General features: G+C 38.2%; 1 pseudogene; it reads left to right on the plus strand.

Moving 5' to 3' along the window:
* Nucleotides 1-56,176: 56,176 nt before the first annotated feature.
* LOC129647303 (immunoglobulin superfamily DCC subclass member 3-like) lies at nucleotides 56,177-113,258 on the plus strand (annotated as a pseudogene).
* Nucleotides 113,259-144,179: the final 30,921 nt, after the last annotated feature.

Here is a 144,179-nt window from a genome sequence, read left to right on the forward strand (position 1 = left end):
CATGAAATTAAAAGACGCTTACTCCTTGGAAGGAAAGGTATGACCCATCTAGACAGCATATTGAAAAGCAGAGACATTACTTTGCCAACAAAGGTCCATCTAGTCAAGGCTATGGTTTTTCCAGTGGTCATGTATGGATGTGAGAGTTGGACTGTGAAGAAGGCTGAGTGCCGAAGAATTGATGCTTTTGAACTGTGGTGTTGGAGAAGACTCTTGAGAGTCCCTTGGACTGCAAGGAGATCCAACCAGCCCATTCTAAAGGAGATCAGTCCTGGGTGTTCATTGGAAGGACTGACGCTAAAGCTGAAACTCCAATACTTTGGCCACCTCATGTGAAGTGTTGACTCACTGGAAAAGACTCTGATGCTGGGAGGTATCGGGGGCAGGAGGAGAAGGGGACGACAGAGGATGAGATGGCTGGATGGCATCACTGACTCGATGCACATGAGTTTGGGTAAACTCTGGGAGTTGGTGATGGACAGGGAGGCCTGGCGTGCTACGATTCATGGGATCACAGAGTCGGACACGACTGAGCGACTGAACTGAACCGAACTGATATATAATTTGCTTATTCATTTTCACATCCTTTTGCATTATGATTTATCATAGGATATTGAATATAATTTCCTGTGTTATGCAGTACAACCTTATTATTTATCCATTCGGTGTATAATAGTTTGCATCTGCTAATCCCAAATTTTTTTTTAATTTTATTTTATTTTTAAAGTTTACATAATTGCACTAGTTTTGCCAAACATCAAAATGAATCCGCCACAGGCACACACGTGTTCCCCATCCTGAACCCTCCTCCCCCCTCCCTCCCCATTCCATCCCTCTGGGTCATCCCAGTGCACCAGCCCCAAGCATCCAGTATCGTGCATCGAACCTGGACTGGCAACTCGTTTAATACATAATATTTTTAATCCATCTCTTTCCAACCTCCCTACCCCTTGTCAATCACAAGTCTGTTCTCTATGTGGTAAGTGTGTTTCTATTTCATAGATAAGTTCATTTGTATTATATTTCAGATTCTGAATACATGAGTCATATCATGTGATATTTAGTTTTCTTTTTCTGACATTTCACTTAGCATGACAATCTCTTGCTTCATCAATGGGGCTGCAAATAACATTATTTCATCCTTTTTATGGCTGAATAATATTCCATTGTCCATATGTACCACATCTTCTTTATCTATTCCTTTATCGATGTACATTTAGGTTGATCCAAGTCCTGCCTATTGTAAGTAGTCCTCCAGTGAATTTTGGGATACAAGTATCTTTTAAAATTAAAGTTTTCTTCAAATATATGTTCAAGAGTAAGATTGCTAGATCATATGCAAAGTCCACTCGATTTACTGGCCTATATGATGAAATATTACCATTCCTAGATAAAATGCCTTACCCTGGTTAAAGTGTACTTGATTCTTTAAGAATGTATCTTTTAAAATATCTTTTTTTCCCCAAGCATACCCTAATTACTGAAAAAAATAAGTGCAGATTTTTTGAGCTTCATTCAAATGAATATCATTGCAACCACCAGCACTATGATCAGCATTCATATCAAGAAAAAGAAGAAGAATAATTTTGGAAGCCCCCCTGCCATGATGCTTCCTTTTAGCTCCTCCCCCCAGTATTCCATGAGTAACCACTGCCCTGAGAAGGAGGACTATTTCAGTGAAATTAATTCACATGACTGAGGCAAGCTAGTGTTAGAAGGGGCTTTGAACAGAAAGATTTTCCATGGATTGTGTAATGCAGTCAAAATCTGTTGCTAAACATTATAGCACATGGTCCTTGGCTAAGCAGGTGACATGGGAGCCACTGCATAACTTTGTAGAGATATTTTGTGACATTACAAACTGCAAAAATTCTCAGTCTAATAGAGCCTAGTTGTGGGTCCACAAGTTAAATTGCATATTGTGATGTGTTCATTCCCTGACTGCATTAGTACTATAGTAAATCACAAACTGCCACCCAAGGCTAGCCTCCTGTGAAAATGTAGACAATGTTATATCACAAAACAGCATGTTCAATTTCTTCTCTGGGAAATATTTAACTTGAACAAAATCAAAATCAGTGTTGAAAATAGAGAAGTATTTCTAAATAAAGAGCAAAATTCTGACTAGTAAAGAATCTGGAAAAAATGAGGAGAAATTTTTAGGAAATTACAGAATATTTCCATAAGAGAATCTTAAAGAAAAAAATATCAGTTTGAAGCATGCCTCTTTTCTCTTTCATTTTTCCCCCCTTATTATTTGTCAAGCTGCACTCCATTTATAACTGCTTGTGGTTTGATTCAATTAGAGTTGACAAGATTGATGTCTTAGGGATGTGGAGAAAGTTGGTTGTGACTATATAGTGTTATTGGGGCATAAAGTGTAAAGATTGCAAATAAAAAAATATGGGATGTAGAGAAAAATGTCATTCCATGTCAGAGCTTCCAGGTTCAGTTGGAAAACAACAATGATTTTGTTTACATAACTCCGTGCTTGTGTTCACAGTGATAGCATGAGAAAGAAGTGCATGTGTGTGTGTGTGTGAGAGAGAGAGAGAGAGAAAGGGAGAGGGAGAGGAAGGAATGCAATACACACAAGCAAAGAAATACTTTGGGGCTCAGTAGAATACATTTTTAAACTATCCCTTCTCTACTCCAGGCCATATGTCATATCCTGGATTAAAAAGTTCCTTTAAAATTGTTGGGGAAAAAACAAACAAACAAAAAGAAGGAATACATTTTTATACAACTTGTTATTTATCATGGGAGATCTGGAGAGGCTGTGTACTTAAAATAGTGAGCCTGCCTGAAGTTTTCCTGGAGGAGGCAATACCTGAATTTCAGTCAGCTGAAGAAGGGGTAAAATCCCATTCTAGAGGGATGAAGCAGCCCAAGCAAAGGCTCAGAGCTAAAATAAATAAATAAATAAAATGAATTCAAGAAACTCTGCATAAAGTAGTGAGTGAGCCAGAAGGCTAGGGGATTTGGCCACACAAAGGTCCTGAGGACTCTTCAGGTCAGACTGAGAAACATGTATTTTATTCCAGGACCCGTGTGGAGCCTCTTTGGTCTACAATGCTGAGACTCAAGACTTGTAATTTAATAAATCATTCATCTCTGGAAGATGTGTTGAGATATAGACTGAGGGAATTAAGATTTGAAACAGATATATGAAGACCTCGTTAATGTGAAAGCGTAATAGTATTAGATCCATTCATTTGAAAGCAGCTTGTTTTTCATTGAGTAGGTCAAAGAAGCAACCAAGAGAGGCCTAGACTGTGAGTGAGATGGGGACCCTGGAGAGACTGACCAAAAACTTCTCTCTGTCTCTGTGATGATGTAAACAGGGAGGAAATTCAAAAGCAAGAGTGGGGTGGGGTATAGGTAGACATATATCTGATTCAGTTTGTTGTACAGTAGAAACTAACACAACACTGTAAAACAACTAGCTGCTGCTGTTGTTTAGTCACTAAGTTGGGTCTAACTCTTGCAAGCCCATGGAGTGCAGCCTGCCAGGTTCCCCTGTCCATGGGATTTTCCAGGCAAGAATGCAGGAGCGGCTTGACATTTTCTTCACCAGGGGATGTATTCCCAACCCAGGGATTGAACACCTGGCAGGCAGATTCTTTATCTCTGAACCACCAGGGAAGGCCAAAGCAAATATATTACAAAAAAACTGTTAAATATATATATATATATGCAAGCAATAAAGCCATCTTCACTCACTTAAAAAAAAAATCAACCTAGCTGATAAGATAGATATTCTTTATTTAAATGGTGTCATTTGTCAGAAGCATTCAATCTAATCCATAACCAGAAGCAATATTCCCCACACTATATTGTGATCTGAAATGCTTGGATTATCCCCAACATGTTATCTATAGGCAACTCTTTTCTATGTCACTTTTCCTGCTTTTCACTCAAAGAGGAAAATAATAGATAAAGTATTCAACATTTGCCTTTCTTGTACTCTTCTTTATTCTCAAGAAATTCCTAATGCTTGAAGAAATTTTGATTGAAGTATAACGTTTATTTGATGGCCTCCTCCCCCGCAGTTACGATGAGCTAATACTTGTTTTAAATTGTGTTTTCTTACAAGTAATTGTTTCTGTGGTATGATTTGGCTCTTAAGTTCAGATAAATAAAAGCTGATTCATAGACATTTTTTTTTTCAGATAATGATCAGTACGTAGGTAGATTTTTAAAAATTTCTCTAATAGCAAAAATAAAAGAGAATAAATTGTACAATAAAATGTCATTATAATAATGAGTATAGAGCCTGCTATTAATTTTAAAGGTCTTTTGCACAAATGAGAAAAAGGTTATATGACACATCTATAAAGTCCGCAGATGTTTGATGTTTTGAGATAGCAAGGAGAAGGGGCAAATGTGACTTAAATGTGCAACATTCTTTGAGTAAGTTCTTGGGTGTCTGGTGAAAGGTCTGGTCTTTTATCTGATGGTTTAGGATTTCAGAAGATCTTATTGTTTGTTAGAACAGTTATTATGGAGAACTATGACAAGAGTTAAAGGAATTCAAATTCGCTTTGAATTTGAAGAGTTTAAGGAATTCAAATTCACTTTGAATCCTAGAAAACAGACAAGATAAAGAGATTTATTTGTAAAGGACCAATGCAAACTCTCTCAGCTGGACACTTTTATTGTAAAAAGTAACATCCGTAAAGGAAACAGAATATTTCTTTGTTGATTTGAGTTAATTCTATACCTAATTTACTGTACTCCAGGGCCAAATTTGCCTGTCACTCCAGGTGTTTCTTGACTTCCTACTTTTGCATTCCAGTCCCCTATAATGAAAAGGACATCTTTTTGGGGTGTTAGTTCTAAAAGGTCTTGTAGGTCTTCATAGAACTGTTCAACTTCAGCTTCTTCAGCGTTACTGGTTGGGGCATAGGCTTGGATTAGCATGATATTGAGTGGTTTGCCTTGAAAATGAACAGAGATCATTCTGTCATTTTTGAGATTGCATCCAAGTACTGCATTTCGGACTCTTTGGTTGACCATGATGGCTACTCCATTTCTTCTAAGGGATTCCTGCCCATAGTAGTAGATAAAATGGTCATCTGAGTTAAATTCACCCATTCCAGTCCATTTTAGTTTGCTGATTCCTAGAATGTCGATGTTCACTCTTGGCATCTCCTGTTTGACCACTGCCAATTTGCCTTGATTAACGGACCTGTCATTCCGGGTTCCTAGGCAATATTGCTCTTTTTTTTTCTTTTTGGCAATATTGCACATTACAGCATGGACCTTGCTTCTATCACCAGTCACTTCCACAACTGGGTATTGTTTTTGCTTTGGCTCCATCCCTTCATTCTTTCTGGAGTTATTTCTCCACTGATCTCCTGTAGCATATTGGGCACCTACTGACCTGGAGAGTTCCTCTTTCAGTATCCTATCATTTTGCCTTTTCATACTGTTCATGGGATTCTCAAGGCAAGAATACTGAAGTGGTTTGCCATTCCCTTCTCCAGTGGACCACATTCTGTCAGACCTCTCCACCATGACTCTTCTGTCTTGGGTGGTCCCACATGGCATGGCTTAGTTTCATTGAGTTAGACAAGGCTGTGGTCCCAGTATGATCAGATTGGCTAGTTTTCTGTGATTACGGTTTCAGTGTGCCTGCCCTCTGATGCCCTCTCGCAACACCCACCATCTTCCTTGGGTTTCTCTTACTTTGGACGTGGGGTATCTCTTCATGGCTGCTCCAGCAAAGCGCAGCGGGTGCTCCTTACGTTGGACGAGTTGCCCCTCCTGACCTTAAACGTGGAGTAGCTCCTGTTGGCCCCTCTGCGCCCATGCAGCCTTTGCTCCTTGGACGTGGGGTTGCTCCTCTCGGCTGCTGCCCCTGACCTCAGCTGTGGGGTAGCTTGAATGCTCAAACCACCGCACAATTGCGCTCATCTCACACTCTAGTAAAGTAATTCTCAAAATTTTCCAAGCCAGGCTTCAGCAATACGTGAACCATGAACTTCCAGAGGTTCAAGCTGGTTTTAGAAAATGCAGAGGAACCAGAGATCAAATTGCCAACATCTGCTGGATTATCGAAAAAGCAAGAGAGTTCCAGAAAAACATTTATTTCTGCTTTTATTGACTATGCCAAAGCCTTTGTCTGTGTGGATCACAATAAACTGTGGAAAATTCTTCAAGAAATGAGAATACCAGACCACCTGACCTGCCTCCTAAGAAATCTATATGCAGGTCAGGAAGCAACTGTTAGAACTGGATATGGAACAACAGACTAGTTCCAAATAGGAAAAGGAGTACGTCAAGGCTGTATATTGTCACCCTGCTTATTTAGCTTCTATGCAGAGTACATCATGAGAAATACTGGGCTGGATGAAGCACAAGCTGGAATCAAGACTGCCAGGGGAAATATCAATAACCTCAGATATGCTGATGATACTACCCTTATGGCAGAAAGTGAAGAGGAACTAAAAAGCCTCTTGATAAAAGTGAAACAGGAGAGTGAAAAAGTTGGCTTAAAGCTCAACATTCAGAAAATGAAGATCATGGCATCTGGTCTCATCACTTCATGGGAAATAGATGGGGAAACAGTGTCAGACTTTATTTTTGGGGGTTCCAAAATCACTGCAGATGGTGATTTCAGCCATAAAATTAAAAGACGCTTACTCCTTAGAAGGAAAGTTATCACCAACCTAGATAGCATATCCAAAAGCAGAGATATTACTTTGCCAACAAAGGTCCATCTCTCAAGGCTATGGTTTTTCCAGTGGTCGTGTATGGATGCGAGAGTTGGACTGTGAAGAAGGCTGAGTGCCGAAGAATTGATGCTTTTGAACTGTGGTTTTGGAGAAGACGCTTGTGAGTCCCTTGGACTGCAAAAAGATCCAACCAGTTCATTCTAAAGGAGATCAGTCCTGGGTGTTCATTGGAAAGACTATGTTGAAGCTGAAACTCTAATACTTTGATCATCTGATGCGAAGAGCTGACTCATTTTAAAAGACCCTGGTGCTGGGAAAGATTGAGGGCAGGAGGAGAAGAGGATGACAGAGGATGAGATGGCTGGATGGCATCACCGACTCGATGGACGTGAGTTTGGGTAAACTCTGGGAGTTGGTGATGGACCGGGAGGCCTGGCATGCTGTGATTCATGGGGTCACCAAGAGTCGGACATGACTGAGCGACTGAACTGAACTGAACTGAGCTTACTGTAAGCAGATTAAAGATATATGTCCAAAATATTTACCAGTGACATGTTGTTGTTGTTTAGTCACTAAGTTGTGTTTGACTCTTTGAGACCCCATGGACTGTAGCCCTCCAACCTTCTCTGTGTGTCGGATTCCCCAGGCAAGAATACTGGAGTTGATTGTCATTTCCTTCTCCAGCATATCTTGCCAACCCAGTGATCAAACCTGCGTATCCTGCATTGGCAGGCAGATTCTTTACCACTGACCAGACTTGGCTTAAATACGTAAGAATTAATGACATAAAGAAGAAAAATTAATGTTTATTGAGAGTTTACCATGGGTCATATTCTATAATAGATGATTTTAAATGTTTGGTTTATTTACAGGGCTCTTGATTAACAAATGCTGTTTATCTGTTTTTCAGATTACATACCTAGATTTTATTTTTTAAAATAAAAATGTCTAATTGATGGACATTGCATTGATTCTTTACAAATAAATCTCTTGATCATATCTGTTAACCAAAGAGATTTTCAAATAACCCAGTGCCACAAACCTAGTAGGTAGTAGTTCCAGAATTTGACTGTCTCCTCCTGCCAATGCAGGAGACACAGGAAACCTGGATGTTATCCCTGGGTCAAGAAGATCCCCTGGAATAGGAACTGGCAACTCACTCCAATTATCTTGCTTGGAAAATCCCATGGGCAGAGGAGCCTGGTGGACTATAGTCCATGGGGTCACAAAGAGTCAGACATGACTGAGCTACTGAGCATGAACACATCTGCTGCCAAAGCTTCATCTGCATGCTGTCAGGCTGGCTGTCACTGAAAGAATTCTATATCTTTGCAGTTGTTAAGAAAAAGTACTTAAAAGTTTTGAAATAATTATAACTTTAAATGATTAATAAATACTACTCTCCACTTAGCCAAAATTCTTACCAGAATATGTACAATTGCTGTCTCAAACTGTATTAAAACATATGATTTCTGTGATATTTTGCATCAGTAATTTGTTTAGCAATATCTTTTTAGTGAACATCTTATAATAAATTCAGTAAATTTTTAAGTTAAAAAGTCCAGAAATAGTACAACATGAAATAGATTTTTTTTCCAACCCCCTTCAGGTTTTATGTCCAAATATTAAGTGTGAGTCACTATTCCTTCTGGTGCCCAACACAGTAACTCTGTTGGTCTCCCAACAATTTCTGAATTACAAGCAAAAAGCATACAGTCTATTGGCATGTATGCCAAGGTATAGGAGTTTCATAGCTCTCCTCTTGATAAATACTCAGGAATTGTCAGCATGATCAAAATGATCTGTTAATTTTAAAGATAAATGGTAATTATACATGGTTTGGGGATTCCCTGGTAGCTCAGCTGGTAAAAAAATCCACCTGCAATGCAGGAGATCCCAGTTAGATTCCTGGGTTGGGAAGTTCCCCAGGAGAAGAGATAGGCTACCCACTCCAGTGTTCTTGAGCTTCTCTGGTGGCTCAGACAGTAAAGAATCTGCCCACAATGTGGGAGACCTGGGTTCAATCCCTGGGTTGGGAAGATTCCCTGGAGGAGGGCATGGCAACCCTCTCAAGCATTCTTGCCTGGAAACTCCCCATGGACAGGGGAGCCTGGCACAATACAGTCCACGGGGTCCCAAAGAGCTGAATGTGACTAAGCACAGCACAGCACATGAATCATCGAGTTGGTGATGCCATCCAGCCATCTCATCCTCTGTCGTCCCCTTCTCCTCCTGCCCCCAATTCCTCCCAGCATCAGAGTCTTTTCCAATGAGTCAACTCTTCGCATGAGGTGGCCAAAGTATGGGAGTTTCAACTTTAGCATTGGTCCTTCCAATGAACACCCAGGACTGATCTCTGTTAGAATGGACTGGATGGATCTCCTTGTAATCCAAAGGACTCTCAAGAATCTTCTCCAATACCACAGTTCAAAAGCATCAATTCTTCAATGCTTAGCTTTCTTCACAATCCAACACTCACATCTATACATGACCACTGGAAAAACCATAGCCCTGACTAGATGGGCCTTTGTTGGCAAAGTAATGTCTCTGCTTTTTAATAAGCTATCTAGGTTGGTCACAACTTTCCTTCCAAGGAGTAAGCGTCTTTTAATTTCATGGCTGCAATCACCATTTGCAGTGATTTTGGAGCCCCCAAAAGCAAAGTCTGACACTGTTTCCACTGTTTGCCCATCTATTTCCCATGAAGTGATGGGACCAGATGCCATGATCTTAGTTTTCTGAATGCTGAGCTTTAAGCTAACTTTCTCACTCTCCTCTTTCACTTTCATCAAGAGGCTTTTGAGTTCCTCTTCACTTTCTGCCATAAGAGTGGCATCATCTGTATATCTGAGGTTATTGACATTTCTCCTAGCAATCTTTTTTTTTTTTTCTCCTAGCAATCTTGATTCTAGCTTGTGCCTCCTCCAGCCCAGAGTTTCTCATGATGTACTCTGCATATAAGTTAAATAAGCAGGGTGACAATATACAGCCTTGATGTACTATTCTTATTTGGAAGCAGTCTATTGTTCCATGTCCAGTTCTAACTGTTGCTTCCTGACCTGCATACAGATTTCTCAAGAGGCAGGTCAGGGGGTCTGGTATTCCCATCTCTATCAGAATTTTCCACAGTTTCTTGTGATCCACACAGTCAAAGGCTTTGGCATAGTCAATAAAGCAGAAATAGATGTTTTTCTGGAACTCTCTTGCTTTTTCGATGAGCCAGCGGATGTTGGGAATTTGATCTCTGGTTCCTCTGCCTTTTCTAAAACCAGCTTGAACATCTGGAAGTTCGCGGTTCACATATTGCTGAAGCCTAGCTTGCAGAATTTTGAGCATTACTTTACTAGCGTGTGAGATGAGTGCGATTGTGTGGTAGTTTGAGCATTCTTTGGTATTGCCTTTCTTTGGGATTGGAATGAAAACTGACCTTTTCCAGTCTGGTGGCCAATCCTGAGTTTTCCAAATTTGCTGGCATATTAAGTGCAGCACTTTCACGGTATCATCTTTCAGGATTTGAAATAGCACAAGTGGAATTCCATCACCTCCACTAGCTTTATTTTTAGTGATGCTTTCTAAGGCCCACTTGACTTCACATCCCAGGATGCTGGGCTCTAGGTGAGTGATCACACCATCGTGATTATCTGGGTTGTGACTGTACTGTAAAATGAAAATAATAATTTGAGGGAGTGGCGCTGAAGATGCATATGGTGTCTTATGAAAAGCTCCTGATACATTTCAGTATTCAGCTTTTACCATTTCTTTTGTAAATATTTTCTAGTACTTCCACTTTCTCCTTGCCTCAAGTTCTAGTATGGCTAAAGAGCAGGCCAATTCTGTTTACATATATGTTGAATGAAACTTAAACAATTTTAAAAAAATGAAACACCACAAACAAAAGTATTTATTTACATAATTCAATCTTGCATAACTATCTGGTCAGTTTGATTATAGGATATAACCACTGTCTCCCTTCCTTCATAGAACCTAAAAGTAAACATGTTTATACATCTTCCAGAATGGCTAATGCAGAACCATAGAACCCTGCAAGAGGATACCTCCCTAAGTCAGGATGAAAACTAAAAACAGTATCTTTACAACCTTTCTCAAATGACAAAATATGAGCTGATAGTAACTGGAAATCTGGCTTTGGCTTTTTAGTGTTCACATTTTTGTGTCCATGATAAAGTGGGTGCTGACACAAATTGAATCCATTCACTACTTGGATGAAGGTCACCAGAGAAAAAATCAACTCAGAGTTGTGGTGCCTGATAGGGGTTTTGTAGGTCTTGCTTCCAATTCTGAAAATAAATGTTTGGTGATCACACTAGGTTCAGTGAAGATGAGTTTTGAAACTCTTCCTATTCACATGCAGAACCATGTGAAAGAGAAAATCCCCAGATGACAATCAGTGTATTTACCACCATCCTTAGTTGATTCGTTGACTCGGGTTTACTAAATATCTCATTTATGAATGTAATATGTCTTCAATGTTTTTTTATTTTTGTATGATTGCTATTGTTAGTTTCTGACACATAGTGTTTGTCATTCGTTTGAAGACACAAACAAAATGCTGAAGTGAGAGAAAATTAGACACAATGTCCCCGCCAACATTTTGGTTGCAATTGCTTTTGTTCCTGACTCATGCTCTCTTCAAATTTGCATCCATTTGTCTGAGCTCCTGTGCTCATATGGGATACTACAATAATTCCAACAATCAAGGAGTTTGGTTCTAAGATATGCAGAATGCCTTAGCATGTCAGACTGACTGGATTAGTCTACCCTCCTCCCAAAACCTTATTTATAAGTTTTTATGAAAATATCCATTTTTCAAAGATGCATTTATAAGTCAACTCATAGGAGATTTCCCCTCATTAAACAGATATAAAAATACATATATCTGAAATGATGTATGGTAGAAAGTAAAAAAAGAAAAAAAAATTAGTTTCACCCAGGAAGACAGTTTTACAACACAATTACATTATTTTACTGCAGTAGAAACATTGAGTATCACAAGGTAACAATCAATGTAAAATCAAATATATAAGTATTTTTTAAAATCATAACAAGTTGTATAGCACACTTGGAATTTACATGGAAATTAGAATGAAATTACTTGGCTGGCTCCTTTATAATAAAGTGGAGCATGGAACACTCAAGTTGTAAATTTCCTTATAAACAAACATCTATAAAATAATTTTGCAAGTTATATTAGAATGAGGAATAAATGTGTAGAAACATACAGAAAGAAAGTGTTTCTTCATTTTCTATGTCAATTCCCCTAATTGGTGCCACCGTAATGCTTTTTCTCATCAGGTCTAAGTCATCAACATAGCCTTCAATGGCAAATGAATAAATAATGTTTACACTCCAATTTTAATTGTGTGCCAGCCTTCAGTCTTGCTGATAAGCCAGATGGTGACGTGCAACTCAAAGAAAGAGTGCATAATCCAAAGAACATGTACCTTGGCAAAAGGTGACCTTAATTCCAATCCCAATTTCAGCTGTGATTAACTGTGTAACCCTGGACTAATTCCTTTAGCCCTCTGAACTCAGGGCCTTCATCTCTAAAAGGACTACAAACCTTATAGGGTGATTATAAAATTGTAAAGGGAGAAAACTTATGTCAAAACAAGCCATTGCAGAGCCAAACCAAAATGTGGACCCAGACTGAACTTTCCTATAAAAACACAAAGAGATGGTCACGACAAGAAGGAAATGTAAGCACACTGGAGTTGAATGCTACAAATTTGGGCATCTGCTGATAATTCCCGGTCAAAAATTATATTTCCCTAAATAGTAAAAGGACAGGTAGAAGATGGGAGGAGAAACCAACTAGCAATTAACTGAATAAAAGCTTACATTTATTTGGCTTCTACTGGCGTTCTACTCAGTGTTCATGGGTTCAAGGGAGAACTAATCAGAGTGGCCTCACTATCTAGATCAGGGTGAGACACTCAGAAGAATTGTCACCACTCAGCATGTAAGAAAGAGGCCATGTCCATAGGACTTGTTTTAAGGAATGACAAATGGCCATAAGCAGATTGAGCTATACAAACCCAGGTTTTTTTTTATTTTACTTTTTCCTCACAAAGACTTTGGAGATAAAGTTCCATTTCAGCAGATTTATTATGATGGTAGTTTTTCAAACTTCCAAAATGCACTGATATTTTTCCAGGTCAAACATATCTCTAGGGGAAAATTCTGAACATCCTGCTAAAATTAAATATTATTAGGATAGCTCTAAGCAGGCAGATCTCAGGAAATCCTATATAAAGAGGGTAGGTCTCCTTCATCCAAAACATCACCTTAACTTTCTGCTTAATTGACAGTGGACTGCCAATGTGATTAACCATGAAGTTTTCTTGAGAGACCTGCTTTTTGGCCTTTGAATACCACACATTCTATAAAACTTCATTCCTCAACTGAGAAAGGGAGTGCCAGTGGGAATAGATAGAAAAAGAAAGGATTTATTTTTGCTATTTCGGGTGTCATATTCACATTCAAAACACTTTCTAATGCATTTAGCTTCAGAAATCTTCACATTTTCCAGAGGGGCACGTAAGTGTTTTTATCCCAATTTTACAGATGAAAAACTTGAAACCCAAGGTTAAGTGACTGGCTTGCAGCAGCACTGGGAGCCAATGTCAAGATCAGACTTCCACCATCAGTGTTTGATGGCTCAGACCACTGGACTAAGACTCTTTCTGAGTACAACACAAATGCTTGGAAAATGGTTTTAACCTCTTTCAGGAATAAAAACATTCAACACTATGCCTCTGGGTTAAAATAGATTTTCCAAATGCCTGATGAACATGGAGATAGTGAAGGCAGAATCATGACTGCTATGTTTAATAGAGATAGCTATTATTGTAAGTCATTTTGTAGGTTAAGTCATTCATCATTCTATTTTCATGCATTAACTCAACAAACACTTGTCAACCAATGGCACAATTATCAAATTCCAAATGAATATACACATATTAAACATGTATAATATACTTTTATAACTATTATTTATAGAAACTATTCAGTGACACTTCTCTGGTGAATCATTCACTATATTAGTGCATATAGTCAGGGATATATTATCTCTTTTAAGCATTAAACAACTTTGCCCAATATTGTCCCAATAATATAGATAAGAAAGTTTGCAAATTATACAGTAAGTTAACTTAGACAATATCCAAACCTAGATTGGTGTTGGAAAGAACACAGGCTTTTCTATCAAACAGACTTGTGCTCCAATTATAGTTCCACAACTTACTAAACAAATTGCAATGGTATTACTTAAACTCAATGAGTTTAAGTTTCCTGATTTGAAAACGGAACTATTAATAACTAACACCATTGTCCCACAATACTTGATTTTTCTGAGAATTAAGAAAAAAATTATTTTTAGGTGTAATACATTTTTTTCCTAGAAAAATATGATTCCCCTTCTAAAAATAGCTTCAAAGTACATGGAAAAGTTAATTTTTAAAAATCTTAAAATACAAGTCATTTGATGATTAAGTAAGGAGTGTTCAGGGCAAGAAACAAAGGAAGACAGAAATCCAGAACAATAAGCTGAATTCAACAGCTGGCCTTCAATTCAAAGCATATAGTTACAAGGTAGACTTGAGTTTTGTCCTTCATAGACTCATAGAGACAAAGGGAACAGATGAAAAAGACTAGATCCTACATCAGGTGGAACGTCTAATGAAATCCTCTTACATAAAATGGGGATATTCAAGGGTTATGTTTCATCAAAATACTGAGCCCAATGTATTCCCCAATAAAAAGAACAACAATGGAAAATAATATTTTGACAAGGAACTAGGGGTAAAATGTGCCTAAGAATTCAAAATATCAATCAGCAGTTTATGTTTACAACTTAGATTGTTCAAAAACTGCCAAGCTAAGAATTCTGTTTGGAGAAACCTGAATTAGCAGTGCTTTTGTGGCTCCCATTCAGAAGGCACATTCCTTATAGCAACAAAAAAAAAGTGTTCTTAACCTGTAGTCACTTTATGACTCAGTGTACAGGGTACAGACAGAAATGCACATCCCCCAGTTTTCCCTGAAAGAGGTATATTTGCATACATTAAATGTTATTGCCTGGTAGTCTGGCTTCCATTTAACCTGAATCTAAGTGCTGACTGAGATCTGCCCCCTTGGGACACTGACAGGTGTGGGTGCACAATCAACTATAGGAGGTTGCTTCAAATAAAATAGACTAATAAGACAATCACAAAGGTTTGAAAGACAATCAAGAGCTAGAAGCTAGTTAAATGACGAGGTTCATCTACGTGAGTTCACACTGTAAGACTGGGAGAGGTGGCTACTTTATCTAATGCATACAAACCAACACAGAGAGTCAAGGAAAGTAAAGAAAAAAAGGACTATTTTCAAACAAAAAATAAAATAAAACCTCAGAAAAAAGTTAATGAAATGAAAATAAGTAATTTACCTGATAAAGACTTCAAATAATGCTCCCTGAGTTCAGAAAAACAATGAAAGAACAGAGTGAAAATTTTAACAAAGAGAAAGGAATATAAGGATGGACAAAATAGAAATCACAGGTCTGAGAACACAATACTCAAACTGAAAAATACAATAGAGGGGTTCAAACTAGATGAAGAGAGAGCAAGATTCAGTGAATTCAAGGACAGAGCAGTGGAACTCATCCAATTAGAGCAGCAAAAAAAAAAAAAAAAAAAAAAAAATTGTGAAGATAGCTTAGGGGACTTATAGGACAATATCAAGCAGACTAAAACTCAAATTATAGGGTTTTCAGAAAGTGAAGGGAGAAAAAAAGGGGTAGAAAATTTAACCAAAGAAATAATGGCTAAAAATGTTCTATCCTTAAGAATAAAGCATGCATTCATATCCAGGATTCCCAGAGGGTTTTAAATAAGACATACTCAAAGACTCCCACACTAAGACATATTATAATTAAAATGTCTAAAGTTAAAGACAAGGAATGAATCTTAAAAGGAGCATGAGAAAAGCAATTTTAACAAATTAACAAGTAACAACAAACAAGAAAACCTCCATAAGGCTATCAGTTTTTCAGCAGAAACTTTGCAGACTAGAAAGGGGTAGCATGATATACTCAAAGTGCTGAAAACAAAACAAAACAAAAAACAAAAAAAAACACTGCCACCCAAAAATATTCAACCCAGAAAAATTGCCCTTCGGACTTGAAGAAAAAATAAAAAAAAAGCTTACAAGACATGAAAAAGCTAAAGGAGTTCATCATCACTATTAAATGAGATTTCTTAAGGTGAAATGAGAGGATGCTAGTTAGTAAAAGGAAAACATATGAAAGTAAAAATCCTTCTGGGATAGGTAATTGTATAGTGCATGCATGCATGCATGTGTACTTAGTCGCTCAGTTGTGTCCGACTCTTTGCAGTGCCATGGACTGTAGTCTGACAGGATCCTCTGTTCATGGAATTTTCCAGGCAAGAGTACTGGAGTGGGTTGCCATTTCCTACTGCAGGAGATCTTCAACTCAGCTATATTATAGCTGTAAAGGTGGTGGGTTAATCACTTTTAAAGCTAGTATAAAGGTTAAAAGGCAAAAGTAATAAAAATAACTGTAACTAAAATATTTTGATAGATGCATAAGATAAAATTATGTAAATTGTTAAATCAAAATTATAAAATGTGGTGGGGAAATAAAAGTATAGAGCTATAGAATGCATTTGAAATTAAGTTATCAACTTAAACTGCTATCAACATATGTTGTTTTACTCAAGCCTTACAGTAACTGCAAATCAAAAACCTTTGATAGTTACACAAAAGACAAAAAAAGACAAAATCTAAGTATACTACTACAGAAAATCATTCAATCACAAAGAAGGAGCACAAGAGAAAAGAAAGGAACAAAGAAATTATAAAATAACTGGAAAAAATGGATGCAATGGCAATAAGTGTATATCTATCAATAATTAATTTAAATGTAAATGAACTACATTATTCATAGACATAGAGTGACTGATTGGATAAAAATACATGGCCCCTCTACATGTTACTTGTAAGAGCCTCACCTCAGATGTAAAGACACAGACTCAAAGTGAAGTGATGAAAATAAATATTACATACAAATAGAAACCAAAGGAAAATCGGGGTGCTATACTTATATCAGATGAAATGTGTGCTAATTTGCTTCAGTCGTGGCTGAGTCTTTGCAACCCCATGGACTGTAGCCTGCCACGCTCCTCTGTCCCTGCGATTTTCCAGGCAAAAATACTGGAGTGGGTTGCCATTTCCTTTTCCAGTGATGAGATGAAATAAACTTCAAAAAAAAAAAAAAAAAGCTGAAATAACAGACAAAGTTATTATGTAATGCTATTAGGATCAATTCAATAATAGGACATAACATGTGTAAATTTTTATACATCCAACGTAGAAGTTCTTAAATATATAAAACACATATTAACAGACCTAAGAGAGCAAAAGATAGCAATAAAACAATAGTAGAGAACTTTAGCACTCCACTTTTATCAATGGATAAATCCTCCAGACAGAAAATCAAAAAGGAAACATTGACCTTAAACAACACGCTAGCCAGATGGGCTTAACAGACATGTATAGAATATTCTGTCCAAAAGCAGTAGGATATACACTCTTTTCAAGTGCACCTGGAAGATTTTCCAGGATCGATGTTATATTAGTATACAAACCAAGTCAATCAATTTAAGGAGCTTTAAATCATATAAATCTTTCCTGAAACATGACAAAATCAATTAAAAAAAGAAAAATTGGAAAATCCCCCAATATGTCAAAATTAAACACATGCCACTAAGAATTAATAATATAAAAAAAATCAAAATAGAAATAAAAAAATATCTTGAGATAAATGAAAGTGGAAATGTTGTTGCTGTTCAGTCGTCATGTCCAACTCTTTGCAACCCCGTGGACTATAGCATGACAAGCTTCCATGTCCCTCACCATCTCCTGGAATTTGCTTAAGCTCACTTCCATTGAATTGGTGATGACTACAACATACCAAAACTTATAGGATGCAGCAAAATCAGCTTCAAGAGTAAATTTATAGTAGTAAATGCCTACATTAAAGAAACAAGAAAGATCTCAAACAACTTAAATTTACCCCTCAAGGAATTCAAGAGAAGATTAAATTAAGCCCAAAGTTAGTAAAATAAAAGAAATAACAACAAAAAAAGGCTAAAATAAGAGACTAAAATGACAGAAGAAATGGTTAATAAAGCTAAGCTGTCTCTTTGAAAATATTTTTTTAAATAGGCAAATTTAATATTCATTGACAGTGAAAAATCTCATAAAACAAGATGATTAAGGGAGTTTACAAAATCTCACAGCTAACAACATACTCAATGGTGAATAATCAAAACTATATTGAAAAAAAACTTGATACTATGATTAATTGATTTTTGACAAGGATGTCAAACATATTTGATGGAGAAAGAATAGTCTCTTATACTAATGGTGCTAAGACAACCAGATATACGTATGAAAAATGATGAAGTCAGACACCATTTCACATCATACAGAAACGTAAAATCAATCAAGAACCTAAATAAAAAAGCTAAAATTATAAAACTTTTTCAATTATCCATTAAGGTAAAGTTTCAAAATAATTCAAATCCTGGAAAACTACTTGGTTGTTCCTGAAAGTTAAATATGGAGTGGGAAGAGAGATAAACAGGCAGAGCCCAGAGGATTTTTAGGTCAGTGAAACTATTCTGCATGATAGTATGATTATGGACAAAGACACATGACATACGCATTTGTCAAAACCATAGATGTGCAATACCAAGAGTGAACTCTAATGTAAGATACAAACTTGGGTAATAATGATGTGACAGTGTAGGTTTATCAATTGTACAAATATACCACTCTGGTGTAGGATGTTGATAACAAGGGAAGTTGTGTGTGGGGTGGGGTGGGTGGGGGATGGGTATACAGGAATTCTTTGTGCTGTTTGCTCAATTTTGCCATAAACCTAAAACTGCTATAGGAAGTAAAGGCTATTTTTTTTTTTAAAAGATCATAAACCATATGATCCACCAATTCCACTCCTAGGCATATATTTTGAGAAAACCAGAATTCTAAAAGATGCCAGCTCTCTGATGTTCATTGCAGTACTATTTACTATAGCCAGGATGTGGAAGCAACCTCAGTGTGACAGACAAATGGCTAAAGAAGATATAGTACATGTATACAATGGAAAACTACTTAGCCATGAAAAGAAATGAAATAGTGCCATTTACAGAGACATGGATGGACCTAGAGATTGTCACACAGGGTGAAGAAAGACAGAAACAGAAAAATAAATGTCATATAATAGTCTTTAAATGTGAAATCTAGAAAATGGTATAGATGGACTTATTTGCAAAGCAGAAATAGAATCACAGATGTAGGGAACAAACATATGCTTGCCAAGAGGAGAGTTAGGATGAATTGAGAGATTGGGAAAAGGAGTACATCAAGGCTGCATATTGTCACCCTGCTTATTTAAATTATATGCAGAGTACATCATGAGAAACACTGGGCTGCAAGAAGCACAAGCTGGAATTAAGATTGCTGGGAGAAATATCAGTAACCTCAGATGTGCAGATAACACCACCCTTGTGGCAGAAAGTGAAGAGGAGCTAAAAAGCCTCTTGATGAAAATGAAAGAGGAGAGTGAAAAAGTTGGCTTAAAGCTCAAAATTCAGAAAACTAAGATCATGGTATCTGGTCCCATCACTTCATGGGAAATAGATGGGGAAACAGTGTTGGACTTAATTTGGGGGGGCTCCAAAATCACTGCATATGGTGACTGCAGCCATGAAATTAAAAGACGCTTACTCCTTGGAAGAAAATTTATGACCAACATAGATAGCATATTCAAAAGCAGAGATATTACTTTGCCAACAAAGGCCCGTCTAGTCAAGGCTATGCTTTTTCCAGCGGTCATGTATGGATGTGAGAGTTGGACTGTGAAGAAAGCTGAGCGCTGAAGAATTGATGCTTTTGAAATGTGGTGTTGGAGAAGACACTTGAAAGTCCCTTGGACTGCAAGGAGATCCAAGCAGCCCATTATAAAGGAGATCAGTCCTGGGTGTCATTGGAAGGACTAATTCTCAAGCTGAAACTCCCATACTTTGGCCACCTCATGTGAAGATTTGATTCATTGGAAAAGACCCTGATACTGGGAACGATTGAGGGCAGGAGGAGAAGGGGATGACAGAGGATGAGATTGCTGGATGGCATCACTGACTCTATGGACATGAGTTTGGGTAAACTCTGGGAGTTGGTGATGGACAGGGAGGCCTGGCGTGCTGCAATTCATGGTATCACAAAGAGTTGAACATGGCTGAGTGACTGAACTGAACTGAGAGATTGGGATTGACATATATACACTGCTATGTATAAAATAGATGACTCATGAGATCCTACTGTAAAGCACAAAGAACTCTACTCAGTGTTCTGTGGTGAACTAAATGGGAAGGGAATCCAAAAAACAGTTCATATTTACTTTCAGTATTATAAAGCAATTATACTCAAATAGAAATCTATTAAAAAGTAAATAAGAATTAAAAAGATTATACATAGAATTGTACCTGACCCAGTAATTCTGCTCCCACACATATATGCAAAAGAAATAAAAATAAGTACTCAAACTAATACCTATACACAATTATTCATAGTAGCAATATTGTCTTGTCTTTTCTCTTTTTATTTAGTCCCTATGTTGTGTCCAGCTCCTTTGAGACCACATGGACTGCAGCCCACCAGGCTCCTCTGTCTATGGGATTCATTTGGCAAGAAAACTGGCATGGGTTGCCATTTCCTTCTTTGGGGCATCTTCCCAACCCATGGATCAAACTGGTATCTCCTTCATTGGCAGGCAGTCTTACCACTAAGCCACCTAGGAAGTTCACTAGCATTATTTTCAAGAGCCAAAATCTGGGAATTTCCTAAGTTTAGATTGAAAGAGAATAGGATAAACAAATTGTGGTATGTACATACAATAAAATATTATTCAATTGTAAAAATGAAGTACTAATATAAGTTACAGCATGGATAAATTCAAAAACATCATGCTAAGTAAAATATACCAGATGCAGAATGTCATATAATGTATGATTCAAGTTACATGGAAATACCTAGAATAGATAAATTCATAGATACATTTAGATAACTACTGGTTGCCCAGGGCTGGGGAGAGGGTGCAATTAAGAGCAACAGCTTAGTGTTTATGGAGTCTTCTTGTGACGACAATGTTTTAGAACTAGAAGCAGGTGGCAATTGTACCACATAGTGAATGTACTTGATGGCACTGAACTGCATACCATAAAATACTTACTTATGTAGATTTTACCTTAAAAATATGTAGATGAGTTAGGCAATAAACTGGAAAGTGAAACTTATCTCTTGCTGATCAAAATACATAGCTCGTCAAATCAGGGAACCTTAAAGGTGGTGTTGTGAATGTTATGCACTTGGTGACATCATCTTGCACATTATATTTTCTAACATAGATGATTTAAAGATTGAAATCATGGCCCTACTCTGTTTATATTCATAAATAAAGTCATGGAACATCATCAAAATGGAGTTTATATTACCAGTCATTTATAAATGATTGCTGTGAAACTTTAAGATAACCTGTCTTCTGATTTATGTTAAGAATTTCTCCTGTAAGTTTATGTAAAATATATATAAGTAAAGGTTTTAAACATGGTTTATATTAAGATAAATTTTAGCTCAGCTCCATACAAATTATTTATCATCTTATCAATTTTCATATCATTTAATAAATGGAATATAGGCACAGAGATATTAATAATCATGTACAACTCAGAAAAAAAAATATTTTGATTCTCTCCTTGCCTCTCAAAGCCCAATTAATGGTGTAAGGATGTAATTGAGGAAATTATGAGATTGATACAGAATTTCATTTAGTAGTAAATTTTTTCTTGTTTCTATGTGTAACAAATCCCATACAATGGTATCATACATTTGTGAAGTTCCTATATCAATGTAAGTATCTTCAAGTTCAGTTCAGTTCAGTCACTCACTCGTGTCCTACTCTTTGCGACCACAAGAACCACAGCACGCCAGACTTCCCTGTCCATCACCAAATCCCAGAGTTCACCCAAACCCATGTCCACTGAGTCAGTGATGCCATCCAACCATCTCATCCTCTGTCGTCCCCTTTGCCTCCTGCCCTCAATTTTTCCCAGAAGCAGGGTATTTTCCAAGGAGTCAGCTCTTCACATTAAGTGGTGAAAGTATTGGAGTTTCAGCTTCAGCACAGTCCTTCCAATGAATATTCAGGACTGATTTCCTTTAGGATGGACTGGTTGGATCTCCTCACAGTCCAAGGGACTCTCAAGAGTCTTCTCCAACACCACAGTTCAAAAGCATCAATTCTTCTGCTCTCAGCTTTCTTTATAGTCGAACTCTCACGTCCATACATGACCACTGGAAAAACCATAGCCTTGACTAGACAGACCTTTGTTGACAAAGTAATGTCTCTGCTTTTCAATATGCTGTCTAGGTTGGTCATAAATTTCCTTCAAAGGAGTAAGCGTCTTTTAATTTCATGGCTGTAATCACCATCTGTAGTGATTTTGGAGCCCCCAAAAATAAAGTCTGCCACGAAGTGATGGGACCAGATGCCATGATCTTAGTTTTCTGAATGTTGAGCTTTAAGCCAACTTTTTCACACCCCTCTTTCACCTTCATCAAGAGGCTCTTTAGTTCTTCTTCACTTTCTGTCATAAGGGTCGTGTCATCTGCATATCTGAGGTTATTCATATTTCTCCCGGCAATATTGATTCCAGCCTGTGCTTCCTCCAGCTCAGCATTTCTCATGATGTACTCTGCATGTAAGTTAAAAAAGCAGGGTGACAATATACAGCCTTGACATACTCCTTTTCCTATTTGGAACCAGTCTGTTATTCCATGTCCAGTTCTAACTGTTGCTTCCTGACCTGCATACAGGTTTCTTAAGAGGTGGTTTCTCGTGTCAGGTGGTCTGGTATTCCCATCTCTTTCAGAATTTTCCACAGTTTTTTGTGATCCACACAGTCAAAGGCTTTGGCATAGTCAATAAAGCAGAAATAGATGTTTTTCTGGTACTCTCTTGCTTTTTTGATGAGCCAGCGGATGTTGGCAATTTGATCTCTGGTTCCTCTGCCTTTTCTAAATCTAGCTTGTTTATCTGGAAGTTCACGGTTCACGTATTGCTGAAGCATGGCTTGGAGAATTTTGGGCATTACTTTACTAGCGTGTGAGATAAGTGCAATTGTGTAGTAGTTTGAACATTCTTTGGCATTGCCTTTCTTTGGGATTGGAATGAAAATTGATGTTTTCCGGTCCTATGGCCACTGCTGAGTTTTCCAAATTTGCTGGCATATTGAGTGCAGCACTTTCACAGTATCGTCTTTTAGGATTTGAAATAGCTCAAGTGGAATTCCATCACCTCCACTGGATTTGTTCATAGTGATGCTTTTTAAGGCCCACTTGACTTCACATTCCAGGAGTCTGGCTCTAAGTGAGTGATCACACCATCGTGATTATCTGGGTCATGAAGATCTTTTTTGTACAGTTCTTCTGTGTATTCTCGCCACCTCTTCTTAATATCTTCTGCTTCTGTTAGGTCCATACCATTTCTGTCCTTTATTGAGCTTATCTTTGCATGAAATATTCCCTTGGTATCTCTAATTTTCTTGAAGAGATCTCTAGTGTTTCCCATTCTATTGTTTTCCTCTGTTTCTTTGCATTGATCTCTGAGGAATGCTTCGTTATCTCTCCTTGCTAATCTTTGTAATTCTGCATTCAAATGGGTATATCTTCCCTTTTCTCCTTTGCATTTCGCTTCCCTTCTTTTCACAGCTATTTGTAACGCCTCCTCAGACAGCCATTTTGGTTTTTTGCCTTTCTTTTTCTTGGGGAAAATTATATCTTCAAGTATATTTAGATAATTCAAATCAGGTAATTTTTCTCCTATCCTATAGTTCTGATAGAAAGTTAGATGCAAACATTTTTTTTGTCTTGGTAGTTCTCTGAAATTTCCAAAGGAATGCCAATACCTAATTTAATTTCCATGGTAGAACATTTGAGTCTAAGTTTTATAAACTTGAGAATTATCTAACATTACTCAACTATTTCTTCTCATTTGTACCACAGCTCCTTTTTGCTTTATATTTTCTATCTGCTCACTTTTCTTAATGTTATACATTGTTTATTTTTATATCATATCAGGGAATTTGTGTTATTATTCCTCTTTTTTTACTGAAAAGAAAACTGAATTCTAGAGAGTTAATTAAATGTGTCTATGGTCATAAAGGAGGCTTTGCAGGAATAAAATTTCATGCCCTGTATTATATAATCTATCATTGACATATATTTTTGAATATAAAAAAATTATCCTGCCATTGAGAAACTATGCAGTTGAGGATATAACATTTCTGATATCCATGTAATAGGTTATAGGTGATCCTCATCATCTACTAGCCTTGAATTACTTAACTAGTGAGTTAGATACACATATCTTGCCTGTTTCATGCAAAGGTTTATAAAAGTGTTTGAAAATTTACTATAGGCTGAATAATTAATTATATTTATTATTAATTTGATAAGGACCAGAAGGTCATGCAATTTAACTTAGATAAGCAATAAATTTATATATTAAACACCCAGTGCAAGACAATACACTAGCATCAATCTTCAAAGCAATCTTAGGAGGTCAGTATTGCAATATTAACTGAGAGAGTCAGTTCCTAGGCAGGTTGATAAGGAGTCTAGGGGTCCCCAAGGAGAAAGGGGTCTGGAATTCTCAAGGAGGAAGAAAGGACAAACTTTTTTTCTTTCTCCACATTCCTTAGGATTATATAACAATAATGTATCCTGCCTAAGGACAGTCTCTGGATTAAACCTTCTGTTATCTTAAAATGTAAATTATGGGAGTAGACCTGGTCTTTACAAGAATGTATCCTGCCTAAGCACAGTGTTATCTTCGTGTGTGTGTGTGTGTGTGTGTGTAATAAAGTTTTATTAAAGTATAAAGGAGATAGAGAAAGCTTCTGACATAGGCATCAGAAGGGGGCAGAAAGAGTACCCGCTTGCTAGTGTTAACAATGAAGTTATATAATCCAAAGAATGTCTGGAGGTTGTAAAGACCTCATCAGACCTACTCCCATAATTTACATTTTAAGATAACAGAATTAGCCAGAAGGTTTAATCCAAAGACTGTCCTCAGGCAGGATACATTATTGTTATATAATCCTAAGGAATGCGGAGAAAGAAAAAAAGTTTGTCCTTTCTTCCTCCTTGAGAATTCCAGACCCCTCTCTCCTTGGGGATGTAAATTATGGGGGTAGGTCTGATGAGGTCTTTACAACCTCCAGACATTCTTTGGATTATATAACTTCATTGTTAACACTAGCAAGCGGGTACTCTTTCTGCCCCCTTCTGATGCCTATGTCAGAAGCTTTCTCTACCTCCTTTGTACTTTAATAAAACTTTATTACACAAAAGCTCTGAGCGATCAAGCCTCGTCTCTGGCCCCAGATTGAATTCTTCTCCTCTGGGGGCCAAGAATCCCGGTGTCTTCGCATGATTCAACAACCTTTCATTAACTTTTTAGAAACAAGAACTATGACGGGTTGTTAGATACCTTGTTCAAAGTGGAAAAGTAAATAGAGACACTGATAGTAAGTCATGTTTTCTGTTCAAATTTTCCAAGCTCCTTCCACAGGCTCTTCTGAAGTCCAATCAAGCATTCTTGGATTCATGTCAGTCATTCTGGGGCTGTGTGTGCTCAGTGAGTTACTAAACTTCTTAAAGGTTCAGTTTCCACAGCTCTTGGTCTAACCAGAATAAGGCTATTTTGCCATAAATTATTAATCAAACAAGTAGTTTTACAGGAGAATGGGTGTAGGATGCCCAGCATATAAATGCTGTGGGACCCCATAGCCCCTAGGTTTACTAAAAAGTAATTATTAAGGAGAGATGTATTCCCCATGATTAAAACCTCAAATAGCCTTATGGCACTTAATTATGTTTTATGAATTATCATCTGTTCATCTAAATCATTTTGAAATTTTTGATTAATTCAGTTTCAAGGAGTTGAGGTATAAAATTAGTTCAGTGAGTTAACTGAGTGTGATATCTGAATTAAACTAGGGGATGTTTGTTACACAAACTGTCAGAATCAAATTCAAAGGCAATCACCTCTCAAATCCTTAATGCTTCCATCTGGGCTTCCTTAATAGCTCTGTTGGTAAAGAATCTGCCTGCAATGCAGGAGACCCAGGTTCGATTCCTGGGTCAGGAAGATCCTCTGGGGAAGGGATAGGCTACCCACTCCAATATCCTTGGGCTTCCTTTGTGGCTCAGCTGGTAAAGAGTCTGCCTGCAATGCGGGAGACATGGGTTCAATCCCTGGGTTGGGAAGATTCCCCTGGAGAAGGGAAAGGCTACCCACTCCAGTATGCTGGCCTGGAGGATTCCATTTAAAGTCCATGGGGTCACAAAGAGTTGGACACGACTGATCCACTTTCACTTTCACTTAACTTTCATAGAATATAAATGATAAAAATAACTACCCTTAACATTTGTTATGTAGATTAAATGAGATAACATTAGTCAATGCCTAGCATAATGCCTAGAATATGATAAACTTTTGATTTATTTATTTTTCTGTCCATCCCTTTTCCCAGTAGCCTGGTTAAGTCATTTTCCTTCTGAACTAGCATTTTTCTTAGAGGTGCACAGATGAAGAACTACAACAGTTTTCTGTAGCTGAAAAACACGAAGAGAGTAGCAATGAATGATCTGAATAGGAGGCCCAGCTGTGACACTGAGTTTATTGTCCTGTTTAAGTCAATATACAGCCCTTTATGGGGTTCAAAAATACCTTCTTTTCACAGGCATTATTTGATATGTGAAATATTATTGTGACATAAAACTTTGCAAGCTTTACCAAATAGAAAAGGGGAAACCTATACTTTTTATGATTCCTAAAGCCCTCTGTCTACATTGCCTTCATGAAAATACTTTTGGTTGTATTTTAATTTTGTAATTTTACTTGAATTTTGTAATTGTAATTTTGGTGATATTATAGTAAAAATGTCCTTAAAAATCAGCATGTTTGATTTCTTTCATTTTTCAAACAAGGAAAATAGTAAAAATCCATTTGCTTAAAGTAATATAATACGTTTGCTTCAGAGGTTCTGACCATTCCAGACCTCACATCTCCTGATTTGCAATGTAGCATTCCTTTCTCTGCACCATGCCAGAGCCCTCCTTTCAGAGTGAAGGACATGTTCCAAATATTTGCAATCCAGAAATTAAGTCTATATTGTTGAAAGATTTAAGGCATAAGCATGTTTGTTTTACTTTTCTTTCTTTAAAACTATTGTTAAATATTTCATAGGTACAAAGAAGTGTATACAGCCTGAAAGTAAAATTAAAAATACAACAAAACAAATCCAAGTCAACACTATCCAGGTTAAGAAATAGTATGTCACCAACCTGTTTAAGACTCAGACCTCCTCAAGTCTTTATTCTAACACCCACTGCATGTGTAACCAATATCCTGAATTTTATACAATTTCTTGTTTTTAAGAATGAAGTTTTTATTACATATTCATAAATGATATGTTATTTAGCTTTTTTTTAATGTGTGTAAATGAAATAACACTATATGTCTTATTTTAGACTATATTTTCTACTCAAAGTTATATTTTAAAAAATTATTCACATTGGTACTATTCAGTAAAGCCATTCTTTTCCACTGCAATATTGTGTTCAATTGTATGAAAATACCATATTTATTTAGCTTTTATTCTGTAGGTATATATTTGAGTAGTTTCTAAAGTGTGATGTATTAAACATTGTTGCTATAAATAGGCCTTTCTGTATCTCCTGATTCACATGTGCAATAGTTTTTCTAGCATATGTATTTGAGAATAAAGTAGCTGTGACATAGATTTTTCACTTATTCAAAATGGTACTATCAGTTTACACTGCCACCATGTCCATTGCTCCTTTTCCTTGAAAGCCTATAATAATTCTGTTTTAAATTTGTGTCCATCTTTGAAGTGTAGATGATGTCACAATCGTAGCTTTGCTATGCATTATTGAAAAGAAATGAGTGTGTTCTCACTTGTTGATAGGTCATTTACATTTCCTCTTGTTCAATGTCATCTTTGTCTATTTTTCTTGCTGTGCTATTTGTCTTTTTTTAATTGATTTAACATATATTTGTGTGTGTGTGTGTGTAAGAGAGAGAGACCAAGCTCTTATTCCAGAGTAATAAGTGATGTTCCAAATAGTTATATACTATAGATCAAGTTCATATTGTTGGAAAGTTTAAGGTACAATTTATAGCATTATAAATGGAGATCAGTGATACCATTTTCATATATGTTATATAATATTTGACATCCATACTGTGTAACATAGACACACCAAAATTCCCCACTTCCTTTGAAATTAAGTATGGCCATGTGACTTGCTTTGAGCAAAGACTAACATGAAGAAACAACTTGTATTATATCATAGAGGAAGTTCACAAAGAGCCAGTGCGTTTACCATCCTCCCTTCCTCTGCTGATAGGATAATGGTTGAATATGTCAAGGTGAAATTCCTTTAGTCTAAATCTCTGACTAACTGCACTGTGTAAATTCCCCAGCCAATCCAAACTAATTATTTCATGTGAGTAAGATAAAATAAACTTTTCCTGTGTTAAGTCTATAATATTTTGGAGTTGATTAACACATTGACACTTTTACCTTTTTTGACTTGATAAATTGTACTTCATCAAAATTAGAAGTGTTGCTCTTTGAAAGGCCATTAAGGAAAAAAAGCACACAATCAACATATTGGGAGACAATATTGACAACACATATATCAGGAAAACAACTTATATCCAGTAGATTTAAATAATTCTTAGAAAAAGTAAAATATGAACAACCTAATATTTTCTCAAATGACAAAATATTTGAATAGATGATTCATGACAAATATTCAATTGACTAATAATAACATGAAAAAGTTCACAATAATATTAATAAGTAGAAAATTAAAATTATTAGGAAATATCATTACACACATATTAGAATGGCTAAAGTTAAAGAATAAAATGACCGCACCTCATGTTGGCAAAGGTGTGAAGCACTGGAATTCTCATTACTGCTGGTCGGAATGTAAAATTTTATAACCTTTATAAAAGTAGGAAATACTGACATGTGCTACAACATAACTGAAACCTGAGGACATTGTGCTGAGTAAAATAAGCCAAATGCAAAAAGACAAATACTGCATGATTCTGCTTATATGAGGCATCTGGAATAGTCAAATTCATAGAGACATAAAGTAGAATGTTAGTACCCAGAGCCAAAGGAAAGGGGAGAAGGGGTAACTGTTGTTCACTTGGCATGAAGTTTAATTTCTGCAAAAGAGAAAGTGTTCTAGCAATAGTTTGCAGAGCAATGTGAATGTTCTTGGTGGTACTAATCTGGTAAGATGGCAAATATTATGTTTTACCATAATTAAAACTTTTTAAAAATACTTTGGTTAAATTTGATATTTCCTTCTTGACTCTTTTGTAGAGTATATAAAAATATATTCTAAGGGACATGAAAATATCTATTCTTCTTGTATTTTTTATGAAAATAGTTTTCAGAAAACTATTTTAAACATTTCAATATATTATTGAACCATTTTGATCTTTGATATTTTTCTATAAATGTGTTCATTTCTCCTAAGTTTTTACTTTTAAGTTTTTTGCACAAAGTTTTTATATTATCTCCATTTTCCCTGTCCCTCTAGCATTGCTCTTTTAAAATTTGTAATAGTGTTCATCCATTTTTGTACTTTTTTTTGGATGCGTTTTTTCATCATTTATTTAAAGTCAATTTTTCCTGCATTGATTTTCAATCTTTGTTTTATCCCAGTAAAAGTTCTGACATGACAAAATCCTTTAAAATTAAAAAGTATATTTTCAATATTATTCATTTCTAAGAATTTTTAGAAGAGAGGATGAAATGGTTGAATGGCATCACTGACTGGATGGACATGAGTTTGAGCAAGCTCCTGGAGTTGGTGATGAATAGGGAAGCCTGGCGTGCTGCAGTCCATGCATGGGGTTTCAAACAGTCGGACATGACAGAGTGACTGAACTGAACTGAACTGAAGAATTTTCAGATGTCCCTAGGTTATATTTTATATTTAAGTATATTTTGAATTTTCTAAACATGGAGAAAACAGAATTTGCATTTTACCTTTTTACTGATTGCTTCAGTAAATGCATTAGTGTCTGAGAATATAATCTATTTGATCAAAATGTTTTAAATTTGTACAGAATTGTCATATAACTATGTCAATTTTCATCAGTTTTATATATGTTCTTAAAAAGAATGTATATCCTTTATTGTGGTGAATATTATGTTAGATCATACATGCTAATTATTGTTTAAATAATTTGTTATTTACTAACAAAGGTTTGGAGAAGGCAATGGCACCCCACTACAGTACTTTTGCCTGGAAAATCCCAAGGATGGAGGAGCTTGGTAGGCTGCAGTCCATGGGCTCGCGAAGAGTCGGACACGACTGAGCAACTTCACTTTCACTTTTCACTTTCATGCATTGGAGAAGGAAATGGCAACCCACTCCAGTGCTCTTGCCTGGAGAATCCCAGGGATGGCGGAGCCTGGTGAGCTGCCGTCTCTGGGGTCGCACAGAGTCGGACACGACTGAAGCGACTTAGCAGCAGCAGCAGCCGCAACAAAGGTTTATGAAAATCTTCATCTGATTATAGATATACTTACTTCTGTTTTTAGTTTTGTATTTGAAGTTATAATACTAAGGGCAGAAAAGTTTAGAATTGTAGTAATTTCCTCATCATTAAAAAGCTAAGACCCTCTTTATCTCTTTGGTTGTCTATTTTTGTTTTTATTAATGAAGTAATAAACACAGCTATAACTATATTGTCGTTAAGTGATTAATAATTTTATAGTATACAATTTCCTGTATTTTTACTCATAATTTTGGGGGTTCTTTTACATTTTTTGCTGTAATTAGCATTTGACTTGATTTGCCTTTTTAACTGTCATACAAATTTATATTTTACTTACATTTAATATGCTTAAGAATATGTTGCAAGACAAATTAACAATATCTTGTTCTACTTGTTACTGTTGTTCAGTTGCTCAGTCTTGTCCAACTCTCTGTGATCCCATGAACTGCGCCACACCAGGCTTCCCTGTCCTTCACTATCATCCTGAGTTTTCTAAAACTCATATCCATTGAGCAGATCATGCCATCTAACCATCTTCCTCCGTCTCCCCCTTCTCCTTTTGCCTCAATCTTTCCCAGCATCAGAGTCTTTTCTAATGAGTCTCTTTGAATCAGGTGGCCAAAGTATCGGAGTTTCAACTTCAGCATCAGTCTTTCCAATGAATATTCAGGACTGATTTCCTTTAGGATGGACTGGTTTGATCTCCTTGCTGTCCAAGGGACTCTCAAAAGTCTTCTCCAATAACACTGTTCAAAAGCATGTTTTTTGCCACTCAGCCTTCTTTACAGTCCAGCTCTTATGTCTGTGCATGACTACTGGAGAAACCATAGCTTTGACTATATGAACCTTTGTTCTAGTATTACAATTTATTTTTCTTTATTCCTTTTCATTGCACAGTCTCATAATTCTATTTTTTATTCTGTTAATTTGTAAATTATAAACTTAAGTTCATTTTAGCAATTAATTATGGCTCATAAAATACTAATCACCATCTTTATTTTTTCCCCAAAGAGTAGGTTTTTAAAATATGTTAAACCCAATTATTCCCTTGTCTCATATGAGATTGTTATGAATATTGATTCTATAATTTTTCTAATATGTCATTTAATAATTTATTTTTTGTTTATTATTATTTGATATTCCATTGAGAACTTATTCCTTTCACATGAGATCAATCTTTTAAACTATGTTTATTGTAGCTAAGATACTGTCAAACTTGGATTTTGATTTTTCTAAAAATGTATTCTTTTCACATTTAATCTTGAAATATAGTCTCCTTGCCTATGGAGTTTTAAATTAATATATTTTTCTGTGTTGAATTAAGATATTATGCTATTATCTTCTGAATTCCATAGTGGCACCTGGTATTTTATATCATGTTAATATTAAGTTTCAGTTTCTCTTTGTTTTTCTGGTTTCTCTAAAGATGTTTTTGGTCTTTAATATCCTCTGCAGAAATTAGCATTTATTGGACTTCTAACCCTTGAAGTGGGTCTTTTCAGTTTTAGATATTCCTTAAGATAGTTTTCTCCATTCTAGAAGTTCTTTTTATTCCAGTCAGAATAGAATAATTTTCATTTCTTATTCTTTTGTCATAATTATAATATTAATATTATATATTTAATCATTTCATTCAATGCTATATACTATAAAATTTCAATCTATAATTTTTTTGTGAATCTGAATTTGTAGTTGATTATTTTTGATGCACAATTGCAATTTTAAATTTGCAAGTTTTGAACTATTTGAAATATTTTTTCTCTTGTTTCTTTAAATCGTGTCTGTGATTACACCGAGGGAACCAGAATTGAAAGAGGCATGTGTACCCCAATGTTCATCGCAGCACTGTTTGTAATAGCCAGGACACAGAAGCAACCTAGATGTCCATCAGCAGAAGAATGGATAAGAAAACTGTGGTACATATACACAATGGAATATTATTCAGCCATTAAAAAGAATACATTTGAATCAGTTCTAATGAGGTGGATGAAACTGGAGCCTATTGTAGAGTGAAGTAGGTCAGAAAGAAAAACACCAATACAGTATACTTACACGTATATATGGAATTTAGAAAGATGGTAACGATGACCCTATATGTGAGACAGCAAAAGAGACACAGATGTATAGAACAGTCTTTTGGACTCTGTGGGAGAAGGCAAGGGTGTGATGGTTTGAAAGAATGGTATTGAAACATGTATATTATCATATGCAAAACAGATCGCCAGTCCAGGTCCAATGCATGAGACAGGGTGCTCAGGGCTGGGGCACTGGGATGACCCAGAGGGTTGGGATGGGGAAAGAGGTGGGAGGAGGGACCAGGATAGGGAACACACGTACACCCATGGCTGATTCATGTCAATGCATGGCAAAAACCACTGCAATATTGTAAAGTAATTAGCCTCCAATTAAAATAAATAAATAAAATAAATATATAAATCATATCTGTGTTTAAACAGAATTCATTCAGACAAGGTTTATATTTATTTCTCTCATGTGCAAGGGCTAAATCAAATCAGGTCCAATATTTGGGGTAACATATCTATGAATGCCAGCTCATAATAAAAACATTCTCAATGTAGGTTTTATTTTTTAAATCTCCAAAAAGAACCAAAGCTGAGACAGACAAAATGGTGCTTCATCCTATATTTTGCCTGCATTATTTCCATTGCTTTACCCCATCTCCATCACACTTCAGCAATGTTTTAATCACATATTATCAAATAAATTTAAATATTTTCAACAAGAAGTCTCTCACTATTTATCTGTACCATCAGAAATGTGTAACTGCAATTGTATGTAACTGCTTTTATCTTCTAGAGCTTAAATAATAAAATACAAAATTGGGTAATTTAGATAACATAAATTTCTTTCTTTTTTTTTTTTTTTTTAATTTTATTTTATTTTTAAACTTTACATAACTGTATTAGATTTGCCAAATATCAAAATGAATCCACCACATAATTTCTTTTCTCACAGTTTTGGAAACTACAAGTCCAAGATCAAGATCAGCAGGTCTAGTTTCTTACGAGGCTTCTGTCTTTGGCCACATTCTCACCATGTCCTCACATGGCCTTTCATCTGTGTGAATGCACCCCGTGGTTACTCTTCCTCTTATTTTAGGACACTATTCCTCTTGAAATAGGGTCCCACCTTTATGGCTTCGTTTAACTTTAATTACCTCTTTGTATGTCCTATCCCCAAATACAGTCTAATTGGAGATTACCATTTTAACAAATGAATTCTGGCTAGGGAGAAACAATACAGCCCACAATAGTGATTAAAATGTTTATTTTTATTTTATTTGTTTACAGTTCCTTCATGTAGGTTATTTTTATTATTACCACTTATCCATTTCCCTGTAAGTCTCTTGATAGTTGTCTTCTTTCCCTTAAGATATTTTACTTTTATATTAAAAGCTATTCACAGATAAGGGAATATGAAAGATGGGCACAATAAAGGACAGAAATGGTATGGACCTAACAGAAGCAGAAGATATTAAGAAGAGGTGGCAAGAATACACAGAAGAACTCTACAAAAAAGATCTTCAGACCCAGATAACCACGATGGTGTGATCATTCACCTAGAGCCAGACATCCTGCAATGTGAAGTCAAGTGGGCCTTAGGAAGCATCACTGAGAATAAAGCTAGTGGAGGTGATGGGATTCCACTTGAGCTATTTCATATCCTAAAAGATGATGCTGTGAAAGTGTTGCACTCAATATGCCAGCAAATTTGGAAAACTCAGGAGTGGCCACAGGACTGGAAAAGGTCAGTTTTCATTCCAATCCCAAAGAAACGCAATACCAAAGAATGTTCACACTATCACCCAATTGCATTCATCTCACACGCTAGTAAATTGATGCTTAAAATCCTCAAAGCCAGGCTTCAACAGTACTTGAACTGTGAACTTCCAGATATTCAAGCTGGATTTAAAAAAGGCAGAGGAACCAGAGGTCAAACTGCCAACATCTGCTGGATCATAGAAAAAGCAAGAGAGTTCCAGAAAACCATCTACTTCTGCTTTATTGACTATGCCAAAGCCTTTGACTGTGTGGATCACCACAAACTGTGAAAATTCTTCAAGAGATGGGAATACCAGACCACCTGACCTGCCTCTTGAGAAATCTGTATGCAGGTCAGGAAGCAACAGTTAGAATTGGACATGGAACAACAGACTGGTTCCAAATAGGGAAAGGAGTACGTCAAGGATGTATATTGTCACTGTGCTTATTTAACTTATATGCAGAGTACATCGTGAAGAATTCTGGGCTGGATGAAGCAAAAGCTGGAATCAAAACTGCAGGGAGAAATATCAATAACCTCAGATATGCAGATGACACCACCCTTATGACAGAAAGTGAAGAAGAACTAAAAAGCCTCTTGATGAAAGTGAAAGAGGAGAGTGAGAAATTTGGTTTAAAACTCAAATATTCAGAAAACTCAGATCATGGCATCCAGTTCCATCACTTCATGGCAAATAGATGGGGAAACAGTGACAGACTATTTTTTTGGGTTTCCAAATCACTGCAGATGGTGACTGCAGCTCTTAAATTAAAAGACACTTGGTCCTTGGAAGAAAAGCTATGACCAAACTAGACAGCATATTAAAAAGCAGAGACATTACTTTGCCAACAAAGATCTGTCTAGTCAAAGCTATGGTTTTTCCAGTAGTCATGTATGGATGTGGGAGTTGAACCATAAATAAAGCTGAGCATCAAAGAATTGATGCTTTTGTACTGTGGTGTAGGAGAAGACACCTGGGAGTCCCTTGGACTGCAAGGAGAACCAACCAGTCCCTCCTAAAGGAAATCAGTCCTGAATATTCATTGGAAGGACTGTTGCAGAAGCTGCAACTCCAATACTTTGTCCACCTGATACAAAGAACTGACTCATTTGAAAAGACCCTGATGCTAAGAAAGATAGAAAGCGGTAGGAGAGGGGAAAGACAAAGGATGAGATGGTTAGATGGTGTCACCGAGTCAATGGACATGAGTTTGAGTAAACTCTGGGAGTTGGCAATGGACAGGGAAGCCTGGTGTGCTGCAGTCCATGGGGTCTCAAGGAGTTGGACATGACTGAGTGGCTGAACTGAATATTATTAAATATTTTCTTTGTGATACAAGCAAAACAATATTTTCAAAAATCTAAGATTTGATTTCTTTATTAATATTCCTCAAGGAGTTTGTAGCTTTCTGCATCACTGACTGTCTTACAACCTGGGTATAGTAACAGTGTGCCCTTTAATCCCAGATGCAATTTGCTATTTATATTACAATAGGAGATTCAGAATGATAATTTTCCAAATGAGCTCACTGTTGTGCTTATGACCAGTAAGTTTAAAGTTACAGTTAAATGTATACTGTATCAATTAATACAACTTTACCCAGACTTGAGTTACTATATATATATATATATATATATATATATATATATAATCCTAAACATATGAAATACTTGAAGGGAGAATTTAGAGCTATGAGATGAGAAAAATCTCTGAAGATAAAGGAAGCCTTTTGTAGTCTAATTGGAATCTATCTTTTGATCAGATTCTCTTGCCTTGCCTCTTTCTTAAGCAGCTGATTGTATTTATATTTTTAATGGGTTGTTTAAATGTTAGACATATATTAAAACCAACTTTATTCTACCTCATCATTACTCTTGATCTTTCACTAATCCATTTCAGGTTTGATGGGAAAGAATCTACTAATGAAAAAAAAAAAATCACAACATGTGCTCTCCTAGAGTTGAATCAATGATCTTTTATGTTCCAAATAATTCCACATTCCCTCATATTAGCTCAAACATTTGTTTCCTACCTTTAACTCTCTTTTTGGAAATTTTGTCCTATGTATTCACTCTCATTACCCCTCTGAATTTCAAGAATCTTCAGAATCAAGTAACATATATATGTCCCATACTTAATTTTGTTTAGGATTATGTTTTGGGTCTGTATTTGGTTAGTAAAACAAATTGCAACAAACCTATCCAGGTGCTGCTGCTGCTGCTTAGTCACTTCAGTCATGTCCAACTCTGTGTGACCCTATGGACTGTACCCCACCAGGCTCCTCTGTCCATGGAATTTTCCAGGCAAGAGTACTAAAGAGGGTTGCCATGTCCTCCTCCAAGGGATCCTCCCAATCCAGGGATCAAACCCGAGTCTCTTCACTGCAGGCAGATTCTTTATCACTGAGCCACCAGGCAAGCCCCCACCCCTTTCCAAGGTGCTACTTACTGTCATACCTTTAATATCACTTACCAGTCTGTGGCCAAGGATAGATGACTTATGATGCCTAGCTTTCTTTGTACTTATTCAGTAAAATGTCTATTGCCAATATTATTGCAAGAATTAATGGTCAATATACTTAGTATCCTGGGGGCTCCCCTGCTGACTTTGACCGTAAAGAATCTGCCTGCAACACAGGAGACCTGGATTCAATTCCTTGGAGGGGAAGATTCCCTGGAGAAGGGAATGGTTACCCACTCTAGTATTCTTGCCTGGAGAATTCTGTGGACAGAGGAGCCTCACAGGCCACAGTCCCTGGGATTGCAAGAGTCAAACATGACTGAGCACCTAATACTTTCACTTTTTCACATATAGTATTTTAGAGTAGGGTACTCGCATACTTTAGTTACTCATTATATCCTATTTATTTTATCCATGAGTTTTGTTCACTCTTGCATCCCCAGGGCTTCCAGGAGTAACAGTAAGAATATATTTTTTAGTAAAGTAAAGATTTTAAACAGATGCGAATACCACACCATCTTACCTGTCTGCTGAGAAACCTGTATGCAGGTCAAGAAGCAATAGTTAGAACCCTGTATGAAACAACTGGTTTATTCAAGATTGAGAAAGGAATACCATAGGGCTGTCTGCTGTCACCCTGTTTGTTTAACCTATACACTGAGTGCATCATGAGAAATGCAGAACTGGATGAGTGGAATCAAGATAGTTGGGAGAAACACCAACAGCCTCAGATATGTGGATGGTACCATTCTAATGGCAGAAAGCAATGAGGAACTAAAGAGCCTCTAGATGAGGGTGAAAGAGGAGAGTCAAAGAGTGGCTTAAAACTGAATATTAAAAAATCTAAGATCATGGCATTCGGCCCGAATATTCATGGCAAAAAAAAAGGGGGAAAGGTGGAAGTAGTGACAGATTTCCTCTTCTTGGGCTCTAAAACACTGCTGATGGTGACTGCAGCCATGAAATCAGAAGACATTTGCTTCTTTGTAGGAAAACTGTGACAAATCTATACAGTGTGTTGAATAGCAGAGACATCACTCTGCCAACAAAGGTCTATATAGTCAAGACTATGGTCTTCCCAGTGGTCACGTACAGTTGTGAGAACTGGACCATATAAAAGGCAGAGTGCTGAAGAATTGATGCCTTTGAACTGTGGTGCTGGAGAAGATTCCTGAGAGTCCCTTGGACATCAAGGAGATCAAACCAGTCAATTATAAGGGATATCAACCCTGAATATTCATTGGAAGGACTGATGGTTAAGTTGAAACTCCAGTATTTTGGTCATCTAATGCAAACAGCTGACGCATTGGAAAATCCCCTGATGCTGGGAAAGATTGAGGATAGTAGAAGGGGACATCAGAGGATGAGATGGGTCCATGGCATCACCGATGCAATGGACATGAACTCTGCCAAACTTTAGAAGATGGTGAGGGGTGGAGAGGCCTGGGGTGCTGCAATCCATAGGGTCACAAAGTCAGACACAACTGGTCAACTGAATGACAACAATACATTAGAATTATTTTTAAGCCAATAATACTTTCTGTTTCTTTTTAAAGCCAAAAATCAAGGCTTATTTCCTTCATAAAGACTTTCTCATCAAGCTCATGTCACATACAAATTAGTATATCATTGTAGACTCTGTATGATTGTTGTCTGGTTCATTTTTGTTTATAAATCATTTCTACTCCCTCAAAATAATTAACTTCTTTAAGTGCAAGGAATAGCTATTAAGTCAGAGATCTACTGTATTCAACACTTAACCAATAGTTGAGTGTGTGATAGATTCCCAAGAAGACATTGCCAAGCCTTGGCATAGGAATGAGATATAGGTGTCATTATGTTAGGCATCCACCCAATGCAAGCACACCACATGAATGTAAGTCTTTACTCCCAGTCCTTAGTCTAGCTGCTTAAATAAAGCAAGAATGATGTTTGTTCGCTTAATCAACAGTGAAATCTGCATTTTCCCTTCTTCAGTGATGGTCAGACAAGTTTAAGCCCCAATGATATTGATAGATAAGTTGAAACGATGTTTGGCTAGATCTCTATTAATCTGATTTCAGACAGAATGTATCTCCTCCCATGTGTAGACTCAGTGAATGGAATTATAACAGGAAAGATAGCTACAGGATCATCTGAAAGACAAAAGACAGTAGATAATATGTTTATTTCAAAGTTATCTGAAACCCTCATGTGAAACAGTATTATTTTCTTCCTCTTCATCAAAGAGAAAATCAGAAGATTCATAGAGAAATAACATAGTCATCCCATTATTGTGGTTTTCCTCTTCTGTGGGACATCCTTCCACATTTCTGGCATTAGAAATTAAATATTTAGTGCCAGCTCTAATGTGTACTGTTAATTAAATTAGTGGTTGTACATGTCAGATTCTCTTCCTCTTTCCCAACATAATTGGCACCAAATAAATACAATTGATCATTATTCACATATTCCATAGGCGTGAATTCACCTACTCACTAAAATTTATTTATAACCCCAAAATCAATACTCATGGTGCTTTTGTGGGCATTCCCAGATGTGTGCAGAGCAGCAAAAATTCGAATTGAGCTGTAGACATAGTCCCAGCTGAGGTCGGTCAAGATAAAAGCTCTGATATCTTATTCATCTCTCACACAGTAAATAAGGTTCTTTTCTAAGTATATTTAGTACCACATTTTTATGCTTCTTTTTGGTAATTTCACCATTTAAAACGACCTGTAAACCTAGTGCTGAACTGTTGTCTAGTATCCCTAAGCACAGGCAGGCTATGGTGTGCCTTTTGGAGAAAATATATGTGTTAGACAAGCTTAATTTAGGCATGTATTATAGTACAACTAGTGTGAAATCAATGTGAATCAATCACAATATATATTAAATAAGATGCCTTTAAAAAGAAATAAATATAAATTAAGTTGTGTTGATCAGTTAATGAGAATGTTGTGGGCAGAGGTTAGGGGAACATAGCCCTGTTTTTCCTCTAGGAGTGTTTCACAGGCGGTGCTAATGGTAAAAAACCTGCCTGTCAATGCAGGAAATATGAGAGACGTGGGTTCAATCCCTGGGTTTGGAAGATCCCTTGGAGAAGGACATGGCAACCCACTCCAGTATTCCTGCCTGGAGAATCCCATGGATAGTGGAGCCTGGCAGGCCCATTCCATGGTGTTGCAAAGAGTCAGACATGACTGAAGCAATTTAGCATGCACACGCACACACACACACACACACACACAAGTACACATTTGTGCTGAGTTTAGGAACCTATTTCCTCAATGGTCAAGGCTTCTATGGGAATCATGTAATATAATCTGGTCAATGTGATATTGCTGGAAATTTGGTATCAGGGGTGACATCTGAAGTGTATTGTCATATTCCTTGACCCTCTCCACTTCCCATTTCCAGTTAGCATGACACAGAATGACTGATGAGGTGACAGCAACATTGCAAACAAGCAGCATGACAAAGGGCTTCCCAGGTGGCCGTAGTGGTGAAGAATCCACCTGCCAAAGCAAGATATGTGGGTTCAATCTCGGAGTCAGAAAGATCCCCTGGAGGAGGGCATGGCAACCGCTCCAGTATTCTTGCCTGGAGAATCCCATGGACAGAGGAGCCTGGTGGGCTACAGTCCATAGCATCACAAAAAGTCAGACACAACTGAATGATTTAGTATGCAAGCAGCATGACAAAGGCTTACAGCAAATGTTACAGCAGAACATCCAGATCTCTGAAGCTTGGTCACTTCAGATGTCTTTTTATATGATAGATAGTTTATAGGCTTCTCTGGTAGCTCAGAGGGTAAAGCATCTGCCTGCAATGCAGGTAGACATAGGTTCAATCCCTGGATGGGGAAGATCCCCTGGAGAAGGAAATGGCAACCCACTCCAGTTATTCTTGCCTGGAAAATCCCATGGACAGAGAAGCCTGGTAGGCTACAGTCCATGGGGTCGCAAAGAGTCGGACACGACTGAGCGACTTCACTTTGTCACTTTGTCCTTTATACTGGACACAGATTAGTGCACATAATCACCTTTCACTCTAATTCCTGAACATGCTTGATTTTTCTGACATTTTTGGTCCTCAAACATGCAAAGATACGATATGAAGGTTGACACTACTGCCTCCCTAGTTTGCACCTAGCATTTGCTCTTTGGACAAATGCTTTTTCATTGCCTGGGGAAAACGTCTGACATTTCAGGCTATTTTAGAATCCCATTCTGCTATAGCACCTTTAAGGCTTACATTGTACATATATTTATCTCACTGTCTGGGAACTTGAACCAAAGTTCAGTATCTCTTCTTACAAGTACCAGGTATTTTAGAAAATATAATTCATTTTTTTTTTTTTTTTGTAAATGAGGGAATCAAAAACAACTTGCATCTGTTGAGTACTTACTGATATGTATCAGATTCTATAAACAGATTGGGACATTTACTCTGAACCAGAAACAAAACAAAATAAAATGAGTCATGTGAAGTAGGTGTTTACCTTGTTCATTTTGTAAATAGGGCACTGAGCTAAACGAAAATGAATGAAAGAGAGAGAGAAAGGTAGGGAAAAAAGGAAGGAAGGACTGAAGGAAAGAAGAAAGAAAACTACTTGCCAAAGATCCCAGAGCTTGTATTAATTTATTATATAACAAATCACCTAGAACAAGTAGTGGCTTTAAACAACTGTAGTTAATGAACTATCCCTCACAGTGTCTTTAGTTCAGAAACTAGGAGTGACTTGGCTACACAGTTCTGGAAAAGGGGCTTTCTAGTGAGCTGCAGACAGATGGCTCCTATGGCTTCAGTCATTTGAGCTTTGATGGGGGCTGATGGATCCATTTTTCAGGAGGCTCACTCACATGCTGGCAAGTGTTGCTGATTGTCGGTAGTAAGTCAGTTGCTTACCACATGGACTTCTCCATGTGGTTGTTTGAGAGTGTTCCTGGCATGTAGTCAGCATCTCAGAGAGAGAAACCCAAGAATGCACAGTGGAAACAATGGTGCTTGCTATGACCCAGCTTTGAAAATCACAGACAATCACATCCACCCATTCAGCACATGTATGGATACAGGAGCCAAGGATCACCAGAAACTGGTTAACATGAAAAACCAGATTGAGACAGTAGCATGGAAACATACACATTACCTATGTAAAATAGATGTCCAGTGGGAATTTGTTGTGTGACACAGGGAGCTCAATCCAGTGCTCTGTGACAACCTAAAGGGGTGGGATGGGATGGGAGATGGGAGGGAGACTCTCAAGGGAAGGGACATACGTATACCTATGGCTGATTCATGCTGATGTATGGCAGAAAGCAGCACAATATTGTAAAGCATATATGTCACAATAAAAATTTTAAAAGTAAATAAATAATGAAAACAAAAACCTGATTCACATGTCAGTGCACATTCCTTCATACCACGTTGTCTCAAAAAAGAGACAATGTCTCAGAATGTTTAGGCATTCAAGCACATCTGCATACTTAATAATATCCTGGATCCCAGGAAAGCTGGTGTGGATGGAGCTAAATTTCAAGGGGCTAATTAGTCATATTAGTTCAATATGTATCATCCCTGATGACAACATATTGTAAAGCAAAAACAAAATTAATTTGAATTTCTTTAGCGCCTCCAAGATCTGATCCAGAATTGGAAGACAAGTTCAGTTGCTCGGTCTGGTAGGTTAAAGTCCCTACTTCTTCAGACATATGGCACATATCAGGCATATAGGAAAACCCAGAATTCAGGCATTAATGTCCTTTTAGGAAGCTTGCTGTCATTTGCCTCTCTATTACAACATCATTAGACCTCTTACTCTTGATGCATTTTCTGTAATTTCCTTAAGATAATAGGGCAATAAGGTACGATTGAAACCATGGAAATTAGGAGCAAATAAATTAGATCTCTTTATTTTTTACTGGTTCATATAAAAGAATATTCATGTTTATTCAGAATTGCATTATGTAAAAGGCGATGGATACTAACACCACAAACACCATTTAATGAGAGTTTAAAAAGTGTACCTCTTTTTGCTAAGTACATCGTATATTACAATCATTTACCCTCAAATTGGCAACCCACTCCAGTACTCTTGCTGGAAAATCCCATGGACGGAGGAGCCTGGTAGGCTGCAGTCCATGGGGTCGCACAGAGTCGGACACGACTGAAGTGACTTAGCAGCAGTAGCACCCTCAAATTAAATATATCTTATGAATTAAGTATTGTGACTTTCATTACATAGAGAAAGCTTTGAAATCTTTAGAAATTTAGCCAGTACTTGAAGTGCTAAGCCTAAGATTCCAAAAGTCAGAACAAGTCTATAATATTCAAATGCTTCTCTCAATTATTGTTCATGCCCATATGATCAGAGTAATTTTTAAAGCAATTAACTTATTTTTCTTCATCAAGCAAGCAAAATAGTACCTTGTTCACATGGCCTTACCAAAGACTAGGATAATTGATATGAGGGAATTTTCCAGATGGCTGAAACTTGAAGAGAATAAAGTTTATCTTAAATATTTTTAAATAGAAGTCTTTCTCAGGAATACTTCACACCTTTCTGCTTCTTGAATGAGTATTTGAAATCCCATATAACCTTTTTTGATAAGGCATAGATCACTGCAATTTTTATCTTGATGTGTATCATCTTGCAGGAATATCCTTAGGGGTAAGTAAGCTATTTAAGAGGCTTTCCAGGTGATGCAAATGGTAAAGAACCCACATGGCAATGCAGGAGACAAAAGAGACGTGGGTTTGATCCCTGGGTCAGGAAGATCCCCTGGAGAAGGGCATGGCAGCCCAATCCAATATTCCTGCCTGGAGAATCCCATGGACAGAGGAGCCTGATGGGCTATAGTCCACAATGTTGCAAAGTGTCGGATGCAAGAGAAGCTACTTAACATGCACACATGCAAGCTATTTAAGGCTTATCCCAGTATTTAAAGGATCCAGATGACAGTTTATGTGTTTGACAGCTGGATAAAAATATAGAACAAAATGTTTGTCTTCCTCTTTTGTCAGCCTTCCTTATCTCAGCTATAGCCTCCCCTATACATTATTATAGGAGAGGCTATAGCTGAGATAGGTATAGCATGAAAGGTGCCAGTCATTATACATAGTGAACTAGAGACACAAAATACAAAGGTAACATTGTTGCTAGTGTGTGCCTGCTCAGTTGCTAAGACCTGTCTTTTTGTTACCCCATGGACTTGCCCATGGACTGTAGTTTTATGCATTCATAAATAACACCAGTTGCTCACCATGTGTCCCTGTGGTATTTTCCTCAGGCTCAAGAGTTAGCCACTCAGTCAAGTCTGACACTTTGAGACCCCATGGACTGTAGTCTACTAGGCTCCTCTGTCTCTGGGACTTCACAGATAAGACTACTGGAGAGGGTTGCCTTTTCCTTCTCCAGTGTTGCTAGTAGTGCACCTTAAATAGGAGTATTAGTACTTCTACTTAATGCTAGTCTAGGAATTGATTAGATCTTAGTTAATTTCTCAGAGGCCATTCACATTCTTTCCATTGTTTTCCTGTAGTATTTTCAGATGTATTTGAGGCTTAAGCAATCTTCAAATAATTTGGTTTATATGGTAGTTCATAATATCACTATTGAGACATCCATAATATTGAACATAAAACAAATATTAAACATGTGTTGGGCCTTGTAGTGATTGGTTCATTGATCCTCTGAGAAAAGGGAAGGAGAAGCATCATGCCTGCACACAACATCTTTCAATGCTCCAAACAATGTTCTGAATTAGTAAACTAGGATTCACAGGTTAACATGGATTTAAGGAAAGTGTCCAAGGACATAGCACCTAGATCTACCACAGCAGTCTCTGCTTTCAAAACCTGTGTCTTCATTAATTCACTATTACTTCTCTATCAATATGATGAAGTAGGACATATCCCTGGGAGACAGCAAAGTCTTCCTACTCCAGTATTCTGGCCTGGAGAATTCCATGGACTGTATAGTCTATGAGGTTGCAAAGAGTCGGACATGACTTGAGTAACTTTCACTTTCACTTTCAGGGCATAAGCAGGAACAAAAGAAGTACTGAATAGTCTTGATTCCAAATTATTATCAGTTATAAAGCTCATCAGTAATCTAGCAACATTTTCGTGGAAGATAAATAATTCAGTAAATGTACCCATTGCTAGTAAGACAGACTGAAGATTTAAAAATATAAATGCATATATGTATAACAGAATAATTTTGCTGTATATTTGAAAATACTACAACATTGTAAATTAATTATACTTCAATTAAAATAAATTAAAAAAATTAAAAATTCCATTGCTGGTAGCTCCAGGATAAAAGTGTAAATCAAACAACTTATATAAAAACAAATATATGTACATATAGACATATATGTATAAATGCAAATGTGAAAATACATCTTAGAATGGGAAATCTCATATTAGAAAACATCAAAAATCATTGCCATGAGCATATGTAAAAATAAACACAATAGAGTAAAATACATGTTTTCTATGACTCTAGGGAAGAGGAATAAAGGAGTGTGTAGAGATGAGAATTCCATGGATATAGGAGCAGGTTATAGCCCATGAGGTCTTAAAGAGTCAGATATGGCTGAGAGAATTTCATGAATGAATGAATGAGTTGTGGTTGTTACCTTAGGACCAGAACTTGAATAAAGTATGTAAAAAATGGTTGTCAAGATGAAATAGCTAACATTATTGTTATCATTAGTCAGAAAAACAAATTTTCACACATATAGTTTGCCTCTTAATCCTTGCGTCAAAGAAAAAGTCAGGGTCAAAGAAACTGCTGTAGAAAATATGTTTTGGCTGCCATGCCTGTTTTCAAACTACTATGAATTCACAAGTAATTTATGGAATACCTCCCTGATCCTCACCAAATGATAGTTCAAGGTGAGGACTGGAAGCATTGGAACCCTTTCCAGGAGTCAATAGACCATGAGTGCACATATGTGGACCCTCATCACACCATTGACACACATCATTTTAGGACACTACCACCAAAATTTTCAATTTGTTGCACAAACAATAGAAACTCTAGAATCAGTTAAGGTAAAAATGTTAGATGTTACACAGGTGAGATGATTGTGACAAGTCACACTAAAGCCTGCAATGATCTTTAGATACTCTCCAAATACACCCCAATTTATGAGTATAGGAAGAAGTTGTTTACAAAAATGATAAAATGGGTCAAACACACTGAAATTTACAGGAACAGAACCAGCTCAGCAAATGGTAACTTTTAATTATCTGTTTATTTTCAAGTGTTCAAAACTAGAATTTTCAGTTGACTTCAGTCGCTCAGTCATGTCTGACTCTGTGAACCCATGAATTGCAGCACGCCAGGCCTCCCTGTCCATCACCAACTCCTGGAGTTCACCCAAACCCATGTCCATCGAGTCGGTGATGTCATCCAACTATCTAATCCTCTGTCATCCCCTTTTCCTCTTGCCCTCAATCTTACCCAGCATCAGGGTCTTTTCAAAGGAGTCAGCTCTTCGCATCAGGTGGCCAAAGTATTGGAGTTTCAGCTTCAACATCAGTCCTTCCAATGAACACCCAGGTCTGATCTTTAGGATGGACAGATTGGATCTCCTTGCAATCCAAGGGACTCTCAAGAGTCTTCTTCAATACCACAGTTCAAAAGCATCAATTCTTCGGCGCTCAGCCTTCTTCACAGTCCAACTCTCACATACATACATGGCCACCACTGGAAAAACCATAGCCTTGACTAGACAGACCTTTGTTGGCAAAGTAATGTCTCTGTTTTTCAATATGCTATCTAGGTTGGTCTAAACTTTCCTTCCAAGGAGTAAGAATCTTTTAGTTTCATGGCTGCAATCACCATCTGCAGTGATTTTGGAGCCCAAAAAAATAAAGTCTGACACTGTTTCCATTGTTTCCCCATCTATTTGCCATGAAGTGATGGGACCAGATGCCATGTTCTTACTTTTTTGAATGTTGAGCTTTAAGCCAACTTTTTCACTCCCCTCTTTCACTTTCATCAAGAGGCTCTTTAGTTCATCTTCACTTTCTGCCATAACGGTGGTGTTATTGGTATTTCTCCAGCAATCTTGATTCCAGCTTGTGCTTCCTCCAGCCCAGCTTTTCTCATGATGTACTCTGCATATAAGTTACATAAGCAGGGTGACAATATACAGCCTGATGTACTCCTTTTCCTATTTGGAACCAGTCTGTTGTTCCACAGAATTTTACCATTCTCTTTGATGTCTTTCTGGAAATTAATTATTTTGGGGAGGATTTTTCTCTCTTTTTGGGCTTCCCAGGTGGTTCAGTGGTAAATAATCTGCCTGCCTCCAATGCTGGAGGCACAGGAGATCCTGGATTGGGAAGATCCCTGGAGGTGGAAATGGTAACCCACTCCAGTATTCTTGTCAGGGTAATCCCATGGACAGAGAAATCTGGCAGGACTATAACCATGATAGGACTGTTGGACATGACTGAATTTGCACACAGAGGATCAGCCAAGGTTTTGGACATGCTTACTTGAACATGTGTGAAGTCCATCCTCTAGGATCTAAAAACAGATTTTCTTATCCTGGAGAGAGGAGATTTAACTATTCACCCAGCAACAGACCAGATGTTGTTGTTTGTTACAACTGGCCAGTGAGGAACAACTTATTAGAAAAAAACAAAAATCTAAGAAGGAAAGAAAGAAAAAATCAAAAGTGTGAGTTTTTCTATAGTTAAGTCATGCTATGAAAACTGTTGCCAAAAAAAAGCACAGGCATTATGGTGAAAAGTAAACACTTTATTCTGAGGTAGGAAAAGTCTGCCAATGTCAGGGCATCCACTTAGAAAGGCGAAAATAATATGAGTAATTTTATGGAAGTTTTAAGTCTTTTATTGTGTGTAAGGGGGAAAAGTTAATATTTTAATTTAGAATCACTTTTACAGCTACTGCTAGCATAGATAAAAATTTATAGTTTCACAGCTGTAGAGTTTTTAGATTTAATTAGAGGAACTGTTCCCTTTATGCAACAAGTTTCTCATGGAGGTAGGCTGGCTGATTTGAATTAATGTGCTTTAAATAATTTTTACTGAGTTTCCTGCCGTGAATAGCTAAATAGAAGTTTTGTGGTGCGTGATTTTAAAAGGAGATTTTTTCCCCCCCCTTTTAACTGAGGTTGGGCTTTTCTTCTACTCTTAGCAACAACAATCCATACACAAACATTCTTACAAGGAGAGGAGAGGTCAATATGATCATGTTTATTAGCCAGTCCTAGGTTTATGGAGAAATCTGTGCTCACTAATTTGGCGACTAAAAGAGAAATGTCTTGAAAGTGAAGATATGAAAGTGTTAGTTGCTCAGTCATGTCCAACTCTTTGCAACCCCATGTATTGCAGCCTGCCAGGCTCCTCTGGCCGTGGAATTCTCCAGGCAAGAATACTATAGTGGGAAGCTATTCCCTTCTCCAGGGAATCTTCTCAATCCAGAGATGGAACCCAGATCTCCTGCACGGCAGGCAGATTCTTTACCATCTGAGCCACCAGGCAAGCCTTTATAAATGTCATAAATTATTAAAAAATTGATGACACATATTTACAGTCTAAATTTTGTGAAAGAGTCTGGAATTGTATAAATTAGAGGTAGAAGGTCATCAAGACAGGAGGTCATCAAGAAGTCAGAATCTCATTTGGAAATATTGCCAGTCACAGAGAAGTCCACACCAACCATGACAGATGTGAAGGATGACCCCAGACTGTCTGGACTTGAGAACAAGTTAGGCAACTTGGACTTCACAGAACCATTCATTTCAAGTTCACATCTTTAAATGTGAAAAGCAGTTGGACAACCACTTGTGTGCAGTTTCTTTCAGTCAAACATTTTACATGAAAAATTGAATGTCAGGCAAACAATATGAACAAGAGGAAACAGAGACAAGTTTGGTAACTTGACATTATTGGAAAAAAGAAAGTTACATGCAAATCACTTTATTTCAGTTAAGTGACACACTTAGATATGATACCAAATGCAAGTTTGTGTGCCTGACACACAGTGATGCCAAGCAAATCAAAACATCAAGAGTTTGAAGCAGAGAAAGGCTTATTGCAGGACCATGCAAGAAGATTGGCAGGTTCTGCCCAAAAAAACCAGAACTCCTTGAAGGGTTTCAGCTAAGCACTTTTAAAGGCAGGGTGAGGGAGGGGCATGGTTAGTTTTTCAAACTGTTTGGTGTTGAAATCCTCAGATCAGTATGTTCCTGTAAGCCTCCAACACCACAAATGTTATTCTCGGTTTTTCAACTTTTTGTCTCTGTATTGTTGAGGTCCTTTAATGGACCCGAACCTGGTGGTCCAGAGTCAACTGATAAGAAAGTAAAGGAGAGAGAAAGAGGCTGATAGTCCTTGGTTTATGCAGAAAGCCATTAAAGTCCCTGATATGGGGCTTGCTCTGTTCACGGAGGCCTCAGGCGCCCTCTTGATGAGGTGAAGGTGCAGAGAGCCTTCTCAAGAGGGTCTTAGGAGCCCGGGAAGGAAAGTGAACTCAGAGAGCCTCTGTGCTCCAAAGAAATAACCTGAGAGAGAGAGGGGGGGAGAGAGAGAGAGAGAGAGAGAGAGAGAAAGCAAGACACGGGGACCAAAACTCTGATGGAGCAAAGGTGTTTTATTCAACATTGTATAGGTATTTATACTGTCTTACAAGATAGCTGTTTTCAGCAGAGATAAAATAAAAACTTACAAGGAAACATCAGGTCATCCACATGAAAGAGAGAGGATTGTAAATAATCACTTTTACCCTATGGTTCATAAAAAAGGAAGAGGGTACTTATCACCATATAGAAAGACTAACAAAGGAAATGCCTGGATTCCTCAGCCCCGGGGAGAGGCTTGCCTCTCCTCTTAATTCCTGAATATTCAGGAATTAATAAGAAATAGAGAATTCCTGACAGATCCAAAACAGCATACAGGAAGCCTCCTGTTAAATGCTTCCTGACACTGTATGAACGAAAAATTGTTATATCCTTAAAGGTCAGAGCCTTGAGAAAGGGCTACCCTGTATATTTCAACATTCTTCTAAGAAAGGTGCAGAGCCAGCATGACTAAGCACAGGGAAAGGAACAGATCCAATATGGAGTCAGATTTGCTTTGCAGGTGACTCAGTGGTAAAGAATCCACCTGCCAATGCAGGAGACGCAGTTTGATCCCTGGGGTTAGAACGATCCCCTGTAGTCAGAAATGGCAACCCACTTCAGTATACTTGCCTGGAAAAATCCATGGACAGTGGGGCCAGGCAGACTACAGTCCAAGAGGTCACAAAGAGTCAGACATGACCGAGTGACTGAGCACATGTAGCACAAGCACAGATATACTATAAAAAGAGGATTGTAAAAGACAAAAGTGAGCATGCACACGTTTTATTGTTACACATGCTCATCCCTCTCTGTTTTCCAGATGGTTATTTCAAACTCTGCTTTGGTTTAAATTCATCACCATCTTTCTTTTCAATCCTTTCTTTCAGCTGAAGAAGCTTTCTGAAAAAAACAGAAGCCTCACATGAGAAAATCCACAAGCTTCCAGCATCCAATCCATCCACCTACCTGCACTGGCCCAACATTCCCTATCTTCTCTCCAATTATTATTACATTTATCTTTGTGTCTCTAAAGATAACATGCTGATTTGCTGTTGTTGGTTTGTTAAGTTTTATCAGTTTCCCTCCCATTAGGAAAAGCTATTATTTTTTCTTCTGCCTTGTTATGCAGAACATTTGCATTCATCTCCATACCCCAAGTTTTATACTGTATTTTGATTGAAAAGTAAATACTCCAAGTTTAATATTTTGTGTCTTTTATACACTATTTATCACTGAGTGTGATAGTAAACTATAATTACACTTACTTTACTTCACATGCATGGTTTTTTGAATGTTGACTCGTCCTTTAGCTTTCTGCTTTCAAAAATTCAACATGATTTCTTTGCCAAAAAGAATCTCCTCAAAATACTTTCAGTGCTTCAGTCTATTTACATTATCTTTCTAAAGAAGTGCATCTCATAACTTCTGGCATTTCCAGCTACCCAGGGTTCCCTTTGCTTCTTGTCCACAGCAGTCTTGCTGAAATGTGCCTTCACTGCCCTCCTGCAATTTCTTCTCCTTGCTTCCTGTGACCAATATCCTGCTTCTAGCCTCATGTCCCCCATTTTGTTGATTTACCCTTAAAATTTTCTGGGGATGGTAATTCTCTAATAGCTTTCTCAAAAAGAATGCACTGGAGGTAATTTTGTTGTTACTTTAGTTCTTGCATGTTAAAATTATGTACACTGGAATCTCATACTTGATTACCTCTGTATTTGTTAAATACAAACAATTTCCCATTTCTTCCTCCCCCAAAACTTGGAAATAATTGTTCTTCTCTCTGACTCTATGAATTTCTCTACTCTGAATATGTTTGCTCTATTCCAACTGGTTTATTTCACTTAGCAGACTGTTTTCAGGACCTTCAGATTATGAGACTGATGTGCTGTCTACTGTTCTAAGAGGGCAGATAGCAGGTTATCTTCAAAGTTCATCTGTTCTGTAGCATGTGTCCAATATTCGTCTATCCATTCATCTACCAATGAGTGTTTGCAATAACCATGATTCTCAGCTCTTATTTGAATCTGCATACTCCACTAGTTTGAAATCAATTAATGACTAACACTGAATAGAATTTACTCTTTGGTATTATTCTGAACTTTCCTTATACTCATGTTGTGTGTGTGTGCCTATGGGTGCTTAGCATGTCTGACTTTTTGTGACCCCATGGACTGTATCCTCTGTCCATGGAATTCTCCAAGCAAGAATACTGGAGTGGGTTGCCATATCACTCTCCAGGGGATCTTCCAGACCCAGGGACTGAACCTGTGGCCTCCTGCATTGCAGGGGGATTTTACTGCTGAGACACCCCAGAAGTTTAGTGTTTATAAATAATGGTGCTATCAATAAGGCTATATAAATATCAGTTGCATCTGTTTTTAGTTTATTTTCTTTTTTTAATTTGGGGAGGTATATATCCAGAAGTGAAAAGGCAGAGGAACCAGAGATCAAATTGCCAACATCTGCTGGATCATCGAAAAAGCAAGAAATTTCCAGAAAAACATCTATTCCTGCTTATTGACTATGCCAAAGCCTTTGACTGTGTGGATCACAATAAATTGTGGAAATTTCTGAAAGAGATGGGAATACCAGACCACCTTGAGAAACCTATATGCAGGTCAGGAAGCAACAGTTAGAACTGGACATGGAACAACAGACTGGTTCCAAATAGGAAAAGGAGTACGTCAAGACTGTGTATTGTCACCCTGCTTATTTAACTTATATGCAGAATACATCATGAGAAACGCTGGCCTGGAAGAAGCACAAGCTGGAATCAAGATTGCTGGGAGAAATATCAACAACCTCAGATATGCAGATGACACCACCCTTATGGCAGAAAGTGAAGAGGAACTAAAAAACCTCTTGATGAAAGTGAAAGTGGAGAGTGAAAAAGTTGGCTTAAAGCTCAACATTCAGAAAACTAAGATCATGGCATCTGGTCCCATCACTTCATGGGAAATAGATGGGGAAACCATGGAAACAGTGTCCGCCTTTATTTTTTGGGGCTCCAAAATCACTGCAGATGGTGACTGCAGCCATGAAATTAAAAGACGCTTCCTCCTTGGAAGGAAAGTTATGACCAACCTAGATAGCATATTCAAAAGCAGAGACAGTACTTTGGCAACAAAGTTCATCTAGTCAAGGCTATGGTTTTTCCTGTGGTCATGTATGGATGTGAGAGTTGGACTGTGAAGAAAGCTGAGCGCCGAAGAATTGATGCTTTTGAACTGTGGTGTTGGAGAAGACTCTTGAGAGTCCCATGGACTGCAAGGAGATCCAACCAGTCCATTCTAAAGGAGATCGGTCCTGGGTGTTCTTTGGAAGGACTGATGATGAAGCTGAAACTCCAGTACTTTGGCCACCTCATGCGAAGAGTTGTCTCATTGGAAAAGATTCTGATGCTGGGAGGGATTGGGGGCAGGAGGAGAAGGGGACAACAGAGGATGAGATGGCTGGATGGCATCACTGACTCGATGTACATGAGTCTGGGTGAACTCCGGGAGTTGGTGATGGACAGGGAGGCCTGGCGTGCTGCGATTCATGTGGTCACAAGGAGTCGGACACAACTGAGCGACTGAACTGAATATTTATTTAGCACATTAAAATATTAGAAGGAATGAGAATCAAAGTGTTTCATTTATTTTCAAAAAGTACTTCCCTTCTTTTATTTATGTAGTTTAGAATATAGAATAAGAATTTTTTCTATGCTTTTGTAAATAGCTATATGTTTTCTATGCTTATTTAAGTTGCCAGCATTTCATTGTTTGTTCTTAATTTTGTGAAATAATTCTGTGAGTGCTTTCAATGTGGAGGTTTTGGGCACCATTACTTCCTATGAGACATCTTCATTTTTTTCTTCACAACCACTTTTCTCATTTGTGTTGAGAAATACACTCTTTCTGAAGTCCTTTAGCTGAATCTGTTCAGTCTCACAAATCACAACTGCGTCAACATTTCTGTGGTCAGCTATTTCTTCTATAATAAATTTTTATTTGAATTTCACTTCTAGTACTATCACATTTTTTCTTTTTGGCTGTGTTTTTCATCTTTCTGGTCAACTTTCTCTTTTCATTATCTATTTTTGTAAAATCACACACAAGGTTATAACTGAGGGACAAAGAGGTCACACAGTGGCATCCTTGCAGTTCATGCATGAACTGAATAGTAGATGTGCAGTGACCAGTCCACACAGAATGTAAAAGATGCTATATGGGAACTTCCCTGGTGGGCCAAGCGTTAAGACTCTGTGCTTCCACTGCAAGAAGCATAGGTTCAATCCTTGGTAGGGGAACTAAGATCCCCCATGCTGCTCAGTATGGCCAAAAAATAAAATAAGCAATAAAAATAAGATAAAAAAATTTAAAAGATGGAATGTGATGGGTCATTGATTGCCATGTGCATCTGTAATCTGTGAATGGAAGAGTTAGCTGCAAAGTTCGCACTTTATTTAATGACTCACTGTCAAAGAAAGAAAGGGAAGTCGCTCAGTCGTGTCCTACTCTTTGCGACCCCATGGACTTTAGCCCACCAGGCTTCTCCATCCATGGAATTTTCCAGGCATGAGTACTAGAGTGGGTTGCCATTTCCTTCTCCAGGGGATCTTCCCAACCCAGGGAATGAACCCAGGTCTCCCGCATTGCAGGCAGACACTTTACCATCTGAGCTACCAGGGAATCAGGTAACTAGAACTTGGATGGTGTAGTTGGGTACCAATGTTTAACTAAACTGTGGCAACTGGAATTCACACAGTCAATGCTGTATAAAGCATGGACAGTCTGTAAAAGCAAAAGAACTAGAAAAGAGTGAAGCACAGAATCCAGGAGGTTTGGGAGGGTGCAGTTAAGGAAGCACCAGCACTCTGTTCAGACTTCAGGTCATCTTTATAACCATTTTCAGTTATTCTCAGTAGTTCGTATTCACAAACACACACACACACACACATGACCTAGGGATATCAACTTTATACAGTCCTTTGATGCATACAATTTATATTATATCATGACTTTTTGTCTGCTTATTAAATGCAGGTCTGAATAATTAGGTCTTCTATTAATGATAATTGTCAATGGTTTTAACCAATAAAATGCTGTAACATAATAGCTAGAGTGCTAAAATACTGCTGACTACCAAATTGCATTATATTTTATGGTAGGTTACATTACTTTAAATATCTCCTATATTTTTATCTATCAAAGGAGGCAAAAATGTGAAACTACCATTCTGTTCCTCCCATTCTACTGGTTATTAGGGTTTCCTTCTGATTCCTTTCTTTTCAGGAGCTCCTGCCTGTGTAATTAGTCAGTGGACCATCTGGGAAAATAAGCTTTTTTATCTGGGTTTCTCCCTCCAACAGAAAGTGACACATTTTTGTTGTCACTGTTGTTGCTGATTTAGACCTTTTGAATTGATGTTTTTGAAACACTTCAGGAACATTTATATTCTTTTCTAAGAAGTTCTGCAGGCTTCTTGAATTCCAACCAAGGCAAAGCACTGAAAGATATATAAGATTAAGAGCTTTACCCATCCATTTCAAAAGATCCAGCCCAATGCTGCACACTAGCAAGTAGAAGGAGGCTGCCAGTGACTGTGTTCTGTGTCTTCCTGTCAATCATCAGATGGCATGGTCCAACCCAGCAAGTGAGACCTGGGTTGTATAAAAAACTGGAGCTGGTATTTTTCATGATTTGAAACTTAGAGTTTAAAATTATTTACTCATATGATACCAATTATTCATGTGTTATCGACTTGGGGAGAGGATAAACTCAAAGTATTAATTCAAAGTAAAGGCAGAGCTTGTATTGATATACCATGCATTTTTGTATTTGTTTACTTAACATTTTTTAGAAATAGCATCTAGAGAGAAAGGAAAAATAAAACTGAAAATAAATACCACCAAAATGTAATGGCGAATTGAATGAGGTTGGATTCACTTTCACAAACAAGTGTACATTTATGGTTTTTCATTAGTTACACTATTTTTCAAATCATTTTTTTACTGTGTCCAGATATTTAATATGTGTGTGTTCTTGATCTGAATCTTCAGACAGGTATAAAAAAGGAAAGGAGTAAAGTGCCTAACCAATGGCCTGGAAACCTTTGCCTTGGCCAGACTGTTAAAATTATGAAACACACGGTGTGTTTTATATTCCCATTCAAACATGTAGTGTCCTGTCATATTTTCTCTTCTTAAGTTCTTTAATTATTTCTGGCCTCACTATACATCTTCTTACCTAATGAGCATTCACATTTTTTACATCTCTTGAAAGAAGATGGCAAATAAGCATCCCTCTCTAAATAAATTGTAACTGAGAATGTAAAGCAGTATCATTTTTTTCCTCTCTCATTTCCTCATTGTGATAGCACCTAACAGATATCACCCTGTGAAAACTTTTTGGAGTTGTTTTTAAGAGACATTTTTCTATTTTTAATAACATTTTTCTATGGCTATCAAAGACTTTGTTACATGTGTTGGTGCACCACTGAAATAGACTGGCATCCCTTTTATTTTTTTAATCTTGTATACAAAGATCTTTTATTTGCAAAATATGAGTATATGAGTCTTCTTTCCAAGGTTATGTGGTTAGGCAGGAGAATTTCTAGGGGATTATCAAGTTTTCAGCAGTTTCCTGTGCTGAAATTTATACTTCGTCTATTTATTACTATAATTAAATGAGGGGTATTTTGTGTTATTTTCTTTTTCGTCTAGCTAGAGATTTTATACTGTTACATGGATATGCCCTTTGAGATAATTCCAAATGGATAACAAACTTGATATCCAAGTACAGCTATACCTCAAGCCCTCTTTGCTAGTTGCTAAGAGAAGAAAGAAGGCAAAGCTGGGAACTCTTTCCTGGAGATGCTAGTATCAAACTCAGTGAGACCAAGGTTCTAGTTTGGTCCCATGAAAATTAATTTGTCCACAACCCTGCACCGAGGCTTGAAAAAATTCCTAGAGGTTGAAGGTAAGTAAAACACAAAGAGCTCAGAGGGAAAGTTAGTTAATGATAATTATAGATCGATGTGAGAAGTGTTACAAATGGAAGACCAAGAGAGACACCACAAAGAAATCCCACTTTTATCTTCAGAGAAACTATTTTTTTATTTCTTTTTTCCCATCACTCCTTTTTTTCTTTTTTATTTCACCTGTTCATGTCAATAGAAACACACAGGATGCACTCTGGTGTTTAGCTTACTTTGTAGGCAGAGTATTATGACTTTGAGGTTTAGGCATCCTCAATATTCTCAATTGGCTCAGTTAGTAAAGAATTCACCTAAAATGCAGGAAAGCCAAGAGACTTGGGTTCGATCACAGGGTGGGGAAGATCCCCTGGAGTAGGAAATGGGCAACCCACTCCAATATTCTTGCCTGGAAGCTTTCATGGACAGAGGATCCTGGTGGACTCCAGTCCATGGTGTTGCAAAGAGTCAGTCACAGCTGAGCAACTGACCATGCACGTGTATGTTGTCATGAGTATTGCAACTTAATTCCTTTTTATTGCTGAGGAGTTTATGTTTCTGTTACCCTGTTATTGAATGATTAGGTTGTTTCCTGTTTGAGGCTGAGAATTGGCCAACTTTTGGCACATAACAGGACAGTGCATGTGTAGTAAGTCACTTCAATCATGTCTGCTGCTGCTGCTGCTGTTTTCAGTCGTGTCCAACTCTGTGCTACCCCATAGACGGCAGCCCACCAGGCTCTGCTGTCTCTGGGATTCTCCAGGCAAGAACACTGGAGTGGGTTGCCATTTCCTTCTCCAATGCATGAAAGTGAAAAGTGAAAGTGAAGTCGCTCAGTCATGTCCGACTCTTGGTGACCCCATAGGCTGCAGCCTACCAGGCTCCTCTGTCCATGGATTTTCCAGGCAAGAGTACTGGACTGGGGAGTCTTCTCAAACCTTTGGACTGTAGCCTGCCAAGTTCCTCTGTCCATGGGATTCTCCAGGCAAGAATACTGGATACCAAATTTCCTCCTCCAGGGCATATTCTCAGGGATTGAACCTATGTTTCTTATGTCTCCTATATTGGCAGGTAGGTTTTTTTTACCAGTAACACCACCTGGGAAGCCCTGACACATAATGACTCTATCCAAACATCTGTACTAAGAGGTGTCCAGACTCTAGTAAGGCTTCTAACATCATAAGGCAATATTCCTAGGATGACCTACTACAAAACACCTGTCTGAAGAAGGATCTAAGGATCCAGAGAATTTATTCTTTGACCCAGAGGGATGGTATGGGGAGGGAGGTGGGAGGGGGGATTCAGGATGGGGAACACGTGTACACCCGTGGCAGATTCATGTTGATGTATGGCAAAACCAATACAATATTGTAAAGTAATCAGCCTCCAATTAAAATAAATAAATTTATATTAAAAAAAATAAAGCAGAGACATTACTTTGCCAACAAAGATCTGTCTAGTCAAGGCTATGGTTTTTCCAATGGTCATGTATGGATGTGAGAGTTGAACTGTGAAGAAAGCTGAGTGCCAAAGAATTGATGCTTTTGAACTGTGGTGTTGGAGAAGACTCTTGAGAGTCCCTTGAACTGCAAGGAGACCCAAGCAGTCCATCCTAAAGGAATCAGTCCTGGGTGTTCATTGGAAGGACTGATGCTGAAACTCCAATACTTTGGCCATCTCATGCGAAGAGTTGACTCATTGGAAAAGACCCTGATGCTGGGAGGGATTGGGGGCCAGAGGAAAAGGGGATGACAGAGGATGAGATGACTGGATGGCATCACTAACTTGATGGACAGAAGTTTGGGTAAACTCCGGGAGTTGGTGATGGACAGGGAGGCCTGGCGTTCTGCAATTTGTGGGGTCACAAAGAGTTGGACACGACTGAGCAACTGAACTGAACTGAGCTGAACAATTGATGAGGGCTTCCCAGTTGGCTAGTGGTAAGCAATTCGCCTCTTGTCAATGCAAGAGACATAAGAAACGTTAGTTCAATGCCTGGTAAGATACTCTGGAGGAGGAAATGGCAACCCACTCCAGTACTCTTGCCTGGAGAACCCCATGGACAGAGGAGCCCAGCAGGCTACAGTCTACATAGGGTTGCAAAGAATCAGACACGACTGAAGTGACTTAGCACACACGCATGATGATGATAACCCCCAGACCTTCCTTATTTAGAGTGTTTACTAAAAGTGCAATTAGCAAATCCTTTTTTTTTTTTTTTGTACCTTTGAGATGCACATGCATCTCAAAAGTGTCTTTCTTAAGAAACTGAAAACTGTACTGCTCTCCTGCTATATAATCAAGAGACCAATTTATCCCCATTTCTTGGTCTCTGTTTCCTTATTTGTAAAATAAGGGGCATAACTAGATAACATCTAATTTGCCCTGGCATATTCCCTCATTTCTCAACATAATGGTGAAGAAACGATTTCAGTTCTTCCCCAAATGTGACCCAAATAATGTTTCTAATCATTTCAATTTCAAGCTTTTTTTTCCTAATTTTTCAGAATGAATGAATGAATCTTATCCTTTGTCTTATATCCAATCGTACGGCCAAATATTAGATTCCTTTTTGGCTAACCTGTCTCCATTTGTGTATCTATTATATGTGTTAGATGCTCAGTTGTATCTGACTCTTTGTGATCCCATGGAATATAGCCCTTCAGGCTTTTCTGTCCATGGAATTCTCCAGGAAAGAATATTGGAGTTAGTAGTCATTTCCTTCTCCAGAAGATCTTCCCAACCCAGGAATAAAACCTGGGTCTCCCCCATAACAGGAAAATTCTTTACTGTCTGAGCCACCAGGGAAGCCCATCTCTATTTGTGCTTGTATAGTTTCATTCTAATAAACAGGCAGCAGATAATCCTTAAATTGCAAATATTTTAGGCATTTGCTAATTAGGACATGGTCATTTTTTACAAGTTATGATTCTGCCAGGGTAATAGAAGTCCATGAATAGCAGCAGAGAAAATTATAGAATTAAATTTACTATATTGAACATTCTTAGTGCTAAAACACTTGGATTGTTTTCCATCATTCAGTTTAAAAAAAAAATAATAATGACTTCTTTTCAGAGTAAAACTATAAACTGGCCATCATCAATAAAAAGACTGTAAATCTAAAGCCTATGGTTAGTGTATATGTGTATAGTAGTGCATATATGTGTATAGTTTGAATCTGACTTTTCAGAACTCATTCTGAAAAGAAAGCCACACTAAAGCAATATTTGAGGGACTTTAAAATTGTATTTATGTGAATCAAAGATTTTGTTTGTAAATTTACCACAGTTGTTTCATAGTGGGATTAAAATTTCAAACCCAGTCCCATAAATTGGGCCAATACAGAATAAAAGAGGAAATTAATTGCCAAATGCTTTATGCATCAAAATCACCTGGGTCTTTGTTAATATAGCTCCCCTGGCCCCACCTCCAGAGTGTCTGAAGTCTGGGAACAGACACAAGAATTTGTATTTCTAATAAGTTTCTAGCTAATTCTGCTAATCTAGGTACAACTCTCTGAGAACTACTGACAATGATCTTAGAGAATAAGATGTATACTCTTGATTATGTTTCAGATGCCAAGATATAAAGGTGCTGGTGCCTCAGACTTTGACAAGATAACCAAAAGGTAAAGCAAGTGTGAAGTCTTGCCCATCTGGAAGATGGAGCTGAGATGGTTGTTAACTCCCTGATTCAGTCCACTCAAACCACGGAATTCAATTCAAATTCAATTCAAACTGGAATTGAACTGAATCTGTAAGTAGTTGGGAAAGAGTTATTGACTTGAAGTTCAGGTGGAGATCTTGGGGAAAGAAGAGGTGTTTGAAAGAATCTCTGACATTTAAAATATTGTACTCCTTATGATTAAGGGTGCAGTAGCACTAGTCCTTTAAAAATGCAAATGACAGAAACACTGCCAACACAGAAACTTGAAAACTCACTGCAGAAAGAGAAAGCCACCACAGCAAACTAACTGTGCAATATGAAAGCATAATTTTTTAAGAGTGACATTTGCAGAAAGGCTTAACTTTCAGGGATATATCCTGATTTCTCTTGTGAAGAAGCTGTGGTTTGGGGACAGAAGGCAGGTTCCAAAGTCCATTATTTATTGACTGAATGGTTTTGGGCAACCTGCTTGATTTCTTCAGTCTTCCAATGATACATGAAATCTTTTTGTACAATGTAATTTATGAATGATAAGAATGGTTGATCATATTAAAGACATGTAGACAGTGTGTAAAGTTCAGCTAAAATTACTAAACTTTTATCTTATTTTCTAGCTGTATGATATGTCAGTATTTTGAAATGTCAGGAGTTAGGGTAAGTAGCCATAGCTACAAGAACAGTGTGAATATATCAGTTCTTCCTTATTTCTTAACACTGAGAAGAGAGAAGATTAAGGACAGACATTTATTTCTCCACATGCCTGATTTTCACAAGGAGTCAATACCATCCTCTAGTGCAGTAATAAAAAGAAAATCAACATGACATTCACAATTTACTAGGCAAGGCAAAATACCTTCCTAGGGGGGTTTCAATAATGAAATACAGCCATTTACTTCATCCATTTCAAAATCAGATTGAAGGCCTAAGGGAGAATTTCCCTGAAGAATTCACATTTTTCATATATTTAGAATACAATAATTGCACACATGGAAGCAATTTTTTCTTGAGTGTCATAAAAAGGGGATGAGAATAAAAATGACCATTTTCCAGTTTGTATGAGCCTGAAGAGTTCCAAGTCCTGCATCTTCTAATTCACAGTTTCTAAGGTCTATTTACAATGGCCTTCATCTCTCACGGCAAGATAAGTGGCTTTTTACTCTACTCGTATGGTGGTTAAAGCTGCTTCTAATGATTCCCATCTTGTAGTCATGGTTGAAACTAGGTTCAAAAACAGGCACTTTCATTGTTTTTTCCCTTCATTTGAGTGAGTTCCATGAAGTCCTACACATAGTAGGTATTTTCTACATGTCTATCCAAACTGTGAGACTAGCAACAAGAGAAGACAAAAAAATGAACATTCTTTACTATTTCATTTAGTCCTTCTTGTGGAAGATTCAGATCAAATAAGGTACCTCTGAAGTAACCTGCTTTCACATTCTTTGCTGTGTTGTGTTGTGGGTCTCTCAGTCGTGTCTGCCTCTTTGTGACTGCGTGGACGGTAGCCTGCCAGGCTCTTGTCTATGGAAATTTCCAGGGAAGAATACTGGTGTGGGTAGCCATTCCCTTCTCCAAGGGATCTTCCCAACCCAATGATCACATTTTCTTTTTAGAGAAGGAGAAAGCTTTTTTAGAGAAGGGGAAAACTTCTGTGTTTAAAAATAGAAAATCATTGCAGCTGATGTTGGACAACTTCATGTTAACAGAGAGAGGAAGGAAGATGGCTATTTTCTTCTTTTCTGGATTCGTTCACAACTGTGCTTTGAAGAAAATTCTGATTTTTGAAATGTTAGTCATCATAAAATGTAATGAAAGAAAAAAGTCATAGTGCCTGCCCTTGATTTGCTCATAGATATGACTGAATTATCTTGCTTATCCCAGAGTTAAACTATTTTATAATACTATGTCTAGAACAAAAGATACACACACACAATCCTGGCATTTTACTGAATGCTAACTTCTATTGTCTGTATGGAAAGAGAACAAAACATGTCTAAAATACGAATCATGATTTTTATGTCTTTTTTCAGTTAATTTTTATGGTGATGTCTAAACTGTATTGCAATTACCATTTCTTCACGTGCATTCACCATAATCTTCCTAAAAACAAAGTCAAAATCAAAAACCACTCCTTCCCCTCTGATGCATGTTTTCTTACTCCTGTGGAGCCTGCTCACACTCTTTTTCATCTCTCTAAGGAGAGTCCTCTTCTCCAGTTAAAAGCCTTAATTCTGAACACATTTTAGGTAAAATGAAACTATATAAAAGACCTCTGTCAAAGGAATCCCCCTTCCCTCATCTGTCTGATATCCCAGATCTGCTCCCCAGAGGTGGCCAGATTTTATTTTGGAACACTGAATAAATGATTACTAATTTTATTGTGTTTCAAGCATTTCTTCCTTCCTTCATTCACTCAGAAATATTACTTGAGTGACAATTACATGGCAGCCATTATGCTAGGCAATAGTCATTTGAACCTGAAATAAACCACAGACAGATGGTGACTAAATGCTATAGAGCAGGGTTTTTCTATCTGCCTCGGGTGAAGGATGAGATGGACTGACACTATTATATATATTATGCCATGTTGAACTAGAAAAATGAAATTAAAGACATAAAAATTACAAACAATTATTGCAGTCAACAAACATCCAATCATTCTGTCAATTTGCTGTGCGAGGTTTTAAATGCTACAGAGCAGGGTTCTAAAGTCTTATTCTCCATTTTTTTTTCCTCCAAGACAGGCAACATGACATTTCTGCACTAGCAAAGGACAAGAAGTACATTTGAGAAGCATTTGTATTGGTTCCAGAACATAAAACATAGTGGGGGCCAATTTCCTCTATTTCCTCTTACCTGTGAGGGTCAAGGATATTTCTTCCATTGCTCCTCAGGGTGCTGAGGGCTCTTCTTCCTTTAGAAGATAAACTTGCTAGTGGTTTTCCTTGCCTATTAAAAGGAAGGATGTATTCGAATAGGCTTAGCAAAGTCTCCTAGCAGAGCCTGGCATTCAGCTTCTGGGAGTTCATAGGCAGTGGAGGTAGACACTTTTAATTAGCTGCAAATGATATTTTTATGCCTTTGATTTTCTTATGAAATTTGCTTAAATGTCCTCATCTCCTTTTCCTCAGTTTCCAGATTTGTCACTGTATCTCCACTCTTTCTTTTTCTTATGGCTTCATTATACAATATACATACAGATTACCATGCAGATTACCCACATATAATATAATTGTGTATTTCTTATTCTACCAGTTTTATATCTCTTAACCTCTTCCTTTATGAATTGATATAGTCACATTCTAACCTATCTAAATTCCTCTCATCTGCTGCTTCTACCTCTTGACTTTGTCATCTGCATTTTTTAATTTTAAGGATGACATTACTTACTGTAATCATAATTAAATTTTCTGCACTTTTTAAATATTTAGCTTGTAACACGAAAATCACTATGTGATGATTTATTGTTAGTTTTTTAGAAATAATGTTTATGATAAAGCCAAATATATTCCTAGGATTGCACTTTCTTTTTTATAAATCCAGTGCACAACCTCTATGACAATCAGAATATTTGGACTGCCTTTCCCTCCACTGAAAATATGGTTTGCTTGGTTTGCTTTACTTGAGCAACAAGTTTCTTGTGTCTTTCTTAGTTTATTTGTTAGTTTCCACCTGAGTTATTTTTTTCAACTTTGTTTCTCTTTATTGTTGTTGTTCAGTTCCTAAACCATGTCCGACTCTTTGCAACCCCATGCACTGCATCACACCAGACTTTCCTGTTCTTCACTTTCTCCTACAGTTTGCTCAAACCATATTCATTGAGTAGAAAATGCCATCCAACTATCTCATCCTCTGTTGCCCCTTTCTCCTTTTGCCCTCAATCTTTCCCAGCATCAGGGTTTTTCCCAATGAGTTAGTTCTTTGATTCAGGTGGTCCAAAATATTGGAGCTTTAACTTCAGCATCAGTTCTTCTAGTGAATATTCAGGGTTGATTTCCTTTAGGATTGACTGATTTGATCTCTTTGCTGTCCAAGGGACTCTCAAGAGTCTTCTCCAGCACCACAGTTCAAAAGCATTGATTCTTTGGTGCTCAGCCTTCTTTATGATCCCAACTTTCATATCCATACATGAGTACTGGAGAAACCATAGCTTTGACTTTATGAACACTTGGCAGCAAAGAGATGTCTCTGCTTTTTAATATGCTCTCCAGGTTTGTCATCACTTTCCTTCCAAGGAGCATGCATCTTTTAATTTTGTGGCTGCAGTTACTCTCCACAGTGATTTAGGACATAAGAAAGTAAAATCTTTCATCTTTTCCACTTTTTCCCCATCTATTTGCCATGAAGTGATAGGATCTTCATTTTTTGAATGTTGAGTTTTAAGCCAGCTTTTTCACTCTCCTCTTTTGCCCTCATCAAGTGGCTCTTTAATTTCTCTTCACTTTCTGCCATTAAAGTGGTATCATATACATATCTGAGGTTGTTATTATTTCTCCTGGCAGTCTTGATTCCAGCTTGTGAGTCATCCAGCCTGGCATTGCAAAAAATTCCTCAGTGGCTCAGATGGTAAAGAAGCTGCCTGCAGTGTGGGAGACCCAGTTTCAAACCCTGGTTTGGGAAGATCCCCTGGAGAAGGGAATCGCAACCCATTTCAGTATTCCTGCCTGGAGAATTTCATCAACAGAGGATCCTGACAGGCTCCAGCCCCTGGGTTTGCAGAGTTGGACACGACTGAGCAATTGGCTCTAGCTCACCCCCTAGCACAATCTACATATTAGTTTTTTTTTTCTTTTTTTAATTCATTACATCATGGATATCTGGCAACATTAGTTATGTTATCTACTTTACTGAAATCATACCATTTTTATCCTGACAAACATGTTTCATGCAAGTCTTTCCATTTGTATCCTGCTGCTGCTGCTGCTGCGTCGCTTCAGCCGTGTCCAGCTCTGTGAGACCCCATAGACAGCAGCCCACCAGGCTCCCCCGTCCCTGGGATTCTCCAGGCAAGAACACTGGAGTGGGTTGCCATTTCCTTCTCCGATGCATGAAAGTGAAAAGTGAAAGTGAAGTCGCTCAATCATGTCCGACTCTTTGCGACCCCATGAACTGCAGCCTACAAGGCTCTTCCGCCCATGGGATTTTCCAGGCAAGAGTACTGGAGTGGGTTGCCATTGCCTTCTCCGTTGTATCCTACTTCAGATCAAATAAGATACTAGCCAGGATTATTGACACTGGCTAGGCTGAGATTTCCTCACTAAAATCTGTGATTATAATTTACATGTTTCATTTTGTGATAGTTACTTTGGTTAGCTACATCTTCAAGTATCCCCCTAAGAAAGTGTGAATGAACAGATATATCCTTTGTAATTGCAACACTTTGAATACATATATTAGGAAGCTTATGCTCAAGTTTATTTTCAATTTTTTTTCCTCAGACTTTTGTAGGCCCTTTATTGCTGGTGGTTGGTGGGCAATGGGGACAGAAACTTTTCAATAATTCTAAATGTTATTATTATAATACCTTTGTTTTTCACTCAGAAACTCCAGCAATCTCTTAAGGATTTTCTTGTGAAATTCAGTTCCCAATGTTATTCATTTGATGTGATGGCATGTGTGCTAAGTCACTTCAGTTGTGTCCTACTCTTTGCAACCCTATGTATGGTGTAACCCACCAGGCTCTTCTGTCAAGGGATTCTCCAGGCAAGATTACTTGAGTGGGTTGCCGTGCCCTCCTCCAGGGTGTTTTCCCCATCCAGAGATCAAACCTACCTCTCCCTCATTGTGGGTGGATTCTTTACCACTGAGACACTGCAGAAGTCCATTCATCATTGTAGCCACGTGTTCCGGGAAACAAACTCACTCAGAAGGACAATGCAGATAGTGAAGTGCAGTTTATTACACCAGCGGGCCCAAGGCAGAGTTTCCTCTTGGCCAAGAACCCCGACCAGCATTTATGAAAATCTTTTATACCCCATGAGTACGTGTCTGAACCCACGACTCCAAATTCCTTGATACTTACAAAACAAAGGAAGGGTAAATACAATCCCAATAACCCCAACATTCATGTGTTATATGCTCAAACAGTTAAGCAATTGGCCAATAATCAATAAACCCAAGGTTACACTCTGATAGGTACAGAAAAATTTATGGCCTGTCCGGAGGCAGGGGGGATTAGTGTATGTTTTCTCTTAGGTGATGAGTAACCAGGATATAATCTTCAAGTTTCCCTTGTCCGGAGGGGGTCTATCCTTCTGTTGTTGTTTCCATGGGCACTAAACACAGAGTTGAGAGTCCACTGGAGAGGTGGCCAAGCATGATCAGCATGAACAGGCCTAAGATGGAGTCCAGGCCCTATGAATTCCCTCTTCAATCAGACGTCTTATAACCAATGTTTCACATTCCTCTACCATGCTAGAAGAGTTTTAGGACATCATTTTATTGTGGTAAATTTCATAGCAATAGGTCTAACTGTGGATCATTAAGAAAATATTTATCCTCACTGGTATTCAGCCCTTTTGATCTGAAGTCTTACCAGTTGAGAAAGACTTATGACAACAGATATGTTAGAGTATCCACACATGAGTTATTTAAACTACTAGAAATTATATTAATTATCTCCTCTGTGTTTCTTCTTTTATCTCCTGCCCCTTTAAATTCATATGTTGGAGTCATCGCAATCCTTGAGTCTCTCCTTTTCTCTCGTATTCTGCTTATTGTCTTTTTTCTAAGTATTTTTTCATAGACTACTCCTTGTTGTGTGTGTTCACTGAAGTCCCTGTTCTTTAATCCCATATTCAGCTAGAGTTTTGACAGAGATGTCACTCTGTGCCATGCAGTTCAATGGGTATTGACAAATGCATAGTGTCAGATGTCTACAGTGGTCCTGGGGAGAATAGTTTCACCTCCCTAAAAATCCCTGCTGAGCTATGTATTTTAAACGGTTATACTCTCTCAATTTTATCTCTACCCTGATACAAGTTTTGTGTGCTTTTATCTCAGCCTTTTCATATTAATGATTTCCTTCAAATGTACATTGAAACCTGTATGTCCACTTTTATGTTATTTTATTTATTTATTTTTTTAAGTATGTTGAAGTATATTATTATATGTTACAGGTGTACAACATAGGGATTCACAGTTTTAAAAGGTTATACTCAATTTATAGTTATAAAATATTTTCTATCGTCCCCATGTTGTATAGGTAGCTTTTATATGTCCACTTATTCTTTAGAGTGAGGGAGTAGGAATCCTACAGAAGGAAACTGTGATATGACAGCACACACAGACCTTATGGACTGAGCTTTGCATTAGCGGTTGTTTGTGCAGGGATCCTGGAACTGTCAGAAAATGATGTATCTAAATTGGGATTACAAAACATACAGTACCTATTTAAGTTTAGGTGGGATGGATCAGTTACCTCCCAGATATAGTCTATTATCAAGCTGGGACTTGTGCTTCCAAATTTTGTTGAAATCTCTCATCTAGTGAGGGACTACTTTCTCATTGTTTCACATATATAAATTTATAAATTTTTAATTATTGTTGTTATTTCAATAGCATCTTGGTAACCATGAGAGAGTTTTATGTGCAAAGTCTGCCATGTAGTAAGTAAAATAATATAGCTTATACCAATTTGTACAATACTTAGCACTCACCATATGCATTCTGCATTATAAATATGTTTGCCACTATCTTCTATTTTCTATGTGTATTCAAGACTGAAAGTACTTATAAATTAAGACTTCTGGCTTATATATTAAAACTATATGTGTCATCTAGTGAAGGTAAAAATATTATGGGAGTTGTTATCAAGCACCTTTGTACACTCTGTCATCTAGAAGTATACCTTTATGTGGCATGTCTTATTTTTTCAAGTAAATAATTCATTATTAGAACTACTTATCCATATTTTATATGAGAAAGAAGAGTATAATTAGGATGAGATATCTGCTGTTAGTCTTATCAGAGTTTCCATGTACAAAATGAGTGATACTAATCTTGCTACTTTCAAAATTTTCTGTTTGTCCTTCAATATGTTACCAATAATGGGTCTAGGTGTAAATCTCTCTGGTGTTCATAGAACTCCTTTGTTGTTCAGATTGGTTATTTTTATAAAATTTGAGAACTTTTCAGCTATTATGTGTCCAAATATATGTTTTACTTCTTTGCCTTTCTCTTCTCTTTTTGTGCTCCTATTATGCTTATGTGGATGTCCCTGGTGGTTTTCACATTTCTCTGAGTTTCTGTTCATTTTTCTTCATTTGGTTTTCTCTCTTGTCAACTAAAAAAATATTAGTCAAAACTTGTAAATAGAGAGTTGTTTTATTTGGTGGGGATGTTAAAGACTCCGAGCCCTGAATGCAACATCTCAGTGCCTTCAGGCATGTCAAGTCTCTTCAGTCGTGTCCAACTCTGTGAACTGTAGCCCAGCAGCCTCCTCTGTCCATGGGATTCTCCAGGCAAGAATACTGTAGTAGGTTGCCATGCCCTCCTCCAGGGGATCTCCCAAACTAGGGATCAAACCTTCGTATCTTACATCTCCTGCATTGACAGGTGGGTTCCAATGGCAACCCACTTCAGTACTCTTGCCTGGGAAATCCCATGAATGGAGGAGCCTGGTAGGCTGCAGTCCATGGGGTCACTAAGAGTCGGGCACAACTGAGCGACTTCACTTTCAGTTTTCACTTTCATGCATTGGAGGAGGAAATGGCAACCCACTCCAGTGTTCTTGCCTGGAGACTCCCAGGGACAGAGGAGCCTGGTGGGCTGCTGTCTATGGCGTCGCACAGAGTCGGACACGACTGAAGCGACTTAGCAGCAGCAGCAGCAGCAGTGCCACCTGAGAAGACCAGCATCACAGTAGCCCAGAGACAATTATTCTCAGGACGTAGGAGAAGGAGTTAGACTATACACAAGTTGGTAACAAAGGAGGCAGGCAGTCTAAATATTGAAGATTCTTAAGTAGTAAGGAAACAAGATATCAAATGAAGGAATTTAGCATTCTATATATGGGAAGATGGAAGCCTCTGGGCTCACTGAATTCATTCCTTTCATATACATCTCAGCTATCTGGGGCCAAATCCTGTTTCCTGACACTGTAAGGGGTGGCACGTGTGGTGGATAGGTGCCTCTTGCATCCCCTACCCCCAGCTCATTAGCAGGCACCCTGGGGGTAGTGGTGGCATCCGCTGGATTGCAGCCCTTGTGTTCCCTTTTGGGAACCCTCATTCACATCAGGGCTTCCCAGGTGGCACTAGTGCTGAAGAACCTGCCTGTCAATGCAGGAGACATAAGAGATGCAGGTTAAATCCCTGGGTTGGAAGATCCCCTGGAGTAGGAAATAACAACCCACTCTAATATTCTTGCCTGGGAAGTCCCATGGACAGAGGAGCCTGGTGGGCTACAGTCCATGGAGTCGCAAAGAATCAGACATGACTGAAGCGACCTAGCACACATTCACATTAGGACGCCAGAAATTGCAGATAGCTGTGGCTTTTTTTTTTTTTTTGCCTCTTGGACGGAGGAGCCTGGTGGGCCGCAGTCCATGGGGTCGCTAGGAGTCAGACAAGACTCAGCAACTTCACTTTCACTTTTCACTTTCATGCATTGGAGAAGGAAATGGCAACCCACTCCAGTGTTCTTGCCTGGAGTATCCCAGGGACAGGGGAGCCTGGTGGGCTGCCGTCTATGGGGTTGCACAGAGTCGGACACTACTGAAGTGACTTAGCAGCAGCAGCAGCATGGCAGCAAGTATTTCATTTCACACTCTGTTCTTCAGAATGTATATTCTCGATCTTTATATTTGCAGACACTCTCTTCTTCCAGCTCAAATCTGCTATTGAGCCTCCTAGTGAATTTCCCATTTTGATTAGCATATTGTACTTTTCAACTGCAGATTTTCCATTTGGTTCCCTTTGTGATTTCTAGCTCTGTTGCTATTTTCCTTTTTATAAGACATTGTTATCACCTTCATTTAATTATCCAAACACAGATTCCTTTATTTCTTCGAATATAGTTGTAAAAGCTGCTTTGACATCTTTGCTAAGTTCTACATTTGACACCTTCAAAGGAAGTCTCTATTGCATGCATTTTGTTTTTCCTATTTATGGATCACAATTTCTTATTCTTTGCATGTCTCTTTTTTTTGTTGAAAACTGGACATTTTCGATAATGGATTGTAGTAACTCTCTAGACACCATATCCTAACCCTCACCCCCACCCCAAGGGCCTGTTATTGTTTAAGAACTTGGCTGCAGCAGTTCAGTGAAGCCTATTTCCCCCACACTTTATAACTTCTGATGGGCTTGTGCAGGCATCTGACCAACAGGAATAAGTGTGGTCTTAGCCAAACTCTCTCAAGAGAGTTCTGTCTCTGAATTTCCAGTGAAACTTATAGATGGTCTGCCTCTTTTGGTATGGAAACCCAGCTGTTCCCCTCCACACATTGCTAACTGACTGTCCTATTGTTTTTGAAAACACCCTGGGGATATAAATTGTTCCACAATCTAATCCAATTGAAGTGGCAATTTTGCATGAGCAGAGTGTTGCCTGTCTCTGAGACTTATTCACTCTCAGGAGGGGACTTCTTCACTGTCTCTTTTCCTACTTCTCTTTGCATAATTTTGAGCCAGTTTTTGGAGGAGGCAATGGCACCCGACTCCAGTACTCTTGCCTGGAAAATCCCATGGACGGAGGAGCCTGGTAGGCTTCAGTCATGAGATCACTAAGAGTCAGACATGACTGAGCGACTTCACTTTCAGTTTTCACTTTCATGCATTGGAGAAGGAAATGGCAACCCACTCCAGTGTTCTTGCCTGGAGAATCCCAGGGACGGGGGAGCCTGGTGGGCTGCTGTCTATGGGGTTGCACAGAGTCGGACACGACTGAAGCGACTTAGCAGCAGCAGAGCCAGTTTTACTACATCTTGCTTATTGCTAGCACTATTTCAGAGCTACTAACATTTTCTTTTCTGCTTACCACCAAAATATTCCTTAAGCATAAACTTTGCAAGCTCTGTTCCAAATAAAGTTTACCCCCTTAGGAATAGCTACAGAAATCTCTGTTCTTCCAGTACAGCTTGTCCTTGGGCAGAATACCTATGTCATTGCATTGGGCCTGAAGCTCCTTCTCCCAGATGGACCTGCTACTCTACAGGTGGAGTACTTCATGGTGATGGGAGTCCCTGATCGTCTTGGTTTGCTCCTTTCATAATGAAACTACTAATGTATTATACAATCAAACTGGGGTAAACTGAATAAATCCCAAGTATTCTCAAATGGCTGCACCTGGGTTATAGCTTTTGCCCCATGAATGGGGGTTTAGTGGGTGAGGAAATTTGGATTCTCTTGGTTCTGAGGCAGGAGATAGATGGGCTCCAGGTTAGGCATTTTCAACTAGTCTGCTGTTTGCATTTTCTGAGGCAGGAGGCAAGTGGTCTTCAGGCTAGATATTTATGACCAGCCTCCTGTCTGTACTTTGAGATAGAATAACAACAGGAACAGGATAAAGAACTGGACACTTTAAAGATAAGAGTAATAGCAGGGACAGAGAGATGCTAAACTCTGTTTGAATAAAAGATCAAGAGGTCACATATTTCCCATCCTAGGCTCCTTGGAGGTGAAGAAAGAGGGGGCACCACCCCATAATAGGTGATGCCAAGACCCCTCCCAATAGGCCTCTGAGCTGGACTTCATCTTGGAAAAATGTTGTGCATGCATGTTAAGGAAGATTGTAGGGCAGGGCAGGTGTGGAAAAGAAACCAGATAATTGGTCAAAGGTATCAAAGACCCAGAAGAACTGCTCTATATAAAAGACTTAACCATCTCTTTACTGTGATTCTCTTCATTAGGGGGATGTTTATACCCTTTCTCTCTAGGTGTGTCTCTCTGCCTTGCTTCTGTGTGTGCTTTCCCACTTGTGCTGCATCTCTAACAATAAACTTTGCCGCTGTTTTTGGTTTTTTCCTCCTTAAGAAATGCATTTTTCACTAGGAGAAAGAGCCAGGGAATTTTCCCGCTAGCTTCTAGCCCCTGATGGACTAGCGACTAGGGTTCCTGGTTTTTATCCAGGCTGCTGCTGCTGCTGCTGCTGCTAAGTCGCTTCAGTCGTGTCCGACTCTGTGAGACCCAATAGACGGCAGCCCACCGGGCTCCCCCGTCCCTGGGATTCTCCAGGCAAGAACACTGGAGTGGGTTGCCATTCCCTTCTCCAATGCATGAAAGTGAAAAGTGAAAGTGAAGTCGCTCAGTCATGTCCGACTCTTTGCGACCCCATGGACTGCAGCCTACCAGGTTCCTCTGTCCATGGGATTTTCCAGGCAAGAGTACTGGAGTGGGGTGCCATTGCCTTCTCCCAATCTAATTCCTGGGCAGGGAACTAAGATCTTGCTTCAAGCCACCACTCACTGCTATTTCTTCTGAGATCAGTCCCAGCTACCTAGAATAGATGCCAATATACTGCTGAGGAGAAGGATGAGAGATTCTGGCTGCCTATGCCCCCTGGAGGCAAAACGTGGCTCTACACTAGGTGCTGGGAGAACAGGGTGTCCTTGGTCATAGTCAAAGTCATCTAGAGCAGAATTTCCTTCACACTGAGTTGGGTATGGGGGTGGGTAGAGGAGTAGATCATGGCTTAAATTACCTCTCTCTCCCAAACAAATTTTTACTATTCTTACACATATTTAGTAGATTTTCTTGATTAAACATTTCTTCATTTTCTATGTGCTCTTAGGAAAACTTTCAGATACTTTTCATCTTGTACTATAATTTTTACCAATTAAATGGTTGTTTCACTGGGAGAAACAGGGAGGGGGGTCACTCAGATGGTAAAGAATCCGTCTGCAATGTGGGAGACCTGGGTTCAATCCTTGGGTCGGGAAGATCCCCCGGGGAAGGGATTTGCAACCCACTGCAGTATTCTTGCCTGAAGAATCCCCATGGACAGAGGAGCCTGGCAGGCTATAGTACATTGGGTCATAGAGAGTCTGACATGACAGTGACTAACACTTTCACTTCACTGTGAGGGGAGTTGCTCGCATGTCCATTCTGAAGTGAGAAAGCAAATTTTTGATGGAAGAATTTATTCTAAGGGCAGTGAGATTTTGGAAGAAAAAATAAAACAGATATTTACAGGACTTAATAGCTACAAAATTCTCTATAAAAGGCTGAGGACTAGAGCAAGTCTTTGAAGATGAGATTGTGATACATAGAGTACTGAAGTCCCACATACAAAGGGTCATTAAAGCACTGGATAAATGAGCTCCTAAATATTGTCTTATTGGAAACCATTCACAGTTAGTCACCTACATATGAACTTTCAAGTTGCAAACTTACAAAGATGCTAATATGTGTTCAAGTGTCCGTTCACATGTTTGGGTTATATTGTCAAGTATGTGCATCCTTTGCAAGTGGTTGTGCTTTTGTGTAAATTACAAGAGAAAGGACAAAGAGAGGCAAGAGGAAGAAGAAGTAACTGATGAACCAGAGATTCACCACGCAGGAAATGGCAAGGAGATTTTCTTTATTTGGGGAGGTACTGTTAGTTTTTGAGACATAGAACCTGAATGTAGAATGGTACATGAACTTGCAACAGCCATTCAGAATGCAATCCATTGCTACTTGCTACCATGCCACTTATGATGAGAAAAAAGACCCACAATCCAGATATCACTGGGTCATTTTTTCAAGAAGGTAGATAGAATTGAATCCAGCAAGGAACCAGACAGAACCTGTGTTATCAAATCAGGCATGAGTGGAATTGCAGCTTACCCTCCATCTCCTGTTTCTTATAGTCCTTCAGCTCTACCATCTCCCACCTCCCTCTTCCAGTTGGTAACTCGTCTGCCTGTTCACCTGATGCCAGCCCCTGTGTGCTGGCTATTCTATTGTACTACTATAATTTTCAAAGTATTTTACCATGAGATTAAAATTTTTTTCTGTTTGTTTTTTATATATTATCTGTGTGAAAAGTACTATAAATGTATTATAGTACAGTACTATATAGCCAATTAGGTTAGTTGGATACCTAGGCTAACACTGTTGGACTTACAAACAAATTAGATTTATGAATGTGCTCTTGCAAAGGAACGTGTTTGTATGTAGGATACTTACCACATTTAGCTTATGTAAAATATCTGTAATACATCTAGAAGTAATACTTAGAATACGCCTAGAAACTTCTGGATGTAATTAGTCATAATTATCTTTATAGATTGTGAGACAAAGGACACATCATGCTTAAATAGTAAGGAATGTATAGAGTACATATTTTATTCACATTTGGAGGTTGAGGATGGTGCACTGAAATAAAAATAGATGTCCACGTCTGACCACAATTCTGAGTTTGTGCACTCTGTAGAGGTCATGAAAGACAGTGGGTATCTTGGGTAAAAAATTCGTGTAGATTAATTCATTAACATCTCATGATTAAAGGTATGAAAGAACTCATAATATTTGCTTTCATTTTGATTGCAATACTTAGGATATAATCACCTATTATTGCAGTTACCCAAATGTTTTTCATGATAGTTTTGTATTTTGATTTTGTGAGCTTTCAGTTTGGCATTATCATCTTTTTAAATTTTATTGAATAATAGTTGATTTACAATGCTGTGTTAATTGCTGTGCAAAATAGTGATTCATACATATATTCCATTTCATATTGTTATTTGTTCATCCTATATATAACAGTTTGGATCTGCTAGTCTCAAACCCCCAATCCTTCCCTCCCCTGCCTACTCATTCCCTTTGTCAGCCACAAGTCTGCTCTTTGTCTGTGAGATTGTTTCTGTTTCATAGGTAAGTTCATTTGTGTCATATTTTAAATTCCATATATAAGTGGTATTTGTGTTTTCTCTTTCTGCCTTACTTAGTGATGATATCAAGGTCCATCCATTGTATTATCTCCTTTATCAGTTTGATAGAATATCTTCCCCAAATTTCTCTTCTTTAGTTATTACCGCTAATTGGACACAAGAAAAGCTGATTTGTCCTATTGTCTTAGTTTCTTATTCCTTTCTTTTTTCCTCTGGAAACCCTGCCATTGACACTGCTGCCTATGTAACAGCTGAAACCGAAAATATTCTTGGGTGATATTTATCCAGTTATTTGGATTTGGTTTACTTGTGGCTGGGTCCTGGCATTTTCAGAACTCCCAGTGGGCTTCTTCCACATGCCTCCCTGAGGCAGCCACAGTTACTGATTCCAAAATACCTCCTCCTCTGTGTCAAAATCAATATTTGATTCTTCATCACAGACTCTGGCTCTTCACTAACTCCTATTGACTGCTCTACTGCCTTCACTTGCCACTCTCCTAACAACAACAGAAATGCCTCCTGTAGCTACTTTTGAGCACAATAAAAGTAGGATAAATAAAGGCATTCTTTTTGTAGTTTCTTTGCCTGCTTGCAATAGAATTCTCTACCATTTCCTAGCTTTAATTTGTCTGAATTTATTGAGACTGTGAGATGGGACAACTGTAACCTCTCAAAGAACCATTGTTTCTAGATTCTTGACAACTGGAGAAAATGCTACTTTCCATATGGTAGGACACAGGTGATAGGCAGGGCTTTAGGTTCCTATAAGGCCCTCACTGATCAGAAGTGTGAAGTGGTGTGTTAGTCTTGGCAGATACAGTCTAAAACTTAATTCACATTAACTTTAAAACATAAAGGTGGTATGGACCCAGAATTGAACCAAGATAGCTCCAATTCTACAAGCAAGAGAATTTATTTTCCAATTATAGGAATAGATTGACTGAAAAAATGAAACAAAAAACCCCAAAATATTTAAATTTACAGATGTCCTGGTAAAGAGCTGATCTCCCAAGTGTAATCTTAATCTTCTGGCTTCTGGCAACTGTTGAGACTCTTTCAGCAAACAAAACACTAGACTGTACTCTAATTGAACCAATGGAATTAATGACTAGGAAGTCTATTTTGGGTTGGTTAACATCCTGGAGAAGCGATACAGTCTCCTGCTGGAAATAACTATTCACAAGGTGGCATACGTCAGATCTTCTGTCAGAGTTAAGAGTCACGACTACATCCCCCCTTCATCCTGCCACCATCCATGCAAGAGGATACAGCCTCACATTTAATCGCTCTTGGGTTGGCCTTTTGTTGTTCTGAAGAGCTGTGCCTGGGATCACTTCTAATCTTTCTTCTTTGGAAATACATTAGTTAATTCAGGTTGCAATTGCCATTAATTTGGTGGCTTAAACCACAGAAATGTATTCCTCAGAGTTCTGGAGGTTAGAAATTCAACATCAGAGTCCCTCCAGGACTGTTTCTGAACATATCTGTTGCAGACAGCCACCTTTGGGATATCTTCATAATGATCTTTCCCTTCTGTGTGAGTGGGAAAATGTCTATCTCTTCTTCTTCTGACAAGGATATCAATCCCTTGTTGATTCTGAGCCCACCTTTACGACCTCATTTAATCTTAATTAGCTCTCTCAAGGCTCCATTTTCAAATATATTCACCTTAGTTAGGGTTTCAATATACAGATTTTGAAAGTGAAAGTGTTAGTCGCTCAGTTGTGTTCAACTTTTTACCACCCCATGGACTATGAGGAATTCTCCAGGAAAGAATACTGGAAGGAGTAGCCATTTCCTTCTCCAGGGTATCTTCCTGACCCAGGGATCAAACCAGGGTCTCCTGTATTGCTGGTGGATTCTTTACCATGTGAGCCACCAGGAAAACCCAAAATATGGATTAGACATACTTGACATGTTCTTTCTAGTGAAAGAAGATCATATGTTCCTTCTAAGTCACTTTAGTCATGTACCGGACCCTACAGACTGTAGCCTGCCGGGCTCCTCTGTCCATGAGATTCTGCAGGCAAGAACACTGGACTGGGTTGCCATGCCTTCTTCCAAGGGGTCTTCCCCACCTAGAGATCAAATTAACGTGTCTTATGTGTCTCTTGCATTAGCAGGTAGGCTCTTTATCACTAGTGCTACCTGGGATACCCATATAGATTTTTTGAGCACACAATTCAATTGGCAACAGGGTCATTGCCTGCACATGGAGGTTGGCTCATTTTTTCACTTTTCTAGTTTCTAGTCAGGCACAAAATCACTTAAATCCTTCTTTTGATTAATCAGATAACTAAAGGATCTCTCACACCTGCCTTAATTCCCCTTTCCCAACTTTTATCTGAATTATTTTGCTAGTGCTGAGTAAGCAGGTAGAGAAGGGCTGAGGGGAGGAGGCTCACCAATTAAAAGCAGCATGTTACTGCTGCTGCTGCTAAGTCACTTCAGTCGTGTCTGACTCTGTGAGACCCCATAGACAGCAGCCCAACAGGCTTTCCTGTCCCTGGGATTCTCCAGGCAAGAATACTGGAGTGGGTTGCCATTTCCTTCTCCAATGCATGAAAGTGAAAAGGGAAAGTGAAGTCGCTCAGTCATGTCCGACTCTGTGCGACCCCATAGACAGCAGCCCACCAGGCTGTCCCGTCCCTGGGATTCTCCAGGCAAGAATACTGGAGTGGGTTGCCATTTCCTTCTCCAATGCATGAAAGTGAAAAGTGAAAGTGAAGTCACTCAGTCGTGTCCGACTCTGTGCGACCCCATGGACTGCCACCTAGCAGGCTCCTCCATCCGTGGGATTTTCCAGGCAAGAGTACTGGAGTGGGGTGCCATTGCCTTCTCCGAATCATATACATAATCATATTAACAAATGTTGTTAATTTATTTTATTTCCTAGTCTTAGTGTCTGAAGATATTCACTGGTTTTCTATGTATGATAATGCAGCATGCTAAAATGCTTTTGTTCATTTTGTATATCTGAAAACAGTAGTTTGATGGTTACCTGCAATAGCATCTTGGGTGAAATATAAGCACTTATTGACCCCCCCCCCCCAAAAAAAAGTGATAACCAGTTTAAAATCTATAAACTCAGCCACACAGTAATTTTTTAAATTGCAGTGTGTCAAAATTTCAGATCATATTACAATCAGATTGCATAAGCCACCATTATATACATAACTTCTAGTCTTCATCAACACTGTGGAGTATTCTGGTAACCACAGGAAAACTGGAACACTACACAGTGCTGTCTACTTTGGAGACCCATAGATCACTACCATAAACTGTGGTAGGTGCTCAAAAGATGGGTATTGATGAGAATGGAACCTGGCATTAATATGCCTCTGATAAGAGAACGTGAACTTTAGGTATACTTGGATGTAGGCAATTAAACAGGGAGTATCAACTCATTTCACTGATACATTTATTCAATACCTTGGGAACTGATTTCATTCCATCTACTACATGTGTCTACTTATGGCAACCCACTCCAGTACTCTTGCCTGGAGAATCCCATAGGTGGAGGAGCCTGGTAGGCTACAGTCCATGGGGTCCCGACTTCACGACTGAGCGACTTCACTTTCACTTTTCACTTTCATACATTGGAGACGGAAATGGCAACCCACTCCAGTGTTCTTGCCTGGAGAATCCCAGGGACGTGGGAGTCTGGTGGGCTGCCGTCTATGGGGTCGCACAGAGTCAGACACGACTGAAGCAACTTAACAGCAGTAGCAGCAGTATCATAGAGCTACAATACAGTTTATTAGTTGGAGTCATTTTTTTGTTTTACCCTATAAATTGTTTTTAATCTTCAGTATTACATTTTGTTTTAAAATATGCTAGAGTTCAGTAATTAGAAATGGAAAATATCAGTAATACAAATGCATAACACTGAAGATGAGCATAAAGTTATAATTGTGCAAATTTGCCTCAAGATATTCTACAGTTACCTTAGACTCATCTATTTGACCACACAAATTTACTAATTCAGGATGATTCTAGTACTACAAAAATCTGTGCTAGGTAGTGAAGATGTAAAGAAAATTATGTCTTATATTTTTAATGAGAATGCAATTAATCTATCATATGTTATTTCTAAGCAAATGCTTCTAAAATCAAACAGAATATGTTTATTTTTTATGGTTTATAAAAAGAACTCTAAACATCAAAAAGAGAATTAAAAACAACTGAAAGCACTTTTTGATTGTTGGATTAAAGTTCAATGTATAGTTTAATATAAGTTTGGATCTGCATAGCAAAATAGTGATTTATACTTAAATGCATTTCTTGACAATACATGCTCTTAAAAAAATAAAAAAATCAAAGTAGCACTTATAATTAAACATTGTATATTTTTCCTTGGCATCAAAAATATTAAGAATTTTATTTAAGTGAACTTTAAGATGATGCTGTGAAAGTGCTGCACTCAATAAGCCAGCAAATTTGGAAAACTCAGCAGTGGCCACAGGACTGGAAAAGGTCAGTTTTCATTCCAATCCCAAAGAAAGGCAATGCCAAAGAATGCTCAAACTACCGCACAATTGCACTCATCTCACATGCTAGTAAAATAATGCTCAAAATTCTCCAAGCCAGGCTTCAGCAATATGTGAACCATGAACTTCCTGATGTTCAAGCTGGTTTTAGAAAAGGCAGAGGAACCAGAGATCAAATTGCCAACATCCGCTGGATCATGGAAAAAGCAAGAGAGTTCCAGAAAAACATTTATTTCTGCTTTATTGACTATGCCAAAGCCTTTGAGTGTGTGGATCACAATAAACTGTGGACAATTCTGAAAGAGATTGGAATACCAGAGTACCTGACCTGCCTCTTGAGAAACCTGTATGCAGGTCAAGAAGCAACAGTTAGAACTGGACATGGAGCAACAGACTGGTTCCAAATAGGAAAAGGAGTACGTCAAGGATGTATATTGTCACCCTGCTTATTTAACTTCTATGCAGAGTACATCATGAGAAACGCTGGACTGGAAGAAGCACAAGCTGGAATCAAGATTGACCAGAGAAATATCAATGACCTCAGATATGCAGATGACACCATCCTTATGGCAGAAAGTGAAGAGGAACTCAAAAGCCTCTTGATGAAAGTGAAAGTGGAGAGTGAAAAAGTTGGCTTAAAGCTCAACATTCAGAAAACGAAGATCATGGCATCTGGTCCCATCACTTCATGGCAAATAAATGGGGAAACAGTGGAAACAGTGTCAGACTTTACTTTGGGGGGCTCCAAAATCACTGCAGATGGTGACTGCAGCCATGAAATTAAAAGACGCTTACTCCTTGGAAGCAAAGTTATGACCAACCTAGATAGCATATTCAAAAGCAGAGACATTACTTTGCCAACAAAGGTCCAGCTAGTCAAGGCCATGGTTTTTCCTGTGGTCATGTACGGATGTGAGAGTTGAACTGTGAGGGCTGAGTGCCAAAGAATTGATGCTTTTGAACTGTGGTGTTGGAGAAGTCTCTTGAGAGTTCCTTGGACTGCAAGGAGATTAAACCAGTCCATTCCAAAGGAGATCAGCCCTGGGATTTCTTTGGAAGGAATGATGCTAATGCTGAAACTCCAGTACTTTGTCCACCTCATGCGAAGAGTTAACTCATTGGAAAAGACTCTGATGCTGGGAGGGATTGGGGGCAGGAGGAGAAGGGGACGACAGAGGATGAGATGGCTGGATGGCATCACTGACTCAATGGACGTGAGTCTGGGTGAACTCCAGGAGTTGGTGATGGACAGGGAGGCCTGGCATGCTGCGATTCATGGGGTCTCAAAGAGTTGGACACGACTGAGTGACTGAACTGAACTGAACTGTAAAAAAATTGTAATATATTTTTCTTAAGTATTATTTATTTATACAACTTTAACTATGTGACAGGCATGATTTATATGCTTTAAAATGTAATAAAATGAATCCACTTAATAATATCATAAGACAGGTACCATATTATTCCCATCTTAAAGATGAAAAAATGCAAATTCAAACAACTTTTCCAGTTATTTCTGTTTCATGCAATAATAATATTTTTAAATCTATATGACATTTATAAATATAATAAACTATAGTAAAAAGGATATGAAGCCACAATTTTTAGGCAGAAACTAGATTTAGATGATCTCAAATACCCATTTATATCATTCATGGATAAATTCATGGATTCTCTGAACTTCTCAGCTGCAAGTAAGATAGTGTGGGGAAAAACAAAGCCCTCAGATTTGGCATTCTCTGCTTTCTTCTAGAAAGTTAGACATCAGATGGTAGGCACTCTGTTCGTAAGAATATATTTCTGCCCTTTATTTTTAATTGACAGATATTAAATGTGTAAGTGCTATATTTAACTAGAAGGAAGATTTGAGAATGTTCTATGAGGAGAAGGAATAGCTGCCATGTCAAAGGAGAATTTCATTCGAGATACAGTGTACACATCTAATGAGAGTCCTCACAGTTTAGGTCCAAGGAATCCACAACAAAAGTAATAACGTGCACACACAAAAACACCCACATACAGAAAAATAGAGATGGTACCTACCACCACAGAACAATAATCCAAAGTTTAAGTTCTCTACTGGGCAGGAAGAGTTGATTTTCCACAAACTATCCTCTAGCATCATAATGATTCAAAAGAGGAACCCCCCCAAAAAAAGCAAGCAAAAGGAAAGGACATTTGAAGTTTTATTTGAGGTCTGTGTTTCATTTATGAGCTTCCCAGGTAGCTCAAAACGGTAAGGAATCTGCACGCAGTGTTGGAGACCTGGGTTCCATCCCTGGGTCTGGAAGATCTCCTGGAGAAGGGCATGACAACCCACTCCAGTATTCTTGCCTATAAAATTCCATGGATAGAGGGGCCTTGCAGGCTACAGTCTGTGTAGTCACAGATTTGGACACAACTGAGTGACTAACACGATGGTCACTATAGTGTTTCATTTAACCAAAAGACAGCAAACAATACATATGGCGGACAATGTATGGAACTCCCAAGTTATTTTGCCAAGTGATGAGATGCTGCAAAACTCTGGTCATATTTTTGTTCCTTCCATTGGTTAACTGCTGGTTTGGAGATGTTATTTACTTTCACAAAATATACGAAAAATACTTTTCCTCATTTAAGGGATTTCATTAGACAAACAAAAATTTGAAAATTGCTGTCTTAAAAAATGTAGAACAGAACTTAATTAGGAGTAACACTAATAAGTAGAAGGACAAACTTCTTTCCATTATTAAGTCAGGTTTCTATTTTGACCGAAAGTTGTTTGGAAATGGTTTAAATTTGCATAGGAAGATGGACATGTTTTGTTTGTTTGTTTTTCATATCTGTGTATGTATAATCAACCATCGTATTATATGAGATATACATAGGAAATATTTTAAAATTCAAGTCTGCAAGCATTATTTGTTTCCTATCTTGAGCAAACAATTAAGAATACCCATTTTGTCCACTGTTCCTAGTAAAATAGAAAGTCCCCATCCTCTGGGAACTTATAAACACACAGATGAAAATCACGGAGATAATTCACTCTAATATTTATCAGGGTATAGTAGACAATATCTAATGCATGTTGCTAAGTCACTTCAGTCGTGTCCGACTCCGTGTGACCCCATAGACTGCAGCCCACCAGGCTCCCCCGTCCCTGGGATTCTCCAGGCAAGAACACTGGAGTGGGTTGCCATTTCCTTCTCCAATGCATGAAAGTGAAAACTGAAAGTGAAGTCGCTCAGTCGTGTCCGACTCTCAGCGACCCCATGGACTGCAGCCTTCCAGGCTCCTCCATCCATGGGATTTTCCAGGCAAGAGTACTGGAGTGAGGTGCCATTGCCTTCTTGGTCTGTATTGGGAGACTGTCCCAATTAGTAATTTCATGATGGCTGCAAACATAGCCTCCACTCCAAACTCATGGGAGAGGAAACTTGAGGATTTTGAAAATATTCTTGAAAAAGGTGAACACTAAGCTGTTGAACTGTTTGTTGAAGGATCAGATCAGATCAGATCAGTCGCTCAGTCATGTCCGACTCTTTGCGACCCCATGAATCGCAGCACGCCAGGCCTCCCTGTCCCTCACCAACTCCCGGAGTTCACTCAGACTCACGTCCATCGAGTCAGTGATGCCATCCAGCCATCTCATCCTCTGTCGTCCCCTTCTCCTCCTGCCCCCAATCCCTCCCAGCAGCAGAGTTTTTCCAATGAGTCAACTCTTCACATGAGGTGGCCAAAGTACTGGAGTTTCAGCTTTAGCATCATTCCTTCCAAAGAAATTCCAGGGCTGATCTCCTTCGGAATGGACTGGTTGGATCTCCTTGCAGTCCAAGGGACTCTCAAGAGTCTTCTCCAACACCACAGTTCAAAAACATCAATTCTTCGGCGCTCAGCCTTCTTCACAGTCCAACTCTCACATCCGTACATGACCACAGGAAAAACCATAGCCTTGACTAGACGAACCTTTGTTGGCAAAGTAATGTCTCTGCTTTTCAATATGCTATCTAGGTTGGTCAAAACTTTGCTTCCAAGGAGTAAGCATCTTTTAATTTCATGGCTGCAGTCACCATCTGCAGTGATTTTGGAGCCCAGAAAAATAAAGTCTGACACTGTTTCCACTGTTTCCCCATCTATTTCCCATGAAGTGGTGAGACCGAATGCCATGATCTTCGTTTTCTGAATGTTGAGCTTTAAGCCAACTTTTTCACTCTCCACTTTCACTTTCATCAAGAGGCTTTTGAGTTCCTCTTCACTTTCTGCCATAAGGGTGGTGTCATCTACATATCTGAGGTTATTGATATTTCTCCCAGCAATCTTGATTCCAGCTTGTGTTTCTTCCAGTCCAGTGTTTCTCATGATGTACTCTGCATATAAATTAAATAAGCAGGGTGACAATATACAGCCTTGACATACTCCTTTCCTGATTTGCAACCAGTCTGTTGTTCCATGTCCAGTTCTAACTGTTTCTTCCTGACCTGCATACAAATTTCTCCAGAGGCAGATCAGGTAGTCTGGTATTCCCATCTAGGTAAGAGTTAATCAGGCAAATATGAGAGGAAGATGATTTCATGCAAAGGTGAAGAGAATAGACGTGGGAACATGTAGACACTGGCATACACAAAATATTGTAATGTTATATCACCTATGAATTTATTTTTACATAGCTAGGCATCTCTCTTTCTCTGAATGTGTGGCTATATGTATTTGAATGTTTTGAATTTGTCATAATTCACTCATGTTATAACACAGTTTGTGTTAATATCCATTATTCAACTTGACCATCAAAGTATACATATGACTCTCAGAATTCCTCTGTTTCTTTCTTTATCTATTTGTGTTGCCTATTAAGCCAACTTCAAAAGGAATTGTTTCTCTACAAACAAGATCATCATCATTACTAGCACATACAAAATACTTTTTTATTAGAAGTGGCAAGGAAGTACAAGATCAATGATTGGTGTATATATTAAACATAAATATTTATTTATTGATGGTACATCATTTTTATATATAAAAATTTTCTAGCAACTAACCTATACTTTTAACACTTTAATTCTTACTCCTTACAATACATAGGAAAGTAGCTATCAGAAACCAGATAACACTATTTTCCTTTGCCAACACACATCAATTTACTTTTTAGTGAAAGATGCCATGCATAATATAAATTATTACTTAGGAGTTGATCATATTATGTGGAGGAGAAATTCTAAAAGTCTTAGGTTTCTCTAAGGAGTTAAAAGTTAATAGTGTGGATTTGGAAAAGATAATCTTGAGTTTAAATTTTTCTTCTTATACAGTCCAGCTGGGTGACATTGGATAACTTACTTTATTTTACTTATCTCAGTTTCTACACTGGATTCCCATCATTAATGATAGTTTTTGTGAGATTTGACCAGTTATAGACATGTTCAAAGCTTTTAGTTTATAATCTATATATAATATGGACTTCACACACTGTGGGCTGTGTGTAGGTATGAATAGGCACATGTATGTGTATGCTTGCTGTTGCTTAGTCACCTCAGTCGTATCAACTCTGTGTGACCCTATGAACTGCAGCCTGCCAGGCTCCTCTGTCCATGGGATTCTCCAGGCAATAATACTGGAGTGATTTGCCAGGCCCTCCTCCAGGGTATCTTCCTGATCCTGGGTTTTCTGCATTGCAGGCAGATTCTTTACCACTGACCCACCGCGCAGCCCATATATATGCTTACCCATAATATATTAAGAATAGAAAAAAATGAGAAAAACTATAGAGAAAAGCATGATATAAGGCCTGAAAAAGAAACCACCAAATGCATATAAAATGAATAATGAATTTAAATCCACAAATAAAATAAGTAACATCAATTTTTAAAAATAAACAAATAAATAAATTTGTGTCTTATAAAAAGAAACAGCAAGCATTTTATCTGTTGTGATTTGCTTGTCCTCTTCTTCTTTTTAACTTTTCCTTTAATCTCTAATCCACACTCTACAATTGACATATTACCATTCATGCAAGGAAGGTGTCACTAAAATTTGCAATCTAGAAGAAGGGGCATGACATATACAAGTGGTAGGGAGTGGAATGTATGTTGTCTAAACACTAAGTCCATCAAAATTATCAAACTTTGAGTTGTCTGTTATTACTTGTTTGACAGTTGTGACTATATGATCATAACTATTACTATAATGCTTCTCAGGTGGCTCAGTGATAAAGAATCCACCTTCCAAAGCAGGAGATGTGAGTTTGATCCCTGGTTTGGGAAGATCTTCTGGAGAAGGTAACGGCAACCCACTCCAGTATTCTTGCTTGGGAAATCCCATGGACAAAGGAGGCCGGAAGTTTGCAGTTCATGGGGTCTCAAAAGAATTGGACATGACTTTGCCATTAAACAACGACATTGCTATTATTACATATTATTCCATTAATCAGAATATTTCGGTATGTCTGAGGTCTGTTCCTTTAACAATTGTTCCAAATGATTCAATACAAGTAACCAAAGTGACTTGAAAAGTCACTTTCAAAATGATTTGAAAAACAGTGATGTAAATCTCATCCAGAAAATAGATCTGTAAGTCCTATGTGGTACTAAGGAAAACTATTTTCACAGAATTTGTTAGCTTCAAGCTGTATAAAATAAATTCACTGATATGTAAATTGATTTGTTACAGCAGAGAACAATTTAGAAATCCTGAAGCTGAGTGGAGAGGGACTGCTTGAGGCAGACACATTAAAGAACACACAATGACAGAAAATTTTAAATATTGTAAACTTGTAGTTGAATGGAAATATTCAGCACAGGGACAAACTATCCTGTGTAAATTTGGAGCCCCTGAGTAATTTATTCAATATAGCTTTTTACAAGCATGCTTTGTTTTCAAAAATATGCTTTCCCATTTATTATATTTGCTAAAACTTTACTGGAAAGACAATACTTAGCAGTCTCGGCTTTCAAGGTGCTTATAAATTGAGAGGTAAGAAAGTCATCAACAGTTAATTTGAAAATCAAGCTGCTGATTAGCAGCACAAGACAACAGGAGAACAGATGTCATAAGTAGTAAGTGATTAATTGCCCCTTGAATTACATTGACAGTATTTGATAGAGAACTTCAAAGAAAGAAGTTATCTGATGACCGTGAGTATTTCAAGGTGAACCTGTGCCAAGGGCCTCTTGGTTTTAAAAGTAGGCAGAAGGAAACAGCACTGCCAAGCCCTCCAAAGGCGTCTGTAAGATTTTTTTAAAAATTAATTCTTTCTGTGTGACTGATGGGGCTTCCCTAGTGGCTCAGACAGTGAAGAATCTGCGTGCAATGTGATTGGAACTATGCCGTATACTATATACATTAGTTTATACATGTATACATTTATATACATTTATTTAATCTTTACAACCTGGGAATTACATACTAGCACCTAGTTTACAGATGAGAAAAACAAGATTAACAAAGTAAGTAACTAAGTAATCCAAAGTCATGTAACAACTGAGTACAAGATTTAAATCCTGACTGGTGACTCCAAATCTTGTTCATGTCACATTGCAAATCCGCCTGAAATGCAGGCACTGCAGAAGACAGGAGTTCAATTCCTGGGTACAGAGGATCCCCTGGAGGAGGAAATGACAACCCACTCCAGCATTCTAGCCTGGGAAATTCTATGGACAGAGGAGCCTGGTAGGCTACAGTCCATAGTATTGCAGAGTCAGACATGACTGAAATGACTTAGCATATCTGAATAGCAGGTATAATACCTCGCTTAATCGGAAGAAATAATAATGTGGAAACAGGTGATTATGTCAGACCAACAAATTTTAACTATAATTCCAGTCGGAGTGCATTTTGATACCACCAGTTTTAGGAGTTTAGAAGTTTTGATTTTTCTGTCTGTGTCCTGTCCTCTGACAGACTCAGTTTTCTTTTTGGCCACCGATTTAACTATTGTTACAGTTACCTAAAGTTTCTATCTGGTTTTAACTTTGCTGAAATGCTTAAGATATATTTTTGTGGCAAAAAATATTATGGCATTTCTTCACAACATTGTAAGATTACTTGAAATGAAATAGGAAGAATTAATAGCAACAACAGCAAAAGCTTGATTTGAAGAAAAAAAATGCATTTTTCATTCTTTTTAAGATTTTTTATCTGGACCACTTTTCAAAAGTCTTTATTGAATTTCTTACAATTTTGCTTCTGTTTTGTGTTGTTGTTGTTGTTGTTGATTTTTGGCCATGAGGCACATGGGATTGAACCCACAACCCCATTCACTGGAAGGTGAAGTCTCAGTCACTGGGCTACCAGGGAAGTCCCAAGAGTGAATTTTTCTTATTTTCTTTTGTGATTTTGTTTAACTTTTAGTGCTGTAAATTATATTTAGTTTTAACAAGCCAGTTTTATCTAGTGTAAGAGAAATGAATGTTTTGGTACGCTAGGACTATAGGTTGTGATCAGAAGTTTAAAACAATATCCTCAAGTTTCATCCATGCCAAAGACATTAAGCTAAATGAAACAAGCAAGTCAGAGAAGGACAAATACGGCTTGATTCAATTATCTGGGGTATCTAAAATAGTCAAAATCATTAAAACAGAAAGCAGAATGGTCATTTCCCAGGAATGAGGGTGGTGAAGGAAACAGGGAGGTGGATTTCAGTCATGCAAGATGAAAAGTTCCAGAGATCCATGGAACAACATTGTCTGTATAGTTAACAATATGTTAATGCATGCAGAGTTAATGCATATATTGCGTTCCCCACTGCATGGTATTGTTGCAAGCACAGCAATAATGAAACAGGAAGTCAAATGGCCTGAGCACAACACTTAGCTGTGTATTTGAAGGAATTATCTTGCTTTTCCCTCTAGTGGGAAATTGTGAAATCTTTGACTAAATAAATATCCAAATGGATTTTTGTTTATTGTCTTCTTGGGAGCTCAAATGCACAGTCTGTTTCTTCTTATCTTCAGCTGCTTTTTTATGTGTTTGTTTAAAGTCATATACAATTTTAAAAAAATAAATAAATAAAGTCATATACAATTTAATGAAAATAAAAATACCTAATTTCAGAACTATGGGAAAGTGTTGCCAGGATGTTTGGTTTAGAATAGTAAAAGCTACAGGCTCAGTACTATAAAAATAAAGGCTGATACTTGTTTCACTTTTCAAAATTTGCCCAATTCTCTTTTCAAATCTAACATTAACTCCAGAAACTTTAAAAAAAAAATGTGGCTCACCACTCATGATTGATGGCATTCTTGCGTTTTTGTTTTCAAGTGTAGTTGACTTACAATGTCACCTTAGTTTTGGGTGTACAGCAAATATGTATATTGCAGATTCCTTGTCTTTATAGGTTATTATAAAATATTAAGTATAGGTCCCTGTGCTATACAGTAGGTCCTTGTTGTTTATCTGTTTTGTATATAGTAGTATGTATATGCTAATCCCAAACTCATAATTTAACTCTCCTCTCTTTACCCTTTGGTAACCATAAGTTTGTTCTCTATGTCCATGAATTCATTTCTTTTTGGAAATAAATTCATTTGCATAATTTATTTTAGATTCCATATGCAACTGATATCATATTTGTCTTTCTCTTTCTGACTTATTTCACATATTATAATAATCCCTAAGACCGAGTGTGTTGCTATAAACAGCAGAGTTGATATAGTTTTAAAAGGAGATAGTCTCAGAATGGGTCTGTAAACCCATTCTAGGTTTATCTCCCAGTTTTTAAGCATATACTTGGATAAATGTAGCCAGTATCTAGCAGAATCCTTAGCTTGGCTCCAACTCATGAAGTGAAGCTACTTAAATTCATAAATGCTATGCTTAAGCCTACAGAGCTCTGGCAATCTACAAAGATATTCAATGAAGGTGAAATTACATCACTGGGAAAACAGGGAAAAAAGATTGATGGCAATCTAAGGACCATGATATAGCTAGGAACTTCAGGAATCTATCTATAAAACAATTTCATAGTGACATAAGATACCAAAAAGATTTCTAGACCAATCTCCTGACCTTTAATTATAAGGAAATGAATGAAACTTTTAACAAAGACTGTACCCATTCATAGTTACTGATTTTATTTCCTGAGAAATGAGTTGGGGGAGGAAATGTTTTAGGAAATGTTATCCCTAGCTCCATTTTTTAGACAAGCATATTAAACTCATATCACAGATCTAATAAGTAGGGAGCTGAGTTTCAAACCCAGGTCTTCTTGACTCTTTCTGCCTGCAATGCAGGAGACCAGGATTTGATCCCTAGGTCAGGAAGATCCCTTGAAGAAGGGAATGACAACCCAGTCCAGTATTCTTATCTGGAGAATTCCATGGACAGAGGAGCCTGGTAGGCTACAGTCCACAGGGTCGCAGAGTTCAACAGGACTGAGTAACTTAACACTTTCACTCTTTGACTCTAAAAATCTGCACTTATTCCTTTACATTATACAGGTACACTTTGGCAGTGTGAAGCAAAGTAGAAAATTTATTTTTCATCTTAGCCTGTATTCTTATGCTTGGGCAGTAGGTAAGCATGGCATTCTTCTTGTCTTCAGGCACAGGGATATACATTCACCCTCTTATGAGTGGGTCAGTGTGGAATCTTTCAGTTGGATTTCTCCAAGTGTAAATGTGGGTGGGTGGGATGCTGTTGTTTCACCAGGATGTAGGTGTGTGTGTTTTGTGGTGGCATTGGGATGGTCAACCGGTTTCAGCAGAGGAATGAGGGGGCAAAAAATATATTCATGAAAACAATGATACCAACAAACATTTATTGAACATTTCCTGTGTGCAAGAGGAGAGGAAATCACCTCCTCTCTATATTGTCTGCATTAGTCCTAGGTTACATGGCTTAGAAACTCTTAGAAGATAAGAGCCATAAGTAAATTTGTGACTCTAATGGTATTTTAACAGTATTCAGAGAAAGTGATTGTTGAGTTAATTCAGAGTAAGTATAAGAGGCATTCCACAAGACCAAAGCAGAAGATTCACATTTGTACTTATTTTTACTTAATAAAGTTCCACTTGTCTTGGATGAACATTGATTAAATAATAGCAGAATAAAATGATAGCAATACATCTGTTTTTCCTTATCTGTGCTCAAGAAAGAAGACTCACAGGAGGTAATGTGTAAGAGCATGTGGCTTCTATTTGATGTAGCAATTTGCCCCCTGCAATCATTTGCTATGAAAAGTCAGCTATGATCTTCTTTTCTCTTTCTTAGTATTGTTAAATGCTAAAAAAGCACCTCTGCCTCAGTTCTCAAGAACTAAGGTAAGCCCTTTTTCCTTGTATGTCCTCTTTGAAGCTAATAAGCATTCTGCTAAAAAGAAAAATAATATGAGCTTTGGGCTCAGAAAAAAACTGTCGTCTCAGTGGTTTAATAAGAAAGTCCACGGTTTGAGGAGGAAAAAATTCCCATGTGGCAGACTCATACGTGGCAAAGTCTTGCAGAATGAATGTAAATCATTTCTGGAATCGTTCCACATGTTGATTTAAAAGGCACTTCATTTCACTTTTATTCTAATGTAAAATATACTTTAGTGTATTTAGTGGGTAATTAGAATATGAAAGAAAGTGACACTGAGAGAAACATCCAAAGATAAAATATTTCTCTTCCTGATAAAAAATGAATTTGTAGAAAAGCTCAAACTCATTACATAAGTGAATCGCTTTTAGGGGTGAGTGGAGGACCCGTTGATGATGATCAGCCACTTTTAAATGAGTTCACTTTTAGGAGGCTTTCTGATTTTCCACTGACGCACTTCCAGGATCTCTTTTTCAATTATCAATCATGTAAGATAAGCATCTTAGCCTGGAACATGAGCAGGAGGTAGAGAATTTTCTTCTGTAGAATATATGCAAGTTTCCAGTTAAAATGGTAATATCTGCTTTTAAAGTTTTTTTTTCTTTTTTAATAAAGAAAATTATATTCTTGGTGCATATTTGAATACAAAGACGAATTGTATTTAATTTTGTGTTGTGATGGCTAATTTTATATGTTAATTTGACTGAGCCACAAGTGCCCGAGATTCGGTCACACAGTACTCTGGATACGTCTATGAGGGTGTTTCTGGATGAGATAAGCGTTTCAATCAGTGCACTAAGGAGTGGAGATTGTTCTCTCCACGGTGAGTCTCCTCCTAAACAAGACCTGAATAGAACCAAAAGGCTGAGTAAGAAAAATTCTTATTGCTCAAATGTTTTCACTGGGAAATCAGTCATTGTCTGGCTTTGCCCTGAAACTGAAACACTGGATCCTCCCGATTGGGTCTCCACCCTGCTGGTTTTCAGACTGAAGCAACACCATTAGCTCTCCTGGTTCTATAGCTTGGTGACTGTAATCTGTGGGACTTCTCAACTTCCATAATCATGGGAGTCAATTCCTTATTCCAAAGGAATAAAAGTACACACACACATACATATACTACTGCTGCTACTGCTAAGTCGCTTCAGTAGTGTCTGACTCTGTGCGACCCCATAGACGGCAGCCCACCAGGCTCCCCTGTGCCTGGGATTCTCCAGGTAAGAACACTGGAGTGGGTTGCCATTTCCTTCTCCAATGCATGAAAGTGAAAAGTGAAAGTGAAGTCGCTCAGTCGTGTCCAACTATTAGCGACCCCATGGACTGCAGCCTACCAGGCTCCTCTGTCCATGGGATTTTCCAGGCAAGAGTACTGGAGTGGGGTGCCATTGCCTTCTCCCACATATACTACTGGGTAATAATAATTGCATGTTTATAGAATTATAGGGTACACATTTTTATATACATATGTTAAATGTATACGTACGTAATTATGTTATACATAAGTATATTATAATACACTTTTGACTTGTACTGATACTGAGAAACATGTTTTTCTGACCTGGCCATGGTTTTCATGGGAACAAATAGAAAAACTACAATTCAGGTATTAAGTAAAAGTGGAATCAGAGGTGAATGTGTCCACCAGGATTTCCAGTTGCTTCATCAAAGTTCCCATGACTAATGCACAGAACCTGCTTAGAACTCCCAAAAGCCTTTTTGAAAAAATGCCTTATTATTTCCTCTCATCTTTCAAAGATTGCTGCTGCAAATTCTACCAAGCAGAGATGGAAGAATCTGATCTTAGCAACTTTACAGAGGAGTTCAGAAAACATAGACATACCTGGCTCGACAAGAAATAAAAAGTGAAATTATAGAGTTGTCATCTGCAAATTCAGTTAATTCAGGGACTAATCTGATTCCTATGAAAGCCATCTAATTCACAGGAAACTAGGGTCATCAGTTTAATAAATTTCAAACCAAGGAAAAGCCATTGAAAGTCTTCAAGAATGAAGGCAATTCTGTGTAAGTGATGTTTGAGGAATCTACCTTTGAAAGCACATATATAGAAGAACTATTTACCAAGAATTTGGTGCTTCTCTTAATTGGCAAGAAGCTGAATAGGTATAACATGCTTCCAGAGAAAAAGACCAATTGTGAAGGGGTGGAAAAATAACTTACTTATGAGAAATTCATAGAACTGATAAAATCAGACATGATGGATGAAGAAGAGATGGAAGACTTCCTCCTTAGACTTAAGCTAGAGAAGAAACATGACATGGAGGATGCTCTTCACATCCTGGGAAGGACTCATCTGGGGCTTCCCTGTGGTTCAGACAGTAAAGAATCTGCCTAGGGAAGATCCTGGTTCAATCCCCTGGGTTGGGAAGATATCCTGGAGAAAGGAATGGCAACCCACTCCAGTATTCTTGCCTGAAGAATTCCATGGACAGAGGAACTTGGCAAGCTAGAGTCCACGAGGTCACAAAGAGTCAAACATGACTGAGCGACTAATCCACAGCAGTTAATGATGCTGAGCACCTTTTCCTGAGCTAGTTGGCTGTTTGCACGTCTTCTTCAATGTCTGATGCCTTCTAGCAGGCCAAGGCTCCTCTTCTTGGGTGTCATCAAAAAGAGACTGGTACCTGTCCAAGATCCTACATGGGTCTTTTGTGGAGGTCAATGAGAAAGGCATAGAAGCCATGGCCACCCCTTCTGCCATATGTAAGAATCATCCCCAGGTTGTGTGCAGACTACCCTTTCTTCTTCTTTGTCCAGCACAGCAAAACCAATGATCTTCTTTACCATGGCTGATTTTCCTCCCTGTAAGAAAATAGTTGATGTAACTGATAACCATTATCCTGTCTCCTACTGATTCACTTTTCCTCTGATACTTCACAATGTGTCTACAACCCCAAATGACCTTTGGTGACAATTCAAAAATAAGGAACAACAAAAAATGTAAATAATTAAATATGGCTGATCTTGTTTCTCTGGAGAGCCTTAATACATGTGTAGATTCAGTTAAAAAATAAATGTGTTTAAATGTATACAGGTATTTATTTGCACACATTCATATATGCAATGCATTATGCATACCAAAATAAATATTTAAAACTATATCATATATTATATATAGAGGACAGAGCGATAGAGAAAGGAAATGATATTAAATGGTAATGACTAAAAAGTCATCAGAATTTATGATAAAAGTAGAGAAGAAACAGGAATTTTTAAATTCACCATTGTAGATTCCATTCTTAGTTTCACCTTTACTGGTAATTAAAATCCAGTTCCTTTGTTGGGAGTTCGGGCAGGGTGGCTAAAAGTATCTCTTTTAATTCTATGTAGGACATTGAAAAGAATTCAAATGTTGGATGATGATAGCACTGGGAAACTGAACAGTGAGAAAATCTTGGGCAGTCAACATCAGTCACCATTTTGCCTTGGTGGTAGAATTCACAGAAGGAACAAGCTAGACATAAAAGAAATAAGAATGCAGGGCCTCCCCATCACCCACTGAGGTCAGAATAAGGTTTTGGTTCCAGAGGACTCCAAAGTAACCGAAAAGGTTTCCATGCTTTGTAATGCTACCTGGGAAGAAGGCAGTCCTGAAGCCTGGAATCAATGTTTGACTATTTGGGAGAATATCTAAAAGTTGCATAATGCACTAGATTCCTGTGCTAAGTTGCTTCAGTCATGTCTGACTCTTTGTGACTCCATAGACTGTAGCCTGCCAGGCTCCTCTATCCATGGGATTCTCCAGGCAAGAATACTGGTGTGGGTTGCCAATTTCCTACTCCAGGGGATCCACTAAATCCTTAACCCTGGGATTGAACCCATGTCTCTTACATCTCCTGAATTGGCAGATGGGTTCTTTATCACCAGCACCACCTGGGAAGCCCTCCTGATGTGGCCAATTCAAGGTCATAATTTGACTCATAGTTATTATCTTTTCCATGAAGAAATCTTTACTTCTACTTAGAACTGACCATTTATTTTATTTATTGTTGTTCAGTCATTGTGTCTGACTCTTTGAGACTCCATGACTGCAGCACATTGGGCTTCCTTGTCCCTCACCATCTCCTGGAGTTTGCTCAGACTCATGTCCATTGAGTCAGGGATGCCATCTAACCATCTCATTCCCTGTCATCCCCCCCTCCTCCTGCCCTCAATCTTTCCAGCATCAGGATATTTTCCAGCGATTTGACTCTTTGCATCAAGGGGTCAAAATATTAGAGTTTCAGCTTCAGCATCAGTCTTTCCAATGAATATTCAGGGTTGATTTCCTTTAGAAAATCAAAGAATACTGGTTTGGTGTCCTTGCTGTCCAAGGGACTCCCAAGAGTCTTCTCCAGCACCACAATTGGAAACCATCAATTCTTTGGTGCTGAGCCTTCCTTATGGTCCAACTGTCACATCTGTACATGACTACTGGAAAAACCATAGCTTTGACTATATGGACCTTTGTTGGCAAAGTGATGTCTCTGTTTTTTAACACTTTGTCTGTTTTTATGTACAATTTTATTTATTTTATTTTAGTTAAGATATGCATCTTAGAATTCACATATATGGATTTTTATGCTTTAACAGCATGTATGTACTCTGTTAGGAGAAGGCAATGGCAACCCACTCCAGTACTCTTGCCTGGAAAATCCCATGGATGGAGGAGCCTGGTAGGCTGCAGTCCATGGGGTCACCAAGAGTCGGACACGACTGAGCGACTTCACTTTCACTTTTCACTTTCATGCATTGGAGAAGGAAATGGCAAACCACTCCAGTGTTCTTGCCAGGAGAATCCCAGGGATGGGGGAGGCTGGTGGGCTGCCGTCTATGGGGTTGCACAGAGTTGGACATGACTGAAGTGACTTAGCAGCAACAGCATGTACTCTGTTGCTGTTATATTACATGTCTCGTGACTCTGACTCTGTAAATGTTTTATTTTTATTTTGCATTTGTTTTCATTACTCTTTCCAACACTTTACTGTAAATCACAAAGAACAAACATTATCATATATATATATATATATATATATATATATATGAAAAGTGAAAGTAAAGTCGCTCAGTGGTGTCCAACTCTTTGCGTTCCCATGGACTGTAGCCCACAAGGTTCCAGCATCCATGGGATTTTCCAGGCAAGAATACTGGAGTGGGTTGCCATTTCCTTCTCCAGGAGATCTTCCTGACCCAGGGATTGAACCTGGGTCTCCCACACTGTAGGCAGACGCTTTACCGTCTGAGCCACTAGATAAGATTTTATATATATATATAATCTTCTTTACCTTAGCTATATGCTTCTAAAATTTTATTCTACAAAGAATTACGTGAATAGCTTAATGAAGCATATGTTGCTGGGCCCCACGTCCAGAGCTTCTGATTCAGTAGGTCTGGGCGATGCAGCTGTGAAACTGGCGTTTCTGACTGTTGTCATCTTTACAACCATGCATTGAACGTGATTGTCCTGTTATAATACCTGACAATTGGTAAGGTCAAAATTAAACTCCTAATAAATGCATAGAGAAATGATAATCTCAATATAACTTGTTCTTTGGATCTAGGCTTAGAAAACAAGATCAGCTTTCATTCTTGAGTAGAGGACCTTAGAACATTATTTGAAGGAGTTTGAATACAACAGGCCATGTTTTCTTTCCCTTCTATTCACATACAAATTGTATGTACACATGTGTATGAGTGTGTGTGTATAGTGCTAACTTTTAAGGTGAAGATATAACCTTCTACCTTTTATATTTCTGCATGTGACTTTTAAGAATAAATTCCTACCTAACCAAAGGGATATCATCACACTTCTAACATTTCAGTTAAATTCTGTTATCACCAAATGTCAATTCCACATTCATATTTCCTCATTTACTCTGAAAGTGGATTTCAATGTCTTTTTTAAAAATTCAGGATTCAACAAAGGATTACATATTGTATTTGATTATTGTCTCTAATCTCTAATTTTAGAACATTCCCCATTCTTCTCATTATATGATTCTTTTAAGGTTTCAAATCAAATCCCATTATTCTGTGTAATCAGTCATATTCTGTATTTGCCAGATTATTTACTCATGATCTATTTTGCATTAAACATTTTTTGACAGGAGAACTCTGCTGAGTTTTCTTTTTGATGCACAGTATATTTTTGCATTTTGCTAGAAGATATATGATTTCAGATTGCCCCAAAATTGGTGATGGTAAATTTAATCAATTGCTTAAGCTGATAGGCACCAGATATCTCCATTTTAAAAGCATACTGTACCTTCATAGACTTCCCTGGTGGCTCAGATGATAAAGAGTCTGCCTGCAATGCAGGAGACCCAGGTTCCATCCCTGGGATGGGAAGATCCCCTGGATCAGGAAATGGCAACCCACTCCAGTATTCTCGCCTGAAGAATCCCATGGATGGAAAAACCTGGCAGGCTACAGTCCATGGGGTTGCAAAGCTTCAGAAACAACTGAGCGACTTCACATTCACATCTTCATAAGTACAATTTGTAAGCAGTTTACGAGGTTATATTTTGAAATGATAATATTGTCTTGTGGCCTAAATACTTTCACCAAATGATTTTGCATGCATGATGATGCTTGCCTAAGTATTACTTTAATCATTACAAAATGATAGCTTTCTATTATAGCATATTTTCCTTTTAGGTGTGCTCTCATTAGTGTTTGGGGACCTGCTTGCTTTCTGGTTAAAGTGCTTGAAGCTGGTACTATATTTCTCCTGTCCCATACTCAAAATAACCTACTTTTGCAATGGTTCAGTAACTTTCAGAAGGAAATGGTACTTAGAACAAATAACTGTGTTAGATGAAAATTCTAACATTTCATTGGTTAGAGTTAGAAAAAACATGTATTTATTTTTATACTTATAAATATTTGAGTTCATGTTGGCATTTCTAATTCAAATTTGCCACTGGAAGATTTTCCCTTTCTTCACTTTTTAATTTTCTCTTACAGAGGAAATCTTGGTTCCTATGAATATTAATATATTTACCTACTTATTTCATATTACAATGTTCATAAAATAATTTCAGAATTACAATACCAGTATTACTTCTACAAATAAACCACCTAATTGAAGTTTAAGATTTCTCTATAGTTATGTTTGTCCTTAGAGTATGTCCTTCTAAGGATATAAAATAATTTTGCCGTTTTAAAAATTTAGTTGAGAGGAAGTTTTCACCTTCAAAAGGTAGAGAGAGCAAGCAAAAGCATTGTTATCACTTTTATAATAAGGAAAATCTGGACAAAATGCAAATCAATTTCTTTTCTAGAATCGATTAGAAAAATAAGGTTGAAAGGTGTGCAACTGTCATGAGGTCTGGAGAGAGACAGGAACGTTTAGGGAGATACAGGACCTGAAGATTTACTTGTTTGGGCAGATACTGCCAGACTATGCAAGTATAAAAGAAGATTAAGCTAGAAATTGTTAATAAATTGCTGAAGTCTAATTGATGGCTTGCAAAGAGATCTTGAACAAAGAGGAATTTGACCCTCTTGTAGGCTTTTAATCACAAGGAAAAGTGGTAGTATTTTGAGAAAGAGTCTCCCATGATGATGGTTGAGAGTGGATATTGGCCCAGATCAATCTTGTCTCTTTTATCTATGAGCCAAAACCTTTACTTTGTAGAGGAAAGGGAAAATAAAAATGGTAGTTTTTACTTAAGAAAGTAATGAGGAGGTTAGAATAAGTTCCATTATACTAGATTAGAATTAGAAATCAGCATGCACTCTAGTTTATTTTATCATACATAGATAAAGGGAAATAAATATAATTGTGTCTACATGGGTTGTAATACATACAATTTATATGTATTTTCTCTGTTGTGATGGACTAGATACAGATAACAGAGTCAGTCAGTTCAGTCGCTCAGTCTTGTCTGACTCTTTGCGACCCCATGGACCGCAGGATGCCAAGCCTCTCTGTCCATCACCCAGAGTCCACCCAAACCCATGTCCATTGAGTCAGTGACGCCATCAACCATCTCATCCTCTGTCATCCCCTTCTCCTCCTGCCCTCAATCTTTCCCAGCATCAGGGTTTTTCCAATGAGTCACCTCTTTGCATCAGGTAGCCAAAGGTCTGGAGTTTCAGCTTCAACATCAGCACTTCCAATGAACACCCAGGACTGATCTCCTATAGGATGTACTGGTTGGATCTCCTTGCAGTCCACGGGACTCTCAAGAGTCTTCTCCAACACCACAGTTCAAAATCATCAATTCTTCTGTGCTCAGCTTTCTTTATAGTCCAATTCTCACATCCATACATGACCACTGGAAAAACCATAGCCTTGACCATATGGACCTTTGTTGGCAAAGTAATGTCTCTACTTTTTAATATGCTGTCTAGGTTGCTCATAACTTTCCTTCCAAGGAGTAAACATCTTCTAATTTCATGGCTGCAATCACCATCTGCAGTGATTTTGGAGCCCAGAAAAATAAAGACAGCTACTGTTTCCACTCTTTCCCCATCTATTTGCCATGAAGGGATGAGATCAGATGCCATGACCTTCATTTTCTGAATGTTGAGCTTTAATCCAACATTTTCACTCTCCTCTTTCACTTTCATCTAGAGGCTCTTTACTTCTACTTCACTTTCTGCCATGAGGGTGGTGTCATCTGCGCATCTGAGGTTATTGATATTTCTCCTTGCAATCTTGATTCCAGCTTGTGCTTCCTCCGGCTCAGCAATTCTCATGAAGTACTCTGCATATAAGTTAAATAAGCAGGGTGACAATATACAGCCTTGATGTACCTCTTTTCCTATTTGGAACCAGTCTGTTGTTCCATGTCCAGTTCCATGTTGCTTCCTCACCTGCATACAGGTTTCCTAAGAGGCACATCAGGTGGTCTGGTATTCCCATCTCTTTCAGATTTTTCCACAGTTTATTGTGATCCACATAGTCAAAGGCTTTGGCATAGTCAATAAAGCAGAACTAGATGTTTTTCTGGAACTCTCTTGCTTTTTCCATGATCCAACAGATGTTGGCAATTTGATCTCTGGTTCCTCTGCCTTTTCTAAAACCAGCTTGAACATCTGGAAGTTCATAGTTCACGTATTGCTGAAGCCTGGCTTGGAGAATTTAAGGATCATTTTACTAGCATGTGAGATGAATGCAATTTTGCAGTAATTTGAGCATTCTTTGACATTGCCTTTCTTTGGGATTGGAATGAAAACTGACCTTTTCCAGTCCTGTGGCCACTGCTGAGTTTTCCAAATTTGTTGGCATGTTCAGTGCAACAGTTTCACAGCATCATTTTTCAGGATTTGAAATAGCTCAACTGGAATTCCATCACCTCCACTAGCTTTGTTCATAGTGATGCTTTCTAAGGCACACTTGACTTCCCATTCCAGGATGGCTCCAGGTGAGTGAGCACACTGTTGTGATTATCTGGGTCATAAAGATCTTTTTTGTACAGTTCTTCTGTGTATTCTTGCCACCTCTTAATATCTTCTCCTTGTGTTAGGTCCCTACCATTTCTCTCCTTTATTGAGCCCATCTTTGCATGAAATGTTCCCAGTATTCTTGCCTTGAGAACCCCATAAACATTATGAAAAGGCAAAAAGATAGGACACTGAAACTGAACTTCCCAGGTCAGTATGTGCCCAACATGTTACTGGAGATCAATGGAGAAATAACACCAGAAAGAATAAAGGGATGGAGCCAAAGCAAAAATAACACCCAGTTGTGAATGGGACTGGTGATAGAAGCAAGGTTCAATGATGTAAAGAGCAATATTGAATAGGAACTGGAAAGTTAGATCCATGAATCAAGGCAAATTGGAAGTGGTCAAACAGGAGATGGCAAGAGTGATCATCAACATTCTAGGAATCAGCGAACTAAGATGGACTGGAATGGGTGACTTTAACTCAGAAGACCATTATATCCACTATAGTGGGCAGGAATCCCTTAGAAGAAATGGAGTGGTCCTCATAGTCAACAAAATAATCTGAAATGCAGTACTTGGATGCAATCTCAAAAACCACAGAATGATCTCTGTTGGTTTCCAAGGCAAATCATTCAATATCGTGGTAATCCAAGTCTATGCCCCAACCAGTAATGCTGAAGAAGCTGAAGTTGAATAGTTCTATGAAGACCTACAAGACCTTCTAGAACTAACACCCCCCAAAATGCTCTTTCATTATAGGGGACTGGAATGCAAAAGTAGGAAGTTAAGAAACACCTGGAGTAACAGGCAAATTTGTCCTTGGAGTACAGAATGAAGCAGGGCAAAGGCTAATAGAGTTCTGGGAAGAGAATGCACTGGTCATAGCAAACACCCTCTTCCAACAAGATAAGAAAAGACTACACATGGACACCACCAGATGGTCAACACCGAAATCAGATTGATTATATTCTTTGCAGCCAAAGCTGGAGAAGCTCTATACTGTCAGCAAAAATAAGACTGGGAGCTGACTGTGGCTCAGATCATGAACTCCTTATTGCCAAATTCGGACTGAAATTTTAAAAAAGTGGAGAAAACCACTAGACTATTCAGGTATGATCTAAATCAAATCCCTTATGACTTATACAGTGGAAGTGAGAAATAGATTTAAGGGACTAGATCTGATAGACAGAGTGCCTGATGAACTATGGACAGAGGTTTCTTGACATTGTACAGGAAACAGGAATCACAACCATCCCCAAGAAAAAGAAATGCAAAAAAAGCAAAGTGGCTGTCTGAGGAGGCCTTACATATAGCTGTGAATAGAAGGGAAGGGAAAAGCAAAGGAGATAAGGAAAGATATATCCATTTGAATGCAGAGTTCAAAAGAATAGCGAGAGAGAAGAAAGCCTTCCTCAGGGATCAATGCATAGAAATAGAGAAAAACAATAGAATGGGAAAGACTAGAGATCTCTTCAAGAAAATTAGAGATACCAAGGGAACATTTCATGCAAAGATAACACAGTAGAGTGAACAAACTGGGACACAGATTTGGTTTCTAAACACTAAACACTATTCACCATACAGATAACACTATTCACCATATAGAGTGAAGTAAGTCATAAAGAGAAAAACAAATGCATTAACACTTATTTGTGGAACCTAGAAAAATGGTACAAGTGATCTTCTTTACAGAAAACAAAAGTATGGACACCAAGGATAGAAGGGGAGGGTGAAATGAATTGAGAGATTGGGATTGACATATACACATTATTGATAGTATATATAAAATAGATAACTAATGTAGCTAATGTGAACCTAGTGTATAGCACAGGGAATTCTACTCAACAGAAAGGAAATCTTAAAAAGTGAGCATATATGCATACATATAGTTGATTCACTTTGCTGTACAGTAGAAACTTAACACAACATTGTAAAGCAACTATAGTGAAAGTGAAAGTCACTCAGTCATGTCTGACTCTTTGCAACCCCATGGACTGCCCATGGAATTCTCCAGGCCAGAATAGTGGAGTACTGGAGTGGGTAGCCTATCCCTTCTCCAGGGGATCTTCCCAACCCAGGGATTGAACCTAGGTCTCCAGCATTGCAGGCAGATTCTTTACCAGGTGAGCCACAAGCAACTATACTCCAATAAAGATTAATTTTTAATAAAAGGAACAGAACTCAACAAAATGGCTAATTCTAGCATATAGCAATAAACATGAGTCAGACACACCTAGTTCTAGAATGTAAGGAAGAAAAAAAATAAAGAAGGCATGTGAAACAGCTTCCAGTGGCTGAAAATGGAACAATCTGAGTAGCAATATAAATAATGATAGAATTATATTGAATTACAAACAAAATAACAAAGCAAGTATCAGGGAGTTCATGCTGATGTAAATAAATGGTAGCATAAATAAATAAATAAATGGGGAGAGGGGACACATTGCCTACAGAAAAATTCTAGATTATGAATGGTGAATGAGTGAGGGATACAGAAAGTGATTACAGTTAATGCTGCAGGAAAAAAATATACTGATAATGCTGTAAAAAGTATGGGAAACTTTATGATAAGAAAAAGATTATTTGAATAGAATCCAAATATCTCTTCAAATTATTTGTTAATTGATATACCTACTCATTGGACATGAGTTTGAGCAAACTCTGGGAGATGCTGAAGGACAGGAAAGTCTGGTGTGCTGCAGTCCATGGGGTCACAAAGAGTGGACAGTACTGGAAAACAACAATGTTGATTTTAACAGCTAATTAGTATGTTCACTTATTATTTGATAACCATCCTTCTGAAAGGTGAAATTTAATTCCCTCCCCTTGGATGTCAGCTGGATTGTATCTCACTTGTGAAAAACATCTTCTGGCAAGAGAAATGAGGTTTGTTTTGTTTTGTGTTGTTTTTCAGTAGAAAAACTTAGCAAGTACCACTTTAGCCAATAGTCAATGTTAAGATCACCAGAATTAACTAATACTGAGTTCATATATCCCTGTTTGACACAGTGCGGAGGACCCTTAACATTTATTCTTCCTCAAAATCCATAGCCTCAACTGAATCATGACAAAGCCTTAGACAAACCTAAACTGGGGGATATTGTAAAAAATAGATGGCCAATACCTTTCCAAACTGATGAAGTCATGAAAGACAAGGAAAAACCAAGAAATCATCATGTATTAACCTTGAAGATGGAGTTGTAAAGACCAACTGCAATGGATATCATGGATTGGGATTTACAGAAAAAGGGCATAAAGAGAAAAACCAGTGAAATTTGAATAAGATTAATAGTATTCTGACAATGTTACCTTCACAGTTTTTGTAAATATACTAACATTACATGAGATAATGTTAGGGTAAGTGGGACAAAATTAGTACTACTTTTGCAGTTTCTTGGGTTTCCCGGGTGGCTCAGATGGTAAAGAATCTTCCTGCAAGGAGCGAGATCCAGGTTCACAGTCAGTCTATGGGGTCAAAAGAGTCAAACACAACTGAGTGGCTAACACTTTCATTTTCTTTTCTTTTGCAGTTTCTCTGTAAACCAAAATGATTTCAAAATTAAATGTCTAAAAAAAATAGCAAAAACAGTGGTGGGTTGTTGAGGTCCTTTAATGGACCAGAACCTGGTGCTCCAGAGTCAATGATAAGAAAATAAAGGAGAGAGAAAGAGGCTGATATTCACTGGTTTATGCAGAAAACCAACAAAGTCCCTGACACGGGGCTTGCTCTGTTCACGAAGGCCTCAGGTGCCCTCTAGATGGGGTGAAGGCATAGAGCACCTTCTTGAGAGGGTCTTACAAGCCTGGGCAGGAAAGTGAACTCAGAGGGCCTCTGCACTCCAGAGAATTAGCCTGAAAGAGATAGAGAGAGAAAGAGAGAGAAGGGAAGAGAGAGAGAGAAGACATGGGGACCAAAGCTCTGATGGAGCAAAGGTGTTTTATTCAACGTTGTTTGAATATTTATACTGTCTTACAAGGTAGCTATTTTCAGCAGAGATAAAATCAAAACTTACAAGTTATAAAGGAAACATGAGGTCATCCATATGAAAGAGAGAGGGTTGTAAATAATCACTTTTACCATATGGTTCATAAAAAGGAAAGAGGGTCATAAATAGTTACTTATCAGCATATGGAAAAACTAACGAAGGAAATATATACATTCCTAAGCCCCCAGGAGTAGCTTGCTGCTCCAATTAATTTCTGAATATTCAAGAATTAATAAGGGACAGAGGATTCATGACGGATCCAAAACAGCACACAGGAAGCCTCCTGTTAAATGCTTCCTGACAGTGGGTCACTTTTTTTTTTTCTTTCTGTAGTTAATAATATCTGATTTATTTACCTAGGTCTCTTATTTTCCAATTTCATTTTCATTTTTGAGATTGTAAGTAATTTATATTTCAAAATTCAAAACTACAAAAAGCAAAGTGTATACATTGTGTGTTTAGTTCTGCCTCTTTAACTCTGTTCTCATCTATCCCTTCAAAATAATGATTTTTATTTGTTTCTAGTTGATCCTTCAAATATTACATTTTTATTTTAATTACTATTTTGTTTTGCTTTCTGGTACCTTGATATTTAGAAAAATCTAAATTTATAGTTTTATATTTAATTAAAAAATCTTAACTATGCTGGAGTCCAGTTTTTATCAGTTAGGTTCAATCACTCAGTTGTGTCTGACTCTTTGTGACCCCATGGACTGCAGCACACCAGGCCTCCCTGTCCATCACCAACTCTCAGAGCTTACTCAAACTCATGTCCATCAAGTCAGTGATGCCATCCAACCATCTATCGTCCCCTTCTCCTCCAGCTCTCAATCTTTCCTAACATGAGGGTCTTTTCCAATGAGTCAGTTCTTTGCATCAGGTGGCCAAAGTACTGGAGTTTCAGTTTCAACATCAGTCCTTCCAAAGAATATTCAGGACTGATTTCCTTTAGGATTGACTGGTTTGATCTTCTTGCAGTCCAGGTGATTCTCAAGAGTCTTCTCCAGCACCACAGCTCAAAAGCATTAATTCTTCAGCACTCAGCTTTCTTTATAGTCCAATTCTCACATCCATACATGACATTCTTCCAGTTTTTATATTGTTTTGTCTATTTATTGGCTGTGCTATGCAGCGTTGTACTTGTACTCAGTCATATTGGACACTCTGCAATCCCACAGACTATAGCCCTCCAGGCTCCTCTGTCCATGGAATTTTCCAGGCAAGAATACTGGAGCAAGTTGCCATTTCCTACTCCAGGGGATCATCCCAAGCCAAGGATTGAACCCATGTCTCTTGCGTTGGTGGGCAGATTCTTTACCGTTGTGCCAACTGGGAAGCCTTCTGTCCCTTGGCATGAAGGATCTTGTTTCCAGGACAAGGGTGGAACTCATGACCTCAGCAGTAGAAGCATGGAGTCTGAACTGCTGAACCACCAGGGGAGTCCACATGGATAATTTTATACATTTTATAAAACAAAGTTTCCCTTGGCCTTTGATTGGAAAGGTCATTTTCATTAGATTTCTTAGGTCAGATTAACAAACAGTATTCTATAAATTGTTGCATGCTTAAAATTGTTTTTCTACAACTTGGATGATTTAAATCAGTTTGTCTGGAGATGACATCTATTTTTAATTAAGTTCATTTTTCATTTATCTTTTCTTTCCCTATTTTATTGTTCCTCCTACAGGCATATCACAACATGGCACAATGCAGAACAGCCAGTTTCTCCTTGAAAAATCATTGAACTAATTACCTTTATTTTATTTTTGTTGTACTGAATCATGTCCTGCGGGATGAATCTCTTATGTTGTTACATAAAAGCTTTTCATTATGCAAGAGTTATTATGGATGACTAAGATGAGGGTGAGCATTGTACAGCCTGTCTATCATTTTGCCTCTTGTATTTCAGTTTTTGTTTATCCTTCTTTCTCTTCATTTCTCTACATTCTTTTATTTTAAAAATATATATTCCTGGGACTTACCTGGTGGTCCAGTGGCTAAGAATCCACACTCTCAATTCAGGGACCCCAGGTTTGATCCTTGGGCAGGGAACTAAAATTCCACATTCAGCAACTAAAAAAGATTCCATGTGCTGCAAATAAGACCTGGCACAGCCAAATAAATAAACAAAATGAAAATACATATACATTCCTTTTGTTTCATCTTTACTGTTTCCTCCAAAACTTTTGGATTTAGAAATTTATCTCACCATGGTTCTTTTCATTTATTTAAATGCTTAAAAGATATTCCTGTTTGATTAATAATTTGAGTTTTCTTATAAATATTTACTATAGAAATCAAGCAAAAGTACAATGTCTTATTAATCGATCAACAGATTACTTAATTTAAAAAAATGCACAACATTGTAAATCAATTGTACTTCAATAAAAATTTTTTAAAGGTAAGTGTTATAAAAGAAAAAAGGGGTGGTGAAGCCATTTATGTGTTTTCATTTAACACATATATATCCTTCTGAGACCCAACATAGAACATCTTATACTTTGTTGGCACCTATGAAAAACATTTGTTTAATTTCTTTAGTGCATATTTATACATCCAGTCACTTAAAATTTTACTGTGATTTCTTAATATGTTCTAGATCCAGGGAATATGGCAGCGAACAAAGAGAACAGTTAATCTCATAAAGAAAAGCAACACACATCAAGAAGGGAACCAAGTGAAGTCAATACTGAAAGCAGAGCATTTGAGAGGCACAAACTATGTATTAGGTTCCCTGGAAAACTCCTATTTTTATAAAAAAGGAGCAGAGGAAAAAGCTTAAGAGTAAACTAGTGTCCTTCAGGAAGAGAATTTGTAAGGAAAGTAGACACCATGTATTACCACACCTCACATTGGGTGGGATTCATGAAGAATCTTCATATATACTGATTGGATAGTAAAAAATATGTAACAACCTCTCTTTTCACACTGTCATATATATCAATTGGTATCAGTATACTTTGCATGGGCACATTAAATCAATTATATATAACATGCTTTATATGATATGCATTATTTATAACATTATGTTTATAATGCACATGCATATAACATGTATGTATATAATATATATCAATATGCATTCTTATTTTGAAATAATAACAGCCTTGTAGAAAGTTTAAAATACAATATGGGGACGTGTGCCATACCCTTCATCCAAGTTTCCCCAAGTATTACATCTTGTATAATTACAGTACAATATCAAATCCAAGGATTTGACTTTGATGGATTGTATGTTTCATTGTCTTTTTACTAAATGCATAAGTCCATGTAATCACTACCACACTATATCAAGATTCAGAACCATTCCATCACCACAAATTTTTCCTCATTATCTTTTTTACTAATTTTTATTAGAGTACAGTTGATTTATAATGCTATGTTAGGTTCAGGTGTGCAGTAAAGTGAATCAGTAATATGTATATCTACTCTTTTCTAGATTCTTTTCCCATTTAGGCCATTACAGAGTATTGAGTATAGTTCCCTGTGCTATACAGCAGGCCCTTATTAGTTATCCATTTTATATATAGCAGTATGTATATGTCAATCCCAATTCATTCCAACTCCCTTTCCCCAGTTTGGTAACCATAAGATTGTTTTCTACATCTGTAACCCTCTCATGTTACCTTTTTATCCTTATATACACTCCTCTCCCCCAACATTTCATAACTCTTGGCAATCACTAATTCCTTTGCCAGCTCTCTATTTTTTTAGAGAGAATGTTATATAAATATATTTAAGTAGTGTGTGGCCATTTTGAGATTGACTTTTTTCACTCAACACAATGCCCTTGAGATGCTTTCAAGTTGGTAATTCAATCAATTTTATTTCTAAGTGAAATTCCAGAGTATCATAGATGTTTAACCATTAATTTATGAATTGTTTCCAGTTTCAACCACTCCAAATAGGCCTTCTATGAACAACCATGTGTAGGTTTTTATGTGGACATAAAATTTCATTTTGCTGAGATAATTGTTCAGTGAGTCTGAGTGAATGTTGCTCAGTCGTGTTCAACTCTTTGTGACCTCATGGACTGTAGCCTGCCAGGCACCTCTGTCCATGGAATTCTCCAGACCAGAATGCTGGAGTGGGTAGACATTCTCTTCTCCAGGGATCTTCCCAACCCAGAGATCGAACCAAAGTATCCCACACTGCAGGCAGATTCTTCCCCATATGAGCCACAAGGGAAGCCCAAATAATTGCTGGGTCATTTGTTAAGTGTAAGTTTAACCTATTTTTTAAGGGTCGGTCAAACTATTTTCCAGAATGGTAGTATTATTTCACATTCCCACCAGCAATGCATAAGAGATACAGTTTCTCTGTATCCTTGCCAGCATTTGATATTTAGTCATTGTTGCTAATTTTAGCTGTTCTACAAAGTGTGTGGTGATATTCCATTGTGGTATAAAATTGCCATTCTCTAATGGCTAGTGATGTTAAACATCTTTTCTTGTGCTTATTTACCATCTAAAAATTCTCTTCAATATAATATCCCTTCATGTCTTTTCCCATTTCCAGTTGGATTAGGTTTGTAATTTTGATAAAATTAGATTCTATTTTTTAATTAATAGATTATGGTTTTGGTGTCATATCAATGAACTCTTCACCAAGTCCTAAAACTTAAATGGATTAAGTTTTTAATTTTGATAAAATCAGATGTCTATTTTTTTATTAAAGGATTGTGGTTTTGATGTCATGTCTAGGAACTCTTTAACAAGCCCCGAGTCCAGAATATTTTCTCTATGTTATCTTATCTCTTAAGTTTTATACTTTTATAGTTTTACACTTAAATCTATCATTCATTCTACACTAATGTTTTGTATAAGTTTTGAAGTTCAAGCTGAGGTATAATTCTTTAGTATGAATATGCATTGCTCCAGCACAATTTGTTGAAGTGTTTTTCACTTTTGTCAAAAATCAGTTGGTTGTAAATGCATGGAACTGTTTCTGATTTCTCTATTCTGCACAATAGATCTGTCTGTCTATCCCGAGTACTGTATTGACTACTGAAGCTATGCAATAAATCTTGAATAACTCTGTTAATCTACTTTACCAGAATATTGGCTATTATAGTTCCTTTGACTTTTCATAGAAATTGTATAATAAACTGTCCTATTTAAAAAAAAAAAACAAATTTGCTCGCATTTTGATAAGATAAACTTGTATAATAATTTTCAAAGAATTGACATCTTAACTTTGCTAAATCCCTTCAATCCATGGTATGTCTCACCATTTATTTAGGTTCTTTTTGAGGCATAATGTATTTCATCATTTAGATAGTTTTTTGTTTCCTTCATTAGAATTTTATAGTTTTTAGTTTACCTGCATGGATGCTGTGATCACTCATCTAGAGCCAGACATCCTGGAATGTGAAGTGAAGTGTGCCTTAGAAAGCATCACTACAAATAAAGCTAGTGGAGGTGATGGAATTCCAGTGGAGCTATTTCAAATCCTGAAAGATGATGCTGTGAAAGTGCTGCACTCAATATGTCAGCACATTTGGAAAACTCAGCAGTGTCCACAGGACTGGAAAAGGTCAGTTTTCATTTCAATCCCAAAGAAAGGCAATGCCAAAGAATGCTCAAACTATCATACAATTGCACTCATCTCCCACGCTAGTAAAGTAATGCTCAAAATTCTCCAAGCCAGGCTTCAGCAATATGTGAACCATGAACTTCCAGATGTCCAAGCTGGTTTTAGAAACGGCAGAGGAACCAGAGATCAAATTGCCAACATCCGCTGGATCATGGGAAAAGCAAGAGAGTTCCAGAAAAACATCTAGTTCTGCTTTATTGACTATGCCAAAGCCTTTGACTATGTAGATCACAATAAACTGTGGAAAATTCTGAAAGAGGTAGGAGTACCAGAGCACCTGACCTGCCTCTTGAGAAACCTGTATGCAGGTCAGGAAGCAACAGTTAGAACTGGACATGGAACAACAGACTGGTTCCAAATAGGAAAAGGAGTACGTCAAGGCTGTATATTGTCACCCTGCTTATTTAACTTCTATGCAGAATACATCATAAGAAACGCTGGACTGGAAGAAGCCCAAGCTGGAATCAAGATTGCCCGGAGAAATATCAATGACCTCAGATATGCAGATGACACCACCCTTATGGCAGAAAGTGAAGAGGAACTAAAAAGCCTCTTGATGAAAGTGAAAGTGGAGAGTGAAAAAGCTGGCTTAAAGCTCAACATTCAGAAAACGAAGATCATGGCATTTGGTCCTATCGCTTCATAGGAAATAGATGGGGAAACAGTGGAAACAGTGTCAGACTTTATTTTTCTGGGCTCCAAAATCACTGCAGATGGTGACTGCAGCCATGAAATTAAAAGACGCTTGCTCTTTGGAAGGAAAGTTATGACCAACCTAGATAGCATATTGAAAAGCAGAGACACACTTTGCCAACAAAGATCCATCTAGTCAAGGCTATGGTCTTTCCTGTGGTCATGTATGGATGCGAGAGTTGGACTGTGAAGAAAACTGAGTGCTGAAGAATTGATGCTTTTGAACTGTGATGTTGGAGAAGACTCTTGAGAGTCCCTGGGACTGCAAGGAGATCCAACCAGTCCATTCTGAAGGAGAGAGATCAGCCCTGGGATTTCTTTGGAAGGAATGATGCTAAAGCTGAAACTCCAGTACTTTGGCCACCTCATGCGAAGAGTTGACTCATTGGAAAAGACTCTGCTGCTGGGAGGGATTGGAGGCAGGAGGAGAAGGGGACGACAGAGGATGAGATGGCTGGATGGCATCACTGACTCGATGGACGTGAGTCTGAGTGAACTCCAGGAGTTGGTGATGGACAGGGAGGCTTCACGTGCTACGATTTGTGGGGTCGCAAAGAGTCAGACAGGACTGAGCGACTGAACTGAACTGAAATCTCTGGGTTTCTTTCTTTCTTTTTTTTTCTTTTGAGTTGTAAATGGTATTGCATTTTTATTTTTGGATTCTGCAAGTTTATTGCTAATATATAGACATGCAATTAATTTTAGGGTGTTGATTTTATATCTTGGGGTCTTGATGGACTCAATTATTAATACTTGAGATTTCATTCTTCAAAATACATTCCTGATCACTGGGGCGGGTGCAAGTTGGCGCAAGGGACAGCGCTCCCTCTGCACCCTCAGCGCTCCTAGGCAAGCATGTGGCCCCAGCCCCCAGAACCTCAGGCTCAGCCCTGTCACTGGCCCCATGGAACACTGTGAGCCTGGAAGAGACCCCAGAGCTGGGCGTAGCAGAGTCTAGCATGAGCCCCACTGTTGCTCCACTCCCCGTGCCCTGGAGCTGCCGCCCGGCTCCTTCTGCCACTGCTGATGTTGCTGCTCTTGCCTGCAGCGAGTGAAGGTCTTGGCCACTCTGTTGAACTGGCATTTGCCGTGGAGCCAAGTGGTGATGTTACAGTCCCTGGGCAGTCCATTTTAATGCTGGGCTGCTAGGTGGAGGGGACTCCTCCCGTGCTAATCACCTGGAAGAAGAATGGGGTGGATCTGCTGGATAGTCCCCACTCCCCTGTGCTGGCCAATAGGTCCTTGATGATCCGCCACTTCCTGCTGGATGGAGGAGGTAGCCCTTCAGATGAGGGGGACTATAGGTAGGTGGCTAAGAACCGCTTTGGGCTGGTGGTCAGTCGGAAGTCTGGAATCTAGGCTGCAACCATGTCAGGCTTCCACGTGTATCCTTAGGCCACTGGGGGTGAGGAGGACGGTGTGTTCCGCTTCCAGTGCCAAATCCATGTGCTCCCCAAACCCCTCATCACCTGGGAGAAGAACAAAGTCCCCAATGACACGGACGAGGAAAGGTACATGCTGCAACCCAAAAGGGTGCTTCAGATAACCAGCCTTTGATCCAAGGACAGAGGTATCTTCACCATGACAGGCTTGGGCTCCAGGGCCTGCAAGGAGCCTACAGTCCTTGTGGGGCCTGAGAACCTCACCCTAGCTGTGCACCAGACTGCCGTGCTTGAGTGTGTTACCATGCCCATTGTGTCTTGGAGTCCCCTGCATGAACACCCCATCAGGGTGGAAGGCACCCAGGTGCCGGGCATGGGGAACTTCTTCATCTCAGACATGACTGTCCAGTGCTCAGGCATCTTTATGTCTACGTGGCCAAAAGGCACCTGGGTGAGGAGAAGGGCCCAGATCCGGCTGGTGGTGCAAGCCCCAGCAGAGTTTATCCAGCACCCCCAGTCCATCTCCAGGCTGGCTAGGACTACAGCCATGTTCACTTGCCAAGCCCAAGGTGAGCCGCCCCCTCATGTGATGTGGTTGAAGAATGGACAGGTGCTGGAGCCCAGAGGCTTGATCATTTCTGGAATCGCCCAGAAGATGAGGCCATTTACCAGTGTGTGGCTGAGAACAGTGCCAGCTTCTCTTAAGCCAGCGCCAAACTGACTCTGCTGTGGGTTGAGGGGCTGCAGGTGGTCTCTTGTTGTCCACTGAGGTCCGCGTGTCCTGGACCAAGCCCCTGGTGAAGACCAAGGAGACTGTGGGTCTATACATCAGGAAGGCTGCCGACTCCCCAGAGCTGGAGCATCAGGAAGTCATCAGCAAGAGCACCTTCCAGCACCTGGTGAGCCACCTGGAGCCTTCCACTGCCTACAGTTTCTACATCAAAGTCTACACACCTTGCGGGGGGTGGGGGGGCGGGTGCAGTTCAGCCTTCACTCCCACCCTGGCCAGCACTCTAGGTGAACTGTGACTTCCCCCTCAATGGTTAGTGAGGGTCCTGGGCAGCTCCACCCTATAGCTGCTGTGGGAGTCCTGGCACCCATTGGCCTAGCAAGAGGGAGGCTTCAAGGTGTTTTTACCACCCCAAGCAAGACCCCCTTCACAGGCCCCATCCTGCTGCCTGGAACTGTGTTCTCTTATAGCCTAAGCCAGCTTGACCCCACTGCAGTGTACGACATGAAGCTGCTTGCCTACAGCCAGCATGGGGATGGCAATGCCACAGTCTGCTTTGTGTCTTTGAGGGGAGCATCGTAAAGGGCATCCTTGAGCCCATTATGTGACTGTCGGAAAGAGGAGGCCACCAACTAGACATCCACCCTGGGCATTGTCATCAGCATTCACATCGAGGTCACCTGCATCATCTTTTGTGTCCTCTTCCTCTTATTTGGCCAAAGGGGCAGGGTCCTCTTGTATAAGGGTGTAGAAAACCACCTCTCCCCAACTTAGGGTCCCTGGAGCCAGAGGGACCCTGGTGTCTTAGCACTGAATGGGGTGGGACAGGGAGAGAGGGGCCAGCTGGGCCAAGGCAGGAAACGTGTGGACACAAAGGAACTGGAACAGCTCTTCCCCCAAGGCCCTGCCCCTGTGTGAGGAGACCCAGCTCTCCATGCTGCTGCTTCAGGGGTTCAGCCTTCTGGAGGAGATGACATCAGAGGCCAAGGCCCCTGCTTTCCTGCCACCCTAGGAAATAGGCCCTGGCCTCCTGAGTGGAGGAATGGCTGCCCAACCAGTTCCCTCAGGACAGTAGCCAGTGTCTGGCAGGTTCTGGAGGAAGCAACTCCCCCATTCTCAGGTCAAAGGCAAGATTTATCCTTTCATGTGGAATTCATATAGGGGCTTCCCTGTGTTTCTGTCCTGACTGACTCTCCGATTGTCAAGACCTACAGTAGCCTCAGCAAGACACCCCTTCAAGGACCCAGAGTGGTTCCTGCAGGAGCTCCCACCTTGGGCCAAATCCCCGCTTCACCTCTGCTTGTACTCACATGGCTTAGAACTAAACTAATGTTTTCCTTTAAAAAAAAGAACAAACATAAAATCAAAAAAAAAAGAGAGAGAGAGGAAGGTGAATTAGACAATACTGGGCCTGAGACCCAGTCACCTCAAACCTCCCAGGCAGTGCCCCTTGGTCCCTGCAGTGTCGTCTCCACACCCCCTTCCTCCTGGGACCCCCTGTCCCCAGGGAAGTGTGGGTCTGAGGGAGGGGAGATGGGGGCCACCTGGCCCATCTTGGGTTTTGTCACACTCATTTTGACTGAATAAAAGTCCTATAGCCAAAGTGGAAAAAAAAAATAAACAGAAAACATTCCTTAGAGGTGTTTATATGTAGACCAAATTCCTTCCTATCTAGGCAGCCATTTATATCAACCTGGCTAGGAAGAACAGAGATGTACTTTTACTGTTCTGCACGTGGCCTCCACTGATACCGTGGAGAAGGTAGCACTGTTCTCAGTAAGCCTTAGTAGAAATTTAACTCTCCATAAGAGCCCCTCTGCCATCCCTCCAAGCAGTCAGGAAAGAGGCATTTTGTTGCCTCTCTCTCATGGGTGGGAGAGACCTATAGATTTCCTTTATGCTGTCAACTTAGTCTGAACAGAGCAATAAACCTATTAAGACACTCCAAGATCTTTGGTGAGGAGAGTGCTGACTCCTGACTATGCCTTCTCTGACATTACCCTGACCAGAAGTTTGGGACACCTGTGAAATTTTGGTTTTCCACTCAGATTTTGCTGATGGTATTGAGAGTGGGGTCCTTCCTTTTTTTGTGTGTGTGTGTGCTGTTTTACTGGAGTAGAGTGGTTATTTCCAAGACATTTTGCCCTGCATGTCTATCCTTTCTTGGCCTTTTAACAGAGAAATCAGGTTTTTCTTGTTTATTTATTATTTATGTTTCTTAAATCTGTCTCCATTGACATTTCCGGGTGGTTGGCTTCACAGTTTGGTATATACAAGACAGAGAAAACCAAAAGAATTTACTAGCTTATATCATCCCTATGTTACCATATTCCTAGACAGGCTATCTACTTTTCTTCACCATTCAGCATCTTTCTATGTTTGTTATATATATAATAATCAGGATTTTCAGTTGCATTCATCAGGAGAAATAGGAGAAATATGTCTCATGCAGCTCACCAGAAGTCTGTAATATATTTTTAATCAAACTGTTTATAGAAAGAGAGGCCCACAAAACATTCGCTTGGAGCCCTGAATGACTGAGGGGGTGGCCCTGTACAGAACTGTGCAACATTGCTGTTACCTAGCAGCCAGATGGGCTGGTAAAAAGCATATTTTTAGCAAAGCATAATGTCACCCCAATTAGAACTGGGGCTGTCTTAGTAAGCACAAAAAGAAAATGGGTATTTAATAGGCAGCCTGCTGTGTCTGCTACAAACTCCTATAGTTTAACAACTTACTTTTAAAATCATGAGTGTTATAAGAGGCCCAATGTGCTTTAGGTTGAAATTACATATATGTATATGTATACACATGTGTGTATTTATAATTTATATATACATGTTTTTAAAATATAAACATATTTGTGACAAAATACACATACATAAAATAGGTTCATGCCATGCTGCCATGCGGAAGAAGTCAAGCTAAAATATTGGAAAAGTCCAAGAGACCCAATATACGTCTTAGAGCAGTAAAGATTAAGCAGTGGCCTCAATCCAGAGTCCAGGTGACCTAGCTGGAGAAATGCATGGTTACCTGAGCAAAGTTTACTGAAGTAAAGCCCTTGGATTTTGGAGTCTCAGAAATCCCTACTTCATTCATGTATAGAATAGTCATAAAGGAAGCAGAGAATGTCATTCTGAACTTAGCAAACTACAGGAAAAATGAAAGGAATGGTAGAAATATTGGAAAATTGTCAGACATTTGATAATAGTTTAGTCTGTATGCAGATCAATGAATATTTCTGACACCCTAAGGAAGTTCTGGAAATTCACCAAGAATTTTGGAAGGATGATAATAATAAATAAAAAATGTAATTAGCTAATGGATCTTAGAAGGAACTTTTTAATTAAATGATACTATCAATTAGGTGCTTAAAATATTAGCCTTTATTGAATGACTTCTCTATATACATTTTATTAATACATCAAAATACTTAACAACATTATATTTTCCCTGTGTTATTAAAATTCTAAATAGACATAAAGTAATGGAAAATATTTTGAAAACTTTAAGTTGAAAAGCAAATCTCTGTTTTGTTATTGTACTCCATCTCTCCTCCAGGACAAATACTGTTTGTGGTTTTTCTTTACGTATCAATACAATAATAAACATATATATGTGCATGAGTGTATTTCATTTTACTGAAATGGCAGCATAATCAGCATATAATCATTTGTATCTCTGCATCTTCATAATGATATACCTTAGAGATTTTTCCTACCCCAACATTGATGAGATCTCATTTTTTAAACATTTTACATAATCTTTTTTCATATTGATGGAAAACCTAATGTAGATAGTGTGAGATAACATACATATGAAAATGGCCTTTTGCTTCCATCTCCACATTCAGTTGCATTTATTATATTAAAGCTTATACAATTATTGTGTCATAATTCAATAACTTGATTACAATGTGGTTACATAGCTTTTCACTAGTATGTTTTTCTACTTGTTTCTTCCGACTTGGTATGCGTTTTCATTATGGTTCATTCTGCTATTATCTGATACAATACTGGAATATAATAATGACATCAACAGTCATTTACTGAGCATCAAGCACTAGAAGCATGGTGAAGTACTTTGTAAATGCTTGCTTATATAACTCACCAAATAAATTTAACAAAGAGTAAAGTTATTATTCCATTTTTAGAGATGATGAAAACAAGGTTTACAGAGGTCAAACCACTCTGTTATAGATATAGCATTTATGCTTGTTGTATATCTTTCCTTTGAAAGTTTAAATCCTAAACTCTGATCTCTGTAATTTCACTGTATGTATTTTTTGCATCATTTAAAAAACAAATTAATAAAATATTTAAGAGCCAGAATCAGTTTATGTCAAATCATGAAAACTCCATTTAAGCATGTCCTTTTGTTTTTCATCTGTATTTTTTAGTAAAGATAATTTCTTTAAATAACTATGTGGTACACATCATAGCAGTAAAATTTACTCAGAAAGGCCAAGGAGAAACTTTTTCTATAGATTCACATGATATCCAGTTTATCTGGTTCCTAGCGATTCACACACAAAAAATGTTTTTTCCTCACACAGCACATTTCAATTTAAATACTATGTTTTTCATTAAATTTACATAAAGCTTGTGTATCTTGTTTACTGCACAAATCCAAAGTCTTATATGAAATCAATATGTCATGTGTTCTATTTTACATGTGACATGAGTAGTTTTTCATTTTGACATAACTCTTTTTCTCATCCTGGGAAACATACATGGGATTATGTTTCTTTCAGCCAAGTATACCCTCTTTAGCCTATGTCTTCTGCTAAGCAACTGGATAAGAAGCAAAAAATCAACTACCTGAGGACCCTTACAAGTGATTTATAGATAAAAGTAAAAAATACGAGAACCAAGCTGTATGTGTGTGGGATTCTCAATTTTTTGTTTCTTTTGCAGCTTTGCTTTGAAGGAACTCTCCAGTCATGAGGCTGTGTAGCAGTGAGCATGCTGTCAACTAAATCTCCAATTGAAATCTCATCTTTCTAGCCACAGGAATAAAGAAAAGGAGACCACATGTTCCAAAGAGGGCAGGGGGTATCCATAGTTTATTTTAATCTTTCCTCTTGTGCTATTTCCAATAGTGAAACTCAACTAGGGAGTTCCATGTCTTGGGTGATGAGTGCCTGGGTAAATATATAACTATTATTTTTGTAATATTTATGTGTATATTTTTTTCAGATATGCACATGCGCATGTGTGTTTAAGTCTCTTTAGTTGTGCCCAACTCTTTGCAACCCTTTGGACAGTAGCCCACCAGTCTCCTCTGTCCATGAGATACTGGAGATACCAAGAATACTGGAGTGGATTGCCATGCTCTCGTCTAGGTTATCTTCCTGACCCAAGGATTGAACTGCGGCTCCTGCACTGCAAGCAGATTCTTTACCACTGAGCCACTGGGGAAGTCTCTAAATATACACCTAAATATTTAGTTTTCAAACTATTATATCTATATATAATAAAAAGCCTACTATCATGTGGTAATTTTTATTTTTTATTTGTAAATATACACATAAATATTAAAAATAAAAATTACCACATTGACAGTAGGTTTAAATGTATATAGATATATTTGACAAATGTAAAATACAGTGATAATAATAAGGAGTCTTACATGTTTTTAAGACATCTGAATTTCATGTGAAGTACTAAAATATTAAGAAAATTAGGTTGCAAAAGGCTAGGCATATGTATGTTGTAATCCCTAAAGCAAAGAATGAAGCAGTAATACAAAGAAATATCACTAGAAGCTTAGTATGTAAATTAAAATGAAATGCTAAAACTTATTTATATAATGAAAAATAATAAATTGGGAATAAATAGGCAAAAAAACAGAAAGAGAAAATTAGTAATAAAATATTAGAGCTAAAGAAACTGATATAAATAACTGCATAGAAAGTAAATGATCTAAATAGAGATTTAACAACAGATTTTACCTGATTGTGTAAAGAATAAAAAAGACTCAACTATAAGCTGTATAAAAGATATTCAGCTGTAGTATAAAGTCACATATATGCCAAAAGTCTAAGAAAATGTAAAACTACATACCATGCAAACAATAATCAAAAGAAGTCTGGAATAACTATATTAATATGAGAAATGGTGGGCTTCAGAACAATGACTATTACTAAGGATAACAAGAGACATTAAGAAATTGTGAAAAATCAATTCTCCAATAACTATCATGGTTCCTAAATAGCACTTAGTAACAGAGTTTCAAAGTAAATGAAAGAAAAATTGATAGAACTAAAATAAGAAATAAACAATTCCACAATTATAGTTGGAAACATCATCATCTCTTTCCACAATCAATAGAGCAAGTAGAAAAGTAATAAAAGTATAGAAGATTGAATCAACATGTCAACAAATGAACTAAATTGTCATTTATACAGCATAACTATGACATCAAAATAGAAATTCTTTTCAAATACACTTGGGACATTCACCAAGATAAATCATATTCTGGGCCATGAAAACCACTAATGAATCTAAAAGACTAGAAACTATTCAAAGTCTTTTCTTAAACTATAGTATATAATAGCATTAATACAAAAGCAATATTTGATAAGCTTAAAATATTTGGGGATTAAATAATTTATGGCCAAATCACTAATGGGTTAAAAAGGAAGTAACAAAGAAAGTTATAAAATATTTTAAGTTGAATAAAAGTGAAAGCTCTGTATAACAAAAATGTGGAAAATAGCAGAAGCAGTGATTAAAGGGAAATTTATAACATTAATACTTAGTAAAGAAGAATAGTGTTAAATAAATGCTCTAAGCTCCCAACGTAAGGAACTAGGAATAGAAGAATAAGCTAAATTTAAAAAGAAAAGAGAGCGAATACAAACAGGAAAATAAAATATTAAAAGAACAGAAAGGAATAAAATTAAGTGGAGGGGTCCAAGGTGGTGGCATAGGAAGATCCTGAATGCATCTCTTCCCATGGACACACCAGATCTACAGCTACATGTGAATTATTCCCCTCTGAAAAAGATCCAAAAAAATAGATGAACTGCTTCTTCACAAGAAAGGGATAAAGGACCACATCAAGACAAAGCAAAGACGGTCTCACTGTGAACCTCTGGTGCAGTGACACACAATATAAAATATGGAGGGATCTTACCAGTCTGGTGCTTCCCCTGGAGGAGTGAGGGGTTGATGCTCTTGGAATCTGTAGTGGAGAAATGAAGTCCCAAAATATCTGCCTTAGGAAACCAACAGAACTAATTTTCAAGGGGCTTCCTTGATGGCTTAGTAGATAAAGAATCTGCCTGCAATGCAGGAGACACAGGAGATGCAGGCTCAATCCTTGGGTTGGGAAGATCCCCTGGAGGAGGAAATGGCAACATACTCCAATATTCTTGCCCAGAGAAGCCCATGGACAGAGGAACCTGGCAGGCTATAGTCCACGGGGTCGCAAAGACATGACTGAGTGACTAAGCACCCACAGAAATACTTTAAGAAATTGAGACCCTCTTTTTAAAGGGTTCACATGCAGTCCCACTTACTCTGAGATCCAGTGAGAAAATAGTTTGAAAGCTTCTAGACTCTATGTGAAGGAAACTCATCCAAAAATATCTGTTGAATATCAAGGGATAGTTGAAACTCTCCTGGGTGACAGGGGTACTGGCAGATAGCATTATTTCACTCTCCACCTGCCCTACTAGCATAGGTAAGTGAGCTCAGAGGTAACACCATTTCACAGCCTTGCTAAGACATAGAGGGGCAATGGATTGGAATGCTATCCCATTGCTTTACTAAAGCTGGAGAGTACCCACAGATGCAACACCTCCCCAATTCTTTGTTGGAACTGACTGATCATGGCATTTTCCATCTTCCAGCCTAAAATTCACATGTGCATAGGCAGAGCACTAACCCACCAATTCCTTACTGAAACTCATAGGTGTACACGGTCAAGACATTTTCCTGCTGCCTTTCTGAAGCTAGTGAATGTGCCTTGTCCCCTATACTCTCCGGCTGCCTAGCTAAAACCACTGGACACATACAATCCGCACAGAAGATACTTGATTGCCTTACTTGGTGGCCAAGGGGGCTGACATTCTTGAGTTGCCCAGACTGTAACAATCAGAAAGACAGTACTTGGCAGGCCTCCATCCGGGGTATCGCACACACAACTGACTAAAACATAACTCCTGTTTTCCGGAAAATAAATAAATAAAAAATAGAACAATGAAAGGCCTGTTTATATAGCCTAGAGATGTAGCCTAAGTTATAGGCTTCAGCTTTCTCATACATCCAGAGGCTAAGGAGGCATTCTAGAGAATGTAAGCAGTAAGATATCATCTTTGTGCACCCCTGTGGTCTTACTACAGCTAAAAAAGTTCTCCCAGAAAGGAGCTTATATATATATATATATATATAGTGTCAATTTTTTACCAGTGTCATCCAGGAGACACCTCCAGATTTCCTGGACTGAAGGCCACTAGGGATTACAATTGAAATTCCATAGGACTGTGTATATATATGGCTTTCAATAGTCTGAAACTAGTTGCTGAATGTGCATCCTCTTCTTGGTGAACTGACAGGTCTCAGTGCACCCTCAGTAAGAGGGACATATCAGAAGTAATAGAGAAGTTTAGATATTCACAAAGGTTTCTACAATCAAACAAGAGCAAGGGCAAGGTTGAACAAGAAATTTTATCTCTTACACAGAGTCACTCTTTCAAGAATAAGACAGATAGCTATTTTGCCTAATATATAGACAAAAAAACAGAGAATCAAGCAAAATAAGGGAAAAGAATAACGTTCTAAAAGAAAAAAAAAATCTCAAAAAAACCTTGATGCAGAGATAAGTAATAAAAAAATTGATAAAAAATTAAAAGCAGTGGTTACAGGGATGCTCAATAAACTTGGGAGAAGATGACACAAATACAGTGAGAACTTCAACAGAGGACAGAAAACATAAGAGGGTACAAAACAGATGCTGCAGAGCTGGCAAATAACTGAGCTGAAAAATAGAGGGGTTCAAAATCAGGCTGTGTGAAGGAGAAGAACAGACCAGTGAGCTGGAAGACCAAACAATGCAGCTAATTCAGAGCAGTAAAAAGAAAAAATAATTTTTTTTAAATAAAGATAACTCATGGGACCTATAAGATAGTATTCAGTGGAATAATAATAGCATTAGAGGTGTCCAAAAAGAGAAGAGAGAAGGGGGCAGACAACTTGTTTGAAGACATAATGGTTGAAAATTTTCACAATGAAGGGAAAGAAACAGATATCCAGATAGAGGAAGCACAGAGGGTTTCAAATAAAATTGACACCAAGATACATTATAATTAAAATGTCAAAAGTTAAAGTAAAGAGAGAATCTGAAAAGTAGTAAGAGAAAAGCAGATTGTTACATAAAAGAGAATTATCAATAAGTCTATCAGCATATTTCTCAGCAGAAATTTTGCAGGCTTGAGGGAGTGGCATGACATATTCCAAGTGCTGAAAAGAAAACATATGAATAAATAAACTTCCAACTGAAAATACTCTACCTAGCAAGGTTATCGTGTATTGCAGTTAGCTCAGCTGGTAAAGAATCCTTTGTCTGCAATGCAGGAGACCCCAGTTGGATTCTTGGGTCAAGAGTTCCCCTGGAGAAGGGATAGGCTACACAATCTAGTATTCTTGGCTTTCCCTAGTGGCTCGGAATCTGCCTGCAATGTGGGAGACCTGGATTCGGTTCCTGGGTTGGGAAGATCCCCTGTAGGAGGGCATGGCAACCCACTCCAAGATTTTTGCCTGGAGAATCCCCATGGACAGAGGAGCCTGGTGGGCTACTGTCTGTGGAGTCACAAAGACTTGGACACAACTGAGTAACTAAGCACACACAGAGAGCAAGGTTATCATTCAGAATTAAAGGAGAGATAAAGAGTATTCTGGACAAGCAAAAACTAAAGGAGTTCATTACTGTAGATCAGACTTACAAAAAAATGTTAAAGGGACTTCTTCAATATGAAATGAAATAGCAGTACTTAATTATAATAAAATATATGAAAGTAAAAATCTCCCTGGTAAAAGTAAATAAATATACAGTAAATTACTGGATTGATCACTTATAAAGCTACTGCTGCTAAGTCACTTCAGTTGTGTCCGACTCTGTGCGACCCCATAACGGCAGCCCACCAGGCTCCCCCGTGCCTGGGATTCTCCAGGCAAGAACACTGGAGTGGGTTGCCATTTCCTTCTCCAATGCATGAAAGGGAAAAGAGAAAGTGAAGTCACTCAGTCGTGTCCGACTCTTAGCGACCCCATGGACTGCAGCCCACCAGGCTCCTCTGTCCATGGGATTTTCCAGGCAAGTGTACTGGAGTGGGGTGCCAAGCTATTACCAAGGTTTAAAAATAAAATCAGTAAAGTTAATTAAAACTACAATAATTTCCAATGGATAAATAAAATAAAAAGATATAAAATGTGACATGAAAAAGCATAAAATAAGAGGAGTAAAAACGTAGAATTTTATAGTGTGTTTAAATTTAAGTTGATATCAACTTAAAATAGACTGTTAATATAAGGGAGGCAAAATGTGTACCTCACCATAACCACAAGGTGAAAAGTTATAGTAAATACACAAAATTTGAGAAACAAATCTAAATAAAACACTAAAGAGAGTCATGAAACAAGAAGGGAGGATAAAAAGAAAGGAACAGGGAGAAGCTACAGAAATAGCCAGAAAAAAATAACAAAACAACAGACTGGTTGCAAATAGGAAAAGGAGTACGTCAAGGCTGTATATTGTCACCCCACTTATTTAACTTCTATGCAGAGTACATCATGAGAAACGCTGGACTGGAAGAAACACAAGCTGGAATCAAGATTGCCAGGAGAAATATCAGTAACCTCAGATATGCAGATGACACCACCCTTATGGCAGAAAGTGAAGAGGAACTCAAAAGCCTCTTGATGAAAGTGAAAGTGGAGAGTGAAAAAGTTGGCTTAAAGCTCAACATTCAGAAAATGAAGATCATGGCATCTGGTCCCAACACTTCATGGGAAATAGATGGGGAAACAGTGGAAACAGTGTCTGTCTTTATTTTTTTTTTGGGCTCCAAAATCACTGCAGATGGTGACTGCAGCCATGAAATTAAAAGACACTTACTCCTTGGAAGGAAAGTTATGACCAACCTAGATAGCATATTCAAAAGCAGAGACATTACTTTGCCAACAAAGGTTCATCTAGTCAAGGCTATGGTTTTACCAGTGGTCATGTATGGATACGAGAGTTGGACTGTGAAGAAAGATGAGCGCCAAAGAATTGATGCTTTTAAACTGTGGTGTTGGAGAAGACTCTTGCTAGTCCCTTGGAGAGCAAGGAAATCCAATTAGTCTATTGTAAAGGAGATCAGCCCTGGGTGTTCTTTGGAAGGAATGATGCTAAAGCTGAAACTCCAGTACTTTGGCCACCTCATGAGAAGAGTTGACTCACTGGAAAAGACTGATGCTGGAAGGGATTGGGAGCAGGAGGAAAAGGGGATGACAGAGGATGCCTGGCATCACTGACTTGATGGACGTGAGTCTGAGTGAACTCCGGGAGATGGTGATGGACAGGGGAGTCGTGGAGAGCCAGACACCACTGAACGACTAAACTGAACTGAATAAGTACACATTTCTTAAAAATTACTTTAAATCTTGATTCCACTTTGAGTCATCCAACTCTGCATTTCACATGATATACTCTGCAGAGATGTTAAATAAGCAGGGTGACAATATACAGTCTTGACATACTCCTTTCCCAATTTTGAACCTATCTGGTGTTCCATGACCAATTCTAACTGTTGTTTCTTGATGTGCATACAGGTTTCTCAGGAGACAGGTAAGGTGATCTGGTATTCCGGTCTCTTTAAGAGTTTTCCACAGTTTGTTGTGATCCACACAGACAAAGGCTTTAGCATAGTCAATGAAGCAGAAGTAGATGTTTTCTAGAACTCCCTTACTTTCTCCATGATCTAACAAATATTTGCAGTTTGATTTCTGGTTCCTTTTTCTCTTCAACACCCAGTTTGTATATCTGGAAGTTCTTGACTGAAGTACTGCTGAAGCCTAGCTTGAAGGATTTGATGCATAACCTTGTTAGCATTACAAATCAGTGCTATTGTATAGTACTTTGAATATTCTTTGGCATTGCCTTTCTTGGAGAATGGAATGAAAACTGACCTTTTCCAGTCCATGACCACTGCTGAATTTTTCAAATTCACTGAAATATACAGTGCAGCAATTTAACAGCATCCTCTTTTAGGATTTGAAATAGCTCAACTGGAATTCCATTACTTCCACTAGCTTTGTTCATAGTAATGCTTCCTAAGGTCCTCTTGACTTTATACTCCAAGATGTTTGCTTCTATGTGAGTGACCACACCATTGTGGTTATCCAGGTCATTTAAACTGTTTGTTCATAGTTCTTCTGTGTATTCTTGCCACCTCTTCTTAATCTCTTCTGTTTCTCTTAGGTTCATACTGTTTCTGTCCTTCATCATGTCCATTTTTGCATGAAATGTTCCCTTGACATCTCCAGTTTTCTTGAAGAGAGGTCTAGTTTTTACCATTCTATTGTTTTCCTCTATTTCTTTGTATTGTTCATTTGAGAAAACCTTCTTATGTCTCCTTTCTTTTCTCTGGAACTCGACATTCAGTTAGGTATATCTTTCACTTTCTCCCTTGCCTTTTGCTTCTCACAGTATTGTGTCAAAGGGGCTTTCATAACTCAATGAAGCTATGAGACATGCTATGCAGAGCCACCCAAAATGGAAGGGTCATAGCAAAGAGATCTGACAAAAAGCTGTCCACTGGAGAAGGAAATTGCAATTCACTAAGTATTCTTGACTGGAAAATCCTGTGGACAATATGAAAAAGCAGAGATATGATACCGGAAGATGAGCCTCTCAGGTCAAAATGTATCTGATATGCTACTGGTAAAGAGTGGAGGAAAATTACTAATAGCTCCAGAAGGAACAAAGCAGCATGGCTAAAGCAGAAATGATGTGTGGATGTGCCTGGTGGTAAAAGTAAAGTCCAATGTTGTGAAGAACAATATTGCATAGGAAACTGTGATGTTAGGTCCATGAATCAAGGCAAATTGGATGTGATTGAGCAGGAGATGGCAAGATTGAGCATAGATGTTTTAGGAATCAGTGAACTAAATGTCTGGAAATGGGAGAATTTCAGCTGACCATTGTATTTTCAACTGTGGGCAAGAATGCCTTAGAAGAAATGGAGCAGTACTCAGTCAAAAAAAAGAGCCCAGAATGTAGTATTTGAGTGCAATCTCAAAAACAATGGAATGATCTCAGTTCAGTTTCAAGGCAAACCATTCAACATCATGTTAATCCAAGTCTATGCTCCAGCCACTAATGCTGAAGAAGCTGAAGTTCACTGGTTCTATGGATTCTTAAAACACTTTCTAGAATGAACACACACACACACAAAGATATTCGTTTCATCATGGGGGTTGTAATGTAAAGGTAGGAAGTAAATAGATACCTATAATAACAGCAAGTTTGGCCTTTTAGTACAAAATGAATCATGGAAATGATTAATATAGTTTTGTCAAGAAAACGTACTGGTCATAGCAAACACCCTTTTCTAACAACCCATGAGACAGTTCTAAATATGGACATCATCAGATAATCCTGAAATCAGATTGATTGTGTTCTTCGCAGCTAAAGATGAATACAGAAAACTGTATTCAGTCAACAAAAACAAGACCTGGAGCCGACTGTGACTCAGATCATGAGCTCCTTATTTCAAAAGTTAGACTTAAATTTCAGAAAGCAGGGAAAACCAATAGGCTATTTGGATATGACCTAAATCAAATACCTGATTATTATACAATGCAGGTTATGAATAGATTCAAAGGATTAGATTGGTAGTCAGAATGATGAACTTCAGAGTACCTGAAAAAAGCATTACTACGAACAAAGCTAGTGGAGGTGATGGAATTCCAGTTGAGCTATTTCAAATCCTGAAAGATGATGCTGTGAAAGTGCTGCACTCAATATGCCAGCACATTTGGAAAACTCAGCAGTGGCCACAGGACTGGAAAAGGTCAGTTTTCATTCCAATCCCAAAGAAAGGCAATGCCAAGGAATGCTCAAACTACCACACAATTGCACTCATCTCACACACTAGTAAAGAAATGCTCAAAATTCTCCAAGCCAGGCTTCAGCAATATGTAAACCATGAACTTCCAGATATTCAAGCTGGTTTTAGAAAAGGCAGAGGAACCAGAGATCAAATTGCCAACATCTGCTGGATTATTGAAAAAAAAAAGAGAGTTTCAGAAAAACATCAATTTCTGCTTTGTTGACTATGCCAAAGCCTTTGACTGTGTGGATCACAATAAACTGTGGAAAATTCTGAAAGAGATGAGAATACCAGACCACCTGACCTGCCTCTTGAGAAACCTGTATGCAGGTCAGGAAACAACAGTTAGAACTGGATATGGAACAACAGACTGGTTCCAAATAGGAAAAGGAGTACATCAAGGCTGTATACTGTCACCCTTCTTTTTTAACTTCTATGCAGAGTACATCATGAGAAATGCTGGGCTGGAAGAAGCACAAGCTGGAATCAAGATTGCTGGGAGAAATATCAATAACCTCAGATATGCAGATGACACCATCCTTATGGCAGAAAGGGAAGAAGAACCAAAGAGCCTCTTGATGAAAGTGAAAGTGGAGAGTGAAAAGGTTGGCTTAAAGCTCAACATTCAGAAAACTAAGATCATGGCTTCTGGTCCTATCACTTCATGGCAAATAGATGGGAAAACAGTGGAAACAATGGCCAACTTTATTTTTCTGGGCTCCAAAATCATTACAGATGGAGATTGGAGCCATGAAATTAAAAGATGCCTGCTCTTTGGAAGGAAAGCTATGACCAATTTCGACAGCATATTAAAAAACAGAGACATTACTTTGTCAACAAAAGTCTGTCTAGTCAAGGCTATTATTTTTCCAGTGATCATGCATGGATGTGAGAGTTGGACTATAAAGAAAGCTGAGCACTGAAGAATTGATGCTTTTGAACTGTGGTGTTGGAGAAGACTCTTGAGAGTCCCTTGGACTGCAAGGAGATCCAACCAGTCCATTCTGAAGGAGATCAGTCCTCAGTGTTCATTGGAAGGACTGATGTTGAAGATGAAACTCCAATACTTTGGCCACCTGATGCGAAGAGCTGACTCATTTGAAAAGACCCTGGTGCTGGGAGGGATTGGAAGAGAAAAGGACGACAGAGGAAAAGATGGTTGGATGGCATCACCACCTCAATGGACATGAGTTTGGGTGAACTCCATGAATTGGTGATGGACAGGGAGGCCTCGAGTGCTGCAGTTCATAGGGTCACAAAGAGTCAGACACGACTCAGCAACTGAACTCAACTGAATTGAATGTGATCCATGCTCAAGGTGTTGTCAGACGGTGTACTGAGCCAAAGGTAGGACACTGAGGTCCAAGTGCTAGAACAGGAGACTGGTTGACCATTCAACATGAGGAAGCTATACCCCAGTGCCTCTTAGAATCTGAAGCCTCAAGAAGATATTCATTTTTCATAAAATAGAAAATTTTCAAGTCAAAGTTAGTGAAATGGTGAGAAATCTTGACACTTTTCTACAGCGTTGTGTAGAAAAATACTATCAATGAGAAATTCACCATTGCAATGAAAAGAATAAAATACTTAGGAATATATCTACCTAAAGAAACTAAAGACCTATATATAGAAAACTATAAAACACTGGTGAAAGAAATCAAAGAGGACATTAATAGATGGAGAAATATACTATGTTCATGGATTGGAAGAATCAATATAGTGAAAATGAGTATACTACCCAAAGCAATTTATAGATACAATGCAATCCCTATCAAGCTACCAACGGTATTCTTCACAGAGCTAGAACAAATAATTTCACAATTTGTATGGAAATACAAAAAACCTCGAATAGCCAAAGCTATTTTGAGAAAGAAGAATGGAACTGGAGGAATCAACCTGCCTGACTTCAGGCTCTACTACAAAGCCACAGTCATCAAGACAGTATGATACTGGCACAAAGACAGAAATATAGATCAATGGAACAAAATAGAAAGCCCAGAGATAAATCCACGCACATATGGACACCTTATCTTTGACAAAGGAGGCAAGAATATACAATGGATTAAAGACAATCTCTTTAACAAGTGGTGCTGGGAAAACTGGTCAACCACTTGTAAAAGAATGAAACTAGAACACTTTCTAACACCATACACACACAAAAAAAACTCAAAATGGATTAAAGATCTAAACATAAGACAAGAAACTATAAAACTCCTAGAGGAGAACATAGGCAAAACACTCTCTGACATACATCACAGCAGGATCCTCTATGACCCACCTCCCAGAATATTGGAATTAAAAGCAAAAATAAACAAATGGGACCTAATTAAACTTAAAAGCTTCTGCACATCAAAGGAAACTATTAGCAAGGTGAAAAGACAGCCTTCAGAATGGGAGAAAATAATAGCAAATGAAGCAAATGACAAACAACTAATCTCAAAAATATACAAGCCACTCCTACAGCTCAATTCCAGAAAAATAAATGACCCAATCAAAAAATGGGCCAAGGAACTAAATAGACATTTCTCCAAAGAAGACATACAGATGGCTAACAAACACATGAAAAGATGCTCAACATCACTCATTATCAGAGAAATGGAAATCAAAACCACTATGAGGTACCATTTCACGCCAGTCAGAATGGCTGCGATCCAAAAGTCTACAAGCAATAAATGCTGGAGAGGGTGTGGAGAAAAGGGAACCCTCTTGCACTGTTGGTGGGAATGTAAACTAGTACAGCCACTATGGAGAACAGTGTGGAGATTCCTTAAAAAACTGGAAATAGAACTGCCTTATGATCCAGCAATCCCACTGCTGGGCATATACACTGAGGAAACCAGAATTGAAGGAGACACGTGTACCCCAATGTTCATTGCAGCACTGTTTATAATAGCCAGGACATGGAAGCAACCTAGATGTCCATCAGCAGATGAATGGATAAGAAAGCAGTGTACATATACACATGGAGTATTACTCAGCCATTAAAAAGAATACATTTGAATCAGTTCTAATGAGGTGGATGAAACTGGAGCCTATTATACAGAGTGAAGTAAGCCAGAAAGAAAAACACCAATACAGTACAGTAATGCATATATATGGAATTTAGAAAGATGGTAACAATAACCCTGTATACGAGACAGCAAAAGAGGCACTGATGTATAGAACAGTCTTTTGATCTCTGTGGGAGAGGGAGAGGGTGGGATGATTTGGGAGAATGGCATTGAAATATGTATAATATCATATATGAAATGAGTCACCAGTCCAGGTTTGATGCATGATACTGGATGCTTGGGGCTGGTGCACTGGGACAACCCAGAGGGATGGTATGGGGAGGGAGGAAGGAGGAGGGTTCAGGATGGGGAACACATGTATACCTGTGGTGGAGTCATTTCGATATATGGCAAAACCAATACAATATTGTAAAGTTAAAAAATAAAATAAATTAAAAAAAAAGAAAAATATTATCAATGAGAAATTGAAAAGCCAAACATTTCTTCATTAAGATTTATAATCCAAATGGAGAATGAGTTTACTATGCACCAATCCACAAGTTTCCAAATTAAATAAAAATTGATCCTGGATTGCTACAATCTCTGGAGGCTTGACTTGGAATAAAGTTAAAACTCCTGTATAATATATTCATTTTCCAGGCTTTGTGCCACTCTACAGAATGATCAAATTCCATTGAAGTAAGTTCACAATAAAAATAAATAAAAATGAAATTTTATTTGGAACAGTTAGTGTACATAATAAACAGAATTAATGCACCAAGAATGAGAAATAATGAAATTATTTGGAGAGGCTACAAAATCATTGCTGAAATGATTAATCAGGAAAAAAGAAAAAAAAGTATGCATAATGAAGGGATAGAATGCTATAAGAAAGAATACTTTAATTGAAAATGAACCAACTAAAACAATTACACAATGAAAATTGGGTTTTGAATATATAAAGCTTACTTTCAGTGGATAACCACTGATTATACCAACTGAAGAAAGAATTCAAGAATAGGCTAATTGATTTTTAAAAACGTTGTTACAGCTAGCTAAAGAAATGGAAATTATGAGAGAAGGGGTTAAGAGATATGAAAGATGGAATCAGAAGTTCCAGAGTAACAGATAAGGGAAATGAAATAAAATGAATACATTATTAAAGAGCTTAAGTCTAAGGATATTCCAGGATTTAAGAATGAGAGAACTATCCAGATTAAAGATGTATACCATATACCAAGCAAACTAAATAAAATTAAATGCACTACATATCTCACTAAAATTGCAGAACATCATAGACAAAGACAAAATTTTGAAAGAAAACTGTCAGATTCCACATTCTAGTTTGACATGTTTAGACTTTGGAAGGCATCACTCCCATACTCAGGTAAGAAAAAATTCTAAAAAAATTAAAATCAACATCTCTTCTTAAATTTTTCAGAGAACTGAGGTAACAGGGTGAATCACCACTCCAAAACCTAGAAAGACAGAACAGAGAATTACAGCTTTCTGGGAGCAGAATCTGCTTAAATAGTAAGCACTTAAATAGCAATTGACTAATTTTTGGACTTGAGCACTTGGAGTTGGAAGGAAATAGCTCCTGGAGGCCCAACCTTAAAAGGACCCACACACTATCATAAATTTTACCATATAGCCCTTCCAGATTCTTGGGGTGAAGATCAAAGAAAAATTCCATCTTGCTTCCAGCTGTAGGAGGAATAAAAATATCAAAATATGCACAAGGTACCATGCTCTCAACAAATGCCTGACTTCAAATAAAAATATTTTCCCAAAGCCTAACTGACTTGGAAGAATGGATATACCCATCTCAAGCCCATTCTACCCTTCCTGTTTCAGCTAAAGATGGAGGGAAGGGGGAACCTCAAAATCTCAGACTTTTGTGAAAGTCACAGCCCATGGACCCAGGCTCACTAAAGATTTATACCTACTTACACGAGTAGAACATAGTTTTTCTCTTTCCACACTTCACCACAACATCAACAGGATTCTTGTATAGTAACTAGGGATGAACGGCAAGGGGCCCAGACTTTATTTTAGAGAATTTCTAGGGATGCCCCAAAATAACAGGGGAAACAAACAAAAAGGACACAAGTGAAAATGTTAGCCTCCAAAACAATAGCTATAGCGAATGATTAGTGCTGCCAGCCGTGCAACCAGATAAACATATAATCTTATGCTAAAGATCAGTTTACCTCCTGCTTTTTACTTTCATATATTATTTCTGCTGCTGCTAAGTCTCTTCAGTCATGTCCAACTCTGTGTGACTCCATAGACGGCAGCCCACCAGGCTCCCCCGTCCCTGGGATTCTCCAGGCAAGAAGAGTGGGTTGCCATTTCCTTCTCCATATTATTTCTAGCTTGCAGCAAAAAAAAAAAAAAAAAAAAAAAAAAAAAAAAAAAGAAAAGAAAAACCTACAAGACATAGAAAATCAAAATACAATCTGCTGTTTGCAAAACATAATAGAAGTGTGAAGAAACAGAACAAGCATCAAAATCAGATGATTTAGAAATTTTGGATATCATATGAGATATTTAAAATAACTGATTAATAGGCTATGGACTTTAATGGCAAAATTGGGCAACATTCAAGAATAGATGATTATTAAATGTGGAAAACTCAGCAATGGCCATGGCACTAGAAAGTTTCAGTTTTCATTCCAATTTCAAAGAAAGGCAAGACCAAAGAATGCTCAAACTACCACACAATTGTGTGCTCAAACTACCACACAATTGCACTCATCTCACACACTAGTAAAGTAATGCTCAAAATTCTCCAAGCCAGGCTTCAGCAATATGTGAACTGTGAACTTCCAGATGTTCAAGCTGGTTTTAGAAAAGGCAGAGGAAACAGAGATCAAATTGCCAACATCCGCTGGATCATGGCAAAAGCAAGAGAGTTCCAGAAAAACATCTATTTCTGTTTTATTGACTATGCCAAAGCCTTTGACTGTGTGGATCACAATAAACTGTGGAAAATTCTGAAAGAGATGGGAATACCAGACCACCTGACCTGCCTCCTGCGAAATCTGTATGCAGGTCAGGAAGCAACAGTTAGAACTGGACATGGAACAACAGACTGGTTCCAAATAGGAAAAGGAGTACATCAAGGCTGTATATTGTCACCCTGCTTTTTTAACTTATATGTAGACTACGTCATGAAAAGAATTGATGCTTTTGAACTGTGGTGTTGGAAAAGACTCTTGAGAGTCCCTTGGACTGCAAGGAGATCCAACCAGTCCATTCTGAAGGAATGGGATTTCATCGGAAGGAATGATGCTAAAGGTGAAACTCCAGTACTCTGGCCACCTGATGCGAAGATTTGACTCATTGGAAAAGACCCTGATGCTGGGAGGGATTGGGGGCAAGAGGAGAAGGGGACAACAGAGGATGAGATGGCTGGAAGGCATCACTGACTCAATGGACGTGAGTCTGAGTGAACTCTGGGAGTTGGTGATGGACAGGGAGGCCTGGCATGCTGTGATTCATGGGGTCACAAAGAGTCATACATGACTGAATGACTGAACTGAACTGAACTGCACATCATGAAAAATGTTGGGTTGGAAGAAACACAACCTGGAATCAAGATTGCTGGGAGAAATATTAATAACCTCAGATATGGAGATGACACCACCCTTAAGACAGAAAGTGAAGAAGAACTAAAGAGCCTCTTGATGAAAGTGAAAGTGGAGAGTGAAAAAGTTGGCTTAAAGCTCAACATTCAGAAAACGAAGATCATGGCTTCCGGTCCCATCGCTTCATGGCAAATAGATAAGGAAACAGTGTAAACAGTGACAGACTTTATTTTTTTAGGCTCCAAAATCACTGCAGTGGTGATTGCAGCCATGAAATTAAAAGACGCTTACTCCTTGGAAGGAAAGCTATGACCCACCTAGTCAGCATATTAAAAAGCAGAGACATTACTTTGTTAACTAAGGTCCATGTAGTCAAGGCTAGGTTTTTCCAGTGGTCATGTATGAATGTGAGAGTTGAACTATAAGGAAAGCTGAGCACAGAAGAATTGATGCTTTTGAACTGTGGTGTTGGAGAAGACTCTTGAGAGTCCATTGGATTGCAAGGAGATCCAACCAGTCCATCCTAAGGGAGATCAGTCTTTGGTGTTCATTGGAAGGACTGATGTTGAAGCTGAAACTCCAATACTTTGGTCACCTGATGCGAAGATTTGACTCATTGGAAAAGACCCTGATGCTGGGAAAGATTGAGGGCAGGAGGAGAAGGCAACAACAGAAGATGAGATGGTTGGATGGCATCACCAACTCAATGGACATGAGTTTGGGTGAACTCCAGGAATTGGTGATGGACAGGGAGGCCTGGTGTGCTTTGGTTCAAGGGGTCTCAAAGATTTGGACACAACTGAGTGACTGAACTGAACTGAACTGTAATGGATCATTTAAAACTCTAAGAATCTAAAGGAAATGCTAGAGATAAGAAAAATATATAAATAATGTCTTGAATATACTTCTCAGTATATTGAATTAGGAGAAGTAAAGAATTAGGGAACTTTCAGATATATCAGTAGAAATTTCTGAAACTAAGAAAAACATGTAAAAAAATTATAATAAATAGAAACAGAAAATGCTAAAAGAGTGAGACTATTACAAAGAGTGGAACAGATATATAGTGGGAATATAAGAATAACAGAACAAATGCAGCAGAGGAAATATTCTAAAGAAAAATTGTTGAGAATTTTCTAAACTAATAATAGAAACAAAATAATATTTAAAAATCTCAGAGAGCATTAAGGACAATAAATACATTTTTAAAAATCTATATTTTGGCATATTTTATTCAAACTTCAGAAAACCAAAGACAAAGGAAAAATTTAGAAAGAAGTCAGAGAAGAGAAAACATTTTTCATAGAACACCTTCAGTTCAGTTCAGTTCAGTCGCTTAGTCGTGTCGGAACACCTTACTGGGGAACAAAGATAAGAATTATATCACATTTTTCATTAAAACTCATTCACGCAAAAGGGAAGTGGAGAAAATATTTAACATGCTGAAAGAAAACCAAAACACCAACCTAGAATTTTTTTTTTTTATCTAGCAAATTATCCTCCAGATAAAAACATTCTCAGATAAATAAAAAATGAGGGTTTTTTCTTTTTTTTGGCCAACAAAACTCTTTGCAGGAAATATAGAGAATTTCTTTTCAGGGAAGTAAAATGATATATGTCAGACATGTATATAGGCTTCCCAGGTAGTGCTAGTGATAAAGAACCCACCTGCCAATTCAGGAAACATAAGAAACATGGGTTCAATCCCTGGGTCATGAAGATCCCCTGGAGGATGGCATAGTAACCCCCTCCAATATTCTTGCCTGGAAAATCTCATGGACAGAGGAGCCTGGAGGGCTACAGTCCATAGGGTTGCAAACAGTCAGACATGACTGAAACAACTTATCATGCATATATATATATATGTATAATGTTCTTCCTTTATATATATAGGAAGAACATTAGAGAATAAATGAAAGTAAAATAAAATCTTTTCTTTTTCTTATTACTTATGACTCTAAAGTTTGTTCGAGTAATAATAATGGCAAAGCTTTTGGTGATTATAGCTTGTGGATACATGAAGTGATTGACAGTGGTGGTCCACACCCCCTAGTAAGTGTCCATGGCCTGTTAGGAATCAGACCTCACAGCAGGAGGTAAGCAGTGAGCAAGCTAGTGAAGTTGCTCTCCATTGCTTGCTTACTGCTAAACTGGTCCCTGGTGCCAGAAAGCCTGGAGACCACTATTGTAAGCCAACCACGGAATACATTTTTTAAATGAAGAATGCTTTATGTTGTAGGAAAGGGGAGAATGTTGAATTATGTGAAAAGATCAATGTGGGGATTTTACTGAAGATAAAGTAGCTACGACTTGGTGTTCCCAATGCCAGGGGCCTAGGTTTGATCCCTGGTGATGGAACTAGATCCCAGGTACTGCAACTAAATATCCCAAGTGCTTCAACTAAGACCTGTTGCAGTCAAAAAAAAAAAAGATCAATGTGGGCCCCTGGGGGTGGGTACCTACTTGTGTGCCAGCCCGCTGGACAGTGAGGATGGGTCCCACATAGATGTCTGTGTGATCTGGGTGGCCCAGGCCTTGTGACAGCCCACTGGTAGGCAGGCAAGCCCAAGTCCACAGGTTAGTGGGAGGATTCCAAATTGGCTCAAATCAGCATTATCATAGTAGAACAATTTCCCTAAAATGGCTACCATCAACATCTCTACTCTCAAAGGGAATTCAGTTTCCTCCTGTCTCTTCAGGACACTCTCTAAGACCAGCAAGAACGTCTGACTCAGGCTTCTTTCAAACTTCTTCTGGTCCCCTGGGACTCAAAGTCTGTGTGACTTTTAAGAAGAAAACTTGTTTCTTATTGCCCTCTTGTTCTTTCATATACAAGCCCTTCTGGCCTGTAAGCCAGCTCTCTGGAAGCTGGTCTTTTTGGTGAAGGATCCCTAGGCTGGGGAGTCTGATGTGGAGCTTGGATGACTCATCCCTTGTGAGGACTCAGAGGATGGAACATTCCTCCTATTTGTAGGTCGTCTGCCTGGGAGTGTGGATTCTGACTCTACTGCATCTCTACCCATTGTATCTCAATTGTTTTGGTTCCTTCTTTAAGTCCTTAGTTGTGGAAAATATTTTCTTCTAGTCTTCAAGTTGTTCTCATAGGTAGTTGCTCAGTAAGAAGTGTAATTTGGATGTGTTTGTAGGAGGAAGTGAGCACGGAGTCTTCCTCTCCTGCCATTGAGGTCTGCCACCTGCTTCCAAAATTCTTTGTTTTATTAAAGTACACTTCAAGAGCAAGTCTAAATAAAAGTATATTCTGACAAAACTCTGCAGATTTACCACACAGACCCTTCTTGGAAGAGTTACTAAAGGGTATATTTCAATCAGGAGTAAATTTAACCCAGAAAACAGAAGCTGGATGCAAGCATTAATGCAGGAAAATATTAGTAACTGTAAATCAAAAATTGCAATTGCTCAAGCTTGTTTTATCAACATAATAGTAAAAGCCATTCTTTTTCATCCTTTCAGCACAACAAACACCAGGATTTAATTTTTTTTTATTTTGTATGTCTAGAATATGGTAGACTTTGGATATGTGAATATACACACTTGAAAAACTAGTTTGTTATTTTCCTATATCATTAGATACTACCAACTTTATATTAAGCTTCTGTGCAGAGCAGAAGCTATCCAGAAGACTGAATATTATTCAAATACATGCATTCTTTTGTTTATACTGTCATATCACACCAGCAACTTTTGTCCCTACCGGCTAATTGTGACAAACTGGTAACGGCCCCCACTGTCTGGGCATATTAACTATAGCAGAAAGGGTACTCAACTTAGGTCAAACAGGCAGCATGATGAGTCATTTTCTTTGGCACAATAGAAGATTTGTCAAGAATAAACAGAAGGCAGCCATAAAGACGCTTCTTCCCAGATGTGCTTGCATATGGGTTGAGCAGCACATATTGAAAATACTTTAATTATTATCTAACAAAGCAAATTAATTACTCTACAGCCTTGAGGACATCTTGGAGGTAGAAAAATTCTGGAGAGTTGTGACATACTTTTGCAATCTCCTCCAGCCCTTCTCTAATGAAGATGTAGTCTCTGGTACCCTTATAAATCTTCATTTTCTGAATTACTTCAAAATCAATTCTGGTCTGAAAGTTGTCAGACCACAGATTTGTTTTTAATCTAATTTAGTTTAAGCCTATAAGCATATATTGCCAAGGTTTATCTTCAAATTCTGAATGAAACACTATATGTTGATGTGGTTGAGTCACTGAGTCGTGTCTGACTCCTTTTGCGACCCCATAGACTGCAACACATCAGGTTCCCCTGTCCTTTAGTATCTTCCAGAATTTGCTCGGATTCATGTCCATTGAATCAGTGATGCTATCTAACCATCTCAACTGCCACCCTCTTCTCCTTTTGCCCTCAATCTTTCCCAGTATCCGGGTCTTTTCCAATGAGTCAACTCTTTGTATGAGGTCAAAGTATTGCTTGATAAAGAATTTGCCTGCAATGCAGAAGACCCCAGTTTGATTCCTGGGTGATGAAGATCCACTGGAGAAGAGATAGGCTACCCACTTCAGTACTCTTGGACTTCCCTGTGGCTCAGCCAGTGAAGAATCCGCCTACAGTGAGGGAGACCTGGGTTTGATCCCTGGGTTGGCAAGATCCCCTTGGAGAAGGAAAAGGCAACCCACTCCAGTATTCTGGCCTGAAGAATTCTCTGGACTGTATAGTTCATGGGGTTGCAAAGAGTCAGACATGACTGAGCAGCTTATACTTCAGCTTCAGCATCAGTCATTCCAGTGAATATTCAGGGTTGCTTTCCTTCAGGATTGGCTAGCTTGATTTACTTTTAATGTCTAAAAAAAAAAAAAATCAGAAACAAAAACATGAGGGAAAATGGTAAGAAACAAAGAGTAAGGGTGTGATAAGGAGGTAGCTGTTTGGGGCAAGTTTAGTTCTGGTTCCACTGTGAACTCAATAAGGGTCTCCAGGTAATTTATTTAATTTTTTTCTACTCAGTCTTCTTATGTATTGTAAGTGAAAAATAATAGCTTCTTTAGTCATTTCATAGCATGTGTTGAGAGTCCAATTAGTAATTAAAAAAAAGTTTTTGAATGTGTGAATTATCATATGAATGTTATCATCATTACACTTATTTTGCTAATTAACATGTCTTGGAAGAGTTTAAGTTTCCCAGTGGTTTAGTAACTATGACAGCCATCATTTTTCATTATCTCATTTTACTGACTGCCTCAAAAACTCTTGCATAAGGGCTCATGCACAAATAGAAATACAAACATTCGACATACACAGGAATGTACACACTAGATTCACACATCTCTCTGCTTACTTGACTCCTGTCCTGGTTTGCTTTGTAAAGAAGGTTTGTATTTAGAAGCCAGAAAGGTAGAAATATGTTTGACTAACAAGATGGGAAAAGGTGAAATTGGAAGATAACTGAGTAGAAAGCAGAAGAAAAGTCCTAGAAAAGAAATATAAAAGCTAATTGCACTTACTAAAGATTTGCTTATTTCCCTCACCCCAAAATGAGCAAGGTCTTACAGATTGAAAGCAATTATTCAAAAACCAAAAATAAAAAAGTATTTCCTGTGCTAAATTATTTTTGGCTTTTGGAAGTTCTGGAAAACACAAATATAGCAGATTTTCACAAAGGATTTAGGATGTTGTCCAAGGGAGTGGGCAGTGTTACACACAGAATTACCGAGTGTTTGTAGGTTTGGATGGGGAGAAATGTGCAGTAGGGCCTCAAGACCAGGAGTTGAAACCATTTTTACTTAGAATTTCACAAAAGACTTAGAAAATATCTGTCTACATCAAGAAAAGAAATGCATCTCGAAGATGGAGATTGTATGTGTGGGGAAAGGAGGACTGCAGTGTGGAGATCTTGCACAGATATAGTCAGGGCCTCAGAATCCCACAGAAACATACCTATGCTTCCCTATAACTTGTGTTTTTTGTTTTTATTGGTTTATTTTTGCTTCTGTTAAAATAATTAAAAATGTATAGTTTGGGTGATATAAAGAAACTTTATTGAACACTTCTTGAAGGGACCAACTTGGAGAACTGCAAAGGAAGGAAGAAAGTGGCAAGCTGTTATAGAGGAAAGAATAAGTAATGCTGAAGAGAAAAATAGAAAATGAAAAAAGAACAAGGAACTAAGTACAGATCTTCCAATATTTGCCATGGGGTTAGGTGCTGATAAGGCACTTCCCAGGTAGCTCAGCTGGTAAAGAATCCACCTGCAATGCAGGAGACTCCAGTTTGATTCCTGAATTGAGAAGTTGCCCTGGAGAACAGATCAGCTACCCACTCTAGTATTCTTGGGCTTCCCTGGTGGCTCAGCTGGTAAAGAATCCACCTGCAATGCGGGAGACCTGGGTTCAATCCCTGGGCTGGGAAGATCCCCTGGAGGAGGGGATGGCAACCCACTCCAATATTCTTGCCTGGAGAATCCCCATAGACAGGGGAGCCTTACAGGCTACAGTCCATAGGGTTGCAAAGAGTCAGACGTGACCCAGTGACTAAGCACAACACACAGCACATGCACTAATAAATCTACTGTAAGCTGAAAATACCAAAAGTCAAAAATGCATTTGAAAAATATTTAGAAATTTTCTGTTTGAAGCACCACTTTTCCCTCCTTCTGTACTTTTCAATGTACTCAAGAAAATGAAAAATTTTAATGAATCTAAAATTTAAAATTATTATTTCCGAAAACTTTTTTTTTTTTTTTGCATATTGTAATATGCAAGACCTTTATCCTTTGATGGAAGAGACAGGTTACTATCTGAATCTAAGTTGAAATGTTTATATAAAAAGAAATTATAGTAAAAAGGATACTCTGCTTTTCCAAAAAAAAAAGAAAATATATATCATATACCTAACTTACCAAACAGCATAGTTTAGCCCAGCCTACCTTAAACATGCTTAGAACACTTAGATTAGGCTACAGTTGGGCAAAATCATCTAACACAAAGCTTATTTTATAATAAAGTGCTGAATATTTCATACAATTTATTGAATTCTGTGCTGAAAGTGAAAAACAGACTGGTTGTATGGGTATAGAATGGTTTTAAGTGGATGGATTATTTACCCTTTCCATCCTAATGATGACTGAGAGTGTGAATCACTGACATTGTCCAGGGTCCCAAGACAGCATCCTACAACGTATCACTAACCCAGGAAAATTTCATAATTCAAGAGTCAAAATATGGTTCCTATTGAATGTGTACTGTTTTTACAACACTATAGAGAATTGCTAAGTTGAACCACCATAAGTTGGGACTGTTTGCCTAACATCCAGTGTTGTCTTGGTATCTGGGGATTGGATGACTGGATACAGTGCACTTCTTGTCTAGCAGAGCATTTATCATTGAAGTAAAACTAATAACGTAAATATTACTGCCATAGTCTATCAGAATAACAGTTGTCCATTGCATGTTTTTCATCTATATTTATTCTTCCATAAAAAGATAATCCTGTTAGACTGAATAATGAATGTTCTAGGCCTCCTGGAAGAACGTTTGAGTCTAGAAATGGCCTATTTCAATATTTATGGTGGTTTTTCTTTTTAAAAATTTCTAGATCTCCAAAGAAAAATGAAGACTTTATCTCACATTTTGTTTTCCAGACATACCTCTCTGTCTGATTTCTTAGGTGCTTAGATGACAGCCACTCAATGAATACATAGATAGATGAATGATTGATGAGTTATAGAATCTGTTCCCTAGGGTGAATTACACAACTAAGGAAACTGAACTAGACACAACAATGATGGATGTCAGACATAACAAATGTCCACAATTTTTTACTGGATTATAGACCTTAAAATTTTCCACAGGAAAGAACTGCAAAGGTTCAAAAAAAAATAGTAATAAAAGTCCTTAAGAATGTAAAAGTATAAGATAAATGTTATCATAAAATTATGCTTATTAATTCTATATAATTCTCTCATATCCACTTACATGCCTTTAGAGTAACTTGACAAAATCCTGTACAGCTGCTAGATATTATGTGGTCTTCACATGGAAGGATTATGTCCAGTGAATGTCAATTTTCTCTTCCATGCTGGAATTAAAAATTTAGGCAGAAATATTTTATTTTATCATCAATAGTTCTATTGTGGTTATAACAAGATCCAAGCAGATCTACTTGAAGCTACAGTCAACAGACAAATGGATCTTTTACATTTTAAAAATTAATTTGGAGAGATTTAAAAATCACTATTCAGAGCTTTCCGGGTAGCTCAGTGATAAAGAACATGCCTGCTAATGCAGAAGGCATGAGTTCAATGCCTAGGTTAGGAAGATCCCTTGGAGAAGGAAATGGCAACCCGCTCCAATATTCTTGCCTAGAGATATCTGTGAAGAGAGGAGCCTGGCAGGCTATAAACCATGGGGTCACAAAAGAATCAACACAACTTAGTGACCAAAAATCACAATTCACTGTATTTCACAGACGTATCTACACTAATTTGTAGCGCCTAAGGGCCTCCAAAATTTTATTCCCAGTTAATATTTAATATGATTTCATTTCATCATGAAAGATCTATTTAGAAAAAAAAGAGGTGTTAAAATACATCTCACATGCTAGCAAAATAAAACTCAAAATTCTCCAAGCCAGGCTTCAACAGTACTTGAACCGTGAACTTCCAGATGTTCAAGCTGGATTTAGAAAAGGCACAGGAACTAGATCAAATTGCCAACAACCACTGGATCATTTAAAAAGCAAGAGAGTTCCAGAAAAACATCTACTTCTGTTTTATTGACTATGTCAAAGCCTTTGACTGTGTGGATCACCACAAACTTAAAGAGATGGGAATACCAAACCACTCGACCTGCCTCTTGAGAAATCTATATGCAGGTCAGGAAGCAACAGCTAAAACTGGACATGGAACAATAGACTGGTTCCAAATCGGGAAAGGAGTATGTCAAGGCTGTATATTGTCACCTGCTTATTTAACTTATATGCAGAGTACATCATGAGAAATGCTAGACTGGATGAAGCACAAGCTGGAATCAAGATTGCCAGGAGAAATATCAATAACCCAGATATGCAGAAGGCACCACCCTTATGACTGAAAGCGAAGAAGAACTAAAGACCCTCTTGATGAAAGTGAAAGAGGAGAGTGAGAAAGTTGACTTAGAACTCAACATTCAAAAAACTAAGATCATGGCTTCTGGTCCCATCACTTCATGGCAAATAGATGGGGAAACAGTGGAAACAGTGACAGACTTTATTTTTGGGGGCTCCAAAATCACTGCAGATGGTGATTGCAGCTGTGAAACTAAAAGACACTTACTCCTTGGGAGAAAAGTTATGACCAACCTAGACAGCATATTAAAAAGTAGAGACATTAATTTACCAACAAAGGTCCGTCTAGTCAAAACTATGGTTTTTCCAGTAGTTGTGTATGGGTGTGAGAGTTGAACTATAAAGAAACTAGGGAGCCAAAGAGTTGATGCTTTTGACCTGTGGTGTTGGGGAAGACTCTTGAGAGTCCCTTGGACAGAAAGGAAATCCAACCAGTCCATCCTAAAGATCAGTCCTGAATATTCATTGGAAGGACTGATGTGGAAGCTGAAACTCCAACACTTTATCCACCTGATGCAAAGAACTGAGTCATTGGAAAAGACCCTGATTCTGGGAAAGATTGAAGGCGGGTGGAGTAGGGGATAACTGAGGATGAGATTGGATGGCGTCACTGACTCAATGGACATGAGTTTGAGTAAACTCTAGGAATTAGTGATGGACAGGGAGCGCTGGTGTGCTGTAATCCATGGGGTCGCAAAGAGTCAGACAGAACTGAGTGACTGAACTGACCTGACTGAACCAAAAATACATCAATCGATTTAGTGTGATGGTTATAAAACTTCATTGTGTATTCTAACAGAACATGTTTTCCATTTATTACTTATGTATTTGCAATAGGTATGGATGGCCAAAACTTTAATAAAACCCAGGGTTACTAAGTCTCAATTCTAAATACTCTATACTCTCTCCAAAAGACAAATAAAACAGCATATCATCTAAAAGTTGAATTTCAGAAAATATTGTATTTGTAGAACACAATTATCAAAAAGCTCATCTGAGTAAATGTTCAACTTTTTTGAAGTACTTATTTATTTATTCAGATTATGACCTCATTAATTGATCGTATTTATGAAATAAGGGCAGTACTAAAGAATGCTGAAACTACTGGACCATTGTACTCATCTCCCATGTTAGTAAAGTTATACTTAAAATCTTTCAAGTTAGGCTTCAACATTACATGAACTGAGACCTTCCAGATGTTCAAGCTGGGTTCAGAAAATCAGAGGAACCAGAGATCAAATTGCCAACATTTGCTGGCTTGTAGAGAAATCAAGGGAATTCCAGAAATATATCTACCTCTGTTCCATGACTACGCTAAAGTCTTTGATTCTGTGGAACATAACAAACAATGGAAAACTCTTAAAAGATGGGAATACCAGACCACCTTACCTGCTTCCTGAGAAATCTGTATGCATGTCAAGAAGCAAGTTAGAACTGGACATGGAACAACAGACTGGTTCCATATTGGGAAAGGAGTATGTCAAGGCTGTATATTGTCACCCTGCTTATTTAACTTATATACAGAGTACATCATGTGAAATGCCAGGCTGGATGAAGCACAGGTTGGAGTCAAGAATACTGGGAGAAATATCAATAGCCTCAGATATGCAGATCACACCACCCTTATGGTAGAAAGCGAAGAACTAAAGAGCCTCTTGATGAAAGTGAAAGAGGAGAGTGAAAAAGTTGGCTTACAACTCAACATTCAGAAAACTAAGATCATGTCATCTAGTCCCATAACTTCGCAGCAAATAGAGGGGGAAAATGTGGAAGCAGTGACAGATTTCCTTTTCTTTGGCTCTAAAATCACTATGGATGGTGACTACAGCCATGAAATTAGATTTCTTCTTTGCAGGAAAGCTATGACAAACCTAGACAGTGTGTTAAAAAGCAGAGACATCTTTTTACCAACTGACAAATGTCCGTATAGTCAAGGTTGTGGTCTTTCCAGTAGCCTTGTACAGATGTGAGAGATGGACCATGAGGAAGGCAGAGCACCAAAGAATTGATTCTTTAGGACTGTGGTGCTGGAGAAGACTCTTGAGAGTCCCTTGCACAGCAAGGAGATCAAACAAGTCAATCTTAAAGGAAATCAACCCTGAATACTTATTGGAAGGACTGGTGCTGAAGCTGAAGCTCCAATATGTTGGCCACCTGATGTGAAC

The sequence above is a fragment of the Bubalus kerabau genome, chromosome 3 (genome assembly GCF_029407905.1).
Source record: "Bubalus kerabau isolate K-KA32 ecotype Philippines breed swamp buffalo chromosome 3, PCC_UOA_SB_1v2, whole genome shotgun sequence".
Classification (NCBI taxonomy): Eukaryota; Metazoa; Chordata; class Mammalia; order Artiodactyla; family Bovidae; genus Bubalus; species Bubalus kerabau.